General features: G+C 41.8%; 7 protein-coding genes across 14 annotated transcripts; 5 read left to right on the top strand and 2 right to left on the bottom strand.

Annotated features, from left to right (window-relative positions):
• The first annotated feature begins 31,099 nt into the window (after positions 1–31,099).
• calcoco1a (calcium binding and coiled-coil domain 1a) lies at positions 31,100–43,138 on the top strand. Its single transcript, XM_041059987.1, has 15 exons — positions 31,100–31,236; positions 32,422–32,586; positions 32,690–32,792; positions 35,794–35,996; positions 36,192–36,404; positions 36,694–36,842; positions 36,953–37,022; positions 37,127–37,282; positions 37,535–37,789; positions 37,908–38,033; positions 38,210–38,305; positions 39,082–39,169; positions 39,348–39,595; positions 39,858–39,949; positions 41,015–43,138. The coding sequence occupies exons 2-15, from the start codon at positions 32,455–32,457 to the stop codon at positions 41,040–41,042; spliced, it is 1,959 nt and encodes a 652-aa protein (XP_040915921.1). The 5' UTR covers positions 31,100–31,236; positions 32,422–32,454; the 3' UTR covers positions 41,043–43,138.
• A 3,131-nt stretch (positions 43,139–46,269) lies between these two features.
• On the bottom strand, positions 46,270–102,647 carry rarga (retinoic acid receptor gamma a). 7 transcript variants are annotated; one of them, XM_041053004.1, is made up of 13 exons: positions 102,507–102,647; positions 102,274–102,403; positions 93,863–93,898; positions 89,338–89,478; positions 89,097–89,212; positions 76,127–76,500; positions 52,498–52,646; positions 52,026–52,167; positions 50,757–50,920; positions 50,221–50,397; positions 49,693–49,897; positions 49,286–49,444; positions 46,270–49,082 (listed from the first exon to the last, which is right to left on the bottom strand). In XM_041053004.1, the coding sequence occupies exons 6-13, from the start codon at positions 76,293–76,295 to the stop codon at positions 48,718–48,720; spliced, it is 1,530 nt and encodes a 509-aa protein (XP_040908938.1). In that variant the 5' UTR covers positions 76,296–76,500; positions 89,097–89,212; positions 89,338–89,478; positions 93,863–93,898; positions 102,274–102,403; positions 102,507–102,647; the 3' UTR covers positions 46,270–48,717. The 7 variants fall into 7 exon arrangements, with proteins under 7 accessions (XP_040908938.1, XP_040908946.1, XP_040908930.1 ...); XM_041053012.1 differs by having other exon boundaries at positions 93,863–93,894; XM_041052996.1 differs by lacking the exons at positions 93,863–93,898; positions 102,274–102,403; positions 102,507–102,647 and adding exons at positions 83,567–83,631; positions 91,119–91,237.
• nr1d4a (nuclear receptor subfamily 1, group D, member 4a) lies at positions 91,333–102,727 on the top strand. Its single transcript, XM_041052971.1, has 8 exons — positions 91,333–91,602; positions 98,144–98,452; positions 98,545–98,633; positions 98,723–98,867; positions 101,196–101,776; positions 101,878–102,063; positions 102,199–102,409; positions 102,531–102,727. The coding sequence occupies exons 1-8, from the start codon at positions 91,581–91,583 to the stop codon at positions 102,725–102,727; spliced, it is 1,740 nt and encodes a 579-aa protein (XP_040908905.1). The 5' UTR covers positions 91,333–91,580.
• A 1,805-nt stretch (positions 102,728–104,532) lies between these two features.
• Positions 104,533–108,069, top strand: mfsd5 (major facilitator superfamily domain containing 5). 2 transcript variants are annotated; one of them, XM_041053052.1, is made up of 2 exons: positions 104,533–104,644; positions 105,759–108,069. In XM_041053052.1, exon 2 carries the CDS (start codon positions 105,840–105,842, stop codon positions 107,286–107,288), a length of 1,449 nt encoding a protein of 482 aa, XP_040908986.1. In that variant the 5' UTR covers positions 104,533–104,644; positions 105,759–105,839; the 3' UTR covers positions 107,289–108,069. The 2 variants fall into 2 exon arrangements, with proteins under 2 accessions (XP_040908986.1, XP_040908994.1); XM_041053060.1 differs by having other exon boundaries at positions 104,566–104,700.
• A 740-nt stretch (positions 108,070–108,809) lies between these two features.
• Positions 108,810–112,815, top strand: LOC121188995 (protein lifeguard 2-like). The gene is made up of 12 exons (XM_041048973.1): positions 108,810–108,891; positions 110,141–110,231; positions 110,387–110,475; positions 110,636–110,700; positions 110,808–110,861; positions 110,978–111,028; positions 111,149–111,188; positions 111,518–111,555; positions 111,745–111,832; positions 111,990–112,085; positions 112,177–112,230; positions 112,357–112,815. Exons 1-12 carry the CDS (start codon positions 108,877–108,879, stop codon positions 112,504–112,506), a joined length of 831 nt encoding a protein of 276 aa, XP_040904907.1. The 5' UTR covers positions 108,810–108,876; the 3' UTR covers positions 112,507–112,815.
• Positions 112,816–114,579: 1,764 nt separating this feature from the next.
• Positions 114,580–121,027, top strand: senp1 (SUMO specific peptidase 1). The gene is made up of 18 exons (XM_041048949.1): positions 114,580–115,188; positions 115,444–115,502; positions 115,611–115,792; positions 115,876–115,951; positions 116,099–116,288; positions 116,427–116,571; positions 116,658–116,776; positions 117,096–117,379; positions 117,500–117,563; positions 117,831–117,869; positions 117,986–118,070; positions 118,174–118,314; positions 118,556–118,687; positions 118,818–119,021; positions 119,113–119,192; positions 119,319–119,403; positions 119,897–119,992; positions 120,083–121,027. The coding sequence occupies exons 1-18, from the start codon at positions 115,055–115,057 to the stop codon at positions 120,143–120,145; spliced, it is 2,178 nt and encodes a 725-aa protein (XP_040904883.1). The 5' UTR covers positions 114,580–115,054; the 3' UTR covers positions 120,146–121,027.
• A 436-nt stretch (positions 121,028–121,463) lies between these two features.
• LOC121188985 (RNA-binding motif, single-stranded-interacting protein 2-like) lies at positions 121,464–141,944 on the bottom strand. The gene is made up of 14 exons (XM_041048960.1): positions 141,740–141,944; positions 134,183–134,394; positions 131,004–131,062; positions 129,259–129,350; positions 126,954–127,111; positions 126,553–126,632; positions 126,261–126,370; positions 126,078–126,124; positions 125,892–125,985; positions 125,615–125,665; positions 125,312–125,422; positions 124,798–124,878; positions 124,619–124,700; positions 121,464–124,473 (listed from the first exon to the last, which is right to left on the bottom strand). Exons 1-13 carry the CDS (start codon positions 141,809–141,811, stop codon positions 124,623–124,625), a joined length of 1,245 nt encoding a protein of 414 aa, XP_040904894.1. The 5' UTR covers positions 141,812–141,944; the 3' UTR covers positions 121,464–124,473; positions 124,619–124,622.
• Positions 141,945–143,848: the final 1,904 nt, after the last annotated feature.

Here is a 143,848-nt window from a genome sequence, read left to right as displayed (position 1 = left end):
TTCATTCTAATGATAAAATCTGATGGCGAAACCACTGAAATGTGAATCCCTTCCTTCCAGTTTAATTTCGACTTTCCAAAGAACAAATTGATTAGAAACATCAGTCAAAGCCTGTTTTCCATCTCTTTGTGAAGGTGACCTTGATTTAAAAAAAAAAAAAAAAGTTTTCTGTGTGTGTTCGATACTAAGCTTATACGATTTTGGATGATCAGAACACATAACTATTTTCCTACAGATTCGGTCTCTCGGTGCGTTTTTACCTTCAATCAGACATGCATGTCGCTATTTAACTGCTGGCTCATACCTTTCAGCCTGCACTTCACATGCTTGAGGTAAAATGAAGTAATTAGACTGTAATATTTTACATTCATGCAAGTATAAACACTTGCTAAGGGCTGTCCTCGGATCAACACACTGATGTTTTCACGCTTTATTTTTCATTCACATAAATGCGTTCATGTGAATTTACGCGTAAGAACGTATGATTAATATTTACTTAAGTGTTGGCGAGAAAATCAGAAAATGAAAACAAATTAAACGCAAATGGAAATTTTGAAATTTCGATTGGAAAGTCTCCACAGACCTGATAAAGCTAAAAACTTATAAACAATAATGATCATTTAAATGCGTACAAAGAGTGACTATTACTTGTATGTAGACTTAAAGTCGCATGAGTCGCTCCTCAGAGTATAACCGACTTCCTCTAACAGGTATAAACCAGATCTTTCTCTTGTGCGTATTGGGGCATTTCACTATTTAACAGGAGATAAACTTGGCTGGTTGTCCTGAAGCATGAGAAGCTTTTGGCTCAAAAAGTCTTTTAATAGGTCGAAAGCGAAGATCTGTTTGTCCATTTGTTCGATCCTCCACATGTCTCACTTAGAATTTCCTTCAGGCCACTTTAGTTTTCTGAAAGTGGAAGGCAAAGGAGCCTGAGTTAAATTAGACTGGACAACCAAAGTGGAATTATAGCGGAGTTATATGCTGGAGTTTGTACTGTCGCCTTCTGACTGGGCGAGTCCAACAGTGAATCACAGTTCACCTTGCGCTTCCGCCTCAATGAAAGGTGATGCATCAATAGGCCAACGAGGCAAATTAATCCACGGGGCCAAAAATTAGTGCAGGTTCGCTTGCACCGACGCACCGCGCGCGTTATGAAGATGAGCAAGACTAAGTTCAAGTTCAAAGTCACTATGCTCAGACAGAGCTGGGTGTGCTCAGGAGAGGACACCCCTCACCTCTCTCACCTCGCTCGTAAACCAAAACAGTAGCTGCTTGCATAAGCGGAATCCAAATCCGACCCTACTGAAAAAAAAGTATATATGAATAGCCGAGTTTCCCACTCAACCTGTGAGGCAAAAAGAAAAGAAAGAAACCAAACAAAAACTGTGAATAATCTTATCAACAGCTCTAGAGTGGATACCAATTATTGGCAAATAGTCAGGTATTCATTCATTTTAAGTGGACGTATCATGGACTCCCTTGAATCTTATCTGTAAATAATGGTATGTTAAAGAAGCTGGATGAGCGACAGACAATACTCCTGTTGATTTTTCTGTTTTAAATGTGACTGACATCAGAAATTCTGGTCGGACTTTGCGATTTTCCTTAATCGGACCTAAATGAAGCAACACAACAAATCAGATTCTAATTCAAATTTGATTATTATTATTATTTTTTATTTTATTTCCAAGTGTTGATCTTACAGGTCAACTCAAATATATCTATTGTTATTCACTGTTTACCTGCAGAAAATGATGTGATACTGTTTCTGGACTATATGCTACCTACTGAACATAAATCCATTTTTTATAAATCATCTCAGCTCATTAAAACGGCATGAATGACTGAAAGAAAGACACAAATTCAGTCAAACCTGACTTATTTAAGCATAAACACAAATAAATATATAATTTAAATGAAAAATCCCATATTCTAATTGGATTTCCAAACTTTATTTCTAGGTCGCGGGTGTTCCTGCAGTCTGAATTTTGTTGTTTAAAGTTGTTACTTTTAAAAAAACAATCTCTGCATCGTTTTTCTCAGTAAATGATTTTTATAAAGAACACTGCAGTACAAACCAAATGTAAGAAATTGCAGCACTTTTATGAACATATTCAGAGGAGTAATAGGGCGATGAAAAACCACATTCTCTCACTTTTTCTTCCTGCGTGGGATTTTATGGAGAAGCCAACAAAACTCCAAAACTTCGGACCCTGAATTGTGCAACTGTTTCTCCAGAAAAGTGCATCGGTGCTTCAGAGCTTTAATTAATTTTATATTTAACTGCATAATTAACGATTGAAGAGGCTGTAAAATAATCCGCATCGGTAAGATATTAAATGCGTGAGAGGGTTTTACATGTAGTTATATGGCAATAATTTCGAGACTAAGATAGAAGGCGCAAATTAATGTTCGACATCAGGCCACCTGACTAATTTTAACCTGTTGACTAATAATAGAGAGAATAATACAAAACAACAACAACTCGTTGCTAGTGTAACATTATGGTAGACAATCTGTGAGAGAGGTGAAGAAAATATGATCAAATGATAGCTCGAAAAACTTCTATTTCTAGTGGTATAAGGCAAATCAAAATAATAAACACCTTAAAGATTAATATTCGACACTCAATCCCCAAAATGCAATAACCCAACACCAGATAACAGTGTACCAAGTTCCTGGAAAAGTGCTGGCATTAATCATTAACAAATAACAAATGTTTACTTGCGAAGCTAAAATAATAACTGCATATCTTTTTGAGGGAAGCATAGATATTTTCAATGTTGTTTTGTTTTACCATTTTGTTCTGTCAGAGCCACCTAAACTCGGTATGACTCGCAGCCCTTTTAATATAGGAAGCTCTTTGTTGTAGATGTGGGTGTGTGTATTAGCACAGATCAAACTTTAGTTTCATCTAATATTTTAGTATTTCTGCAGTAATGAAAATATCTAACAAAGAACCTACACAATCTGATGCAAAGGATTCAGTTTCTATTCAGGAATTTAATTACAATTCTAGACATTTCAACTTTAACCTGAGTGTGAATACAGTCACTCATAGACAGAAGCTTAAGCCTGGTAGCAGATAAAAATGTTCTAATAATCATGTATTTTTTTTACAATAAATACTGGTGGCCCAAGAAAAAAAAAACACCACCTCCCTGGTGTAGCTCCCACGTGTAAATGGTTCTCTTAAGCCTGCTTTGAGTGTTGTGGAATCCTGGAAATATCCCAGAGTAGAAATATTTGTTCCTAACCTTGCTTAAGGTCAGAGTAAACACAAAAAGACCTTTTAGTTGGACTGAATTTGGCCAAGAATCTGAGGGAAAGTCAATTCCAAGGACTGGTAGATATGTACAGTATATTACAAGCAATTCGATGTTTAGCCATCCAGCTTTACCATATAAACTGCAAACAACGCTCCAAAAACAACAGACTGAACTGACTGCGAGCTACTGGCTCTTAAAGCTTCTTAAGAAATTGATCGGGTGGTCAGTTATAGGCTGGAGCCAGATGTGACCCACCGGCTGCTAAACGAGCATCCCTGTTTTAAATAAATTAGGAAGTGCTGCAGTATGGTACAGTTCTTTTCAGTACAACTTTACTACAGTAATGTCAAAACTATATTTTGTATACAACTAAAACAGAATTTGCTGGAAATTTAATTTGGTAGATTTTGTAAGCTGAGAATACAAAGAACTTCTTTTCCATCACTCAGTGTCCTTTCTGCATTTGACAAAACTGGCAGTAATGTAAGAGAGCTTCCTTTCATTCATGTCATATTTTTTTACTGCATATTTTTTCCTATTTCAGTAGTCAACAGCAATAACAGTCATTACATTTTATCTTTCTATTTCATCTCTATGATTTTCAGTGATACATATATGCTGATTCAGCTGGGTATACTTTAATGCAAATGTTTTGGAATCACTGTGAAAAATTATTTATTTACTTTATTTTTGAAGTGAAAATAAGTAAATACAACACCTCTAGCAAACAGACATTTAAAATGATCCTTTCTTCAAATGTTACTGCACTGTTACTTTTTACTGCATGAACTTAAAAATAGGAAAAAAACAAAAAGTAATTGTAGTAATAAATAACTGCAAAAGTTTGGGCAACCCATTGAGCCAGGACTTACTAACGACCTCTTTGCCAACTGTTAAACATGGGGGTGGAAATATTCTGCTTCGGGGTTGTATGGCAGCCAGTGGCACAGTAAACATTGCACAGATAGAGGGAAGAAGTGATTCCACTAAATATCGGAAAATTCAGGATGCAAATGTTCTGCAGTCCGTTAAAAACCTGAGACTGGTTTCCACAACAGGATGATGATCCAGAGCAGAACTACTTGAAACACAAGCCGAAGCTTTTGGAACGGCCCTCAGTGTCGTCCCCTGACCTGAATATCATTGAAAAATCTGCGGGTAGATCTTAAACATGCTGAGTGTGCAAGACAGAACAAAAAATATCTCAGAACTTGAAGAGATCTGCAGAAAGGGGGAGAAAATTCCTAAATTAAGGAGAGAATAACTCTTAGCTGCTACAAACAGTGTCTGTAAGCTGTGATGTCTGCCAAAGGGTGGTTATTATTTACTGATGTAGTAGGGTACCCAAACCTTTACAGATACAATGTTTTTTTTGTTTTTTTTTTTTGGATGAAATAAAAAGTAATAGTGCATTAGCTTCCAACGAAAGGTTCACTTTTAATGGCTGTGTGCAGCAGAGGTTGTATTTTTATTTTTTTATTCAAAACAAATATACATATATATATATTTGCCCAAGGGTGACCAAACTTTTGCACACAACTGTACTATAATGGGATGTAAAACAGACAGAAAACATACCTCTGAGTATGTTTCTCATTAAAAAAAATAATAAATAAAATCTTCATCCTTTAGTCTTTGGGGCACTGCACCCTTTGGTGCATGTATTATTTCATGTCTACAGGTAATGCAAGATGGCAACATCATAAACAATACTACCCAGCATCCAGCTGAGTTGTGAACATATTTCACTCACTTTTACAGTTTGTGCAGATCAAATGTCGGTGCTTTTTTTTTTTTCTTTGTTTATGCATTGTATTAGAACTGTAACAAGAAACTGGAATGGGACAATCTACAAAAGTCATACGTATATTTGGAACATTTTCTGAAACGTGTTAAGTTTTTCAAATACAGTACACTGAAATGCCATGTCTCTGAAAATGAATAGTGAAGCTGGAGGCACATAGGCCTCCAGCTTCACTATTCTAAAGATTCGTAAGCACCATAAACCATTAGGATCTAAATCAGAAATGGTAGAATTAACCATTAAAGTGCTTTCCGATAAGCTTAGAGCAGTAACTGCCAAGCATCACACAAGCAAACAGTACATAGAGACTGTTGTTTCTGCAGATGAAAACTTACAAATGGATTGTATATCAATAAATTTAGTACAAGAGGGCAGTTTTGTGAATGAAGGTCAACTGCTCAAAGAAGCATCCAGAACACAGTTGGGTAAAAAAAAATAAGTTGGTAGAATTAATACTATGAGGATATCACATCTAATTTAATTAATTTGATGATTGTGATGTGTGACACAAACATTACGTCCAGGACATCATGAGTAACTACTCAGAAAGACAACATATGAGAAATACACAGATTTTCCACAGCCATCCATTTCAAGTCACGATCCCGGCACGCAAAAGCACCGACTCAACTCTGAGCAGTTCGAAGGACTCCGATACTCACGGGGTGGACAGATTTTGTTTGTGTTTATTTATGCACACCCAGTCAACTGAGCGAGGAAAATGTCGTTTTTACTACATGCTCCCATGCTGCGTGTGGGTACAATAACTACAAGAGAGGAGTTTTCCAAAACCGGATGTCTCCCATTTAGAGGAAAAAAAAAAGTCTGAGTCTTTCCACATGATTGATGGCAAGAAAAAAAAAAAGGGGAACTCCTGATGGAACATTTTTAACAAAAAAAAAGATAAAAGTCACTTTTTTATGGACATTCAGTGCAATTTTGCCTTCTCCACAACTACACAATTTTCTAGAGCTGAGCACTTCAGATCAGTCAGATCTAAATATCTCAGACGCAAACAATAAGTTCTCAAAATAAGCAACAACAAGCAAAAGTCTTTGCACACTGTAACATTTGTACCTCCATTTTGTGCCTTTAGACGAGCAACACAAATTGTACTACATACAACATACTACATATGATATCTCAGTGTTACTGTATTTAATACACAGACAATGTGGTCAAATGTACGACTGCAATCTTGCACACTTTCCCTTCATCTATAAAATCTTGTTTGTGTCATTGTATTGAAAGTACAATAAAGGGACAAATTAGCTTATGCTTTCTAAAAGAAAATAAAACAAGAAAAAGAAAAAAAGGCAGACTTTTCATTAATTTCTTTGTATGCTAAATTTAAATGGGTCTCACCATAATGTACTGCTCTTATTTTATGTATGATATACACACTTCCTGCTATTCATTATTATAATTCTGCTTCATGTGTTCCTGGGTTCAGATTGTTGCTCCATTATTCTGGTATTCTATTTTCTTTTGTATATATTCGTGTAGGATTTACTGCTATAACGACCCACTTTGGTCAAGGTCATTCATGTTCCATCTCTCGTTTTTTTTAATGATAATAAACCAGTTTTCGGAGAAACATTTACTTCTGGTTTGTGAAAGTTCTACTTCACTAGACAGTTTACACCAAACTTTAAGGTACTCCGAGCCCAGCTGAGTCAGCCTCGCTGACAACCAAGTGACTACAGCACATTTTACATCCATTTTATGGCTCGAAGGCAAATAAATCTTGACTGCCTTTTTCTCCCCTCTTCACCTTACCCCTTAATCCTTACTTCTACGCTTTTGGTTCCTCTCCCTAATAGATGCAGAGTTAAAACAAGCTTTCAAGCCTGCCTTCTTTGCCGCTGACGTCCTGGGCTGTGGGTTTTAAGGGTAAGGCTTAAATGAACAGAAGTTTTTATAAAAAGTAGACTTTAAAATACATCTACTAAGGCCTCCAAAATTATAACTCCATAGAGAAAGTATTTCTGAAAATAGGACTGACTTCAGTTTTGTACATCCACAGAAAACTACTAAAGTATACTGTATATTTTAAAGTAGGCAAAAACTCCATAAAATGTTCCAATACACTGGTTAATGCTTGAAGTTAGTCTCTGATTAACTGTGTATATTTTATATTTACTACAGGAGAGATATGAACAGTAAACAGTATAAGATCATGTATGTAACATACATAAGGAGACAAATTAATAAAAAAATAAATAAATACTTGACTAATCATTCCCAGTGAGTGACTTTCTTGTGACTGTTCTCTTTAACTTTAACTCGATTTGGTTTCACTAAGAGCAGTAAGCCTGTAGATCAGGCCATAGAACAAAGGAAAACAATTCAAAATGACAGGTGACCTCTGCGTTCATCTGACAGTACTTGCATGATCGGATAGAAAAATAACTAGTCATATTAAGAAACATGCAAATAGAAAGTTCATGACAGTCCCAGAAATGTTTAATGTTGTTCAGATGCTGTTACCTGCTGGGTGGTTGATCTGAGTTATATGTAGAAGATCTGGGGGCTGTTCACACACATGGCATCCCAGCTGCGCATTACAGGCCTGGACCTCGGGCAACGACACCAGTAGCTAAGAAACAAAATCAAACAAACATTTAAGGAGGATATAATGATTTACAAGATTTGTTTCAAGACATCATGACACTTAAGTAAAAACATAAAGACGCAGGGCACAATTTAAAACCCAGAATATCAGGTTGGTTCAGATTCACAGGCTCCTGTGGCAATAATGCAAAGAAGAGTGGCAACCTATACAACTGGAACACAATACCTAAGTAACTAAATAAATAAAGTAATAATAAATAATACCAACAAATCCTGGAACGTAATATACTGTACATAACAATTTATCACATATGGTACATAGTTATTGCAAATTGCTTCATGCCAAAAAAATACAGATAAAGATGACAGCAAATCTGCAGCATCTTTATCAGGGGGAATGGTACACTCCTCTGTCTTTTTAACTCACTCAGTGTGGCACACTATAGTACCGCGGCGTGGCACGCTCATGCACATTTCTACTGTGCCCTCGCTGCATATGGTAACCATACTAAACCAACAATATTTTTTGTTTTGTTAGACAGCAGAACTGAACCTCGAAGGCGCCTGCCTGCAACCGAGCAGTGTCACTGTCACGTGAAAATGACTGTCTCAACATGTATGGTCATGCAGGCAACAGGAAAGAAGAGAATTTTTAACTGGACTGCACCTAGCGGCTTGCAGTAGTTTTGTAGCTCCTCTATAAAGCTTGTGTTGTTGTGTTTTAGATTTTTGTTTCATTCCTGGGTTGCTGTGTTGGCGTTCATCTAACAAATAGGAACCTCACTGTTTTCTGAACCTTCTCCTTTTTCTATGCCAACCAAGCTGTAGCAACGCCCCATGCTGTGTCGAGCTATTGATAATGCAAACAGGAACACTTTTACTGTGAGGCAGCTAAAGGAAGTGTTGTCTTAGCAACTGACTGCTATTTTTTTTAAAGTCACACTGGTGGCTCTATGGATGGCAATGTGGTCAGTCTCCCCTTTGTCCAGACTGAAATATCTCAAAAACTATCAGATGGAGTGCCATGAAATTTTGTACAGACATCCACAGTCCCTGGTGATTCACTGAGTTTCTGTCTAGCAACCAGCAGGTTCACATCATTGGTTTCTTGAGAAATGACTCCACATTTATTGTATGAATTGCCATGAAATATGCTACAGATATCCATGGTGTGTAGAGGTTGAATCCTGACAATTTCCTGACTTTTCATCTCGCACCACTAGCAGGTCAACCCTTTTATCTAACCTTTTATCTAACCCTTTTATCCTGTGAGACCTTTCAACATCTACTATACAGATACAAAATTGTCAACAGATGTTCTTGGTTCCCAGAAAATGAATCCTCCTGACTTTTCAACTAGCTGGCATTAGAATTTAGCTCAAAGCACTGATGTATTTAAGGACATTCTCACAGAGCCACATGCATGGCTGTAGACTCTGTATTTACAAATAGCTTGTTGACTTGTTTCCCAATCTGCCACTTTAATCATTCCCCATTTCCCTTTCATATCTGTGTGCAAGTAGCACTCTGTGATAATCTTACTAGTTTGCCTAAGACGTGCTAAAAAAAAAAAATAGACCTTTGCTCTACTTTGGCTACAACATCTGTCCCATAACAATAATGAAACCTTAATTCCACAGAAGATAATTCCTTATGCTTCTATTCAGGAAACACTAAAAGGCTTTATAGACAAATTTCTATTGCTGCACATTGGATGCTAACCACCTTCCAGCCTCACACGTTCACCTACAGAGCTACTGTACATGTTACAGTGTTATAAGTGTAATATGATTCGCCCACGCATCTGCTCATAGAACAGTGTTGCCACGCAGTGACAGATAAGGTTCCTTTGTAGAATTTGTGCATACCATGAAAATTTTTTTTGTTGTTGTTCAACTGGTCTACGTGGCAGCCTTGTAGGGACTAATGGCATGAAGAAGTGGAGGTGGGATGTTGCACAGACAAATAACATTAACCTTTCCCTCCACAGTCTAGAAAGTTTAGGAATGACTTGTAACGACCACTTTTGCGGCGAGACGAAACAATTTGGCGATTAATCTATCAGTCTTTCAACAGAAAATTTATTAGCAACTATTTTGATAATCCATTAATCATGTGAGTTATTTTTCAAGGTAAAATGCCAAACGTTTGCTGGTTCCAATTTCCCCAAATGTGAAGATTTACTGCTTCAACTATTTCAACAGGTCACCTTTCATCAATTTTCTAACATTCTATGGAAAAAAAATATATATATATCAAACAGAAAAAGTATTAATCAAGAAAATAATTGGATTGACCAATTTATAATATTTGCCATGACCTACTGCCAAGATCACCTGAACACCAGATGCATAGAGCAAATCATTAACCCTAACTATAACTCTATGACCGTTCCAGTATTGTGATCTTTTACCATTTTTAATTTGAAACTCATTGCATTTTGTGCAGTGTGATCAGAATTTTCATAACCCCTGTACATAAGGGAAGTGAGGATTAGGTATCATTAAGTATTTAGCTATTGTACATAATTTTACATCTACCTTTGAGATAATGATAATCCATTGTCTTCATGTATGTCAGTGTGGTTTTAGCAGTAAAATGAAATCTGCCTGACCACAATCGACAATGTGGAAGTTAAAATGTCAATAAGTCCTTACGCAGTCTCAACAAAAACCCATTTTCACTACTGTGTTACCTCAAGTGATCACAGCAAACAGCCTTTTGTATCAAATTCTACAGCAAAGGCGAGAGCCCTGCTGTTGAAGTAATACTTTGTAATGGTATTAGGAGGGCTATAAAAGTGTCAGAGCCCTTTAAACAGGCAATCAGAGAGTGAGCCATGGTCTGTTGCTTTTGCAGGCATCAATCACTGAGTAATGTATATGAAGGCTGAAGAAACTGCTGGCCATTTGACATAATGTGATAGATCTGCTTTGTTTGGTCAACTAATATTTATAATACTAAGTATTTTGCAATAAATGAGCAACCACAGGCATACAAAGCTAGTGATTCAGACAAACACAAAACACAAAATACTGAAACTGAGTGTCATCTAGAATGTCCTTGTATTTCCTTTGCCTATTTTGCTTTCACAAAATGACATAGTTACAGACAGCAACTGATTGTTTCATGTTTTACTTATCATGTAAGACACCGCCTCTCCTCTTGCTTCTTTTGTGGACATTTTTGACAGGAAACAAGGGGAAAGAGAGGGGAACGACATGCAAAAATCAAACCAGGGCAGAGTATATAGTATTAGGCCATCAGGACACCTGCAGTAATGCTCTGTTCTTGTGAAATGACTGTGTTCAAACAAAATAATTCAGGTACTACCTGAATAATTCTGTGCAGATGGGGATATATCATCTCTATTCTCATTTTTGGGAATTTAAATAATATTTCTGAATTTTTCTCCAAAACAACTCTTTTAATTTTAATTACGAATGTAATAATTATGATAGGTAGGGCCACTACAATCCACCACTACAGTCCAGATCGAAATATTGCAACCAGCGTTGAATGGATTAGCAAAAAATTTTTCATGTCCCCCAGAGAATGAATCCTACTGCCTCTCTGATTTACTTCTAGAACCACCATAAGGTCGACATTTGTGGTTCAGAGTAAAATATCTTGACAACTACTGCATGAAGTGCCATTGAATTTGTAGCAAATTCAATTTTTATGCTCTTATGTGAAGCATAAAAATGACATTAAAGAAATCTAAAAATATTAATTGTCCCGTGGGGATAAATTAAATGACTCCTGACCGTCTGACTTTTCCTCCAGTGTGTCAAATATTAGCATGCTAACACACTAAACTAAAACGGTAAATACCCCCATGTTAGCACCGTCATTGTGAGCATGTTAGCATGCTGCTGTGAGAATTTAGCTCAAAGCACTGGTGTGGCAAAGTACAGCCTCACAGATCTGCTAGCATGGCTTTAGACTCTGAGCTTTGTTAATGAATGAGGTAACGTGACCAGTTCACAGGGCAAAGGAGATGCTAGAATTCTGACTAGAAGAGCTTTAGTATTCTGTGGCGGTAGGTCTACCTCCAGTTGTATAAAGGATCTGTGTGCTTCCTGCTCCCCTGACTCAGTGTTCACTGCACCTTCCTTTGTCTCCCTGAGCTTGCAGAGGCAGGGTTGCCTCACTCATTTTCAGAGAAAGCTACAGCAGACAGACCACTGCTTAACATTTTCAGACCATGCAAAACATTTATTTCTCTGACATATGAAAAACGTACGAAAAGCTATGTCATTCTCCTATTCCTTTATGTCACCACTGCTGACTGAAAGAAAAGCAAATTGAATAACATAAAGAGGTGCAGGATTGGTGGGCTATTCATTCTTTTGTAAAGAAGTTATATGTTGGATCTTTGGCTAAGGCTTCGGCAGTAAAGTGAAATGCAATAAAGATCACTGGGGCGATGTCCAATGGTCCCTGTGAGCTGTCTTCTATCAACTTTGTTCATTTCTGCTCCCTCTGTTGTTTTTGAAATATGACTTACTCATGTTTTACATCTGTTGAATTCTTCATGAAACTTGTACCTGACATGTCAGTGCACCAAATTAAATAATCAAATAATTTGGACAACCCTTTTTTGCTGCATCTTAAATGTTACAACTGTGATTCATATGATCTAACAAACCCTCAGTGGAGGATTTAAGTGAACATCAAGGCACAAACAACAAGGATCTGCAATACAGTACAATCCACACCATCGAGAGCTTATATATGCGGTTGGTTGGGGGGGGGGGGGGGGGGGGGGGGGGGCACAAGACTTCAAAATTAAGTCCTAAAAGATACGGGGGAACAGTATATATAGTTCCGCTGAAATGGTAGTGAACAAGCTCACTCTCTCACTCTTTTGATGTTGAATGTAAAGTTTTATTGGAAGTCAAAGATAACACTGATGCTTGTGACTATAATTGAAGATTTTATCTAAGAGCTATCAAGCTGAATTATAGACAATTATTCATCGGTTTTATTAATTGCAGACAGCCAGCCCATGATGACATCCAAAAAACAGGTATAAATGTGTATCATCAGTGTAGCTTTAAACCTCACTGGCATCTGTATTAAGTCTCAAATTAACTATTTCCTAGTATCTCGCTTATAAAAGATGGATTTGATTTGGGCCTATAATCACTGAAGACCTCACTCTCAAGGTTGAGTTTCAGGAGAGATGGGAAAACAGTCAGAAAAAATCAATCATTCTCTAGGTACGTACTTTATACTTTTACTATATACTTTTATATTTTTTGGAACATTATCCAAAACACTGTTAGAGTAATAAAGAGTCTACAGCCATGCTTGTGGCTATGCTAATGCCAGCTAGATGACAGGGGATCACCTTGGATGCAAAAGGATACATCATCTGGAAACATGGATAACTGTACAGAATTTTGTGCCAACTTTGACCTGCCGGGGGGTTCGAAAGGAAAGGTCAGGGAATCGCCAAAGCCATTAAGATTCATCCTCAGGGCGCTGTGGATCTCTGTTCAACGTAAAACCGCGTTTATTACTGTAACCACAATGATGAAGATTGTCTAACATTAAGGAGTACTTACTTTGACCTTAACAACGGTCTTTCCCTACACCTAGCAAAGTTGTTATTCTGTCTACACCTACCCAAACATCACCATCCATAAACTTAAATGCATGTTTGCTATTGTAGCCATTACAACAAAGTTCCTATAGGACAAACGCTTTCCATCATTGTTCGTGTGCCACCGTAGGCATGCCATTTCAGTAGACACTGCTTTGGGTCATACTGGAGGGTAGGGACAAACAACCTATATGGTAGCATAGGTTATAGGAATTGTTAGCTTTTGAAGGAGCGGGTATAGGGAAACACATTAGTTGCAACAATACCAGTACTGAAAATAAAGCATTAAAAACGACAGTGTAAAATTTTGCCTGCTAATTCCTCATTCTTGATAGTGAGGGTCAGAGGATGGGGCAGAAATTAATAGCCAATCAATAGAGAACAATACTCCACTCTATCTTGGAAAAATGGACTTTTTACAACCTTGCCAGAAATGTTTTTTTAAATAAATAAATTAATAGACCCAAGCCCAGTATGGTAATGTGTAACCATATCTTTTCACGTATGCTGTTTGAGCATTGATGAGGTTGTTGTGTTAGCCACTTAATGTGGTTAACATGAGCAAGCCTCACAGTGGATTGAGAGGAATAGTTTGACAATTTAGGAAATTTGTTTATTTGCTTTCTTGAAGACAGATGAGAAGTCGGTGCCACTCACACCTGTAGACTCCTATGAAACAAACTCTCGTCTGTGACCTTAGATTAAGTAAAGTGATGCAGACTGATTCAGTCAGACTTGCTTAACAAGCTTATCTAAGAGTGAGTCACATGACAGCCACTAAAAAGCAATATCATAAAATATAACTCATTTTATGTATTTTATTGCACATGTATTAATCACCTTTGTTTCTTACTGTGATGCAAAGTGCAGATCAAATCTTCTAGCAACAGTGTTCTAGCAACAGACAAGTGTAAGCTGTTCAATAAGGCTTTCTGTAGGACCCTCACAAACAAACAAATGCACCAACAGATCATCATATCACCATATGGGCCAGTGGTACCATTCAACTGAACACATCTATCCATCCAAGCAAGACTATATTATAGAGAAACCAATCAAGATGTGACAGGTATTCCCAACACAGCCAGGTTATATGAACGACACACCAGCCAGGACACACACACAAACACACACACACAAAGCAAGGTGGCTATAAATGCACATAAGAGGACTCAACCTAGCTGCAGGGAGAAGCATAAATCAACAAGATTGATTTCCATGGTTTGATTGGTTTACAATACAAATAAACAGATATATAGAGATAAAGATAGAGAGAAATAGACATAGATAGATGGACTGATTAAACTTCCCATTTTAAGCCTAACGTACTAAATGTAAATTGGCTGGCTTTGCAATTTCCATCCTAAAGTTATAAAAATGCCAACTTTCTCACAATTTTGAGAAGTGATGCCATTACGGTGGTGCACAACTCTCAAAACTAATTTTCAAACTGTAATAATTCAATTTTCAATGCTGTTTAGATCCAAAATGTCCTTAATTTAATATCCACTTTATGGTGTTTTATTGTCCGACAAAAAGACAAAAAATGGAAACGACTTCATAAGACAACTAAATGCACAATACAAAATATGCTTGAACCAGTTTCAGGGGGAAATTATTTGTTGGTGGACAGTTAAATTTGGGACAGACAATATTTTTAATTTATTCATTAGTCCATGATCTGATTTTACATAAACTGAATAGGTGGTGGTGCAAATCAAACACAGCACTGCTAAAAATCTCAAACTTCTGAGCTTACAGTGCATTGTTAATGCTGGATTCTTTTCACGCAGGTTCTGTGTAGTTAAACATGTACTGAATACCAGGATATCTCCTCTTTTACTGCAGAGAGAGGGCAAATGCTGAGAGATGGACCTGGAAAAATCTCTTAGTAACATAATGTTTGACTGACACATACATGGAGTATAACATGAGTGTGTTTTAGTATGTGTTCCCGTTTCAAATTAGGTGTAACAAAAACTATTATAAAAAGTTTAGGCTCCAGCTTTTGGCTATATTATGAGTATTTATGGATATTTCATGAGCAATAGCTTTTCACTGTTTTTTCATCACATCGTAACTCAAAAATAAAGTTCTTCTTTACTAGACCTTTTACAATCAATAAACTGTTTTTTTAATCTTGTTTAACAGTCACTTACTGTCAGTTTTTTGTATAAAGAACTCAGGCTATAAATTTAGGAATGAAATTTACTCCAATCGCTTGTTTTAACTTTCGGTGGGAGGTTGTCTGTTTATTTATGATTGGATTTGGCACAGGTCCTTAAGTCGTCTAAAAACTGCAAAAGCTGTGATTTAGAATCTCTTTCTGTGGTGCATCACTCTTGACTGCCACTGGTGTTCCTCTAGAGAGTTTACCACTAACGGTCATTTGACAAGGTCTTTAATTCCCTTCATCTAAGCAGTTTTCCCTCGACTTCGGTGGGTTTTCCATGTCTGCATGAGCACACACCCATGTCTGGAGCCTTAATCTGTGAATAATTACACAAGTATATGCATATACCATTGTCATAAAATCCTTGCAAAAGGAAAAAAGTATTATTTTTTAATCAGACCGCAGAGCCCTCCGCTTTGTAGCAAAGAAAAGTGGAGTATAGAGTGGCTTTGTGGACTTATTTGGTCATGTGGGTGGAGTTCAGACTGCAAAACAGAAAATGATCCATCTTTTCTGGTCCACCTCTGACCAAATGGAGGAAATATGCCCCTGCACAACATGGCTCCACCAAGACTTTTCCTGCCGTCTTCAACAACTTTTCCATATTAATTATTTTGTAATGTTTTCTGTCTTTTTTTTGACACCTGTGAAGGAGCTCAACCTCACGTTCCATTACGGCAAAGGCGGATATTACGTAATGAGACTTCATATGTTTCCAGTTACATATGCTGATGTCACTCTTTTTCACTACCACCTTCCAACTCTGACTCCACCACCCCTACTAACCATTTCAGAGCAACATGGAAGCCATTAGGTAGCCTCTAATTAAATAGCCAGAGAACGTTTGTCGCTATTTATTTTTGGCTGCCGATTGAATGGGTTATAAGTCAAAGTATATTGCACAATGGATACAAGTTTCCACCAAAACTCTAAGTACATCTGAAATGAGTCATTAACTTCTGTGGGAAGAGTAGAGCATTGCGGATCCCATGGATGTATGCATAATTCAAAGCTACTGTTTGAAATTTTATTAGTCCTTCTGTCAGTTCTGATACATTTAGTTGATAAGATAACCTCAAGCAAATATTTATCTCTCTGTAGCTGTTGGCGTTTTGTGTGTGTATTAGAGATTCTGCTTGTCTTAATCATTTTTCCTCATGTCAGGCTTTGCTTAGGTACTGACATCTGGGCATTTATAGTGCTGGCAAGTAATGGCTGCTGGCTGAGCATACTAGCATACTTCAAGCCATACCTTAGAGGGCTAAGCAGGGGTTTGTTCAAATGGACAGATATTCCAGCTTTAATTTGAGCTAAATCCTGAGAGAAGCCAAATGTTACCCAGTTTGGACTGGGCTGGCTGAGGCAATAATAATATGTTTATTGTGCATAGATAATTTCCTTTAAAAGACTTGTTTGAACAGATTTTTTTCACTGTCAAAATGCAGCCAAAGTGTGCAATATCCTTGTACTCAGCAAAAGATTGTGTGGATCAGCATGTTTAACAGACAAACGGTGCAAATGCACATGGTGTACTTCACTTTCACTAGCATCTATGTAAAACCCCATTCAACATTAATTTTGACTGACAAACTTGAACACAAAAAGAGAAAACCCTGTATAGTATACAATACACCTCCTACTACATATTTAAGCTCATAGGAAGACAATGTCATATAGAGTTAAATCAAAACCTCACTGACACAACTAAAGCTATACAACTACTACTAAAGTTACACAAAGGCAGCTTTCGCATGGGTGTTGCTCATATTGTGTCCAGCTTCTGTACTTTGTCCCACTGAGGGAATAAATGCTAAATGTTGAATAAAACTTTATTTTTGACAACACAAGCAAGACCATAATTGTAGCAAAGATGTAGTTTACTTTATGTTTGCTGTTTGTTGTGTAAGTATAAAACCGCTCTTACTGGAATGAAAAGTCATGTGCAGCCTCTCTACTCTTTTCCTTACTGTGGTGTCAATCATTGTGCCATCCCCACAAGTATATAATACAACAATAAATATGTTTATGGCAAGACATAACATTTGACCGTAAATATGTCTTGCCAACACACAAATAAATGGGTATGCCAGTTGAGTACCATATGCAACTAATTATGAACTCTTTTTTGTGTGTTTTAACAAGAAAGTGGGGGAGGTGAGGAGAGATAAAGGAGACAAAACAGTTAATCTTTTGGCGTAATTTTAGCAGTACTTGCAATGTCTCATTTATGCATTCAAACACAGAGGACAAGATGAAGGAAAGAAATAGAACGAAGAACACTGTAAGCCTATATTTACGTTACACTGTTATTAAACATTGCAGCGTCCAAGAAAGATGTAGCAGCAAACCAAAGCTTACCAACATAAATTATTTTATTCGCAGGTACTGTTTCGGATTTACCCTGACAACATTCCAAGTCTTTCTCCACCTCAACAAGAACACTTTGTTCTCGTGTTTAATCACTGGTACTGGCAGAGAGACTGCTGTGGTTATGAAATGCAGCCAAACATTTCAGGGAATGCGCCAGTAATGGATAAAGGCTTAGCACACTGCCTCTATTTTACATGTTTGCTACTATGACGCTCTGACTCCTATGTGCAAGTCAAACTCTAATGATATCACAAACTCAGTTTTGAGGTTTCTTCTTTGGTGGCTGATTAAGTTGTCCTTGGTCTTAAAAAACAAAAGACTTAAGGGTGAGCAATAAATCAATGCAGACCTTGTTTCCCCTGGGCTATTCAGCCACTTGGGGTGTAAAACGCTCAAAGGCAATGAGCACTTGAAAGTCTGGAGCTGCGGACAGATTCTGCCCAGCAATTATCCTGTCTGCGTGCCTCCTAAACACTGCATACCAGATATGTTTGGGCCTCTTCAGCAACAGTCCCAGTTATGGAGAGACAGATGCTAATGACACCACATTTTCAGGGCTGCAGAGACAGAGGGCCTCTGGCCATCACTTCTAAAACACATGCCACACAGCCTGCACCACCCACACCACACAGACCTGTTATTGATGACCACTGACGGCTCTCCTCTTCACTCGACTCAGAGTGGCCGCCATAGGCAACAAAGCAGTAAATACAACTTGTCAAGGTAATGCAACTTACTCTTAACTGCTTATCAGTTACTGACACTCATCTTGTTAGCGAGGATAGATATCCTATAAAGATGTGTTCATATAGTGACACATTTTCTCTTCCTCTGGTAGAATTGTGCTGTCTAAGACTTTGTGTTTCCTTTTTGGGCTGCTGCCCAGTAAAGAGCAGACTGACAAGCACCTGTCACATGGATTGATGTGTCCAGCTGGTGAGCAAGAGGTGGGCCAAGAGACACAAGAGCAGGAGCAGCACACATTAAATCTGATGGCCACCAGGATGAGAGGGGTGTGGTTGAGACCCATGCAGAAGGTTTGAAGGTGATAGAAAGATGAGGTAAGATGGAGGGGTGGAAGGGAGGGAGGGGTGGATCACTGAAGGAGAAGGTGACAGGAAGTGTCTCTACCTTGGATACCTTCAAGGTGACTCAGTATGACAGAACATTCCCAAGGGTTTACTACTGCAAGGAGAGATAGACAGAGAGGGAGAGTGAGAGAATTTCAAGGTGCAAAAGCTCTTTGCAGATGTCCAAATACGCAGTAAATCACTCTGAGGACCTGAGGGTGCTCAAATGCTTTTTGACTGAATCTGTCTCCCAGCCCAGCGGCTCCAGAATGACTAAAACATTAACAGGAGTCTTCAGAGTAGCGGCAGCAGCCCACCCATCCCCCACCAGCGCCTGCACAATCCCAGGACTGTGCAAACATAAGGCCAAACCAAAATGGCCTCCATTCAGATGTTTGAAACCTAGAGAATGCTCGACTGGAAGATAGGCTTGTACACAAACTATCTATTTAGCCGTGTGTCCCCATTCCCATGAGTCATAAAGTTGCCCCTGGCATTTGAGTAGAGAGGTCTGTGTGTCGAGTTACAGGTGTTCTTTTTAACATGGTTGCTCAAAAAAAAAAAAAAAAAAAAAAAGAAGTTTATGACTTTTCTTCTATTGACGGCTCGAGAAACAGCAGTGTCACTAGGCTTAAAAAACAAGTTTAAACCTAGGATGTAATCACCTCTATAGCGCAATAACAAATACACACTACACAGCGTGCTATGCGACCATACTTCTTTTCTGCAAACACTTACCAACCAAAAGCAGCAAACCTTTAATCAAATCGACAGTCAGTATGCTGAGAGGGAGGAAATAAATTCCTTGTGAATGAAAACAAACAGTAATACTTAATTTTATTATGTTCTATTATAAACACACAACAAAGAATTACAATGAATATAAATAACAATAATAGTAATTTTTTTTAAAAATGGAGGCTGCTTCCAAAACTTCATCATTGGTGGCCTGGAATCATTACTCAATTTTACTTTCTTTGGTTTAGAATAAAGGAAAAAACAAAGCCGTTCTGTGAATGTTCAGTAAGAAGTTTAGTGCAGCACCATTATTCAAATGTGCAATAACATTAATGTATCTATTTCTTATTGCTCATAAATGAGGCGAGTAGCGAAATGAGTGGTAGTGAAATGAATGAAATTCTCTCAATAGTTTAATGGGTACGAAATTACAACTCCACATTTTGAAATCATTGAACTGTAACTGGCAAGCTTACTTTGGAGAGTGAATAAATGTTCTTTTTATGTACGCTGTTTAAACTTTTTGAATGTTCAACATTAATGTGTTACAGTCTTAACACTGCTTTTTTTTATTCTACAAGATACTATAGATAATATCATCTTCATCCCGCCCCTCATTTTGCCTCCTTTGACCTCTAAATGAAAATGACTGGCATAATTTAATGCTAATGAAGAGAACATTAATAGGGGATATAATCCAGTGAGTGCTTATAATTACAGCTGTGCTTCACAGAACTATATCCAAGACTCAAAATAATCCAAATACAGCTAGTAGTTCTAATATAAACAATTATCCGTCTTACATTACACAGATATGCTTAATTTGCAATTTGCTTTAAATGTCTTCTCATAGAAAGACAGAAACAGCAATATTGCCACAGAGGGAGAAAAGGAGATGTGCAGAGGCAGGACTGTGGCTCTCTGCTGCCTTGATATGTGTGCTCGACTGCCCCCTGTCAGATGCAGCTGTCACTGCACTAACATTTCATCAGCTAGGAAAACCACTCCCTACAACAGAATACCCCAGAAAAAAAGGTCCTGTACCTTATATATTCTTTTATACTATCATCATATTCACCCACAATGACAATGACAGGCACTGAAACTGTCTGAGGATGCAGTACCGACGTAAGAAAGCACAATATCTGAAACTCCCAGAGGTTTATCACATCAAAAATCACTTCAAAAATCTTTAAATCTATTAGCCAAAAGAATGAGCTTCTGAATACACATCATGGCCCATCATGGCATTCAGAGTTTTGCAAAAATGCACACGCTAAAGTGAAAGCGAGGTCTTGGCAGTGTAGCTTGAAAAGATTACATATTAAATGCAACTGCAAACTACACAAATGAAATTGAGGCGATTCATGACAAATTTCCTGGGCTCTGGCCTTGTGTTTTGAAACATTAAGGTAATCCACTGCCATCCAGCTGAGATCAGAGCTTTTCCTTTTCATTCACATTTTCTGGCAATGGTTAAAAGCCATAAATTAGAAATGCTCACCAGTTTTTGGCAATTGCAAAGATTACATGTGCGTAAAGCACTGTTTCAGTTTGAGCTTGTGCATGTGGGGAAAAAACAGGCTCACAGCTATGTTTTTTTAGCCTTAAAGCAGCATCACCACTAGACAACAACAGATTAAAAACAAAAAAAAAGGAGGCCATGACCATCAAATAACCAACAAATATAAAGCAAAGCACAAGCATGGTAAGGGACACATGATGGACTAAATGTCTAACAAAACCTAAAATGCATGGGCAGGCAAAACACTGCTAACAAAGTTAATACCCAGTTGTTTTTAAACATTAATCACACACAGGGTAGAGAAGCTTAAACACAGTTGGACAGTATATCTTTCTGACAGTCCATTTTACATAAAGCCTGCATGTTCTCTGGTACACCAGCTATAATGCAGTAAGGTTAGATGCGTTGTTAAACTACCCTCTGTCACAAACACATGACTAAACTGCAGAGTAGCTCACCAAAACTGATGCTGTGGGAACAGATACTGCATTACAGTACCTCAGTCTAACTAAAGGTGGCAGCACAGCCCCTGACACAAGACTTGGTCATCTGTGATCACTACCAGAGAGCATCTTTAATGTCTCGACATAAACCACCAGGACCACAGAGAACCGCTTGGTGGGTGATGAGTAACTTTGTGAATGAAGCCAGCGCTATGGCAGCCCCGCATAAACATTATAACTTCATAAACTCATCAGAACTACAACTATTAACTCTATATAGTCAATCAATAGTCTACCCTATCCTTGTCACCATCTTAAGTGAGAAAATACAGCACTGCCACTTTTAACTCCTTGAGGAGTGCTTGTTCTCAGTAACACCTTCCCCCTGATAAATGGGCACAGGGAAGAATATACTAGAGGCGCCACTGCAGATGAACGTGTATCACTGCATCTATTTCGCAGTGCTCGTCTGCTCAGTGCAGAATGACATCACTCAACCCAGACCACTGGAGCAGAACCAGAGCCTGTAAGGCTATTCAAATTAATTAACAAATGACCTTAGATTAAAGGCGGAGTCACAGATCAGACAATGAAGTCATTTATCAATACAATGGGCAAGGGTACTCTCACATGATGCCCTTATATCATTGCTCTGTGCTACAAGCCCACACTCCCTTACACTGACGTGCATAAGACACACACTGTATTATACATAAGTTAATATGAAAAACAGCTGTAGGGAACAGAATAATTTACTTTCGTCTCGCAACCGTTTCAATGAATACCCTGCTTGTATTAAAACGCCTTTGGATATAAAAACATCACTCGTTGTTTTTTCTATTTGGGGAGGAAAATTCCTCAATAAAGAAGCAACCAGGAATCCTGTCACAGTGCTGTCTGATAAAGTGTGAAATAGGCTGCAGTCCAGATGGTATTTTCTTTTATTTCAAGAACAGACTATATCTGAACCATCTCAGAGAGACAAGTCAATCTCAAGGTTCACTAATACAGTCCCATGGACAGGGGATAAATCCCTAGTAGGCAACAAAAAGCAGATCAATAAAGAAAGCATGTAAACAAACCACAGTGGAAATGAAGTTGAGATGGATAGATTGGATGGAGAGTGGGATAGTGAGGGTGACCAGCAGTGTTTCAAATAAAGCACATGGCCAGGAACTGAAAGAAAGAATAAAGGACAGAAAGCCAGGGGGACTGTCAGGGTGAAGAGCAGTGGGAGTGCAAATGAGGAGAGGGAGATGCACGGCCATGAAGGAGAGAAGGGAACAGCGAATGAGGGAGAGAGTGCGTGAGGGAGATGGGGGAAGCGAGAAATTGAGGGAGAGAGAAAAACGGTAGTGTAGAAGTGATTTATGCTAGTTGTATAATTTTCTACAACGCTGCCCCCCCTTCCCTACGGCTCTCCTTTCCTCCTCCATATCCCACCCTCCCACCAGGGTGTGCTCCTCCTCACTGTCACACCAAGGAACAGTCCCTGGCCACACCAGCCAGTGATTAAGATTCTGCCGTGATGCGACTGCAGCACTTCGCAAATGGAAGACTGGACATAATTTCCCTAAAATGCTGTTTTTTATCACCTATTTCCCCTTCATCAGCTTGCCGCACACGATTGATAGCTGATGGCACCTCTGACAACTTAACGTTTTTATGGCTAGATTTATGGGCTATCTGCTCCTCTCCTTTTACAGCTCAAACTCTGTAAAAATGCTTATTTCTCAGATAAGGAGAGGGAGGGTGTGTGTCTATGTGTATGGAATGGTATCACACCCAGCTAAATGTATGTATGAGAGAGCAGGGCCCACCTCACTGCATTGCAGTCCAGATCTGTGCTAGGCTTCCAGTGCTTTATGGCTACTCTGAGACTGAAATTACCTCTGCATAGCGCCATGGATTAAATAATACTTCTCACTTCTCAGATAGCATTCCACCCAACTCTCATCACCTCCTTAGCAGCAAACATTTGCCATCATCCTTCTAGGAAATAATAAACACTTGAACACAACAAAGTCTTCTCTATGAAAATAATATGTTTATTCATAGGGACCTCCCTCTCCCAGAAACAGGCCTATCAAGGCATCATTAAATTTTTTTTTTTACATGATGAAGTAAAACAGACTTAAAAAGGATCAACACCACGAGAAGCACTAAAACATGCTTATCTTTTTTCCCTTATAGAAAGGCTTGTGCCCTGTTAGCATGTATATGCATGCTGGTTGATTATGTGGCGAAACGGTAAAGACATAGCATGAGAGCTCATTATCATTCACAGGTTAAAACAAGTTTTGCTAATTGCAGTGAAGCTAAGTCAGGTGAGCTTTGATGGCAGTGAACACCTGAAGTAAGAGGTTTTTGGTGTACTGGGAGCCTGCTGGACTTACTGGGCTACAGTGGAAGTGTGGCCACTGCAGGCTCCCCTCCCTCCCTGGTCAGATTTACAGCCAGCACAGGCTCCCAGTTAGCCCTCTCTTCTCCTCCACTGATGAGCCTGGCAGATCCCAGACAGATGCCCTGGGGGGACTGGAGTGTGACAGGGAATGGGGGAAGGGAGCAAACAGAAGCAGGGAGAAGGAGAGCGAGAGAGAAAGATGGACAGTGGAGAGGAGAGAGAAGGAGAAGGAACCAGTCTGATGAGATCAGTGATTCATAGACACCCAGGAGGACACACCCTGGAATGGGGTAATACCACACATGTTTTAACTGGGCTGGCCCATAATTCATTAGAGTTACCAAGGCTACAAGGAGCACCTTAGGAGAGAGGCCCCAGAAATCATCTCTGTATGTTGTTAGATACAGCCCATATAGGGAGGGAGATTAATATTCAAGGCTACAGTGTGCTTGCCCTTAGTGGAGAGTACCAATCGGTTGAGAGGAGAAAAGCAGCACATTTGATGTCTGCATATTTCCACATCAACTCACAGGTTGTTCTGATTTTTTCCACACCCCTTTTTTTCTTGGTACTGTGACTCCATCTGAGAGTGTCAGTGGAAATTTTATGACATGAAATATGTAACTGGAAGAGGTGCAGCTCTAACATGCTCAAACATACAGCCTAACGAGGTGCTAACCTCTTCTATAATACCACTGTACCTTATGCTTCATCATGGGAGATAAATATAGTAGTCACTGTGTGCTAGATGGAAAAGCAGACTGGTTATCCCACACTATCATCTTTGTTTAAAAAGGTCTTCTAACAAAGCAGTCTTCTATAACATCTCTTCATCTCTTCTCAAATTTAAAGCTACCAGACCAGATCTCAAAAATAGCTAACTAGATAATACATAGAAATGAATGAATTTAGAGAAATGAATAAATTGAATTTGGAAATTTACTGAATTTGGAAAGAATGCCCTCAAGTAATATACTCTAATATAATCAATGAAATAAAATAGGCCCACAAAGGGCATCTCATTTCACTGTGGGATTTTAAACTTGTGATGCTGATATCATGTGTCCTCTCTCTTTATTTAGTTCTTAGTTATGATATACTCAGGTCCTTCTTGCACACAAAATGTTGATCAATTTGACTTCCTGATTAAATAAAGGTTACATCCATGTCTGCAGAAGTATAATCATGAGAAAAACTTCATAGTTCCTCACCTAAATTTAGAGTATGTCCTAGACACTGAACTCCCACAACACTCACTGGACACCTTTTCCCCATGAGGCCCAAAACAGCCTTCAGCTCAGCCTTCACTGGAGTGCTTAATAGCTCTGATTATTCCCAGTAAGTGCTGTTGCTTTCTCTGTCTTGAGTTTTATAGGGGTGCAATGAACAGGTATGGTTTGATTGCAGCTTTGGAGAGCGGATACAGCTCATGTTGTTTCAATTTAATTTGGGGCAGTTCTGCAACACGATTTGGTTGACTGAGTCATATTCCTCATTTTCATTTTCCGAAAGCAAGGCAGGATTATGCACAGGAGACCAGAGCCTGATGATAGCGAACAAGGCCATTACAATCTTACTCAGCACCTGGGAGGTCCTGCATGACTATACATCATGACCTTGTTTCCAAACACAGCACCGACCTGTTGACATCATACTGTGAAATTCTGGACATATGTGAAGCTTCAAAACAAACACAGAACTACCAGGTAACAACATGACCTCAGTGCAGTAAAAACTCTTCATCATCTAAATACAATTTAATAGAAGCCTATTAATCACATAATGTAAAACATGGTCTCTTCTAAAAGGCCACAAACTGAGTTATCCATTGAAAAATGGTCTCTTTCTGATTAAGCAATCACATTTCAAGCATAGGCTGCCCAGATTTCATAAATCACTTCAAACATACATGGCATTTGATTAGGACCCATTAGCAATGAGCAACAGTGTGTGTGTATGATGTGCATGTGAGGAAGCATGTGCATGTGTCTCATCTCACATTTTCCATGGTGTGCTCTTTAGGATGTTCCTCATTAGTGTGAATATTAATGCGACCAGAAAGGGGGGAAGAGGGGAAGAAAAATGTAAAAGGAATTTGGAAGAGCTTTTTAAAGGGGCCATTTCATCAGAATCGTTATTTTTTTGCGGTTCTCTGAAGGCTCGTAACCGGCGGTCTATGAAGAGAGACATGCCGCAGTGGGGCTTAATTTAAAACCAGAAAGGTCACTGCGCTAAGAAAGGTCCTCAGCTCAGCCAAAAATATAAAATGAGGAGGAGAAAAAGAAAGCAGTGGGGGAGGAGGAGTGGGCCAAGAAAGAGAACAGAATGAAAGGAGATCAGAGGATGCCGAATGGGAAGGGGGGACCCAGGCGGGAGGAAACACGTTCAAGTAATTTGGAAAGACAGTGTTATGGAAGGGAGCACAAAAATGGAAAAACACTGAGGAAAAGAAGAAAACTGAGAGAGGATAATGAAACGAGTTGCAATTGAACTGGAACAGGCCTAGCATCAAAACAGATGCAAGAGGTTTTTTGTTTACTTTAATGGTGTTTTTGCAAGTAATTTGTTCTAATGGCCGACAATTTCAGGGGAAAAAAAAACACTGTGTCCATATACAGTGAAGGATTGCCAATCTGTCCAACAATCTGTGTTGGCAGAAACACAACCCTCCCCAAGCCTTTGCTGAATTGGACTCCACGTGCTTAATTCTAGACCAGCGCGCTAATGGTCAGAAAAAACTGCATTCCTCCCGAGATCAGCCTGTCTATAAGTGATGATGACAGTTGATTTGGCTGAGCAATGCACGTCATGCGATGGACTTGGCCTTGTTAACAATAGTAAACCATTCGGCAATGAAGTTGCCCTCCCCCAACTCCACCTTACATTCCACAAACTAACATCCCTGCCTTCAATCACTTGTTTATCTATCAGTTCACTTTAATTGTCCACAGGGTTTTTGACTGCACCACATTACATAAAAGCACACAGGAGTCTCATGGCAGCATGCACGACAGCCTCTGATGTAAAGCCTCACGCTTTGCACAGATAAGACGGGTTCAATTTTAATGTTGCTAGCACACCGAGACGCACCAGGCTCACTTGTAAAACAGAATGCCCCGTTCGCTTGTAAACGCAGCAGCCCAAGAGGAGGAAAGGGGGTGGGGGTTGGGCTGGCTGAGGTGGGGCTGAATTAAAAGGAGGAGAGGAATTCCACTTGTCCAGTTCCTGCAATCCATTCAGGGGATCGATTTCTTCTCTCAAATTCCCAATCCATTCCCCATCTCTTTTAAAAACTAAAACCCAATTCCAATCACAACTGCAGTAAAGCATATCTTGTAAAAGGTCATAGTGTGACCTCTGAGTTCTCTAAATTGGATGCTGGCTGGCCCACTTTCCTTTGAAATACTGCACAGCCTGATATAAAAACGGTCCTGTACACAATCACATCACCAGTGGGACCTGCACCCATCCCATCAGTAGGTGTTCATTTTGATGTCAAGTGTCACAGCATAGAGAGTATAACAAAATATTGGTTGAGGGAAACAGGAACCTGAGTTCAAACCTAAGCCAGAGCATGTGGCCCAGAAAAAATTTTGGGATAGGTATATCTGAGTGTGGGTGTGTGCTTGCCATAGGCAGCATGCCGACATATAGTGGAGCATCTTTTCTGCAGCCAGCCAAGGGAACTGATCAGATGGACGATCAAACACTAATCATTCCCTCACGGCCCATACCGAGTAAAGCTGTCATTAATTTTGCGGAATTACATCAAATCTGAGACATTCTTTATGTGGCCCACGGCCTGTAGACAGTTATACGACAGGGACTGCTGCGCTAAGCAGATGGGGCAGCTTGGCCGTGCATACTAAATACTACCGTCCCCCATTTCTCTATCTCCGCCCTCCCAACACTCTGCCCTCCTTCCAGGCACTCTGCTCCCGCTCCCTCTTTCTTTGTTTTCTACCCTTCTAATGCCTTTCCTGCATTATATGGCCACACAGCTCTCACTGATTCTACCACTCGTCCCGCACTGATGGGCAATATTTAACTCTAAAACGCTCATACTGCTTTAAATAATGACTTGATAAAAAAAAAAAACTGCATTAACTTGTATTCTAAGAGCTCTATTCCCACACAAGACACACATTAATGTAGTATGATGAGGAAATAAATTGTTTACTGACATAAATCTTTAATGTTTGTCTCTTGGATGTTGACAGCTCTGACTGTTTACTTGCCTATTCACAACAGAAGGTCATAATCCCATTTGAGGTTTCCTTGGCAACTGATTACTGCTGAAGGCAAGCTGCAATTTATGACTAGTGACACATACCTGCCATTCCCTTTGAATGAGACATGTGGTAAGCTATATTCAGACAGACCACCTCATGCAATAAAACTGCAGTAGCACTCAGGGGCTATACCATTTTCTTATATTGAGAGGAATTCCAAGCCAGGCTGCTAGAAATCAGCAGACGACAGGGATTAAATTTGTGTGGAATAGTTCTACAACCGATAAATAAACAGCATGTCGAGGCTTTTGTGCCAGAACAGTTGATAGTGTTGTTTTTTTGTTTTTGTTTTTTTTTTTTACCTAATGCTTAAAAGTGTTGATATTTGTACGGTGTACAAAAAAAAAAAAAAAAAAAAAAAAAAAAAAAAGTATAAAGTCAGATGGTCTGTGTGTTTGTGTGTGTGTACACAGTTGGTGGGGGTGGGGGAGGGGGGTTATGACAGACAGAGGAGCCATAACAGCAGGCAGTCAGGTCAAGATCAAGCAGTTTCATGGACAATCCACTTTCAGTCTAGTCTCTATTAGGGTGAAGCCTCACATTCCTACTGCACAGCCATCTTCTAACTTCACACAACAGTGAGGCTTCAAAGTCAAGGCTATCTGAGGTCCGCTGTAATGTTTTCTTAAACAACAGTATCACAAAATACCAACCAATCAGCAAAATGGGTACAAAGCCCATATGAGAACAAGAATATGATTAATTATTTTTTATATATCTTGCTTTTCATAGTAGTTAAGTGAAATCATAAAATGAAAAAGCAGAAGCAAAACACCCATATTCAATATTGTGGAAGCTACAGTTGTGAAAAAAGTCAAATTAAGACCTTGCTTTTTTTTTTTTTTTTTTTTTTTAATATGTTTATCTCCGAATATCCTAGCCTAAAACACACATCTAAACAATGGCTACAGAATAAGCTAGTCACTGCAGTACAACCTATTTAATTATCCCACTGCATAGAGAGCCACTACTTCCAGCACCACTTTGCTCACACAAGCTCAGCACACTATTAATCCACTTAAACACAATTTATAGGGTCTCAACATCGACTGTCCGTCGGCATAAAATTACATGAAGCGTCCTTATAGTGTCTTCAACAGACTAAATTAGCCAAACTGGACTTACTAATTGAGGAGGAGTAAAGTACTGTGTGACTAGATTGACTCATCAATGAGCAGAGATAAATAAGCAGGCTATAGGCAGTATGAGAACATCAATAACTGTAATAATACATGATGAACATTATTTAAGCTGCAGGTGCTGAGGCATGATAACCCTAAATCTTAATTACTAACTTTCATTTCCACTTCTGTGATCTTGGTTTTTGCTTTTTGTGGTTGAGGGCAGGCAACTGTCTCTGTGCTAAGTATACTGCATTAGAGATATTTTTAAATTACCCTAACAATTATTTTTTTAAATCCTGATTCAAATTTAAATCAATTCAAATCAAGCTGACGTTTAATTACAAGCCCAAAATTTAAACATGTATTTTTCTTGAAAACTCAAATTTAGGCAAACAATTTAACAAAGTACTGTAAAACCCTCCAACTCAACAACATCACTGTGGGGTTTTCCTCATCCTGGAGCACTGTCATCTACGTATTCAACCAGTCATACGCTTTGCTGTTCTGTTGTAATATTTCCAAGACATTAACTGCACCAGGCGTAATCAACCTTAAGAAATTTTAATTTCTCTCTTTCTGATCTCATGCCACAGCCTAATTACATAGTATATTCATTTTATCTAATGTGTCTTCTATAGTATATTAGCAGACTAAGATGACTTCAAAAACCCATGGAACAGCCTCATGAAACTAAAGAGTATGCACTGTGTTTTAGAGGTTTTAGGGATATGGTCTGCATGAGGCCACCTGAATGCAAACCACTGGGTTTTCAAGATGGTATACTGCCATCTGCTGTCCAGTACCATACCATCATCGTTCTGCTTCATTTGTACCCCAACATGTTTGAATGCAGAGCATGAGATACAGTATGAGGTGTCTCTCAAACCAGTTGTCAAACCGGGTCACATTCCAAAAAGGTAGGATTGCTGGGTTATTTTGAAAACTACTCTGAATAAAACTAATATTCCTCATCAAATATGGAACTTGGACTTATGTCAAAACATCTGGCCCATTGCCTGATTTTCCTCATCAAAGTCATACAGATAACTCAGTAAACGTGCTTTACTGGAACAGACCACTGCAAGACATCAATTCAATTGATTAGTAAAAATTAAAGAAGTGTAAAATTATGCAGGTTTTGTGCAAGTTACAGAAAAGATTTTATTGTCATTCACATTAAACCTTCCAACTGCATGGAAAATAATGCTTAGGCTAGTAATAACGCTGACAACAACATAGCAACCACAGTGCAAACATCTGCTAGATTCTTTGTAGCCCGTGACAGGAATGGTAGCGAATGAAAAAGAAATCACAACAGAACATGGGTCATATTTCTCTCTCCCACTCTGCGCGCATCCGTTTGGCTGTTGCACCCCGCTGATCGTTGTTTTCCTCAGCGCACACAACAGTGATACTGATGTCATCTGGCCCGTCTCCACAACACTGTCGGACAACCAGCGGCCCCCCCGTGCTTTAAAATCCGGTGAGAAAAACAACAGCGGCCGATGAAAGGCGTCATATTACGTCCAGAGCGACCTCTTCTCCCCCGCTTCGAGCTTTGGGGGTTGTAGTTTAAAGTGCGGCATTTCAGCGTTGCTTCATCGCCACAGTGAACAACAGCTCCCACAATTCCACGGTGGGAAGCGAGGCTGTCATGCTTATGTTTTGCTTTGGTTTTTTTGTTATTGTTTCGGGTTAGTGGAGCGACTGCGCCCGAGGAGGAAAGTACGGCTGTAACGCTCATATCTTTGTTGTTCTCTAACGGTCTGTGAATCCACTGTCCGATTAAGAGACGGCAACTTTAGACTGTTCACAGAGAAGTGAGGGCAATAAAAGGTAAGCGAGACATCAGAGACGGTCGGGATAACGTGCGCAGATGTCTTTTGTAGTTCACAAAGCCGTTATTGTCTGCCCGTGACGTGCACGCGCGACACATTAACTAATTGGACTATGATAATTAACCAGTATAGGCTCAAGTCCACCTGTAATGGCTTTGATTACACGATTGTCTCCCGAAGCTTGCATCGACGTGCATGGCACACCGTTTTCTCGACATGTGCTACTGTTGGGCCTCAAGCCTCGTGCTGAGTAATGTGAACCTACTGTATGTTTATGTCACTGATCTCTGGTTTTCGTCGGCATCTGTAAAATGTCCCGCAATATTTACACTAGAAAGGCTTCTTCTCTCATACCCCAGTTTAGAAGGACGTTTGACTAAAATAGAAAACTCTAAACCTCTATAAATATATTGGATTATGACTGTCCCACAGGAGAGAAATATAAAGTATGATAAATTCAGTTAATCCACATAAACCAAACAGGGATTTTAGTGTTTATTCTAATCTTGCACATGTTGTCATATTAGTCTGTTGATAATCTCTGCTTCACTATTATGTGTTTCTTCTGCCCTGGGTTGCTATTTGCATGCATGTCTGGGAGAAAATTTGAATTTCTGCCTTGCCAGGGTACACATAGTTAACACATATGACCTATACTGGAGTCAATACCCCACACAATGCTAAATGAATAAATAATGTTTTCTGTAAGCTATACATGTCTCCATATGGCGAGCAGGAATTCCTGAAAATTCATGGAGAGCATTTGCCAGTGAAAATTGAGCCCCTACATGCCGGCGACCCCATAAACCTTGTACTGCATGTTTACACGTGACGTTGTACAATAGCAACTGATTCTGAGGATGACTGAAATAGCCCTAGTGACAAACATGTAATATGTCATGTTGCTCAAAGGCCATGCTGTCACTGAGGTGTAGTTCTGGTGTCCTTTCCTCAAGTGTGCGCTCAGTCAGGATATCTTCTTACACTGAGTAAATATTCACAGACTGCTAGCTCTCCCTTGTTTGTTCTCCAGCGGTCACCTCTTACCTATTTTAAAGTTAGCTCATTTAACCATGCATGTCAGTTTCTACCTTGAACTTATAGCAGGTATCCTAAAACAAACAAACAAAAAAAAACAAAGCAAGTATCAACTTATGTTTGAACATTCTGTTTTTTCCTGTAGGTGCAAAATAGCCTGCCTTTGTTTTGTGTTGCCATGGACAAGGCTTGGCGGGTGGAGTTTAGAAACGTGGGCTGCAGTTACTTCCCTCAGAGCAGAGTCGATTGCCACTACACACTGAGCTCTTGGCACAACTGGGCCAGCAATGACTGGATAGGGCTCTTCAAGGTATTGTTAACCGGATGACTGTCACTAATAAAGTGAAAAAAGGAGTATGTATACATAAATATTAAACTGAAAAATAACAGCGTGGGTATGTTTTCTTACACAGGTGGGATGGTCATCGATTAAGGACTACCACACATTTGTTTGGGCACTAGCCCCAGCTGACTACCAAGAGGGCACCGATGTCAACTGCTGTGTGCACTTCCAGGGTACTCCTGCCCTTGTTTTCTTACTGTATTTTATTTCCCATAGTTTAGCCAGAATCTATTCAGTACAGTGCTTAGATCCGCACATAAAACCTTCAGCAGGAGATTGATGTTTCTGTAAATTGAATTGCTCTGTTGTACAAAGGGCTAGTGACTGTGGGAAAAAAACAACTAATTTCTATGTTAAGAGCATTTCCACAGATGTAAAACGGAAAATATCCTGTGCAGAAGACAAATATCCCTTTTGGCTTGGTCTAACACAGACACAGTCTGTGTCATGGTTTGAATGAATTTCTTTAGTAAGCAGGAGGTTGAGTAATGAGGATGACAAAGACACTGGCTCAAAGGCTGCTCTGATGCTCTGACTACCACTACTCACTGGCAAATACAGTGTTCACTCTGTCCTGCCTGTCAGTGACAGCTGATAAGCCTGATTCAGTGTGAGGGGCACGTGTGCAGCAGGTGTGGCACTGACCCCTGGTAGAGTGATTTATCACTAACTTAAGCATACTGTCAATGTCATTCTTCATTGGAAGAATAGCAGTGGGAAGTAAGTCTAAAAGAAACTGCTGATGGTCCCTTATCACCAGCGATGCAGTGATTTAAAAAGACGGTTTCCTGCACTGTGACCTAAGCTGGTGCTGTAAGTTACAATACACCTCATAAACCCTGCTGTATGTCATTCCTCCTGCCTGTTTTCCATCTTACCCCTTTACTGCACATGTGTTGTTAAATGGAAATTCAAAGTAAATCATTGTACACATGAAGCTATGGCCTCTGTGAGATAAGGATAATATTAGATTAGTTTACTTTATGGACAGGGTGAAGTCATGGACTGTAGCTAGCTGGTCAGAGTGGGAAGCAGGAGGCATGTTTTGTTAAATACAGATAAAACATGAACCGGAGGATCATGAATGTGGAGATATGGACAAATATGGAAGTCAGTTGCAAGGCTATGCTAACAGCACGACTAGTCAAGCAAGGACCCAATGAACCAGTTAAGATATATGTGTGGGGAAAATACTTCAGTTACCTAGATTAAAAATTTTTTTTAATGACATCTAAGTTTCCTCACTCATTGAAAAATCCAGGACCTATGAATATGCAATCATTTTTTCATTTCAAAAGTTTAGCTACAACCCTTAAAGTCCATTCTCAATGTATGTGCAGCACAAGCTTCAAGTTTCCACATTACACTTTCCACATTACGCTACGCTAGTTGTCATGTTTCACATCATGCTCGCAGGTTCAGGCCTTTAACTCAGACATTAGGTGAGCACAAAGAAGCTTTACACTATCTGCATAAGTATTCAGTCTTCCAGTGTCAAACCCTGAACAAACGTTACTCTGCATAGTGAAAGTCAAACAAGCAATGACATGGACCAAAGCACATTTTTGAGCAGAGAGGGACTTTCAGACTTTCTGAGCAAGTCAGAAAGCACAAACAGTATCAATAACAGGATGTCGACGGCTTGCTTTCCTACCTTATTGTTAGAGAAAATATTTTAACGTCAAAGTTTTATTTTAACTACTAACATAAACGACCATGGAAAGTTTTCAGTTAATTTAATGGTCTAATAGTAGACTATAATTTCTTACCTCTCTAACCATTACCTCATTTTAACCATTTACATAAAATTTGTTTTAAACACAGTCGGCAAAAGGACGTTATGGACCACGCTTAATTCACAGTAAGATTTCGTGCCTCAGCAGCTCCAAACAATGCAATTTCCAGACTATTACTATCCATTTGAATACCACCACCCGTCATATTACTAACTTTATATTAGCTACTATTGCTTGTTTTACCGTCATCTCTATGGTTTCTACAGCAGTTCTTTGATATGTTTTGGCTAGTGTTAGCTTTACACAAACACTCGAAGCGACTGCTAAACGCTTATCAATATGTATCTTACGTAATTTAACGTGTAAAAAAATATATTGGATTTCAAAACGTTGTTGTTAGCTAAACAGTCAGCGTGCTAATTCTAGCATGGCTGACAAACAACGGGGCCTAGTGGCCGCGTTTCCCTGTCCTCTAAAGGAATTTTTAGAAAATGTATGACCGGGACTTTGCCATCAACGGCTCACTTCACCGCAGTACAAAACTCAGGTAATTCTCGGTTTTACTGGTAGTATCTAACAAAGTACAACACACGAATAAGACTAATGTGGAGCCATGGGAGTGCACCTGCTTCAGTTCATTTCTATGCTAAATTATGCTAATCACCTCCAACAGAGACAAAACTGAGACCGATAATCTGTTCTTAAAACAACAAACCGTTGAATCACAGCGTACATCACAGAAAAACAAACGTGTTTCTTTATACACCACAGACAAATCACATACTTTGAGAGACATCTCCAAACTTCAGCAACGCTAATTGAGGCCTGCTAGAATTACCCGCCGACTTCAGGTACTCTGTCCTTATTAAGCACTTCAAAAGGAAAACAACAATGGGAACTCACTGGAGGAGAGCTGGACTTGTCAACGATGCATCTGGATGGAAGAAGGTCGATTCCAGGCCGGTGTGAAGTGACAAAAACTCTCAACTTAATCCGAAACGCGCGCTCGTTATTTCCACTAAAGTAATTGCGGCCATAGTGAAATTCAAAATGGCGCGTAAATTCTGTGTCGCTCACCTGCGCTAACCTATTTGAGTGCTGCCCCCGGTGGCCGGAAGTTATATTGCAACACTACACTCAAAAATGTGTCGATGCGATATAAAGTTATCACAGTAACGCAGCCATTTAATGTAAAGTGAAAATCTTATAGGCTCGTATTGTATAAATAGCAAAATACTGTCTGGCTAAGTAAGATTTATAGTTAAAAGGTGGTCAGCTCCTCCAGATTTAAAAGTAGTTAAACTGTACCCTCTTTCCACATAAACATAATGGAAAGTTAGGTCTAAATGAAAAAACAGCCACTTTGAAACAGTTATTCTTCGCTGCAAATTTCAATGTATTTCAATGTAATTCTCATTTTGTTTCCATTGCTTTTTAGCCTCCTACCTACCCAAGCCCAGCTCCCAAGAGTATGAGTTTGTGTACATCGATGCCAAGGGGGAAGTGTGCTCCCGCAGTTGCAAATTTACTTTCTGTGCACCAAAACCACTTGAGGATCTGGTGACTCTTGAGGAAGAGCCCCATGAAGAGGAAGGAGGCACAGGCATGCTGCTGGTGGTACCCAGGGCTGAACTGCTGCAGGTAAGCATAACAAATACAGAAAAGATTGCCTAAATAAGGTAGTGGGGGAGAGTATGTTTCCTATTTTGCAAAATTAATGAGTGCTGATAAAACACATGCTGGGAAATCAATACTTTTATTTACTGTTAGCACACAAAGATTAGAGACCAATGATGATTCCTCATCCGTTGGCTGCTTCCTCACGTCTCTTCTCAGAGTCGACTGCAGGAATGTCTGCGAGAGCGGGCCGAACTGCTGCAGGTGCAGGAGGCAGCAAACAGACAAAGGGAGAAAGAGAAGGAGGAGTACAAGAGGGCAAGGGAGGCCTGGGACAGACGACGCAAAGAGCTGGAAAGTGATATCTCCAGGCTGCAAGAAGAGCTGGAGCAGAGTCGAGAGAAGATAAAGGAGCTAGAGAGGAAGCAGAAGGTAGTGTACAAAGCTAAGCAAATTACAAGCAAGATGATTTAATTAGGACCAGTTTGCCTGTTGCCATTTCCATATTTTCCTCTTTATCCGTGCCCTTGGTCTCAGATGAAAAGCATGAATCTGTGCTTAGACAACATCCTTCCGGGTTCAATGTAAAATTTAAAGTAACAGCAATTTAGGAAAATGTCTGAGTTGTTATATTAAAACAGCTTATTATTAAAGTAGTTAAATCTTTGTCGGGATAAATTAAAAATCCTCATAAAAATTCAAAATGTCTTTGGTCCATTAGGAGGAGCAGGCTTTAGGAGAATCACTTGCCCAGGAGAAAAGTGCTTTATTGGATGCAAGGGAGGTGAGCGAAGTGCAAATCAAAGAGCTGGAGGAGGACATCAAAATCCTGACGCTGAGAACTGTGGAAAGAGAGACAGAGTTGGAAAGGTCTGACATTTTCTTTTTTTCCTCTTTGTCTCTTCTACTTCTCCAACTTTTGGTGTTACAGTGGTCTCATGAATACTTTTGATTGTCAGTAACCATTTCTGTGTGTGCAGGATGAAGGAAAGAGCAAAGAGGGCAGGAGCTCAGAGGAAAGAAGAGGAGAATGAGAGAAAGAGCCTGCAGGTACTTACAGAGAACACCCTGTACATCATCATAAAGCCTGGATCTCTCTTGTTCTTTTCTTCTACATCTTCTTCTCTTTACTCATCTGTGTCATTTGTTTTTAGGCCAAGCTGGAACAGACTGAAGGTGAACTCAGAAGTCTTTCCAAGGAGTTCCAGGGTCTGAGGAACTCACTGGCCCAAAGAGACACCAGTGTCCTTCAGCTCCAAAACACCATCACCACCCTCACCCAGAAACTCACCACTGCCCACAGGAAAGAGGTCAGACATTTCTTTGGAGATGTACTGTAAGTGTATTCAATCCTGACACCAGAATTTATTTATGCTGATACATGGATGTATTTCTTCATAAATATTCTGTCACTTTAAGTAAGAGTTGTACATTAGCACATCTTAAAACAATTTAAAACATCTGGCTTTCAATTTCAGTATTAGTCATTGGCATTATGTAGCAGATCCCCTATGATAAAACACATGTAGCAAATACACGCTTTCTTGTATTTTCATGGCCAGGCGGAGAGCGAGGCGGTACTGAAGGAGATGCGGAGCCTGCGTGAGCGTTTGAATTCTAGTGAGCGTGTTGCAGAGGGCTTGAAGAGCGATCTAAGTGCCATGGTAACCCAGAGGGATCACGGGCAAGCTGAACTGCATCAGGCCCGTCTGCAGGCTGCTCAACTCACCCTTCAGCTTGCAGATTCCAGTCTGGCCCTGAGAGAGGGAAGAGCCCACTGGGCCCAGGAAAGGCAGAATCTGCAGCGCTCTGCTGAGGTAGAACCTGAAGTGGAGAATTTAGAAAATGGAATATATTTGTACTAAAGTTGAGTCACTCCCTGAGGAGAATATGTTATATACTGTGTAAACATGTATGTGTGTGTCACCCTGACAGAAGGACCACGAGCATCTGGAGAAACTCAATGCAGAGATGCAGAGGATGGAGGAGAGGCTGCAGGAGGAGAGGATGGAGAGAGTGAAGTTGGAGGTTGAGCTTGGAAGAGAAAAGGATTGCAACCGGGTGAGAAAGACTGCATTGTTTTACATTGTCTAAAGTGACTTATAATAAGCACACTCAAACCTGATAGGAACAAGAGGTAGATGTCATAAAAAAAAACTGGTGAGAGAATTGTAGCAGTATTTGTTACATGGTTCTGATATACTGTATCCTGCTGTCTTATGACATCTGGCCCGCAGGTTCAGCTGAGTGAAACCCGCAGGGAGCTCCAGGAGCTGAAGGCCAGCCTGAGGGTTGCCCAAAAAGAAAAGGAGCAGCTAATTGCAGAGAAGCAGGTCAGAAATACTGTTTGATTCACTGCATGGAGACAACTCAAGTCTTTGTTTGTTCAAAAATGAGAAAAAACTACGAAGTTTAAAAACTACTAAGTTTTGAGAGTCAATGTATTCATATGTAAATACTGAGCATGTGTGGTGTACTCTGCTTACTATAAGCTGTAAATTTAGTACAGGTGTATTTACAATTTCTACCACTGTCGAGCTGTAGTGCACCTATGAATATTTTTTATTTTCCTAAAAGCTTGGTATTAATAATATATTCATATCCTAAAGCCTTACTGCTGTAACATATACACATGTACTCATATTATGAATGTCCCAGGTGTTAGGAATCTTCTTTCTGTTGTTGTCTTCTTAGTTGTTATTGTGCAATATAAATTGTTTATAGTGCAATATAAATCAGTGGATTTCAGTGCTGCCACTGTTAAAGTGCCTGCAGAGGTTTTTGTTGGCTAACCACTATCACATTTGCCCATACTGGCAGAGTAGATGGTCAATGTTTTTAAAATCAGTGTCCAGCTTTGTTTTAACATCCGCCATATGGGAGCATGGCCATAGCCAATCTGTGGGCCATCATAAATCAGACAAATGTTTAACTATTTATTATACAGCGATGATAATATTTATGTAATAACAAATGTTGTGTGGATTTACCATGTAACCATTTTATGTGGTTTTGGCTTGAAGAAGTCAGACACCATGAGGGTTATGAGGGTGATGGTTGCTGGGTCCTGCCCTGGTGTGTGATATGATGGCTGTATTTTCCACTACAGGAGTTGATGGAGTACATCTGTCAGCTGGAGCAGAAGATGGGAACAGCAGCCGGTGCCAAGTGGGGCGCTGCCCCGAACGCCTCTACAGGTGAACGGAGCCACACATTAATCTACTGTATGCCCTGCAGATGTGAACAATAAAAGTGTTAACTATCATTCAACAGCAACACTAAATATTGCTCAGAATGGCCTGTGTCGCAGGCGACAGGAGCAGTGCTTTGAGAAAAAGTGATCACTTTTTCTTCGCCAATGTTTCTATCTGCCAGGGCGGCCTGCCAGCGTGTTATCGGACTCTGAGGACGAAAACCCAGAGGCCTTGCAGCCCCTCCGTCCTCCAAGACCTCTGGGACACTACAGCTTGTGTGAGCAGGGCCAGCCTGACTCCTTGCTCCTTGCCACCCCTCCTCCTTCCCCAAGGGAGATGGAGAGGAGCGCGGTGGTCATCAACCAGCCAGCCCCACTCACCTCACCACACCAGGCCGGTGCTGACACTCTCACGCACAGCTCTGATTCGGTGAGACACGCTATCTGAGGAGTTCAGCATCACCGTGCTGTAATTATATGTGATACTGAAAATGAGCTATGTCTTCACGCCATGCACACCAGTTAAACATGGGCAGTGGATCATTTGATAGAGACATTATCTCAATTGCAATTAGGCTGCTAGCCTGCAAGTTATTAGATTTTAATAGCTGTTGTACAGATATGTGTTAACTGTTTTTGTGTGTGTGTGTGTGTGTGTGTGTGTATGTGTGTGTTTCTGTGTGGTGTTTAAGGAGGAGGAATCTGATCCACTTCAGTGTGGAAGGCACAGCTCTGGAGAGGAAACGGCACTTTTGCTACCTGAGCACACGGACGCTGTTCTCAGGTACAACCTCCTGCCTCAAACACACATGACAGTATTATGGAATACACACACTTTCACACAAGTATTAAAGAGTAATACTTCATAAATGTCCTACATAATACTTGCTGACTATATGTTTACTTGTGCAGGATTTTCAATGCAGAACTTGTTTTGGCACCTTTACTTAAGTAATAGATTTGAGTACTTTAAAAGGCAGAAATAATGTGAATGGACACATGGACAAACTTCTTGCCTGCACTCAAAATCTTCTGAAGGATACTGAGTGACGATAAGACAATCACAGCAAATCGATCACAGTTGATGATTTAATGTTCAAAAATGGAGATTTGCATAACTGACTGCACATTGAAATGAAAATTTCTTTGAGGCCAAACAAGCCAACAAATTTCTACCTGTCACGCTGGCTGGTTTTAAACTCCAGCAATGCGTCATATTTTATGAGCGTATGCCTTGATTTGTGTGTACAGCCTTACTCTGCAAAGTAATTAGTGAACACAGCCGCCAGATAAATGCAGTGAAGTATAAAAGTATCATATTACCCCCTGAAATGTAGAAAAGTAAAAGCATAAGGCATCTCAAAATGGAAGAAGGAAGCGCTTAAAAAATTCTCCTTAAACACAGTACCAGAGTAAATCTTAGTTACTTTTCGCCTCCGGTCTTACACAGAAATGGTTGATGTTTACACACACAATGGATTCAAAGCTTGCTAATGCACACAGACACATGCAACCAATTATTTATGGTGACAGGGTGAGTATGGCTGGAAGATGGAAGTTTTGAATATGTGGTCGTAAAAGAAGTTGAGCCAGGGTGAGGCGGGAGAGACAGTCTGAAACAGCCGGGGCGTGGGAGGGGCGAGATGGGAGGACAAGGGGACAGATAAGTTGACAGCAAGCTGTAGGAATGATTTACCTGAGGGGTGTACCGCAGTCACGGGCCAATTTTCAGCATCATTAAAGCCACCGCTCTCCCACTCACCCGCTCCTTCAGTCTAACCTCCTCTTTCAACCAGAATGTGTGTTTCTTTCAAGTTTTTCACACACTCTGCTTTGTGTCTTCCTCCAGTGATCTGGCCGACACCTCGCTATGGTAACCAGTGGACAGCCCGGCCACGGCCACAACGGGGGGATCAAAGAGAGGAGAGGGGGGGACTTAGTGTGGTTCCACATTACTTCCGCTAACAAGCACATATACAGCTCACTCACTACACAGACAGAATATTAATATGCAATCTACATTGTATCTGCCGTGAACCTTGGTTTTTCCCTCCTAGACTGTTGTGTTATTGCCCTTACTATTTTGTTGTTAGGAATGACATGATGCTTGTGGCGGCAGGTCAACACCAAGTTTATGACTGACATAAGACTGTTGCGTAGTTCGAAACGACGGGCTTTCAGGCGTGGGCTACGGCATTCGAGAGTTCGCGGGCTGTAGCAGAATGATTTCTGTTGAATCATTGCTATGTCGAGAGCTTTACGATGGATGCTATGTCGTTTTTATGACATTTGTGATTAGGAGTCATGACAGCCACTGTAATTATGATGTTTTGTGCAGGCCCAGCTCCACTGAAAATCATGGCAAAACTCTCTTCCAGCATTAAATTCTCCACAGCAGCTTCGAACACTATTCATGGCAGCGTAATGTAATGATACAGCATCATGCTAGAAATATATTGCGGTAATGTAGGTCTATGACATCATATTTCTCCTCCATTTACTCAGAGCTAAGATTTGATATGCACTTTCTTGTACGCATTAGCAGTTGATTGTCGTGCCGTTGCAGTTCAGGAGATTTAGTGATGCAGAGACGCCCCAAGATGGACGAGCGCTTGAAACAGAGAGCTTACTGAACAGATTGTGTTTAAAGTCTATCGAGATAGATGCCAGATGCAACTTTCTACTTCAGCAACTTCATATCGTCATTATTATAAAATTAATGCTCATAAGCTTTTCACTGTAGATCAGCTGCAGTTTTTACTCGTTAATGAGCGATCCTGGATTTTACATTTCATAGTTATTGAAATGAAATGCTAATTTACTAGCTTGTCATTTGGATATTTAGCATCAGTCTTTACTACAGTTTATATATTGTACAGAAATCTTAATTCACAGTCATGCAGTTCTAAATTTGTGCCTAAAATAATGAAATAAGAGTCAAAGTAAATCCTCTCTATAGATCTTAACATCATGACATGGTGTTAGTATTTTCCCCCAGCCCTATGGCAATGTACTGCCTACTAAAAATTGCTTACTACCTTTTAATCAATACTGTATGCATTTTTCATGATTTTCTATTTATAATTAACTTGAGTTATGCTGCAATGAAACTATATTCAGGTTTAGTTTGAAATAGACGTTCGGATTTCACACACAACTCTTTGTGCAATGTGTGACAAAGTTTTCCATGCTTGGCTAAGAAAATTTGCTAGACACTTTGATGCTTGATTCTATCTGCTGTATTTGCACCCTATTTTTACTATAGATAAGAGTTTTTAGCTGAAACCTTGATATATGGATACTTTAACAATGTCAGTTGTGTCTTTTCACCATTATCTTAATCATTACCATTGTGTGTTGTGTTTACGCATATTTTTACTGTGTTTTTATTTTCTGCTTTCAAATACTCACTTTGAGTCGATAAAGATTTAATATTTGAGTTTTCATTGTTGCAAGATTCTGGTGCTAATGAAAGGGAATGATACCAGCATGCGGGGTTTAAGGCAGAGGGTGAAAATCTGCAAAAGAAAGGGATTTTAATGTTTAAACAGCTTCAGCAGGAACGGGATTATTAAGGTAGAAAGGGATACGAGTCTGTCCAACCTCTCATTTACTTTGTGCCACTAGGTATTCTGGTGTTGCCGTACATGTTGATTCTCCATGTATAGAGTGTTTTGAGGTGTCTGGTATTCTTTCCCAGAAAATAGCACACTACATGTATTCTCCATAGTCCTTGTTTGTGGTTGTATTTGGACTTTATGTCTTAGGGAAGTTTTTTTTTTTTTCTTGTTCCACTGAGAGCTCCAATACAAGTGCTCCTCGTCGGGGCACTGTCTCACATTGCAATAAAGCTCCAGCGGTTATGGTTTGTTTTGAAGTTTTGTGTGTGAAGGTTATCCCACATGTACACCACCGTGTATTTTCTTATCAGTCATGTAACAGGGTTTGGGTGGGTTCTGTATAATAAAATGGTTTATGTATCCATTATTAGGTCTAATGTGTCTTTTTCTGGCCAAAGATCATAGCAATATTTTGATCCTCACATGACATTTCACTGGTAATTAACTATGCCATTTCTTTTCTCACCGTTATATAGCTTATATTCCCTTTTGGCTCATCGCCTGTTTCAGATACATTTCTCATTCTGGATTTTCTCTCTGCTCACCTTTGGCTCTCCCACAGTCCCCCCCCACCCCTCAGGCCTGACCTCCTCATCATCTTCATCCTTGTGCCTCTCCAACTCCTCCGCCAGTCTCCCGCTCTTGTCTTTTAAGCTCTCCTCCTGCCCCTCTACCACACTCCCTCCATCTTAAGTCTGGGGTGACGATAGCTAATTATAAAATCAATGATGCCGGGCTGCCTAGTTTACAGCTCCCTCTAAAACCTTAACTGGGAAATCACTGTGGGATTGATGGCTCCCTCACTCTTTATCTCTTTTAATTAGAAATGTAAAAGATATGAAGACCCAGAGGCCAGAACACATCTCCTAGTTTTTATGACCCCGATGCCTGCCTTCCCCAGCCCCTCGCTCCCCTTTCCCAAATCACCCCTTCCTCTACCTGGCCTTGTTTATTTCCTCTGCCTCCCTGCTGGCACACCCTCCATTCTCACTCTTGTCACAGATACCTTTACCCGTTTCTTCATCACTTTCTCCATTACCCTTTCTTTAAGATCACCCGCCTGCCTCTCTGGCTCGTACAGGGGAAGGTGTTAAATTTATGGTCTTTGCACTTGAAAACGTTTCTCACCTTCCCCTCACCTCTCCTCTCTTCCCTTGACTGATTCCCAACTCTCCATGGATTTGCTGCATATGTAACAAATGACCAGCATGTCCTCTTTGTCTGTTCTGACCCAAGCAGGAGACACACTGTAAATGATGTGGTATTTCACATCGTGACCCTGCTTCCAACTCCGTGCATTCTGCAAATGACATATACGCCTCGCTGTCTTGTATATAGCATTAGGTCCACGCAGAAAGACCCTCCCGTATTTTTTTTTTCTTTATCACATCAAACCTAGGCCTCATGCACCTCCACTCCCTGCCTTTATCACACCCTGAGCCCAGGCCCTTCCTCCCTAACTGCTGCCAGGAGCACTTGGGTTCACTGAGCTTTATCCTCCCAATCACTCTCCGAGGAGCAGCAGCCTCTGCCGCTCCATTATCTATCCTGCGTGTTGACTGAGGCACCGCTGCAGTTTGCTCGTGTTCAGAGCAAACTCAGCACGGTCCCTCTCTGGGTTTAAATATTCAGATGAATTTCTTTGGTATGCTGCAGTCATGACCTACTTTTATGGATTCTTTACTATTTTCTGTGAATAATTGATGTCTTCTGGCTGCAAGAATATTACAAGGGAGATTTTTTACCCTTTATTAATTCATCGTACAGTTATTCCATTTTTTCCAGGGGCCTTTCTTCACACACTTTCATCCTTTTTTCATTTCCAGCGAAGCCTTCCCACCTCAAGTAATTAGTTAATCAAATATCACTGATGTGGAAGGATGAGTATATAGAAATCTTTCCCGGCTCCTTTAAATTCCCTCAAGCACACCCAAACCCTCCCATGGGTTCCCATGGCAACACCTTCCGGGGGGAGGTGGGGGGGCTCGGTATACGAGCCTGTTTGATTGTTCCTTGTAAAGTAGTGTATAATGTATGGACCTTATTTTAATTCCAGCCTGTCGTTATTGATCTGTCTTTAATGATAGTTAATTAAAGCAATCATATAATTGATAGAATCTCATCTCTGTTTATCACCCTCTTCTGATTCTCTCTCTCTCTCTCTCTCTCTCTCTCTCTCTCTGTCTCTCTATTAATAAAATCAAGGTGAGGCATTAGTATCCCGCACTGGTACACTGAAAAAAGAGAGATGTTTACTATCAGAAGCCCTTTACTAAGAGGGTTCCCGTTCAAGAGAAGTGATCACATCACTGATAGTGATGTATCCAAGGTAGGAGTTATAAAAATTTGTGACAAATGTTTATGTGCTTTAGCTGGTTAAGACAACTATATTGATGTTTTTGAGACATTCTGACAAATTTGTAGACTCTGATTTGAGTTTAAGGCCCTGCTTTCCTTTCACATTTCACAGGTCATTACCAAAACAGATTCAGTTTTGGATGCAAGACGCTCTCCTGTACAAGATCAGACATCGTATAAATCTGAAACCATGTTTGACCATGTCCTGACTGTTTAGCTGGAAGCATCAGCTTCAATTTCTCTGGCAGATCTCAAATAAGGACATGGCTAATATCTGGAGCTGCAACATATTACTATTTTGTGTGTGTGTTTTATTATTAATGATTGATCTGATGATTATGTTTTCCAAGTAATCAATTAATTTAGTCTATGAAACTGAGAGAAAGCCCAAACATTTTCAGTTTACTATGACATGACACCATTTTTTTCTTGACTGAACAAATTCATTAATGATCTAAACAGTTGGTGATCGTTTTTCTGCCGATTGACTCATCATTTCAGCTCTATCAATTTCGGACATGTTTTATCTAATACATCCAAAAATTGAGATACATTATTTCTATCTGATTTGCACTTCCCCTTTTTCCTTTGTTGTGTTGAGGTGTTTCTCGGGCCCGCTCTTTTTCCTCTTAAATGTTGTCCACCTTTCTAAATTTCAATAAATACATCATAACAGACGGATTTACTTTTGAACTTCTAGATCACTCTATCTGTGAAACAAAACTACGAGAAAGAGTAACTGTGATTTTTTTTTTTTTAACGCTACCACCTGCACTCCTCTAACTGCAGAGTGAACAAATCTTAGGAACAGACCTTTATCTGATGTCCTTGTTCAGCAGGAGGCTGTGATTTATTAGCCTCTGCACCCACAGCTCTCCATGACCCAACAGACCCTGCTCTCGTCCTCCATGCAGGGTGAACACGGATGTATGCAGTGTAGAACTGCAGTCGTGGTGCAAGAGCTCCCTCTACTGATGCATTCTGGTAATGTATGGTTATATTAACTCAAAGATATCCATTTATAGTTTTTATTCTCCTAAATATTATGATTGCATGCGTGAAACATTTAATAATTTTCCACGAGGAAGAAAAATGTTATAATAACGATTAAAAAAGTCCAGTAATCTCACAAAAGTAGTTTATTGTGCCTCTTACTGTTTATATGGCTTTTCTTTGTATGACAAGAGTTGACATAAACAGAGGGTAGACAACACCTTGGCCATGTTGAAAAACAAGAACAAAACAACATAATCTCAATATTCTGCCTGAAATACCATCATTGACGTCATGACAGCCCAGCAGAGAGAAAGGATGAGGTCATCACACATCAACAGGAGCGTTTGTGTGATAGCACCATACCGAGGACATTCACCCAATGACTGAAAACATCATGTTACAGCATTCACACTCACATGCATGCACACATGCTCAGACACACACACACACACACAAACACACACAGCTCTAAATGAGGAGACCTGCCCATATTCAGAAGATGGGACCTCTCACCGCTACAGAGAGAATGTTCATATTGCTTCGAAGAGAGACCAAAGAGAAAAAAAAAAGGAAAAAAAAAACCCCTCTGTACTGTAAATCAGCTGCACTCTCCCAGCTGATCGCCTACTGAGAAAATTTGGCAACAAAGAAATGATACAAGAGAACACATAGTCCTCCACAGCTCCTTTAAAGAGAAGTGGGGATATACACAAGAAGACACAATGATATAATGGCTTTTGGGATGAGAAGGCAGTTTGCTGCATGGATGCCAGCACAAGCACAGGTGGGGCAGTGATGACGATGACAATTATGATGATGATAATAATGATGATGATGATGATTTGCCCCTCCCCTCTGGGGAGAGTCAGACTGGCATCCATGCTGTTTTTGTTTTTTTTTTTCAGACTTGTCACCTTCTATGTACACGCAGAGGGATTGAGCTGATCAAAACGGAGTCAAGAATACACACATAAATATTGCCTGTTTCTAGCGTGCCTGAAAGCAGCTAGGGTTTGGTCCTTACTGAAAAGCCCTGAGTCTGATTCCAAAATGTCTTCCATAAGGATTCCTGCTTTCGACTTGCATATGTCTTTGATCATTGTGTTGATGCATAATGTTGCTAGTATGTGTGGATGTTTTTGTCCTTGCTGAAAGTGTGCATGTGTGTACTTGGCTGCTGCCGTTATCAGGGGAGTGCTCTAGGGTTGATTGTTTTTAATGTGTCCATGTTGTCATCATTTTGGACATGCTAATGGAGATTTAAGCTCATAGACAGTAACTCTACTGTCTCAGCGGATGAGATGTGCCTTACTTGAATAGAGGATCACAAAAGTGCTACATATACGGTCAAGTGTAAATCTCTGTCCGGGCACTCAAGGCCAGGTCGGCTCATCTGCTACAGCTGAGAGTAGAGTGAGAGGAGTGTGTGTGTGTGTGTATATGTGTTGTATGCTTTTGTGTGTTTATGCTGTGCATGAGATCAAGGGTGTGTTTGTATTAGTGCATGTGTGAGTGATCACTCTGCTGTGAGGATCGCTGGATCGTGGCTGGAGTCCCTGCCAGTAGTGAAACTCATACTCCAAAGATGACTTTTCCTAACTTTGGCACAAGATACTTACTTTCCGCATTGACGCCGTATGTTGGCTGCGACGAGAGCAAAATAGAATAATGCCAATTCCCTGATAACAGAAACTGATTAAATCACTGCAACATAACAATAGTCCTCTGGGTTGATTATCATTGACATCCACAGTGAGCCAAAGTGCCCCAAAAAAAGCCCCAGCTAAGCATATGTAGCTGATAAGGAAGACCCAGCCAGTTCTGATTACCCTTCTTTCCCTCTGAATATCTTCTCAGGAAAGCTCTTCAAAGAAAAAAAAAAAACTTGTCTAAACGATTCATATATAAAACCAGAATAACAAATAAAGACAAAAAATATAATGGTATATAGATATGTATGGACTTATTCATAGATTGAAAAAAAAGAAAAAAAAACTGAAAACAATATTCAAAAGCAATAACCACAAACAAAAAACCAAAAGATTAGCATACTCGATTTGGTTTTGCCCTGTACTCTTGTTATCTTTTGAGAAATGTGCTTGTTGTAATCCATCGGAGTCAACTGCTGAGTTCTGATGTCTGGTTTGGCCGTTCCCCTATTTAGATATAAACAACAATAGCGGGAAAAAAAAAAAAGACATTTAGCTTTCTCAAAGAGGTTATGTTCTTTTTGTCACGTTAACTCCGTTCTTGGCTATGCCAGGAGTTTATATGGTTTACTGTCATCTCTCCTTTACTTTATTTATCTGTAGTTCACTTGTCATGGACCATGTGGCCTGAGTTAGAAGTGTCTGTACACATAAGGCTCTGCTGTGCTCCGCTGAGGAGGACACACTGATGTGCAGTAAAGAGAGAGAGGGGGGGGGAAGGCCAGCATTTTCTTGAGGTGGGAGAGTGAGTGAGGTTGTGCTGTATGTCTGTACTGTGTGTGTGTGTGTGTGTGTGTGTGTGTGTGTGTGTGTGTGTGTGTGTATGAACCTGTATGCACATTAGTGTATGTATGTATGAAATGCTTCGTTCACTGCGCCCTCCCAACAAGGCCCTTCCTCGACCCATCTATGGCATCCAGAACCCCCCAGGACTCCCCGTCACTGTCCGAGCCCCTGTCTCGCTCTTCATCTCCCACGTCGTCATCGTCATCCTCGTCCTCCTCTTCCGGTGACGGCTCGCTGCCGTTCTCTGTGGCCCAGCTGTCGTCCTCGTCCTCAGCCTCCTGCTTCAGGACCAGGGCTGGCGGCGGAGGTGGCGGCGGGGGCGGAGGCGGCGGGCTCTCGTTGCTCTCTGTTTGGTCATCAAAAGCCTCTGGATTCTCAAGCATCTCCCTGATCAAAGGAGGCATGGGCCCTGGGATCTCCATCTTCAGAGTGATGGCTCTCTCCGCACCTGGATAATTAGTATGCCATGTAAACCATGTTTTAAAATGTTTTCCCGCCACGTAGAAAACACAAATGAAACAACACACGGCTGAAATTAGTGGAGATTTAGTGTGTCACTTTATATGTTTGCTGATAAAGCTGTCAAGAAATCAATTAGGCCTTCTTCAGATTTAAACTTTGTCCTATTAGAATCGCTCTCTTTATACTGACCCTTGGTGCTGATGCCTCTGAGGTCAGTGATCTTCATCAGCATGCGGGGGAACATGTGGGGTTTGTTGGGGCGGCGGCGGCGGGCGTAGATCTTCAGAGCCTCAAGCAGAGGCTCTTGCAGCTTATCCACTTTCTGGGGCTCTTCTAGATCCATACGGTCTGATGAGGAAGCAAGAAACATAATGTAGTCTATTAATTACCCAGATTGTACTTTATACTAAAATTAAAGAATTGTGAAAAGTTATTATTGCTTAAAATGATTTTATGTATGAAGACAAATTTTTAGTTCTTTTTCTTCCCATTACTAATCCTCTCTGTAAGTAGTGCCACTTCCTCTCTACAACTGATGTTATCAGTGTGTGTGTGTGTGTGTGTGTGTCTATGTCTGTGTGTGTGCACTGCAGTACCTCCACAGATGAGGCAGATGGCACTGAGGAGGCCAGTTTCTGTGTCGTCCATCTCCAGGGGTAGAAGCTGGCCAGCGAAGGCAAAAACTAAGTCTGTGAGTGGTCCGAAGCCGGCGTTGTGCATCTGAGTCCGGTTCAGAGTCAGGCCATCTGAGAAGGTCATAGTGTCCTGTTCTGGGGTGTAGCGTGTACAGATCCTCAGCATCTGTGAGCAAAAGAAGTAAGAAAACGTCTTAAGCAGTGAGCAAAATATGATGTACAGGTAACGTAACATGGTTTTCTACGGCATCGAAATATCTGCAGTAGTGCCGTGATATTTGGCCGTAACTACTCTAAAACCCAACATACTCAAATGCTACTTATTTGGCCAAATCTTCCTATAGTACCACTTGCCACCACTAGATGCCGGTGTTCCCTCATCTCAGAATGAATTGATTGTTTTTTTGTTTTTTTTTTACCTCCAGTCACTTATTTACCAAAATGACTGAAGAGGACAAAAGAGAAAAACAAATACAGTGGGTTCCTCACCAGTATGTCCAGGCAGGCCGACTTAAGTAGAGTGATCTGGTCTGCGATGGTGAGGGTGGTGAAACCTGGCAGCCGCTTGGCGAATTCCACAATCTTGATGATGCATTTGGTGGAGAGCTCACTGAACTTGTCCCAGAGACCCAGATCCAGCTGGACGCGGTGGTCTGAGCTGGAGTTCTGAACACACACACACACGAAAACACCCCCCCCCCTACAATTCAGCATGTTGTAACAGAGGTGACGTGCAACCCTGTTTGCATCAAGAGCGAGCGTTTCCAAGCCTCACAACACATTTACATTTAACATCAATCAGGGAAAAAAAAAAATCCATTTACATGTTACATCAATCATTCAGAGGCCACACAGATGGCTTAATGGGGAACTGAATTAGTTAAGCCACCACTCTGTTGGGAAAGCTATGGTGAATTTACGTCTTTGCATGCAATTCAGGAGCACTCTGTGACGGCATAGCTTGGAGAAAGTTGCCACATATACTATGTGAACCGCAGTGTGGGTTATGTGTGTGTGTGACTTACGGTGGTGTATTTGCCCAACTGGCAAAGTGACGGGAAGGTTTCTTGGTGAGCTTTGCTGACTTTATTGACCAACTCCTCTAGTTCTCCACTGAGCTCGTAGCTCTCGGGAAGCACCACCTCCTCCTTCACATCCTTTTTCTTCTTGTTTCTGTCATTACGCACCGCTGCATTAAAAAAAAAAACAACAAAAAAAACAAACAAGAACACAAAGCTGGTAAATAAGAGAGATTCACAACTACAGATTCACACAAAATCCTTTCCTCATACAGTTTCAGAGACCAACTACAGAATGTTCCTCTTCTCTATCGGTGATCACATGTAAAAACATCCACTGCACTCATGCTCAGTGTCTTTCATCACTACCAAGGACATCTTGCTCGCTAGTGGAAACCAGAACTCAGAGGCAACTAAGGTTGCTCTTAACAGTATTAACATATTTCCTTTAGCACGGCACGGACAGTGGCTATCTCTGTCTTATCACCCGCTCTCTTCCTTGTCCATCTCTCTATCCACTTGACCGGTGCACACAAGCCAGTCCTCCACTCTCTCACTCTCTGCCTCCTCTCCCTCCTCCTCCCATACTTTCCTTCCTCTCAGGATATCCAGTAATAGCAGAGGCACAATGTGATCCCGGTCTTAACACACATCCCACACAAACATTACACCCACATACATGTCCCACGGGCTCTGTGAAGGGCAAGAAACTGCCACACAGACACGCCCGTCCACACACAGAGTCAAAATATTGAGGCCGCAAAACTGGGTCTTTGATTTTGGCAAACAGCGTGAATCCTGCCGCCATTATCTCTCAAAATCTTGTTTTCTGCTCTGTTGTCTTTATGAATGAAAGCAGTGTCTGCGACGGCCTGAAGGGCGAGGTTCTGCGGTGAAACAGAAAGTCAGAATCATTTTGTTAAATGATTAGTCATATGATTGGTACAGTGCCCAGCCTCGCCCTGATCACCACCCCTGGTAGGCTGATCATCTGCTTCTGCTTCTCCCTGCCGCATAGTCTCTGACTCTGAGTCTCTGACTGAGCATTAATAGATAATCAGGTTCACGCTGTGTGAATCAGGTCAGATCTTTCATTTGGTGGTAAAACAAAAATCAAATCTCAGCCAAGTACCTCCAAGGTACCTCGGCATAAAAACGCTGTCTTGATCCATGTTTGAAATCTCTGTGTGTCTATGTCTGTGTTGAGTGAGTGAATATCCATGTTTTGGAAGTGGGTCTCTCTATCCGTTGGGAATCCCGTCCTGGAGGGCTCACCTTCCTTGGACATGCCGACCTCAAAGCACTTCTGCAGCCTGCAGTACTGACAGCGGTTGCGTGTGACCTTGTTAATCTGACAGTTCTTGTCTCTGTGGCAGGTGTACACCATGTTCTTCTGGATACTGCGGCGGAAGAAACCCTGGAGCATCAGGAAGCAAGAGACAAAAGGGGAGAGGGCAAGAGAGAAAGAGAGGGAGAGAGATTGTGTATTGTAGTCAAGTCATCAAATCAAGGATGTGCCATTTAACTGTTTCTCTTTCATAAGAGCCCTTCTTTCATCTTTGTATTCTCATTTGAATCCATAACAGAGAAGTGAAACTATTGTTTTAATCTGTCTTTTTACTTTCTTTCTTCTTATGATGAAGCAAAGCTAATTCAAAACTAATTCATGTGACCCAGTATTTTTATGGATGTGTGTAACAGATCCAGACAAAGCAGAGCTCAAAGGGCTCCGGCAGGTTCTTCTCACCTTGCAGCCCTCACAGGAGCTGACCCCATAGTGGTACCCTGAGGACTTGTCCTGGCACACAAAGCAGGGCTTGTAGACACGAGGTGGCGGAGGTGGAGACGGAGAACTGGGTACCATCTCCTCAGAGCTGGTGCTCTGGGTCTCCACCGCTGTGAAAAAGACAAAAAATAAAGAAATAAATAAAGACAGCAGAACACATGAGCACATGATTTGTCACAAATCATTATCCTACAGCTACTGTACAGTCTGCAAATGTCACATGTGCACCTGTCAGTGCATGTAGCAGGTGTGGATAGTCCAGTGTGTTTAACTGCGTTCAAACGTGATATGACAGCGTTTCCTTTTCCTTTTCCATTTGATTTTGCGAGGCCAGTAAGAAATGCTGAATAACGGTTATGATCAGATGGTAAACATTTCGCCTGAAGGTGGATTGAGATACATTATCACATTTCTTTTTTTCTTTTTTTTTTTTGCTTGTATCTCTTTGGGACAAACATGATAAGATAACAGCTAGAAAGAGGAATGGTGTATGAACTGTAGGCAACAGTTTATATTTCCAAGCACCAATTACCACCATGAGGCACAGCACTCAGGCGCATATTTGGGGAGATTACTGGTTTGTGTGAACACAGAGAAACAAGGGAAGGATGACTGTCTGACAGCAGAGACAAAACTGCTTTTTACAGCTCTGACCAAAAAGTGCCACTGATTGACAGGTTGTCTGATAAGGCCAGGTAAGAGAGTGAGCTGCTGCAACCAAGAGTCAAAGCTGGCTCTTCCTCATTCCACGGCCTGACAACAGCTCGTGATGACATCTTGCACGCACAGAGCAGGCACATGTCAAACACACATGTATGCGTGCAAAGCTGGTGATAGGCTCTCCTTCTACTTTCCAAACTGGAACACAACTATGACGTCAGCACTACCTCAAGTCACATACTTGCTATGGTACATTAAACGTCATTATATTCCAAAGTGGAACCAGTACAGGTTCTCTTGGAAGTTCAAGTGTGCAGTGTATGGATTCCATACTTTCCCCAAGAGAAACACAAGCTGCTGCACACACATAGGACCAGACCCTCATCACACATGTTAGCCTGCATAAGCTCACAGACACACATGTTGCCCCCCTATCCACCCCTTTACCCAACAGCACTTCTTTCAACTTTCACCCTCGGTCACCCTCAAACTTCAACCCCCCAACTCTGCATCTCACCACCCCCTGACACACAAACCCTATTTTTCTCTTGTTTCCTGGCCCTAAATTCCTCAGTGCAGCCCTGCCAGGTTTTAATAGAGGCCTAGGCTCGTAAGGCGGCCTATAAAGGCGGTCCCATGGCTGGACTGGAGGCCCCAGCCCGGCTGGCCTACACTTTATTGGGACTCGGTCACCTTGGGCAGCTATTCACACCACCAGCTGTAGCTCCCAGCCCGTAAAAAAAGCCAATCATAAAATAAAAAACAGGGAGGCTCTAAAATTCTAACTTTTACTGCCCCCACCTCCCCCCAGCACCTTCAATGGAAAGCACAGAGGGCTAGCCTAAACTTAACCTACAACCCCCCCCTCCTCCCCTCTCTCACACCCAAGGCTGAGGCAAAAACCACCAGCTTGGCTTTTTACAAGAGAGGGGAGACTTCAAAAAGAAGAAAAAAAAGGGGGACATAAAAAGAGGAATTTGATAAAAAAACAGAGAAGGGGGCAGAGGGGGAAAGGGGGAGGAGAGGACACAGTTGCTCCTGAGGGCAAGTCTTGTTCAAGACCAAGCTGACCAACACTACCATTTCTGCTACAGCTGCTGTGACTGGCCAGCTACTACCTCATTAATGATAGTAACAGAAATATGTCAGACATTTTTCATTTGTTGCCTGCTGCTCAAACATCTGTTTTTCATATTTATTTTTATATTTGACTATTCAGAATCCACATTCAAATTCCTCCTTTGAAAGCCTCACTTTGCTGGAGGCAAAGATGTTTTCCATTAGTTTTAAGAGCAATCCCAAAAGCCAAATGTGCAAATCAATCTAAAACCTGAAGTTTACGCCTGCTGAATGTTTCTACAGCAATTCTCATATCTCCTTGGCGAGAATGTAACAAAGCAGCAGGGTCAGCGCGAGAGCAGAAACCCTCTGAACGTGCCATGAACCTCTGTGTTTATGCAATAATAACAGCAGCAAATGAGGCTCCAGACCGAGCGCTGACAACCCCTCAGAAAAGGACAAACCATATGTGGCGTCAAGTAACGAACACTGACTGACACTGTCTAAATGGAGGAAGAAAGCGAGCCAAAGAGAGAAAGGCCATCCCGGAGAAAACTCAGACAAGAGTGAGAGAGAAAATACATCAGGCTCCATCAACACGTTGAACCTGGTTCCTGTCAGAGAACATGACTCCTGTACCCGCCTCCAAGACTTCGCCTCATTCAGCCCTCTCCATCCAAATCCCCCACACCACTTACCCCAGGGCGCCACAGTGAGAGGGCCCATTCAAGCAGCCGCCCTGAGCCCCTTTCCCCAGTCTCCTCAACTCAGCTCATCACTGTTTAGAAAACAAAGCCCTGTGAAATGAGAGGCCCTCCTTATCAGCGCTCCGAGGCCCGGGGCACCATTTGCATGACAATCTGCCGGCCAAGGCCTGTGAGCTGATGACGGACGGTTGAGATGAGAGAAGTGGGATAGGTGGGTGGCTGCTGTTGTTGGGGGAGGAGAAGAGGATGAGAGGGACAAGAAGGAGGGATAGCTGAGTTATCAGTAGCCACTGTTCGTTTCCTGCTAAGTATCAGTTTACTCTCTAATCCCTTCTCTCAATACTCTCTGTGCACAAGTGGCCCAGCTGCACTGACCAGGCCTAATCTCCTGGTCACATACACACACAGATACCATTCAATTGCTACAAACTACACATACACGCACAGGAGGATAATGTTCACAAGCCACAAACCAGTGAACACACACAATAACCCCCCCCCCTCCAACCACCACTACTATACTACAGAGCTTCAGCCTGAGCTGGATGTGCGGTACATCATTCTCCACAACCTCATTAGATGTGAAATGTAACTGCACAGGACAGAAATAGCTGTTTGGCTGAAGGTGACTTCAACTAGGTCAATTACATTAAGTTCTAGGTTAAGTCAACTGGGCCAATCGACGTCCCTTTAGGTTCAACAGATACAATAGGAGAGAAAAGGAGACAATAGGAAGAGATAATATAGAAAAACAAGGGACTTTCTGCTAACACTCAAGCTGCCTGTTGTTCACTCAGCTGGAAAGGGGAGTGTTTCTAATGTATGTGAGCAAAGGCATGACTATGCAGCTCGTGTTTTGTGTTGCAACACACTCCTTTTAACTGAGCAGCATATGACATTCTGGCACGGTCACAAGTATTCTTTCACAATAGGCCTGCAGATTTTGACTACGTGACTTGTTGGTGTGATTGAATCTTCAGTGGGACACTGTTCCAGAAGTCTAGTCTTGGCATGTGAGAGCGAATGCACAGGCTGTTTCTGTGTGTGGACGACGTACATACATGAGAAAGTGACACAGCCATGTTTGTAGGTGTTCGTCTCTGCGTTTATGTCATTTGCATGCATTCGACTCCAACCAGCGGCGCTGCCCACTCTCTGCAGCCTCTTCTTTGATTTGCAAACGCAGGACTGTTCGTAACAGTGAGGCAGTGAGCTCTAGTGTATCCTCCTATGTGTGTGTGGCTCATTGTGTTCATGTTTTTTTTTTTTTTTCTGTTCGTGTCAAACTGCAAGCACAGGCATGTGGGGCCTTTGTCTCCATCTCTACCTTCATTAAACAGCCTGTAAAGCTTGCGTGTTCTTGTCGAATGCACTGAGCAGTAAAAGAGTGTGTGAGAGTTGGAAGCAGTGTGTGAGAGAGGGGCACACAGTAGGGCTCACTGTGAAAAGAGGGGTGGGTGTTGGGCAGACAGTCGTGGCAGAAGGGGAGCAGATTGAGAGAGGATGGTGAACAGTGGGCTGGAAGACTTGCTGGCACACAAGGGGGGCCTTTGAGGGTGCCCTTGGCCCTCTACCCCATAGCAGAGGCTACAGCACCACAGGGTGACTGACTGAGTGACCATCGGCACACACCGAAAGGTTTCTATGCAGAACTGGGCTTCATGAAAGAGGAAAAGAAAGTACCACACCCTTGTCAGTGGTGCCAGTGTGTTTCACTCTCCTTCTTACTGTTTCGCTGCCCACGTCTTCCTGCCATCTCTCTGAGGCTTCTGCTACAAGGTCCCGCACAACAGGCTCGTTTCCTTCCTCTTTTCAGTACCAGTCATTCCGGAGGATCTCCGTCACTGCTTTTGTAGCCACTTCTCTGAGTCTCCTCACTGCAACACCTTTCTACATGTGCTCTCTTTTCCCACAGGTGGAGTAATACTGCTGCTTTGTTCAAGCTCTGTTGCACACAGTTGAGTCACCTGCGAGCTTTCAGGTGGGAGGTCTATCAAGTCTCTATTGTGTGAGTTACACAAGAGCGCACAATGTAACCTGTCCTACAATTGAGAAAGAAATAGAGTATGAGGTGGAGTAGTCAAGGGTAGGGTAGGAGAGAGGTAGGACTGTGTGTGTGTGTGTGTGTGTGTGTGTGTGTGTGTGTGTGTGACAAGGAGGGGGGATGCTTTCATTAAAGGTGATGAGCAGTAGCAACACCTTTCAACAGCTGTCAGAAAGCTCATTACCTGAGCTCCAACAGTCACACACATGCACATTCACTCGCATGCCTGCAAAGAGGCCCCCGCTACGCTGTCTTTTGAAACAAGGTCTATGATAAAACCAGGCTGCCGACCAGGAGATGGCTTAGGCCTGAGCAGTGAAAACACACAAAGATGGCCAGGGAGGAGTGAGAAACCAGACATTAACACACACACACACACACACACACACACCACTTCAGGAACTTACACCCTTCTGTCAGAACCAGCAGAAAGCCATGAAACACAGAGGAAGACGAACACATATGTGAATGAGCAATGAGCTATGAGCAATACTGACAAAACTCTGGACTTTTGGAGAGTGACACAATGTGACATGTCACACAAAATCCTGCCAACACACACACTACTCGCTCTCTCTTCACACTTCTTTATCTAAAGCTTCCCCAAAGAAAGCATACAAGCAGAGCAGAGCAGGAAAGGCAGCAGGTGGGATAAGCCTGTATCCTCAGGGCACATTTTAAAAAGTGGAATTACCCTTGCAGTCTGGTGGTGCTCTCAAAACACCCTTTCTTCTTTACAGCACCTCATAAAGGGCCTTTTGATATTTTCTTGATGGAGTCAGCCAAGTCAACATTTGGCAGCAAGCCCCCCCCCCCTTTTCCTGCACCACACAACCCTGTCAAGAAATACACACAAGTTGGCTTCAAACAGACAAACTTGCCGACCAAGCTGCCTGTCCCCCATGAACTCAGAAAAAAAAAAAGTTTCCTTCAAACGTCCTTGTACGAAACCTGAGGAAGGAGGTCTTAAAAACACTGGGAAAATGAAAGGAAACATAATTTCAATTTAAGGATTTAAGTCAGTGGCCTTTCATGGCTAATGCAGGAAAAAACAGACAGTCAAGTGCAGATCTGTGGAAAAAATGTGCCCACTGAACCCTGTGGTGAGCTCCAGCTGACTCTTCATCTGCCCACCAGAAGACAGAGAGGGACACGGCTCTCCTCCGGTGACTGGAGAGTGAACCCAAACCTGGCAATCTGGCGCAGGCCTGGGCCATTGATCATGTCAAGAAGACAGGACAACTCACGGGCAGGCGAGGAAGCAGCAGAGACAGGCAGACAGGCGAGGTGAGGAGAGAAGAGAGGAGAGGAGAGTCATCGAGGGAAACCCTGAGTCTTTGATCCTCGGGTTGTTTCTCGTCCTCTCAGACTTCCTCTCACCATCTGTAGCCCTGGCTCTCACCTGTCTGTCTCTGGCAAGGCCACTAGCGCTCGTTCAATTGCTATTGCTTCCTCCCCACAACAATAGAAACCTGCAAAAGTAGAAGTAGAACAGCCCTGGCTGCAGCCTGGCTCTGTCAGAGGAAGTGAGGGGAAAGGAGGATAATGTAAACAACAACAGTAGTATTCACTCCAGCTCATTGGGGGAGCACCGCAGACCAAAGCGTGCAAATGCAAACCTCTTATTGGAAGGAACAAGCACACCCACAAATAGTAGTACGCAATTCGTTCCCACTCACCATGTAAATGTCCGTGCCCAAGCATCTGCACACACAACACAAAGTGTTTCCTCTTGCTTGTTTTTCCTGCACACGCTGCAGCTCAGTGAGCGCTTAGCAAAATCATGCGATAGCCAGCTATTTCATATTTTTTCTGACGTTACTGAGTCAAGGTTTGCATTTGAAGCTACATTTTTTCCTCTGTCTATTCACTTGGAGGGACTTTAAAAGCAGCACTTTGAGAGAGACAGAAGCTCAGACAGAAAGAGTCGGCGAGTGAGAGACAGATCGACAGTGAGAGAGCAGCCACAAATGACTGTGGCTTCCTGAAAACTGAGTGAACTGCAGTCCAAACGTATGAGGTGATTTCTGAAACACTGCAAAACTGGCACAAAGTCCCCTAAAGCTGGCACAAGCGTTTAGAGTAATATCAGATGTAGAAGTCGCTCTGAGAAACTTCTGCTTTGAGTAGTTAAGTGAAGCAATGATGCATATCAGAGTTTTTCACTTTTGCTTGGCAACCAACCGCCAACAGGTTGCCCAACTCTGTGTCTGGGCGGAGGCTGTCAGAGCACTGACAAGATACTCAGACTGGGGCCCGATAGTGATTCATTTCCTTTTCTAGCTTGCCTCTCGATGCGCTGGAAGTTCCGTGTGACATTAACGTGGGGCAATATTACCATTCAGGGAATAAAATACTTCACAGAGAAAGTAAGCAATGCCCATTCACTCAGTTCCCATAACAGCAGTGTACCCTGAATTCATTCAGCATTCCTGAACAAGGCATAAATCATCCCAAACCGCCCCTAACTCCTTTGCTGGATAGCTTCCTGTCTAACTGGCTGTCTTGTCCGACTGGCAAATGTGAGGTGCTCAAACAGTGGAGCAGGAGCTGATAAATCCAGGCCTACTGACAGGATGACTACAGCCAGCTCTCATTCAATGACAGGTCACACTACATTGGAGACATGGACACACTGTCTGCTAGTTTTTAGCCACAAAAGAACATGTTCTTTTTTTCTGGGCATCCATGCATGTCTGCCCACGACTGTGTGTTGTGTATGTAAGTGAGCATGTACTTTTTTTGGTGTCAGATTCAGAGTAAGACATCGACTGCAGGGGCAGAGCAATTCAGTGAGTATATTTACATCCACCTCAGTAACCTGGTTATTGCCAGTTTCCTCTGATTTCTTTGTAAAAAAAAAAAGAAAAAAAAGAGAGACCTGATTTTGTAGCCATGCTTTTACATGTGTGCACGTCAAAGGTCATGGCAGGGAATGAATCACTCTGAAAGCAATGCAGTGGGCTGAAAGGAAAGATCATTACTGTGACTTTTCATCCTTGTATCCAAGATAAATAAATCCAAAATCTGACTAAAACAGAAAACTAAAATAAAAATAAATAATCAAGTTTCCACAGCTGTAAAGTAGACTATTTGTAAAGTTCAGACACATGTGCACAGTAAAAGCAAATGAAATAAAAAGAATATAAAACTGTGGTCTGAGCCTTGGTTCAAAAATATGACAGTTAGCTGGAGAGACATGTGATTGCTGACCAGCTGTGTGTAAAGATGTGAACAGATTTTCCTGTTTCCTGCCTTAACCTGATTTCCTCAATAACACGGTTTCATGTGCACATGTAAACACAAGTCAGTGAGTAAACGCAGAAACACACACACGGTAACAGACACACACATATGCACGGAGAGGCATCTGTGAAGTTCTCCACCGACATTCATATTCTCCTAGTAAAAAGATCCCAAGTGTCGGCTAGGCACTCAATTACAGGCATGTCAGCTAACACACACCTGTTCCCCCTCAGTGATCACACAGGCAAAATTATACACGCGCTGAAATGGACATGTACACACACAAACAAATGAACTAATGCAAGTATAGACAAATGAACTCGTGCACCATTTCCTGAAAAGTGGTCATGGCAGTTGAACATACGCACATTGGCAGAAGTTGACTAATGTCCAAGTGAAAACAACGCCAGCCTCGCTTCCCTCTTCCCTCCCTCACTCGGCCAACTCCTCTTCCATCACTCTCCGCCCCTGAGCCCAGATAATAGCTGTTCAACGCCAGCCGCCCGCCACTCCCTGCCAAACACTGTCGGCTGCGTAAACACAACCCATTCACACATACACAGAGGGAAGACAGCAGGGCTCGTCTGGGTTTCTAGTCCCGGCTGGGCTGTCCGAGCCCTCCGCTTCTCATAACAGTGAGCCCCTAGCAACGCTCGAGCCAAGCCGTCAGTCAATAACATGGTGGTAAGAGAACTGCTCTCTTCACACTCAGCTCACACATGTCTCCAGGCTGATATACACATACTCCTATATATACTATACACAAACACACATGTGCAACAGTACATCGCACACTCACCAGTGAAATGAACTCTCGCAGGTGCATGCACAAGTACAGCACGCACACATGAATGCCAAGGTACACACACACACACACACACATACACGGCCGTACACACATAGGTTTCCAATTGCCCACGCCTTTGTGCAAGGGAAAATGTGCCTGGCAGGCAAAGAGCTGTTCTCAGTAAACAGTTACAATAACAGCAGCCAGACATGGATGGTGGGCAGCCACAATACCTCTGTGACCAGCAAACGATTGTGAAAGAAGTTACGAAACTCCACATTTTATACTCAGCTAGGGCTGATACACAGGGGCAAACTGTTGGCCCAGTTACTTCACATCAGCCTGTTCTGTCATGTTGTGCTACGCAATTGTTTCAGCCGAACGGGATTCCTCGTAATGTTTCAAAGTAAGCAGTCTTGTGAAATACTGCTAAAAAAAAAACCTCACTAAGATGGAAAGGAAGAGACAAACAGCCAGTCCGAGGTGAAAGCTTCAGCTTCCACATGGTGGTTGATGAGTTTTATTTACAGTGGTGCGACTGACGCTGCTGAGGGGCTATAAACTGCTGTAGAGCGGGAGCGGGATTCCAGCACAGGCGTGAGGAATCCAGCCTGGCACATTGTCTGTGTCTGGATTTGACACAGCAGTCCGGGTGCCCATCGCCAGCCAAACAGGCACGTAAACACTACATACACTGTACACACAGGAGTTCACATACAGTCTCCACACATGCAAACATAGGCTGACACACTCATATCTATGCATAAGCCAAACCACACATGAAAAGAGGGCTTGTGGAAAAACTTAAAGCAACTGCAGGGATTGAATGTGTTTATTTATAGGCGGCACTGCCTATTAATGGGCTCAGCTGAGACAGATCTGTTAGCAAGGTGGCGTGATACTGCAACACAAGTAGTTCTTCGACCAAAAATGGCTTCAAGCTACAAAAATGTTTTCCATGTTCAAATGTGATATAATACAATAAATATTAAACGGTAACTTGGTTTTAATATAAACAGTTTAATTTAGTATTATAGTTTCAGATTCAATTTAAAGTTGTTGAACAGCAAAATGGGAGAGTAAAAGTAAAAAGTTACCCAGTATATATACATATATATATATAAGTGTGTGTGTCTATTAGGGCAAACATGTAAATATATACATATAAGCCTTTATACACGTGTGTACATTCAAAAACCTACACATGTATGCATGCACACAATAATGCACCTTTCCCCAGTGATCAGCTTAGTGAAACAGGGGGCTTTCTGTCTACTAACTGCACTCTGAAATGAGGTACTTTTTTTTTTTTTTGATTACAACTTGGAATTACAGAACAAAAAAGATTAATCTCATGCTTCGGTGTTTTGTACTTTTCACTTTGTAGTGATTTCCTACTTCAAACAGCTCATTTAGTTGCACTGGCATAATTGTTTTCAGAGACGAGTGAAGGTTTTTCCCTCGGCCATATCAATTACGACTCAGTGACCTTGGACCAGCTGACTACTTAAGCCTTTTAACTTGAGCACATTCATTTGACATTATCTTGAAAGGATCAACAAGGTTTATGTATATATAACAGCACCGACAAGCACTGACAAGTCCTCATTAGAACTACAACCACGGTATTATAAGTCTCTTTCATTCTGTCTCTCTTCATTCTCTCTCTCTCTCTCTCTCTCTCTCTCTCTCTCTCTCTTACACCAACCCACTAACCCAAGATACCAATATCTATTCGGAGTCCTGCCCCCTCAGGCATTCTAATCTTTTAATTGAATCTTTTGTAATTATAATGAAATAACTGCGGACTTCTATCAGGGACAAAATGATCGGGGCCAGAATGTGCCAGCGGTTACAGGAAGCTCTTATTTCTCTGCCACTGCTGCAGAGATATACCCCCATTTCAATTAGCTCTTCAATTCACATTTGAACAGCACATTAAGGGAAAACAAAGAGGCGTGTGTGCCTATGTGTGTGTGTGTGTGTGTGTGATTGTACACACAGTGACGGATTACTCAAGTGATCTGTTACTGCCTTGTCAGTCTCTTGTATGTATCGCTTTCGAGCATCACAATTAATATCCAAACAGTGTCCAAAAAGATCGAGCTACGAGCGTGTTTTGGTGAGAAAAACACACTTCCCCTTCTTCTGACCCTGGAGAACCGCTAAGCGTAATTGCCTCATTCTTCTAAGCAAATGAACATTGACAGAGAGGGGATTGGTCTGCATAGGCTCTCTCAAATGGCTTCCCTGGCAGTTGACTAATTCAGTTCTCATTGACGTATGACTAAATCAGTGTCCATTATCCTTACGTCCAGGGCAGCTCAGATGTAGTACCAGCTCCGTGGCATAAGGCACTTAAGAGCATTACACAAGCCGAGCTGGTTGAAAGGGTCTCCTTTTCAGCGAGCTGACAAGGCCGCCACACATGGTGTAGATCTGACATTGGTCAGGCCGTAGCCTCTGACTAACCTCTGACATTGAGGTCCCCCGCTGGTGAACAAAAAAACAGGAAAACTGACCACACACTTTTAAGTCCTTCGATTGTCCCTGGCTAACGGCCAACAACAGTGACACTTATCACTGCAGGAGATATATTGCCAAGACAAAAGCATATACTCATTTTGTGGGAGATTTAGGGGCACAAACACTTTTTATGGCCTTTTCATAGGTTATCAAATAAAAACTGGCATCCTTGTTTTTATAAAATAAATCTGAAAGCCAACATTTTACCACTGCTGAGTTCTTGTTACAAAAGTTTAAAAAAAACAAAACAAAACAAAACAAAAAAAAAACAGTTTGACCACAGTAATTCATTGTTGAGTATCATTCCAGGGCCAGGTGACTCCCTTCACAAGCTCAGAGGTTATTCTGGTGTGCAGCATGCATGCTTGTGTGAGTGTGGCATTAGGAGCCAGACAGGTCCCTCTGTTGTGCAGCTGGGCTGGCTTAATGAGATATCAGACTCAAACATCAATTCATCAGCCTCATTGATGAGGACAATGAGGGGCAACTGCTTCAGTAAAGAGAGGCATTATGGCTCCTTGTGTGGGGATAGGGCAGCCTTGTTTACAAAGGTTACTGGGCACAGAGGGCTTGAAACAGTACACCACACCAGCTCCACTTTGCTCCGCTCTGCTAGACTCAGCTCTCTTACCCTCGGGGCAGCTTCTCAGGACTTTTTATCTCTTTCATTTAGCTGGAACAAAGACCCAAAAGAAAAATGTACTTCTGGTATCTGGAGGCCTAATTTTTAAACGTGCACGTGTGTGTGTGTGTGTGTGTGTGTGTGTGTGTGTGTGTGTGTGTGTGTGTGTGTGTGTGTGTGTGTGTGTGTGTGTGTGTGTGTGTGTGTGTGAATGGGTTAAAAGGAGAGGCCATAGAGGCCTGATTGATTAAATAAACAAATCTCATCTTGTTATCATCAGGGCTCCCCTAGTTAAGCAGAGCAGGCTGGGCTGGCTGGAGTCCCCCGCTGGCCTCGGCCTCCACTGACAGGGCATCTGTCTTCATTAAAGCTCAGCCAGTGTGCATGACAGCCACTGAAATGCTGGTGTCTTCACGATTAATGAAGACAGATGACTCCCCTCAAGAAGCAGTAGAAAGGAACAAAAAAGCAGGAGGATGAACAAACAGAAAAACACCAAAGAAATAAATAAAATTTCAAAACCAAATTCAATAAGCTCCAAAAAACAAGAACACAGCTAAGCTGTTTATCCCACAGCTCCATCTTTTACTCTTGATTGTTTTTCCACTGTCATATCTGGCTTGGCTCCCTCCACACTTCTCCCACCATACCATGCATACACACCCCCACTCCTTTTCCACTCTCACACGCTCTCTCACAGCAGTAGCGGCCCCCTGGAAGTGTATGGAAATGGACCCCAGTTTTGTCTGTCCAGAGACAGGCCTGTTGAATGAGAAGCTGACAGAGAAAAAGAGCGAGAAGAAAGCTGGCTAGAACATCCCTTGGCTTTCTTAAGACTGTGTATGCATTCCACATTTCTAATTTATTCATCCATTTATCCATTAAATAATTCATCTGCTTATTAATTCATAGCTGTTTGGCTGAAGAGGAATATCATTATCCATCTAGTATCCAGAAGCACAAACAAACCTCTGACCTATGAGGACTGCAGTCAGCTACACAAAACTTTTAGCATCTGTAAAATTAAACAGGCTACAATTTGTCATTAACATTTCATGAGAAATACATCAGGAACCAAAGGTCTAGTGTCACACCCACACCATGAACGGAAGATAAACAAAACAGAGTGTATCCAAAGCATCAGTGTTTTCTCTTCCTGTCACTCACCAGCCCCTTTCCTCTTTCTTTCATCTGTGAATAGTTTTGTTTTAGTATACAGCACCTGGCAAGGTCAAACCTCAGGTGGCTCACATTGTCACTGAAACTTGACTCCATGGGCTAAAGCTCACAAGTCAAACATGGACACACACACACAGGCACACACAAGTATACAAACACACAGACACACAGTGAATATCATATCATAGCAGAGAGTTTCTCTCAGATGGCTGAGCAGCTCAAACTGGCAATGGGCTGTGAGGGGGAAGAGGAGAGAGGAGAGGAGAGGAGAGGAAAGGAGAGGAAAGGAGAGGAGAGGAGACTGTCTGTCCCAGTCTTTTCCTGTGTTGCTCTGTAGCCCCTGACAGCAGCCCCCTTGGCCGAGCCCTGAGGGGTAAACAAGCCAGTAACACGAGAGAGAGGGAGGGAGAGAGAGAGAGAGAGAGAGAGAGAGAGAGAGAGAGAGAGAGAGAGAGAGGAGAGAGGGAGAGAGACATGGTTGTGTCACACGAGAAATACAAACAGGATGCCACTTACATTGAACGCTGGCACTGCCCGACCAAGCAAAGGGGTCCAACCCTGAAAAGAAGGGGCTCGTCTTCCGCAGCATGCATGCACCGCGGCTGGTGACATCATAGAGCTGATGGGGGCCCATTCCCAGAGCCTCCATACAGTCGAACATGGCACCCCCCCCTGCCGCCCTCAGCAAAAATCACTACGAGCCCTCAGTCCTTCCTGCGTCCTGTCCTGCTTCCACCGCTCACGTCACTCGCCGAAGCTGTGACAACAACAAACCACAGCAACAGCTAGCTGGATGTGCTGCCTTCCCTTCCCTCCCTTCACTTATCTCTCACTGTCACTCTCTCTGCTGTCCTTTCCTGCCGATGTTGGAGTTTCCCTCTTTCCCTCTCAGCTGGAATGCAGATCTGGTTCCTGCCTGGCTGAGCTGAGCTGAGCTGAGCTGAGCGTTACTCTGACTCTCTACTCTCCCCCTGCCCTTGGGTGAGCTGCTCCCTGTCTGCTGTAACAGACCTAAATAACAACCTCTCACAGCTCTCGCTGAGCCCCAGACACGGCGGAGCAAACCAACTGCCTCGGCATGACGCTCTGAGAGGGGGTGGAGAGAGAGAGAGAATGCCAGAGAGGGAGGGATAGAGAGAGGAACTCAGGAGGAGGAGGGGGTAGAAGGGAGGGAGGAGAGGGGGCCGACCAGCAGAGCCTGCACTGGAAGAAGAACTGATCTGGTTAGAGGACAAAACTTTATTCCCATTCTTCTCCTGCTTTTTTTTTGTCCCTGCTGCTTTTGTGTTTCATATTTCAGCCCTAAACACAAACAAACACAGCACCCCCCCCCCCCAATCGTGTCCCATTCAAATCTGGTCCCTGCCTCTGTCTGTCTTTACATCGCACCTCCCCCAATTCCCCTGCAGTAAATATGAGCCCCCTTTCCCTCCCTTCTCCGAGCCCCCGTCTCTAATCATAACCATATTAAAGTCCAGCCACTGGCCGGGTGCGTATGTGTGTGTGAGAAAAGAGAGCCAGAGACAGAGAGAGAAAGAACATTGTGCTGTGGTTGAACCCAGAAACCAGATGCCAGGGTAAATCCCTCCCTCCTCTCCCTGTCTGTTTGAGCGAACAGAGGATGGGCAGTTCTTTCTGTCTCTCCCTCTGGAAGTGCTTTAACAGTGATGAATGAGGGTTGCCTTGCTCAATCCCCGCAGTGCATTTACACAGACAAATACCCCCAATATACAAACACACCATGTGCTGGACACACTTCTCGCAGGTTCACTTGACCTTGTTTGTCATTTATTTCCGAGCATCTTTTGCGAAGACGCACACAGAAACGCAAGGAAGCAGATGTAACGAAGTTGTGCGAGCATGAATTTTAATGCATCAAAAACCCGCTTGCCACCTGAATGATCACCAGACTGTATATTTGAGACTCAGACCACAACGTTCTGGCTTTCACGTGTCGTCTTCCTTAACACAGGCTGCTCTCTGTATTGCTAAAAACAATTCGATTTAAAACACAGCAGCTCCCTCACAGTGATGGTAAATCAAAGGAAATCAATAGGCAGTCTGTGGTCAATGAAACAGCCTGTCACTGGTCCTAACTGTTGCTCAGCAGACAGATAGGCTCTGGCTGGGCTAAAGCAAACAGCCTGATACAATGGGAGATATATGATAATAGAATGGCTTTAGTCTGTGTTCCCCGCACATTCATCTCCCCCCTGTCAGACCAGTACAAGTGGTACAGCCCAGCAGGCAAAAAAGACACCATTTCCTGTCAATCTGTGCTGCTGGCTACGCTCTCCATAAACACACAGTGCCCTCCCTCCTCCTCTTCTGTCTAACACTTCACTCTTTTTCCTGTCTTATGAAAGAAACCATGCTTTCACATTTAGGGCTATTTTGAATGATTTGAATTAAAATGTTTATTGACCTAAAAGCTATTCCCCCGCGGTTGAGACCTCTTGTTTATTTTCTTAAGCTGGCATATTCACACACACTCTCGCACACAGATGTGGGCAGATACAGTCCTCGTATGCACACAGGCACACACTCGCACAAACAGACACACATTTAACAGATCTTTTGTTGCATCAAACAGTAAACAACATCAGTAGTTTTTATGTGTTTCTTCATCCAGATGTCAGGTCATAAAGAGGAAGCTTTGTGACAGCAAGAATAGAACAGTGACGCTAGATAACAAACTGTTATCTATCAAAGATCCAACTGCTAACAGTTTGTTGTTATAAATGACTCACTTTTCTTTTTCTACCTCTCCATCCATTTACACAATAATTTATACCCCCAAAAAAAGTCCTGATCTGGATACATTTCAGATTAAATCATCACTGCCCCAAGTCACATTTTTATGATCCACAAGCATTCTTCTCACACTCGTCTGTCGTCTCCTTCCTGTCCTTTTTTTTTTTTTTTCTCTCGCTGCTAGTTTCATACAGCATCCTGGAAACTCAAAACTGCCTAATCCCCTGGTGTTCAAATGTTCTATGTAACATCAGCGATGTGTGCCAGGGCTGCTCTCTGGGCTGACGAGCTGCAACACAATCGATTTATAATATCATGCGCTCACACTTGAAACTCTTTGTTTTTGGAGATTTATGGAGCCTATCTGACTCTCCCCTGGTATTGACATTTCTTTTTACTGTGTTTGAGACTGTAATTCAGACCACTAACCCCAGGTTCTCCGCTTATTGGCACACAGCATAGTGAGCTGCAAGTCTTCCAGCGCTTCAGAGGGTTTGCGGAGCGAGTTTAGACATCTAATCTACACATACTCCATACGGCTGCTGACCCAGGCCAGTCTCTGCCTCCCCTCCCTCCTCCCCTTCCTTCCCCGGCCAGAGAGGTTGAACTCTAGAAGAAACCCCCACTGGGCCACTAACTTTCCCCCCAAACTTATTCTGCCCTCCCTCCTTCTCTCCCTCACTCTCTGGCTCACAAGTCTCTGCATCGGTCTCCTCCATTCTTTTTTTCTTCCCCCCTCTGTTTCTGCAAATACTCTCCCCATTTCATCAAGTTCCCTATGGCCATTTTTTCCTGACTGCATGATTTGTTTTAGTTGACAAAGTTCTCTGCTTTTGTTTCTGGATTTGGAAATGTTTCATTTTCAGTGGCTGCCAACTCGCTGGTCATTTTGTGTGACTGCTGCTTTCAATCACGTTCAACTGCACTGATAAGAACGGATTTTTAACACATATTCAAAATGTTTAAAATTTTCCTCTGTGATAGGACTTTATATCTACGATGCTTCATCTCTTTATCTATACAGACGATAGGGATGCTCAGTCTGACAGACCAAGTCTGCTTTTAGCTCCACGTGGACTGGAGCCTAGGAAAATCAGGCTTTACTACTGTCTGACACTCTGATGCCAATTACAGATAAGACGTATACTTCACATTGTTGCCACTTCCTCTCTATACAGTCAGTCAGGTTCCAGGCAAATAGTCAACAACACAGTGGTGTGTAAGGCAATAAATACAGCTTGTTTTTAAATGCCTGTGCAGTAAACGCAGCATGGTGATTTTGAAAGGAATGTAGAGCTTTTCCATTGCTGATGTGAGCATGTGTGCAGTGTGTGGACATGCTGAAACAGATTGCCGGTGATGATAGAGACACCGAACACCAGTCCACAGCGCCCTCCCTCTACAGCCAGATTCAGGTTACTCAGAACACACACACACACTCAGGAACACACAGACACACACACTCAAATCCTATACAGGTTGTTTTTAAAAAATAAAGCTCCTGAATGAAGGAGCTAACAAGGGTCTGTTCAGTTTCTGTCCTTTTCATTAACCTGTTTTTTTTTTTTTTTTAAAAAGGAAATAAAAGTAATGCCTGATTTAGGTAACTGGGTGTTGTTATGTTTCGTCAGTGAAAACAGAGCGCAATCCTTGCGTTCTTTCTCATCACATCCATCAACTGCTCCACCAGCCGCAGGTTTTATACATGTTCAGCTCTGACAAGACATGTAATCTTATCCACTCATCTACCTCACTCTCTCACTATATATCTCGGGAAGATACCTGATGTGTCACTGAGGAGGGAAGTGGGGAAAGTAAGGCATGACTTATGAGAAAGACCGTTTCTCAGCGGCGGCCATGTTCGCCTCCGTTCACATGCTGATCCCCGTCAAAGGCCTAACAGAGCTACTTTTCAGAGCACTATCAGTTTTGGCCATCTTTCAGGAAAGTCTCTTTCACTCGCTGTCTTTTTCTCCAACTGCACTGTCATGACATTTTACTACCCCTGTTTTGTGGGGGAAAAAGAAGACAGATCTTTTAGTTGTTTGTCCAAAAATACGAAACCCCCATCTTGTTCTCATAGGCCCGTCCTGTGCCTATGTGCCCTCCCACGCCTTCTAAGGGCCCATCCCTCTTTTTTCGCCATTGCGCGTTCTTGGTCTTGCACGTGCCCACAAAGGCCCATCTGAAAACAGACGCCTCCCATTTTTAATAGTAGCCTCTTTATCTTCATCTGTCATCATGTCAGAGCTGTAATACAGTCAGTGGCCTCTCCTTTACCAGCAACCTTTGCTGACTTTCCCCACACGCAGACACACTCAAGTGCACACACACACACACACACACACTCTAAAGCATAAATACATGCAAAGTTTCAGCAAGTTTCCAGCACTTAAGGCAAATTGGCTCCAACTTGCAGAGACGGATAATGAAAGGAAATCCAAGGTGAAGGCTAAGGAGAAAGAGAGAAAGAGGGGAGGGAGAGAGGAAAACTCAGGAGTGCGTAAGCCGAAGGGGTTTAGGTGGATATCATCAGAGGAGCAGATATTCCACTCACTATCACTCATAAGAACTTCTTCAGTGGGTGCTTAAATTGTCTGGAGAATCAAAGTGGTCCTTTCTGTCCATTTCCCCCCTCATCTATTGAATCATGGCCAGTAACTGCTGAAAAATAAAAAAAAGCAATGTGAGGGGAATCGATTTCCAAAAAGGAGTGGAGCGCCTGTCATCTTGAGGATAGTGGTCGCCTAGGGAGATGAAAGCAGGGATGTCAGACGATGCAGAGCTGTTTATTAAAGCAGAGGAGGCTCCAGTCTCACTGATAGATCAAGGACGAAGCCAAACAGCCCTACACATGCTGTCATCACACACAAGTACACACAAATGGTCCGGTCCTAGCATTGCTAATTTGCTATGTAGCTCAGGGTCACCAGAGCTGAGATGCCAGCGAGCAGATGGTTTTATAACAGTGCTTTTTTCGGAAGAAATTTCAGCACTCATAACACTGAATGACAGAGTCCAAAGTAAACAGTGCTAACATTTATTTAATGTTATAAATTGAACTGATTCAGATGTTTTCTTTCATACTACTGTCAAAAGTGGTCAGGGACTAGTTTCTTATGGTTTTGAAAAGGTCTCTGAAACTATGACGTTATATCTTCTAAGAAAGAAACACAATAAGGGATCATATAAAAAAACCTGAGATCAGACAATAGTGTTGATAAGCATCAAAATAGTCCTCATACATCATTACAAATCCCTTTCACTGCTCTGTAACTTCCTATGTCAGTCTCTGAAATGATTATCATCTATGTGTGATGACCACATTTGTATTATTATTGAATTAATATTATTATCAACCACTGACTGAATGTCTTGCCTACAATTCAAAGAGGTTTCTATTCATCTCAAATGTATGTGTCATTCCTGAAGTTTTTCTGAAATTCTCTGAAATCCTCATTGGTAATGTTTTTCACCCTAGGCTCAGGCCATTTCTTCTGCGCCTCCTGCAGATCTTAACAGAGATCAGTAAATGCCACTGAGATTGACAGAGGTCAGAGATGGATTGGCTCTGCTCTCAAAAACAAACAGTGAAGCGAACGCTCAGGTGTCTCCGAGGGCCTTTCACAGTTTCTGAAGAGCAAGCGGTAAGAGAGGACAAAAACACTGAGATGGGGAACCCTGGTCCTGCAAGGAGGAGAGGGGTATCAAGGCTGAGCTCATCCTTTTCATATCCATACATAGCTCACTTTCTCTTTTGTCTCCTTCCCTCCCCTCACTCAAATATACCGCATACCCACATAAGCACACACATATGCACCCAGACAAATCCATACCTACACCGTCAACCACATACCTACCAACCTCGATCCAGAATGGACTGAAACCCAGCACTTCAATCTTTATGAAAATAAATAAAGTCGTACAATGCGCTGTTTGTGCTCTGCTTCGCCTCCAGTGGAGAAGGCTTCACTCTGCTAGCCGACATCCTTCCCTGCTGTCCCTCTCCTCCATTTAAAGGTTCGTTTTTACATTCCCTCTCATACCACATTTCCCACCAAAATGGCTCCTTTACGCAACTCCCTGAGCTCCCTAAGCCAACATGACCTCCTTATGTGTGCATGTGTGTGTGTGTTTAAGAATGCAATGAGTGTTTTTAATTATGTCACTCTGCATGAGGATATTTTTTTCAGCTGGAACATTTTGGTCCTTTTCACAGCCTCTCTGACTTAATGGTTTGTGTGTGTGTACAGAAACGCATGTGTCTATGCCAGTACAGCCAATACAGTAATGTTTGTGCACTGTGTGTGTGCGTGGCATAAAAAAATCCAAGCCCTACACACACACTTTACATAAACAACAGTTCACCTCATCTCCACCAGAGGCACAACTGAGCAGAGTCAGGCAGCTTTTGCACAAGTTTCAACACGCTATTCATTCCATTCTATTAATACAATGCTTTTAATTTCACCCCACTGTGATGCAGCTCAGACTCTCACAGCTGAGCCTCTCATGAGCTTTCTGTTTACGTCACTCAGCATAAAGCTCGAAATTATAGTCTGAATGGAAAGTCGGAGAGCAGCAAAGGACTTCAGATTTTGGTCCGCGCCATGTGGGCTGAAGGAAATGACCTACCAGCTTTTCAAAACATCCCTGTGGCTGGCTTTGGGGCCAGGGCTCCGGCCCTGATTGGTGAAAGCTTAGAGAGGTGTTTCAGGGCTCAGTGGCGATGTTATCACATAGTAAGTGGCCTTAATGGGCTTCCAACTGTTTGTTTGAAGGACTCCCATAATGACAGGGATCAACTGATAACGGCTTCCGCTACACACTGCACACAGAGCCGTCAGACCTTCTCATGGATGAACAAAACGCTATTGCGCCTTCGCAGAGATATGGGTGGTAAGGATGGGAGTCTTGCGGCACGCCCACATGGTCATTCACACAAGACTTGAAGGTTGAAGTGAAGCGCTCAGGTTTTCTGGGTCCACTTGCTTCCAATGCATTAAGAATGAAGAAAAGCCGACTATCTGTACATGTGCAAACACAGTCCACCTACCCCATCCCTCCCCTCTCCCGTCTGTCTTCCCACCTCTGTGCAAAACAGGTATTTCCAAAGACACTCTGGTGCCAAAACTGAGCGCCGCCATGGGAGGTGCTCCAACCTGTCGGCACAGCACGCACACCCAACAAAGGTAGGTGTCACCCGGGCTACCTTTCCAACAACAATTACACACACAGATCTGAAGCGGAGCGAGAAAGCAGAGATATTTACAGCACACATACACACACTCACACACACAGAAATATCCACAGTGCTACTCCCTTTATGTGGAAGGTATTTTCTCAGTCTGGCCTACAGACAGCCCTGACAACAATGAGCAGGCCTGTTAAGCCAACTCCTGGAGAAGAAGTAGAAGGAGAAGAAAAACAGGGTCTGGGGAATGTCCAAACCAAGGCCTTTTGTCTTCCCCGCTAACAGTCAGGAGAGCGGGGAATGAGACTGCTGTCAGTAAAATGACTTGTAACATTCCTTGTCAAGGGATACACCAATAGGATGTTTTAAAAGGCGATACCGACAGCTGAGAGTTTTCCATAAGGACTAAAACTTAAACTGATACTGAGATGTATTTCTGTAGGAGCTTTAGCAAAAACACAGTGCAATTCAAGGTTAACAGACATGTCTAGCGATGAAATAATTAGTCAATTAAAGCATTAACTAATTAGTCAGTTGAATAAAAATAAATCAACAACATAACTTACAACTGGTTAATCATTTAAGTTGGGTGTAAAGAAAATGCTCAAACATTCACTGTTTACAAATTGTTTTTCTGTTTTTAAAATAAATATCTTTCTGTTTTGGTCAAACAGAAGCAATTTGAAGATGTGAGCTTTAAAATCTTATGATTTTCACTATCTTTTTTACTTTGAAAATAAGACTGTTAATTGATAATGGAAATATTCATTAACTGAAGCCTTAGACATGTCTGCTAGGAGCAAAGTTATGATAATGTTGACTTCTAATGTTGACAGTATATAATACTAGTCCAGTACTGATTGATTTGTGAAGCTGGAATCAGCTAATATAGAGGTGCAGTTAAAAAAAAAAAGTCAATCTCTACACACAAAGCTGAGTTGAAGTGAATCATCACAATGATCCCGACTTAATCTTTGACCCCCAGCCTTGTCTAAGCTCTGAGACAGAGCTTAAACCAAATAACTGCAGTCTTTAACCCTCGTGAACGATACTACTGCCAGTGCGGATGTGTCAGTACAAGCAGTCATGTATGAAGCCCCAGTGCATGTGGTTGCCTGCGTCTGTTTGTGCTTTGATACTTGCTTTTGTTTTAACTCATGCCAGTGTAAAAACCAAAAAGAATCCATCTGTCAGTGCGGTGGGATTTCACTCTGCGTCAGGGGTATGTTTCTAGTTTTTCGATGAAAGAAGCGCTTGTGTGTGTGTGTTTGTGTGTGTGTGCGTGTGAGACAGAGAGAGAGAGAGATGGGAGGAGTGTCTCTGGTGGTGTGTTTGCATGTGTGTATCTGTGTGTTTTCCTAGCAGGGTGTGTTCTTGGATTCCACCACACTAGGACATTACCCCCAGGTGCTTGCTTGCTCTCTCTCTCTCTCTCTCTCTCTCTCTCTCTCTCTCTCTCTCTCTCTCTCTCTCGCTCTGGTTCTGTGAAAATACCTTGAGGATTAGGTGGGCAGCAGCAGCGAAAAAAGGGGGGGGGGGGGGGGGGGGGGTGAGGTCGTGATTGACGGCTGAAAAGCTAGAGAGGTGCTCAGGCATGCTGTGGTGGGGGGAGAGCGAAGGGGACTGCACACACAAGCAGGGGGGCTCTAAGGCTCTACACTCAGCTGTTGCCACCCACACCCATTATAGCCCCTCCACCACCTACCACCCACCACCACCTGCCGACCCTTTAGCACTGCACCCAGATAAGATTTCTCCTGCTTACCTTTACCTCATGCCCTAACCGCATCAAAAGTGCCCCTTCTTTTCCCTCTCACTCTGTCTTCCTTTCTCTCATACTAACATCCTCAGCAGCAAATTATGCGGCAGTGTTTTTTTTTTCTGCAAGGATAGTTCCTGACCTAGAATCCTGACGCTGCTTTAAAAAAACTGAAACAAGCAGGTGTTTTGAACAATGAGTAATGTATGTCGGCAGAGTTTGTGTAATCTGCCTAGTTTTTCCATGACAGGAAAACACTCTGGATTGCCAACAATCTCCTCTTTGTGCTCTGTGCTCATCCCATTCCTAGCACTTCAGAATGCAACAGTGCCCCCTGTGGTCAAGTCCAAAACTACAAGTACGAAGCTACAGCAGCATGCTGGCTGTTTGAATCCTGCCATCAGTTCACCTTTCCTTCCACACACACAAAAAAAGGTGTGTGGTATGTTCATTCTGAAAAAAAACAGCAGGGTAAGTCTTTGAATTGCAACTGTTCTCATTTTCAAATATTTGTTAATGCTCAGAGCTCTCATCACCTCACAGCGAAAGAATGTTGTTTTGTCTTTAATTGCAGACTTGTGGGTTGCCTGCCTCACAAAAGCTCTGTGAGAGGTCCAGATACATGCACACAGACACAGACACACACACACACACCAGTGCAGCCAGAGCCAGAGTTTGTGGTCACAACCACACCATCTACAAGCATCTATAAGGAAACCACAGCAGCAGAGTAATCATTGTATTGATGAAAGTCGACTTTTTCCTCATGACTTCTTTGGGGGATTTTTTTTTTTTTTTTTTGCTAGCTACCACTTGTCCTATATCACAAACAGATCCTAAAGTTTTCCATTTCCACAAAATTACACATAATGAAGTGCAATTTAAATAGCTCTATTTTCCTCTTTCCAGTGCAAGTCCAAATTGTTTAATGTGATTTGACCAAAATGAAGGTATGGGCTGTATATGTAGTTTGAGTTGAAATGGAAAAACATACGTAGGGGAGAGGGAGGAACAGTCAGAATCAGGAAAAGTTCAGTGATGAAAATGACTTACAGAGAGCGGCCATCTCTTTGGGCAGGTCAGCACCAAATCTCCCAAACAGGCTGCTGTTGGCCAGCAGGTCGAAGGGGGAGTGGCTTCTCATGGAGTTGAAGGCAAAGGGGTAGACAGCAGGTGGGAAGCCGGTCATGTGACCCACCTGCTGTTCCCTGTTGGTAGCCATGGTGACAGAGCGCCCAGGGGTCCGCAGCAGGCCTCTGGGCGAAAGTAACAGCTTTCACAACACCTGGAAATCCCCGGCAAAGTTGAAATCTGGGGCCTTTTCGAAGACTCTCTGGATGCAGGGGAACGGATGAGCGATGATGGGGCCCCTGGTTTAGTGAGGGAAGGTCGTACTCCACTTTAGAAGAGTCATTCAGTTCACTTTTCTGAGGAAGAGAAGGCAGAGAAATGTTTTACTTCTTAATAATAGATTCACCACATTCAACATAAGGGTCAGTGTGTTTCTGATTGGCATGAACATCCTCTATGGACTCCACAAACACAGTTCACCTCACATCAACTCTGAGTCCGTCTACATTCTGGGATGTACAATAGTTTAATGTAAGAAGGATGTGCAAGCTTCATACCGACAGGTATGTGGGAATGGGAAGGAAGGAGGAAGTAAGGAAGGACTGGACGGCGAGAACCAAAACAGATAAAGACGTGAGAGAAAAAGAATGAGTGAGCTGTGAGAGGAAAAGCCAGAAAAATTGGGACTGGGCGAGGGGAAAAGAAAATAAGAAAGAAGTTTGGAAAAAGTTATAACAGGGAAGAGAGGGAGGGAGGGAGGGAGGGGAAAAAAAGAGAGCGAGAAAAAGAGAGAGAGCTCTTGTTCCTCAAGTTTTGAAGAGCTTCCAGACTTCTACAGTGATTCCAGGCTATGCCATATGATTTAAATCACCAGAACTCTACTATAAAGAGCTCCTCTGTTCCTGCTGCCAGCCTAGCACAGCAGCCTGCCTCTCTGCGTCTTTCCCCCAGGACCAGAGGCCCAGACACGGGGTCCAGAGCATGAAGAAGGAGGGGGGGGGCAATGGGGGTAGGGGGTAGGGAAAATGAGATCCACTGATTGCTAACTGCTGCTGTCACTTCCAACTATCTTCTCTTGAGGTCAGGCTCCCATCCCACAGAGTCATTTTGGCTCTAACCTCCTGCAGCCTAAACGTCACTTTGACTCCACACAGTAGGCACAGACAAGTCAGTCTCAAGTGTGGACAAGGCTGCACTTATGCCCCACTGTTGACTGAGAGGGGGGGGAAAAAATCCCGGTAAAGCCTGCTCTTTTCTTTTTCATGTTTTCTTTCTGCCTCTCGCTTCCCTAGCGTGATTTCATGAGTGGGTGGTGTGATCAGCTTGTTTTTTAAATGTGGCTTTGAAAAAGAGCAGAGCCAAGGAATTTGGAACTGCTGTGGCTTGTGAATCTGGGAGAAAAGACAGGGAAAAAATCTTGGTAATGAATTCGGTATAAACAAAGAAATGAGGTTGGGGGGGGGGGGGGTAGCTGAGAGATCTAAGGCTGAACCGGTGAACTGCTGAACTGAGCGAAAAAGCACAGAAGAACAGTGACAGGGTCTGGGCACTGGGGGGCACTAAGAGGTGGCGCCGTGCCCAGGAAAAAGAGGGAGAGCTTTCCAAGATGCACACATATGCACCACAGTCTGAAACACATACACATGCAATCAAGCACTGAAAAAAAAAACCCTCCACACATGTGTGAGAGCACCCACTAACACACACACACACACACACACCTCTCACCCCTTGCCTTTTCCAGGGCTCTGGCTCCCTCCCTGCCTCTCTTTCTGGCTCTTTCTCTTTCAACAGAGCCAGTTAATTACACCCTACTGCTGCAGGCAGCTTCAAACCACCACTAATTTAGAGTTCCATTACAGTAAACTGTTCCACATGTGCATCCAGGGCCCAGGCAGGCTCGGGTGGCCACGTTTCAGGAAGGAGCAGCCGCCGATAGGCACCCACCCCCATCCTGCCAACACAGCCATACTGCCATCTTTCTTTTCCTTTCCGTCTTTCTCTCCGTATTTCTTGCTTTCCTTCTTTCCCTTTTTCAGCATACTCCTCGTCCACGCTACCTTTGATTTTTTTTTCTCCCTTTTTTGACCCACCCCACATCTCCACTCTGTAATCATGTCCTTATACCCAATTCTCTCCTTCGCCTCCCCCTACTCGCACCCCATCTCCATCCCTCTACTGCTTATACAACCCTGTGCAGTGGTTCCACTGTGTGGCTAATACACAAAAACATCACTACAGATTTCACAGTGGGCCTAATGGGAGAAGAGGTACAGACTGGAAAAATAAAACTACCAGCAATGCACAGACTCTTAATGTGTGTGTGTGTGCATGTGGATTATGAGTATGTACTTGGCCAGCGTTTGGCCCGTTTGGGTATCTGCCTCATGAACTCAAACCAGGCAGCACAATCTGTCTGCGAGTGCTGAGAGAAAAGAGAAGGATAAAGAGAAAAATGAAGATGTGTGAGCAAAGACAAGAATCGTGGCAGAGAGTAGGACTGTATGCATGTGACTTTTGTATATCCACAGGAGAAAACAACAGTATAGCAACCCACAAATTAAGCTTAAAACGAACTTTAAGACTCCCAGCCCAAGCAGAGAAACTAACCTAAGCACAGTAAACAGCTGTGTCACTGTAATCACATATATGTCATGACACAAAGAAAGAAACTATGAAAGAAGGAAACTAGGTCTGAAAGGACTAAAGAACACAAGGAGAAACACAGCCTTTTAAAATAGAACCCAGGAACGTTACTCTCCCTAAACACAATAATGAATTAATAAAAGAGTTGGCGCCAGTGTTTTTTAATGAGTCACATCAGCCCAGCAGCTTTTTACAGAGCCATTTATGTTTTATGTTGGGTCCTGTGGTAGGCTCACTTCGCCAGCCCGTCTGGGGCTATAAGGGGATAAGGGGAATTTGGAGTGACCTCATCCCCTGTTAGCCAGGGCCAAATGGGCATGGAGGGCCTCCCCACTTCCCCTGAGCCTGGGGGGCACACAGGAGGCAGCAGGCGGACAGGCAGGCGAGGAGCACCAGGGCCAGCTTATGGGTGGGTTCACGGCTGCTGCTGCTGGGACTTTCCATCATTGCCTAAGAGGTGCACTGTGGCAGTTCAAATTTACTTTGGTTGTTTCTGTAAATAGTAGAGTGTCAGACCTCACAGTAGTTTATCATGTTAGAGCAGAATCATTGGTTACACTTGAGATAATCCATTGGTTTTATCAGGACAGGACGTCATGTAGCAAATGAAATGAAATCAATCAAGTCAGCAATTTGGCGACAGGGCTACAAGACAAGGCATGCTTTGAGAGAATGAGATTCCCTTGTTTGCTGGAGAGTTTGGATAGCCACTAAAAGACGGAGCAGAACGGAGCAAGAGTAAAAAAGACAGAGAGAAAGAAAGTGAGGCAACAGTTCCCACAGATTGAATGTCTGTCAAACAAAGGGTATCAAATCCTCTGCGAGCAAAACAACAATTGTGCCTTAACCGTTGAGACGGAGTCAGGCCCCTCAGGCATTAAGAACTGCAGTCAAACATAAAAAATAAATCACGGCATCTCAGGAAGCTCTGTACCACACAACCAAGAAAGGCGGTGGGTTTTTTTTTTTTTTTTTTTTTTAGTCAGCACAAGAAACCACAGGTGATTACTCGGCGTACATGAACAGGATTCTGGGTGCCCCGGTTTGTTTACTGGAGGGCATTTCTTATTCCAGTCAAGGAAAACACCAAAAAAAAAATTTTACAGTAACTGTGTGTGATGTTAAATTGAGTTATAATTGTATGTTTTTCTTTGTGGATATTTGCCTTTGAAGTCGAGTTTTTTACGACTTTTCCCTTCGCACACTGCCTCTCGCAGAGACTTCTTTCTGAGATTGGGTGAGTCCACAGGTTTTTGTTGAGTTTCCTGAACTCCCCAGAAGGCCACAGTGTGCAGTTTTCAGAAATTTTCTGCAGGGTAAATTAAGCATGTGTGTCAATCAGCTCAGGCAGAGCTGCAAGTCAAAACCTTTACTTGAAGGATTCAACTGTAAATTCACAGCCTCAAGATAAATGAACTGTACCATGTATCCTGGCAAGAAAAGCTTGGCAGAATCACAGAGTCCTCTCAGTCTTTTTCCACCTCTGACTTGCCCACTCCTGTTCATTTTTTTTGAAAGAAAACTGTGCATGTCTTCCAGGCACTGTCTTCCAATTGTCAACATCATAAAATGATTTATGTTCAGTAACTTTGTAAAGGAAACGACTTGAAGCAGAGAGGGTTATGTTTAAGTTTTGGGTCGTGGATGAAGTCATACTACCACAGCAGTTAAACAATGATTTTACAGTCCATGTGTCCTAATTGAGTTGACAGACTGGCTTTTCCAACTGCGTGGAGAAAAATGAATATTTTGTGTCATCACCGCTGCTTAATATGGCCACACAGAGCCGCCAGAAAATGTTTATGGACTCAGAACTGTCTTGGAAAATTAAAATGTTCATACTGAAACAGGATCACGAGAGCGTTATCTGATCTCGCTGCTGGCGTCAGCAGTAATTTGGCTGTGAAAACAATATCCTCAACACTATTATCTGATACAAAGCTGACAGCTCCCAGTCTTTCAACAAGTGGCTGGCTAATGGCTCTGAGAGAGACATCTAGTGACAGACGGTCCTGTGTCTCCAAACAGATCTGCATACCATCACCTCAAACTTGTTTGACATCTGCCTGCTCTTGGCATCGCATAAACGCACATTTGTTTACAGCAACAATGCGGAGTAACACCTCTGTGTAATCATTTGTCACTTAAAGATGTATTGTTTTTTAGGAGTGCCACTGGGGAGTGTCTTTATGCAATCTTTAAACATTAATTCGTTTTTTTTTTTTTGGTTCTCTTCCTCTTCTTTGTTTAAACATCATGTCACATAACAAGCTGTGTTGACTTGCAGTGGTGGAGAGAAGTATGGAAAGAGTGAGAACTCACAGAGAGACATAAAACACTTTGTGACATGATGAAGTCATCCTGACAGCTTGCTGTTTCCATGATGTGGTAGAGCTCTTTGGAGTAGTCAACATGGAGACTCCAGGAGTGGGTCCAGCAGAATGAGAAAACACACCACAACAGGAAAAGGCAAAGACAGACGATGGTAAGAAATTTTGAGTAATAAAGAGAGAGAGAGAGAGAGAGAGAGAGAGAGAGAGAGAGAGAGAGAGAGAGAGAGAGAGAGAGAGAGAGAGAGAGAGAGCCAGAGAGAGACAGAAAATAAAGCAAGAAAAGACAGTTCAAAGTGGCAACAGTGTGATGGCTATTCTTCTAGGAAGTGAAACATAAAGTTGGTGCTTCTAATACGTCTCGTGCAAAGATTACTGAAAGAGGAACTGCTGTGGATTCACACAGGCATCTATGAAGGTGTTTCTCTTCCTCAGCTCGGAGAGAAAACAATCCTTTCTCTGTATAAAGAGATACATAATGGATGGGTTTCACCACGTTTAGCCTCGGGATTCAAAGCAATACTCAGACACAAGCAGGCCCAAACACACACGAGCAAGCGCGACATGCAAAACAACACACATTCAAACAAGTTTAACTTTGTGCCAAAAGATCTTTTAATGAGGGCCTATGAGGCAGGCTGAAAATGTAAATCCTCACAATCAGAGCAGCACACCTGCGAAAATAGACACAGGAAATGGTGCGCAGATAGTTTCCTTGTTAATTATAGTGTGGCAGCAGCGAGCCCCCTCGATTCCCCTAAAACCACCTGTCTTAACTCCTCCCTACCACTTGGCCTTAATTGCTATAGAAATTCCAGCAAAAGACAGGTATCAACAACTCCCAGATTTACTGCTCAAAGTCATGTCACAAAGACAGCTGATTTTGCAATACATAAGCTTTTATCTGTCAGCTGTTTTTTTTCAGTGCTTCCGGCTGATCACACAACGCACCAGATTTTGCAATTTAAAAAAAAGATTATGTTAAAATATCTGTCTAACAATATTAATAAATAGCAATTATTTATTGTTGTTATTACAATCAGTGTTTCTTCTGTGTTTTCTTATATTTTTTGATGACATTTAACCTTTTGATCCACATCAGACATGTCTAAATTTAAAGCATGTACTGTGTGTTTGTAAAACTAGCTCTAATCACGCTGGTTTGGTGAGGCTGATGAAACTACAGGGATCGTGAGTAATGATGTATACACATCTGGAGCAGATAACAGCAAGAACAAATAATAATTGATTCCAAACTGACACTGAGGACCAGCAAAATTTTGTGACTGAACGCCATGAAGGCAAAGCTGCTCTGTGTGACCCCAGAGTGGTGCTCTGAAGCAATGGATGAGCTCCGTTTCTTCCACTCCAGATGTCACAGACTCTGTGTCAAACTGATAGACCAGATGACAGCGGAGGGCTACACAGACACCGCTGGCCTTCGAGCAGGTATCCCTCACTCAGCTTGTGTGGGTGTTTTTTCAATTCACTTCAATCAAACTGTCCGTCACACTTATGTCAGGTCCACCAGGGGGAAATAAGCAGTGGACAGCAGGTGCAAAGCCGAGGCAGTCCAGCTGCAGCGCTTTACCTATTGACCAGTCACTGCTGGAGTAATAAACCAAAAGCACTGCGGAAAGCTACACTCTGACATCAGGTGCTTGATCTTTATCTGATATCCAAATCACACAGCACTAAATGCACTGTGTTACACATGGCTGTAACAAGTGGAACCTGTTAACCTAGCACATACGCCAGCATCAATAAATAACCTTCACTGACATGCTGCTAACTATGGGAACACAGTGAATAAACTTCCATGTAAACTGAGACCAGAGCTGAAGACACACCTCACTCCACAGGAATTAGCCTTTGCTGTTTAAAATGTGGAAAACAATGCTTCTCTATTAAGTGTTCATACACTGGTTATAAAAAAAAAAAAAAAAAAAAAAAAAGTAGAAAAGAAACAGGTCAAGGACTGGAGACTCCTCTGGTGAATACACATTCATACACATCAAACACATGCAAGCCTGTACACACTAACACACACACATATGCTAATAATAAAGAACTCCACAGGCACTGGCTAACACTTGAAACACTCATTAATGAGCACATATGTGCACATAGGCACATGCAGGCACACACACATGTTCAAGAATGAGACACACACACTAAAACAGAGCATGCACTCAAACATGTGCATTAGGACATTTTAGTGTTTACACAAGAAAATCTGGTCGGATTTCGGGAAAACAATCATTAATTGTCTCGAAGCCTCTCTCAAGTGTCTTGCAAACTCAGTCTGTCTTCAATTAAAACTGTCGACTCGTTCCCAAAAAATGCAGTCTTTCTTTCTCTCTGTCTCAGAGAAAGACTAGGAGAGAGGAAGACAAACAATGACTAAAGTTACTCATTCTAAACTTTTTAAGGAGAAATGACTCACCAGTTCTCGTGTTGATGAGGCAGACAGACAGATCGAGCACTTGAAGGAACGGTCTGATGAAGGGGCTAGCCAACAAGAAGGAGAAAAGATGTGTGTACGTTCATCAGAGTCCTTCTGACAGCAAAGACAGAGCAGCAATGAGCCTCTCTCCCTCTCTCTCTTTCCCTCACTGCCCCTCTTGCGCTCTCCTCCCCCTCCCCTCGCTCAGTCTCTACCTCTTAAAATCACTCCTTCACTCCCCAAAGACAGGCACACACACTCTCTCTCTCACTCACTAAGAAATAATTATACTCTCTGATTCATAAAGCCTTCCTTTGTCACGTGACCCAACACTTCAAATATACAGCACATTTTTTCACAAGCCGCAAAATGCCTGGAGGGAAGAAAAAGGCCCAGAGAGCTTAAGTTTCTGTTTTTAATTCTCTCTCCCTTCTTTGTCTCTCGAGTGAATTCTTTTTCTCTCCTTCATCCTCTTGGCTAAAGAGTTAGTTTACCTACAAACTGTTTGTGCATGTCGAAATCCAGAGCCATGTCGTGATCTAAGACCATTTATGTTTGATCAATAAGGTCACAGTTTAATAGGAAAATATGTCTGAATGTCCTGAAAAACACACATTATTCTGTTTTGATTTAACACACACGCTGTTTTAATGTTACGCCAACAGGTTTTTTCTTCCGAGAACATGTAAGGTGATTTACCTTGTCATATATTCCTGATGTGATCAAGTTATGGAATAAACATCACAGAGTTTTGCCCTACCTGTCTGATCAGTAAAGGCATGTACTCTGAAGTGTTGTGTTTGTGGAACTCGTGTTTGTGTTTGGCTCTGTGTTTTATTGCTTGCAATGTTTCTGTGACAATCTTCCCAGAGCACAGATGATAAATCACAACTATAATTATCATTGCTAAAGCTACTATGCCTGAAGGGACTTGACATTAAAGACAGCAACTATAGAGACCCTTTAGAAAATAATTAAGAAAGTATTGGACACGAAACTACAACTGATAGAACATTTAAAACATTCTGCCCATATTTAGGACAAATGAAAACCAGAATCTGGCATTCAAAGCTAACATTTTTCAAGATACACAACATCTGTCATCATCTTGCCAGTTATTTTGCAGTTGGGAAAAAAAAGATTTGCAGATTTTAGTACCTAAATCACTTCTGTTCCTAAAATGAATCTAGTGGTGGCACATCAGCTGTAGGGAAGTCCCGTGTGAGATGGCAGAGCTGTGCAGCGACAGAAGCGACAGCAGCGACAGCAGCGACAGATTTGGGTGTGCCCCTGAATGTGCCCCTCTCTCCATATGAGATCATGTGTTTCAGATCTGTGTTTATGTGTTTGTGGTTCTGGGCGTGTGCCCTGTTTTTCTGAATGTAATGTTTCTCAAGTTGTTTGGGTTAAGAAGAGCACCTCAAACCTCAGAACTGGGAGGAGAAGGCACACCTCAACTGGCATCTCAGCGGGTACTGTTACCTCTAAAGCAGAGCACAGATCCGCTGAACCTTCTAAAGAAAAAAACGCATACATGTCAGAGTAAATATACGCATGCGTCTTTCCCACCAAAAAGTAGCAGCGTCGAGTCTAATGCATGTCTAAACCAAACAAGTGCGGCAAGAATTTTCATTTTCAAAATAACCAACTTATACATGCACTATTTATTCTCAAACTTCATCTAAAACAATGCCCTTCAGGCATATTGGTCATGCATGACTACATTCTCCTAAATCTCACAGTATGAAGCAGAATTGCCAACCAGTGCACTGTGTGTAACTTTTCTCCTTCTTGGTCTTCCCAGCTACATGTACATGTAAGACTATCGGCTATAACTGCTGCTTATGTTGTTTGTAAACCTTAGCAATTGGCTTGATACAGGCAGAGATCTTATCCTCAAATACCCCAAAGTGCCACCAGGATAAAGCCAAGCTATCATAATAATAATAATAATACTAATAATAAAAAGAAACTCTCAGACCCGCTTTCATTATCACTTATGTGCTTCCAGTCTTCACAGCCACATATGGTCTACAGTAGCTTACTGCAATGTTCTTTCATACAATTTTTTATGTGGATTTGCCAGCACATATCCAGAGTGAATGAATGTGCAAGCAGTGAGAGGCACTGTTGCCTTTTTGCAGAAACCTTATATTCAGGAAGCACAGATCTAAGCCATACTGCGAGAGCACTTCAGCTGATCCTTATCTCGTTTACATTTGATTTATGTGTTGCTTATGAGGCCACAAAGGCTAACAGAAATCCCTTAACTGTTTACATAGCAGTACTAAATCAGAAAATGTGTAATGTGAAACAAGAAGGTAAATACAGCCACAGGACACTAACATAACTAAGTGTATATTAGCTGTTACAGTGCTGAGAAGTGCGAAGTGTAACTTTCAAGTCATTGTGATACCATCAGTCTGAACGAGACCATGCATTTGCGTCAGAATGTGCAGTCAAGTGCATGAAGATGGTCGTGTGTGTGTCAGTGCGCAGGGCATGCTGTGCTCCTTATTAAATTATGACAGTGAGCTTGAGCAGGGGGTGTGTTTAGGATTTGTGTGTGTGTGTGTGTGTGTGTGTGGATGTCTGCAGCTCTGAATATGTGTGTATGCCTGCTTGTGTCTGTGTGTGCATGGATGAGTGTGTGTAGGCAGTAGCAGCAAGAAGGTCAGAGGTTACTAGTGTTTGTGTTTCAGTGTCAGTGAAGTGTGCTCCAGGCAGAGATTTATGATCATTGTGTCTGGGAGGCTGTAGAGTGGGGGGATAATGAAGATAGATCAGGGTGCTATCTCTCTCTCTGGGCACCACTGGAAACATGGCCTATGGCCCCCGCCGTTCTCGTATCATTAACTTCAGCCTGTGACATCATAACGCACTGCCCTGACATCAATCCTAACACAGTGTGCTCTGACAAAAAGTCGAACACAGAGAGGCAATTCCTCACAGGAAGCCATCCGGCAAACACAGGCATTGTTCAGCTTCTCTGGGTGTGTTTATGAAGATATGAAATATTCATGGAAACATCATACTCAGTCGTGTGTTTCCACTTTAGACTCAAGCGTATTTGCATTCACAGAGCTGTGGAGCAGAGGCCTGGGGCTCGCTGGCAGAGGAAAAGGAGCAAAGGCAGAAAGGAAGGAGGAAAGGGGGGATGGCAGGGAGGAAGTGAGGTTAGAGGGGTTAAAGAGAGATGGAGCGAGCAGGAGGAAAGAGGAGGCTGGAAGGCGAGAGGGCCACTAGTACAGGGAATGTGAGAGAAAGAGGTGTGAAATAGAAAGAGGGAGGGAAAGAAAACTGAAGGGTGAGATGGAGAGACGGATGGATTGTAGAAGAGGACAGGGGGGTGGGGGTTGATGGGATTGGTGGTGGGGAGGTGAGAAAGGGGCGCAGGGAGCTGGTGCCTGTGGCGGCAGGTTTTAATCAGTAACAAGATGCCTGTAATGAGATCACTATTTCCCCACATTCAGATTGATGTCATGTGCAGTTTGGTGCCGCACTGAGACAGGCAGGGGACGCAGGGCGAATACACACACCACACTCAGTAGTCATTTGCACACACATGTACAGAAACACATTCGAGCACACACACACGCACACACATTCACACACACACACACACACACACACACACACACACTCACAACACACAAATATACACTTGCTTGCACTTTCTTGGTTACAGACTTAAACACACATCCTGTGAAATGAAGGAGCTCATTCATCCCGCCTGGCAAAGTGCGCTCATTTAGAGTCCAACCGCCTTGAAGTAAAAACATACACAGAGGAATACTACTCACAGGAAAATGAGTTACTCATGGCAGAGGAGAAATGTATGTGTTAGGGACTGAAGGGCATATACCACTATGTACTCCTCTAACAAAAACAAATGAGCACAAAGCTTGGAACAGAGAGAGAGAGAGGGCCAAAAGCTTTTTTTTTTACTGCAGCAGAAATGAAGGGAAAAAGAGAAGGGGAGAGGGAGAGAAAGAGAAAATAAAAAGACGAGTGTATGTGTGAGTTTTTTTGTGAATATTTTGGGTTGTATTCAGAGGTTGTCGGCACAGCTACCAGCATGCGTGTGCCAGCACATGAGCGCTCTTTGCCTATTCCCCAACATGTGTGTCCAATGAAAGGTGAACGGCTTTTCTGTCTATACTTTCCTCAAAAAATCAGCCATGATGTCACCATGAACCCATCTTGAACCCACCTCTGTCAGAAAGCATTACTCCAGCCCTCCCTCTCCCTGCCTCATTTTCTGTTCCACCTCTCCCTCCTTCACGCTCCGTTCCTGCCTCTCGAATTCTTCACTGAGCTCCCATTCTTTTTCTTTCCTCTTTTTCATATTTCCGTATTCTTCAATATTTCCCTTCTGCCGTCCATGTCTCTTAACTCTCTCACTGAATCGCACATACTTTTTTTTTTCTTTGGCAAGCGTGGTCTAATTGAATCACCAAAAAGCGTAGCTGTTTGCCAAAAATGCCAGGATGTTCTGATTATCATAAACTTTGTTTAAGCTGTGGTTTTACAAAAAAAAAAAAAAAATGCTCCGAGTGCATGAGGGGAAGCCAAAAAAATAAAAGCTGAAAAAAATGAGGAATGGGGGAGAATGCAAATGAAAAAGGGGAGAGAGAAAGAGAGAGAACACTGGGGAAGAGAGGGGTGGTGGGGGCAGCGAGAAGGCAGCCAGAGAGCCACATATGGAAGTGATTCTGTAATTACTGCAAATCTGTGAGCTCAAAAGGAAAGGTCTTCTTTTCCATGCCTCCTTCCCTGCACATAAAACTGCCCTTGTGAGAAAGCTGGGCACTAAATACTTGCACAGCAAAACTTGAAAAAAGAAAAAGTTTTCAGTTGCTTTTGCTTTTTGCCATGTTGGTTACATATGTATGTGATGTACGTTCAGTATGTTGAGTTTAAATACAGGTCTGTGTTTACTATTTTTCCAGCACAGATGAAGAAAAAAAAAAAACCTCTGCTGATCATGAGGTTAATTCCACACAGTCTGCTACTGGAAAAATTTCTGCGTTCTTCGCTCATTTGCTTTGCTTTCCTGAGCTTAATCAGCCGTCCTGGAAGCTAATCTAAAACAAACTAAGAGGTTCAGCCTGGAATAAACTTAAGTCTCTCATCAGCCTCACAACTAAATGGCATCATTCTCATAAAAGCACACATTCAACAAGGTGTGTGAAGAAGTGGGAGGGCGGTTAAGGGCTGGGTGACAGACACACAGAGAGACAGGCAGACATTGATGAAGACGGTCTTTGAAACCCCAGGCTAAGCGGTGCTATGCAGGTGTGTACGTTTGGCAGCGACTTCTGTTCTGCACAGTCCCCCAAAACAGTTTCAGCAGCCTGTAATTATCTCGTGCCCTGCCATAACGTGTTCTCATGACGGGTGCGTGAGTCTCACACTCAAATACAGTAAACACACACGCCCCGATTGACGCAGCTTGAGCTACGTTTATTCTTAGACACATCCAATTAATCACGACAGGAGATGATTTATGTAAAATACACAATCCTACCTTCTGCGCCTGGAGTGAGATGCCTGAGCTTCAAAAGCGAGCACGTTCCCCTAGAAGTTTCAAACATAAACAGTGGATGGCAAGCGCGCGCGCGCACACACACACCTAAGTTTTCTCTGTGAAAGGAGACAAAGCAAAGTCATGGACGGGCTTCAGATAAATCCTCCACTACGGCAGCTTGTTAAGATCACGCCATTTGGTCTTACGCTTCACAGATCATTTCAGTCATTTGTCAGCTTACCTTCGTTTGTTGCCAATCCGTCCGTGTGTCCCGGCAGCTCAGGGGCGTTGATGGGAGCTACCGTGCGGAAAGATTTATGACACGGTGACTCCCCCTAGTGATGGAAAGGAGCACCGCAGCACACGGCACACAGCACACAGTCTGCGAGGGTGTGACGAGATAGAAATGAAAACCACAACAAACAAAGAAAATAATTAATACACAACCGAGAAAGAAACAAAATACGTGACTGAGTCAATATTTATTTATATAAGGGAATAAACGCCCAGTCAGCTCTCTCTGCTGCCTGTGGTAATGCTATGAGTAATGCTAATGATGACATCACAGTCGTACTATAATAGTCAAATTGATGAGCTCATTTTCTAGAAATCATCAACTTTTTGGGGGACTAATCAGTTCGAATATGTCTTTACAGTGCCTCACACGTGTAAACAAGAGATAAAGGAAATTAAGGAATATTTGTCAATTAAGTCATTAAAGTAATCCATTAGTTAGTTAGTTAGATAGATAGATAGATAGATAGATAGATAGATAGATAGATAGATAGATAGATAGATAGATAGATAGACTAAAATATAGGAAACAGTATATATTTTATTATTTACAAATGAAATCGTTAATAGTCTAATAACCCTATTACACAAGAATGTGACATTGTTATTGAGAATGAAAAATCAAACTATTTAGAACATTCTACGATAAAGTCGAAATAAAAGAAATGTCTGCAATGTCAGGCAATCAGCAGCAGAGGGCAGACAGCGCATTCATACTGGGGTTTTTTTGTGCAGGTACTAGGTGACACTACCCACACTTTACCTGAGGAAAAACATTTGGGGACCGTCAGGTCCATGCAGAATAATCAACATACGAGATAAAGAAGAGTGTTTTTTTTATATTATGTTTGTCTGTAATATAATTTTTTGGGTGAACTCTTGCATCAAGATAGATAAATAGAGAAGTGCTTATGTGTCAGTGCCATGGACCGCCACTGAGGGGCGCTTTGCCCAAGCTGTGTTTGATTGGTCCTGGATATTGCTGGACATGGGCGACAAACTTTGAATATTGGAGCCTCTTGTTGCGCAAACACGTTAAACTTAGAAGTAAAATTAATTTTATTCTAATGTAAAAAAAGAAAAAAAAAACTGACTTCACCCTTAAACGCACAGAGCAGGTTTGTTTTATTTTTAACGCGAAAATATTCACACATTCAGAAATATTCCAAAATAGGATTTTCATTTTTCAAAAATCGAAATTTTATCCGAAGTTTAATGTTTAAAGTTTACTCCAAGAGAATGTTGTTGGCGTGTCATAGGTCCAGTTGCGCATCTACAGTTTCCTTTGGCACATGGGCTTTAAACTTGGCACTTACACGATGTTTGGCATGTCTCAGTGTTTACCATCCGTTTGCAGCGCAGCTTGTCAGAGAACAAGCAGTCACGGTGAGCCACGCCTATTGTCCATGTGCTTCATCCACCAATCTCTCCATCCCTCCGCACCACACGCTCCGTATTTTGCATAAAATGTGTATCAGTAGGACAGCGCTCTCCCAGGCACATGCAGAGCGCACATGTAGCGTGGCTTTACTGAACACATACCACGGTTGAATAAGCACATCAAACTCCCCTCAGCTCCAGATCCCCGCCAATGAAAATGCACAAAAGCGTGAAGGAGAGAGAGGGAGCGAAAGGACTCCGTGAGATACAAAGAGTGAGCCAAATCCCACACAAACAGACACAACACAAGTTGGAGCGAACGGAAAGGCGGTCACATTTCCTACTCACCTGCAAACGTGATTGACGTGGGTGTTTGTATCAGTGGGTGTGTATGTCATGCCTGACACCCCGTTCACGGATATGCTGACTCTACTTTCTTGGAATTCATGAGAATCGTTTAATCTTCGCTCGTGCAACATCGCACCCGCTCGAGCGGAGGCGCAGTATCCAGAGCTCAGAAGGCATCCAGGTATCTTTGGGGCAGACCTGCCTATCCGAGTCACCTCTGTCAGAGAAGAACAGAGCACTGAGAGAGACGCCTGCCTACAGTTGACGGGGAGAAAAACTTTACGCGCACTGGACGCGTTTCCATCACCGCATCCCATTTTTGCGCTCCATGGAGCAGGTGTTTTACGCAAAGCTATTTCTTGACTTTTTCACCTGTCTTCAAAAGACTTTTGCTCCAGTCTAGCGACACTTACAGACGTCAGTCTTCCAGTTTGTTTAAAGTCATCGACATCAACAAGAGACATGGATAACAGTCCTGGTGGTGGTAAGATCAACTTCTAACATTATGTTAACTTGCCTGCAGCAGCTCCATTGTGATTGCAACGCTGATTATGACATAGTCAGAATTGATTAAAGGCTCATTGTGTCATTCATTCTGATGCCAACAATCAAAAGGCTAAAGCAATTAAGCGCTGTCTAAGTTTACTTTATTAACATTGAAACAAATTTGGCTTTAAATTCAATAAAGCTTGAATTAATGTCACTTGAAACAGAATTTCTAATACTCACTAGTTTTTGAATGATTTTGCAAATGACTCCTTTTTTTATAATATGTGCATAAGTGGCAATAACGTTTGCAATTCCACGCGAGTTCTCATCACCAGTAAGCGCACGAAACATTACTTTTGCATGCAGGTTTTAGAGTGAACTAATTACTGAGCTCAATAATTTTATAGCTTGACCACTGTTTGGGAATATTAGGCTTATGCACGAGGTCGCTCTTTTGGACATTTAATCACTTAAGCTTGTTTCTGTCCTCAGTAGTAGTGTAACTGCAACACTTTACGCGAAGTTGTCAAGAAAAAAAAAAGTTGCTGCATTGCGTTTAAATTTTTAAAAACGCAGCGCCTGGACTGCAGCTCTACTGACTGCGAGCCGCGCCATATGGTCGTAGTGAGGCTGGCTACTTCCTGTTTCTCTTCATGAAAACAAACTCACGTGGAGCTACAGTACACTGGCTGTCACTGTAATCATAATCTGTCAGAGCCACAACTTAAACAGCGCACCAACCCCCTGTCATCTCACTGGGCAAAACAAAGAATTCTCTGGCGTAAAGGGCGTGTTTGTTTCGATTGCCAAGGCCATCGCTGAAGTGCCTATAGCATAAAAGTTGATAACCGCACGACTCCAGTCCGTTAAGTAGTATTAGGCAGCGCTTTCTCGAGGTCAGCCAAAGGTGCACATGCTTTCTGCTTTCCTCTCCTAATTGCCGGTGAATCATTTACAACACAGCGACAGTCACGTTCCAGCACAGGTGATGGGCGCTCCCTGTGCTCCGTCAACATGTTCCTCTAATCTGAAGGAAACACTACAGCCACTCACCGGGTTATGACTGTCTACTCTATGTTGATAAAGTGGGCCAGTGTTTTTCACGGAACAAGCAAGGCAGTTAAAAGTGTAATCATAGATAATAGCTGTAGTATTAGTCGATAAAGACGAGGGCTGGTGTTTTATTAATGTTTGGTGTTTGGGTGTGTGAGTGTGTGAAGTTTGTGGGGTCAAGTTAGCAGTTTCAAGTTTTGATTTGTTTATTTGTTAAAGTGTTTGTTTACATATTTTTACAGTTTATGTAATTTTTTTTTTTTTTAATGAGAGTGCATCTTTTAACTTTCCATTAGTTATTTTGTCTTTTTTCATCCATGACCACCTTGAACTCGGCTGACTGACCTTTCGTATTTCAATAAGGTTACTTGAATGCGCTTGACTTCATTTCACTCATGAGCTCAGTATGATCTAAACAAAGCTCATAAACATCATCATAACCTGGCAAAAATATTGCTGCTGTGGTGGGGTGTAAGGCTCATAAAGTCCAGTAGATAAAATGAGATTGTGTGTGTGTGTGTGTGTGTGTGTGTGTGTGTGTGTGTGTGTGTGTGTGTGTGTGTGTGTGTGTGTGTGTGTGTGTGTGTGTGTGTGTGTTTACTCCTGCAGAGATGATGAGATGGGTTGAGGGGCTGAGGGTGTTGAATGTCTTACAGGCCATATAACACACAAAATGGGCCCAAATAGATCATATGCAGATAAATGCTGTCATAACATTAAGCCTATTTGACTCTTAGAAACATAAAGCAGGGGGAGCAGTCAGTTCTAATATTGTTCATATCATTACAAATGTTGGAAAACCAAAAAATCAGCCAAAACTAATATTTTAATCTTCAAAATACAATTCTGGAAGATTTGCCAGAATCAATATTTACATCAGCTTGTACAACCTTGACCTCACGTGAAAGTTCAACTGTGCTATGGTGTGGTGGTCAACTGAAATGCTGCACATATTTAGTCCTCCTTGATATCTACACTAAAGCACTGTAACAATATTAGTAGTGGCATTGGTGTGCTATTACAGCAGGTCACATGTTGCTGTCAAATGATGCTTATATGATAACAGCAGATTTCCCACTGTCCACTGCATAACTTTAGTGTTCTGTCATTAAAAACTCCTCTGACACTCCCCTAGTGGAGGCGTACTGCATTATTATCAGTATGTTTAAAGTAGATAGACATAACTCTGGTTCATTACTCACCATCAACTGAACTCCTTGGCTCCAAGATTTACCTGGCTGACAAAAAACAAACAAAAACAACTATTTAGTAAGGGCCAATTTTTGACATCAAAATTAACTCCATAAAGTCAGCCATAATATTATAAGCTATGTGGTACAAGCACAACGCATTAGAGGGTTGGCAAAAAAAGTGCTAAATGTGTAAAATTACAAGTTATTTCACATCAAAAACTCAAACAGCATCCCCACAAATGCATGGGCAATGAAAATACTCAAAAAGAAAGCCCCCAAGAAGACACGTGAGTCTGAAAAATATGAGTGTGCCTTTTTCCTGGATTGCAAGCACCACATGCAATGCAGAGCTTATTGACATTACTCAGTCTCTGAATGGGAGAAACTGAGTGGTACAACTGACCTGTGTTACAACTGAACCCGTTCTCCTCTATTCTGTTACATTTAACTGTATCATTGCCAGAAGAGATTATAAGAAAACGACTAAACTGTATAAAATATACTATATAAATATATAATAATATAATCCACCTTAAACTTTCAGAAGAGTTTTATCATCTTATGCATTTCTTCACAATATAAACTCGGCTTTGGCTCCATGCTGACACATACATTTCACGCTACTGTTTATAAACTAGATGCGGCGCCGGTCAGACAGTGCAGGCGGTGCTGCTGGTGTTGTACAGTGAAGACCACCCCGGCGCATAACATGCTGGGCTATTTAATTTGCCTCTTCAATTATAAGCCCCTGGCGGGCTGTATGAGCTCTGGCTCCTGGCTGGAGCGCAGCTTCATGTCTTCCCAGTGAAAGCTCCGTCAAAAGCCTCCTCACGTGGCTTCCCTTGCAGAGCCGCGTGCGACGCGTGAGATACTCGGTCCCTCCTCCCGCCTCCCGCCGCTTCCCCGCTCTCACGGACGCTTCTGTGTTGATGCCTCCTGCGGTGATGGTGAGGGAGAGCTTGGTCAGTGGGTCAGCGATTCCATGCATTAACGTTTTCTCTCTCGCTCTCCCTCTCTCTCACTCGTCACGTTTTCCCGCCTCATGCGCCTTTTGCTTGTATTGAAATAACCCCCCCCCCCCCCCCCCCCCCTTCTCTTTGAATCACAGACCTTGCAGTGTTGGTTGAAGCTGACTCAGTTTTGACTCTGCAACATCTGTCCCCAACCCATCGGTTCAGGACACACATCCGCTTAGGGTGTGTTTCAGCTGGAACGTGACTCTGCTGTTAAACATAACATCTCTCCCCTCATATGCTGCGCTCTTCGAGCAATGGTGAAACAGATAGCGGATTAAAAAAAAAAAAAAAAAAAAAACATTGAGAGGCTGAAACTCTTGATAAAATCGCATAACCATGAAACGGATGTTTTAAGTCTATGGTCGGCGCAGCGCGCGTGCCCAACAAATTGAGCCACATCAACCGGAAAACCCAGAATGTTCAACTATAGATCTCAACTGATATTCTGGTTTGTTTATAGAGCATGGGTATCAGCTGTAATAATCTAATACAGTTCCTCGTGATAATTGCTTGAGCCAGAGCGAGTGTGTGATGCAGCATCAGTTGGAAGAGATGCTAGAGGCACAAAGACACAATTCTATCAAGCTCCTGTGATATTGACCTACTTACACAAGTCTGAGTTAATGAAGTCTATAGCAAACACTCAAGTAGCGCTCACAGATTGGGCTTGTTCAGTAGAACAACAACTCCCTATAATGGCCATAGCCTAAAGCCTACATCATTTTCTGCAACACCATAATAAACACTGTATTGCTCTCAGGAAGCCACCCTGTTATATATTTATAAACTTTACAATACAAGTGCAGGCGAACACTATAGTCACCTTAACTGTAGGATATCTGTGGCTTTCTCTCCGTGTCCTGCAATGTAAGGTGAACCAGTGAAAGTGAGAGATAGAGGGCAAGAGAGAAAAAGAGAAGAGACAGGAGGAGAGGAGCTGTTCTGCCCGTGAACTTCTCACTGCTCACGTTTCTCTGCCTGCCTCCAGTCTCAGGCAGATTAGTGCTTGCATGGGTAGGCTAAGCTTAAAATGGGCACTGGGAACTGATTGACTCCTCAATTAATGCTGTCTGCAGTGACCTAAATTGTACCTGTCTTGTGCACACTGCAACAGTGTGTATGGCAATCCTGTTTGCCTGTGTGGGAAATCCCATAGAAAATGCAAAAAGAAAAAAAAAACAAAAACAACAGGGAAAACCATATGAAGTTTGGTGTAGCTGCCTGCATGTGGCTGCTGACCAGCAGACTACTGTATCATGATGGTTAGCTTTGCATTATACTTAAGTAGCCTAATATCAAGACAGGTATCAACTAAAGTTAGTTAAATATTTTTGCATTGACAAGAAATGTTATGTTTCAGTTTAGAAGTTGTTTACAGGCTGCCAGTAAGCCAGTATGCTGCCTAACACACAATCAGGTGATTGCAATAGCAGTTTAGTAGCCTGTGTGGATGCTGAAGCTTTCTGCAATGTTTGCATTAAAAAATATATAGTATAAAATGACAAATTCATGCTATGATTTCCCTCAACCGCGATGAAGGCAGATAACAACTCATTCCTTTTTTGACCATGTGTGGTGATAACGCTATGATCACAATCTAACAATAAATGTAAGAAGCTGAATCTATATTTTTGTGCAAAACAGTGAAGGGAGTCTGCAGTGTTTAAACTGTATTTGATACATGCAGCTGATAGTTTTGGTACCCGCCCACCACTACTGAAAAGCAAGCTGTAAATGGGATTGTTAATTGACAGTGTTTACAGCAGGGTGGCTCCAGGGGTCATTCATAAACACTGTACATGTGAGTCTTCAGGTGGACATGCAATGTGTTTGGGTGGAGTGGGGGCTGGGCCGCCACTGTCTGCATGTAAGCTCAGGAAGAGGTGAGGCTCAGGCTTGCGTCTGCTGGATCTGTCTATGGCTCTGGCATGAGTCAACAAATCCACCAACACGTGCTGGTTGAGGGATTATCAAAACATTTGAGCTAAACAAATACCTTGTGCAGCAAAGGGCGACGCAGCAACACTGGGACAAGCCTACTATGCATGATTTCCACAAACAAGGCTGAGTTGGTTTGACCACTGTACCATAGCATTCGTTAGAGATCCTGGTAATTATTTGTATGTTGGAAATTTCTCGGCTGCATGTGTGAGCCAATCACGGACGAGCTTTTAAATTGGACCCATATTTGTTTTCTATTAATTTGAATATTTACCTGAATTTGCATAGTATGTGTGACCTTGAACGTCCCTCTGCTGGACTCTACTGTACTCTGACTGGTCAGTACATTATTACAGCAGTCCGGTCTCTACATTTGAGGCTTTTCCTTTGCAAAAACGTGACTCACATTCTCCGACTGCTGGTGGAGCATGAACAGCAGCGGCTGAGACTTGGTGCCACCTCATGCCCGGGGAGCTTCCCAGTCGGCGTATGTTTATAAACACAGATCTGACTTCAGATTGTTGTATATTTCGACACGAGACTGCGGATTTGGTTCGGGCAGTAACCGTGTCAGGAGTCCATGCATGTGAGGCGGCGGTCAGGTGTCGTGCTGTTAGCTGGCGCTGGGCACGGTGCCAGGGGAGCGAGGCTATTATTGGAGCGGAGGAGGCAGCAGACCCCGCAGACACGTGAGGCCGTGTCTCAGCTCATCCCCAACGCATGACTAGAAATGCGCGCGAGAGTGAGAGTGAGAGAGAGAGAGAGAGAGAGAGAGAGAGAGAGGGAGAGGATGCGAGGGAAGCGAAACTTCTGAAAAAAAAAGTTGAACGACAAAAAAACATTCCATTTTTTTTCCACGGTGCCTGTATGAAATACCGCATTAACATGACGCAGGGATTATTTACAAAAGGCAGCCCTTCGTTGGTGCTTCTGGAGGAAGCCTGCCTGCTTTGTTGCTGTGCTACCAGCAGTATTTTTAGCGCCCACTTCACCCGCTTGAGCGCACCATTACGCCTATTACACTCAGGATGAGGCAACGACGCTGCAAATTCTCAGAGCTGTTCGCTGCTGCCCAGAGGTTGTGCAACATTACATCACATCACGTTCAATGTTGTGGAGTAGTTTTCAAGTAAATATGGATGCAATTAAATCAGTTCAGCCAACAATTTACTGTTAGTCTATATAGCAAACATTAAAAAAAAATAATAATACCAGTTCTTGTGGATATCTCAGTGACATTGCATGCTTTAATAAGGACCTCAAATTTGAATCAGGTGACCCAAAAATCTCAGCTAAGATGTCTGATGTCCTCCAATCTTTCCCTTGTCTGCAGGGGGTGGAGGAGTCATCCTGTATGCAGGTTCCTCTGGCAGTGCCAGTCCCAGCCCTGGCAGCCCCTCCAGTGGGTACCAGACGCAGTCACCCTCTTCACACTCCCAGCCCTCATCTCCGGAGGAGGTTACCTTCACAGAGATTGGGACATTGAAACAGAAGGCAGCTGGGTGCACCACCCCATCCTCCAAACTGGTTTTCCAGTTCCCAGAGGTTTACAGTGCACCCTCAGTAGCAGCCACTCCACAACATACATATGCACACCCCATTGCAGGAAAGAGGCCATGCGGGTTCCCGGGAACTTTCACAAGTTAGTGTTTCCTCCCTGTCAATATGCATACAGATTTATGCCTTGATGTAAGTTTTTGCAGTTTATCTAACTGTCTTTTTACCCATCCTCAGAGACAGGTGGAATGGTCCTGCTTTGCAAAGTCTGTGGGGACATCGCATCTGGTTTCCACTATGGAGTGCATGCATGTGAAGGCTGCAAGGTAAGCCCCTGATCAGTGAAATCTTGTGGAATGATCAAACAGCGTGTTGCTTCTGGTGCACCAGTTTCATGCCAGTGTCTGTGTTTCAGGGTTTTTTCCGCCGCAGCATCCAGCAGAACATCAACTACAAGATGTGTGTGAAGAATGAGAACTGTCTGATCATGCGCATGAACCGCAACCGTTGCCAGCACTGCCGTTTCAAGAAATGCCTCTCTGTTGGCATGTCAAGAGATGGTGAGACATCCTGACACATTTTTTAATGAGAGAGACCCTCATGCAGTTCTGCCAGAATACCACAGTGCCCTGATTAGGAAAGCAGCAGGGAAATGGGCAGCCGAAAAGAGGCACAGTCCTGATATGTAGGTCTGAGTGAAAAATGCAATGCGGAAAGTCTTTTGAGGTCATCGTGCCAGTAGCTCAGTCACTCACTCTATTAACAGACCTGCACCTGCCTTGCCCTTCTACTGTGTCACTGCACTGGCAAAGATTACCATCTGGCTTTGTATCACTCTCTTAAGTTTCTGAGTGTCTTTCTCCTGCCCTTTGCAGCATCTTCACACAATACTGGTACCTCTAAGCTCTTACAGTACAGCTCAGTCCCTCCTCCTCCATGCACCCACCATGTTCCCTCAGCTCTCTTACATCTCCCCCTCAGACAATGATTTATGAGGAGAGGCGCCTTGAAGTCCCCGAAGCTATCTATCATCTGGAAAACTGCAGCAAACACAGGAATTATTTTAGGAAATTGGAACAGGGTCAACTTGATTACCTTGTGTATGCCCATAGAACATCTTAATGCAATTAATGAGGGATAGGGCAACAATTAAACAGGGGATCCAAAATAATAATTAAAAAAAAAAAAACAGCCAGTCGTTGTGACAGAATTTATCAGGCGTGATGTTCACATCACCTAGTTTTAGCTCTGATAGCTGAACATTGATTGATCACCTATCATCACAGATTAAGAAAACAGCAGCGCTGACCTAGAAAAACAATACAGAATTGGGCCTATAGTGTACTCATACATCATGACCTACTTGGTGTAGTTTTCCTGTCTTCTGCCTCTCAGTTTGATTTCTGCTTATCTCCACCCTCCAGTACCCTGCATTGCCTAATCTAGTAAGGAGGTTAGTGTTATTTCTGCATGTGCTTGACACTTCTGCTTAACAGAGAAAATAGGGTGGCAAAATACGACTCAATAAGAGAACAAACAGTCAGGTCGACCCTCACAGAGTAGCTTTTCGAAAGCGTTAAGGGCCACAACCTAGAAACCCCTTTTTGCTCTGTTTCAGCAATTACAAAAACAGGAAAACCACATGCAACTGCCTGCAGCCCACAATAAATAGTACACCCTGATTTCACACCAGGCAGCTGTGTGACTTTGGCTCCACAATATAGGCAAATATTTAAGTCAGTTGGTGTGATGGCACACTTTTTCTTCCTCTAACCAGAGCAACATTTTTAGAGCAACCGCTCATTAGTCCGCATTTGCCTCTTTTTACCCATGATGAAAGGGATTAATCTCATGCTATGTTACTGGCCCTATCCTCATCAAGGGACCCTGCAGGGAATGAAAAGATAACTGTATATTTGGTAAACATAGTAAATGTCTACCGTGCATATTACTGGGCCAAGTAAATCGCCTCACTTGACTCAACATGGTATGTTTTTAGGTAAATTGCTTATGTTTAACTCAGGAAAATAACAGTATATTGTTTTACAATTATGCTATATTGTATTTAAAAAATCAGGTATGCTGTTCTTACAAAAGTCTTTGAAGCTTCACCAACTTTTCTTCTTTATCTAACTCCAAATCTAACTTGCACACTCAGAAGACACCACCCACACAGACAGTGACAGACTCTCACTTTCAGTGTATCACCTCTCTCACGTCAATCCTCTTAATTTGCTCACCTACTGTCTCCTCGATTCATTTATGCACTTCAAGCCCACCTCTTTCATCCTTCTCCCTCTCACGATCTGAATGCCAGTGACATCACGCTCACGTTGCCCTAGTGCCCTACTTACAAATGCAGGGAGGGAGAGGGAGAGGAAGGAGACAGGGGTGGATAGAGGAGCGGATGAGGCAGATGGTAGCAGGGGGTCTATAAATAGCCTCTCCAGCTGATGGTTACTGTGGGAAGGGGGGGATGGGGGATACGGGTGAGGAAAGTTTTCATCTCACAACTTGCGTGATTCTCCTTTGAATCATTCAAAACTTTAAGAGTTGCATGTGATTTTGATGTAAGCATTTGTAAGCACATGTAAAGGGTAACTAACCACGGTTAGCTTTAATTTACAGCCAATATAAGGTGCACTAGCAGTCCTGTGCTTCCTAAATAGCACAACTGCCTTAAAGAACGTAATTTTTCTTGGTTGTCATTGGAGTGCTTATAATTGCATGCAGTTTCAGAGAGCGTTTTATCAAAGAAAAAAAAAGAGATACCATTTATTTAGAAGGGAGAAAAAATGTATAAAAAAATAGAGCACAAAACATGTCCAATGTAAATCTCCATGTTGTCTGAAGGCTCATCTGTCCTCACTGCCTTGTCTCTACCCTAGCCGTGCGTTTTGGCCGCATCCCTAAGAGAGAGAAGCAGCGACTTCTGGATGAGATGCAGAGCTACATGAACAGCCTAAATGAGTCGGCTGCCATGGACATGGACTCATCGTCAGCGAGGGACGCTCCCCCCAGCCCAGAAGATGGCAACTCAAAAGAGGCAATTGGGGCCATCTCCAGAGCCTACCGTGATATCTTCACCAGCGGCAACAGCAACAGCCATGAGAGAGTGGCCAAGAGGGCTAACATCACCACCAACAACAACAACACATCTCCCTTTTCTCAGGATGCCACTTTTCCCCAAGTCTCATCTCACCCCACCTCTACCCAGAATTATCAGTCTTGCCCTGTTGCCCCTGCCACTCTATGCCCAGCTGCCCCTAATGACAACCAACCTACATTCCACAATGTGGACAACAATCGCTACACCTACCTAGTGTCAACAAATCAGAATCAAGACCAGTGTAATGCTACAACACCTCAAAGGGGCAGCTCTGCCAATTATAACACTTTTCGCAATGCAGGAAGTGCCACAAATCAGCCCTCCTGCCCATGGAAATTAGCTCCAGGAGCTAAAGTGCTGGTAAGTGCAGGGAGCATATGAAACCAGATCAAGATTTTCCTGTACTGTCTTGTTTGTCCGACAAGTGTTCATTCTTTCTATGCCTTTTGTCTTTCTTTAAGGCCTGTCCTCTCAATGCGTGCCCTGTATCAGGGGCAGAGCGTACAAGTCAGGAGATATGGGAATCCTTCTCTCAGTGTTTCACTCCTGCTGTAAAGGAGGTTGTAGAGTTTGCCAAGGGCATCCCAGGATTTCAAGAGCTTAGCCAACAAGACCAGGTCATGCTGCTCAAATCAGGCACCTTCCAGGTAATGACATACATTCAAAGTTATTACTATTACTTGTAATAAATGCAAAATGTATGATTCCTACCTTATAAGTCCAAATATACTATTGGTTTAAGTATTTTCTCTGTTTTTTTTCCCTGTTACTTGTGTGTTTAGGTTCTGATGGTGAGATTCTGCACCTTGTTCAATGCTGAGGAGCGTACAGTGACTTTCCTCAATGGCCAAACTTACCCCCTGTCTACCCTGCGGGCTTTGGGCATGGGCTCCCTGCTGGACGCAATGTTTGAGTTCAGTGAGAAGTTGGGCTCCCTGGGGCTAGAGCCTGATGAAATGGCTCTCTTCATGGCTGTGGTGCTGGTCTCTGCAGGTGAGAGAAGGGCAGATCATGAGTGGGAAAACTGTGACAAAAGCAGTGATTATTTAATGAGCCAATAATGTATTAAATGCGTCTGTCAACCACTCACACTGGCATCCTCTGTGCTCTTCAGACCGTTCTGGTATCTCGGACGTGTGGGCCGTAGAACAGCTCCAGGAGGGTTTGATTCGCGCCCTACGGTCACTGATCACCCGACGCCGTCCAGATGACACTGCCCTCTTCCCGAAACTCCTCCTGCGCCTGCCAGACCTGCGCACCCTCAACAATCTGCACTCCGACAAACTATTGGCCTTTCGCATTGACCCTTGAGCAGGCCTCTTGTTCACAGAGCACACAGACACAAACTATTTTTCAAATGTATACAGTACACCACACACACACACATTTTATCTTCCAAGGGCACGACTTCCTTCAAAATTGAGGAACAAAGAATTTTGCAATCTGAGGAGTGGTTTTCATAACGATAAATGAACGAAGAAGGGCAGTGGCGAACATATTTTTGATTCACCATTGAAATTCATGCCATGTTTTGGGACAAATAAACATGAACATACAAACTCATGTACACATAAACCTCAACACCACTTGAAAGACAATGTTCCATTAAAAAAAACAATAATAATAATTGTGTAGAGTTACTATTACCCTTTTGGACAGATCATTTGTGCATTTGCTCATTATATCCAGTGTACTTAAGAATAAAAGCCAGTTCACTTTTGTTTATTCCTTAAGTCGTACAGTATCAACAGACCATCACTAAGGAGCAACTGAAAGACAGATATTGTAGATCTAAAGAGTTTTTAGGGACCATTAGTGATGATTGACCGTGTGTCAGTTTGTGTTTAAGAAAAAGGGAACCTGTAAATAATACATAGCAAAATCTGAAATATTAAGGTAATTGTGTATCACTGTTTCACAAACATACCATCTGCATTAGCACTGGAATGAGACCACTATTTTAATGTGTCACTTGTACACAATGGGATGCATTCTGTCTCTTACTATTTTTGACTAATCTTCCACATAACATTTGGCACACCTCGGGTGTGAATATGCCAACTCCATTAGTCATTGACATTTTATATGATTTCACAGAAACATTGTGTCTGCATATATTGTATTGCATCTGGACAGATGGAGACGCTCCATGCATGTTGGGTTTTGTAGTTCCTTTGTTTATTTTTGTTGCTGTAAATATTATTTTACCCCAGTGTCCATGTATCAGTGACTGGACAGATTAGTTTGGTGTAAAGAAGAATGTACTGACCTTCCTGTAATAGGTGGGGGTTTGGCCATGCCAAGGGGGCTTTTCACTGGAGAATATCTTGTAGGGATTCTCAGACAGCTTAGATACACTTCCTGCTATCAGATGATGTAACCAACCAGCATAATCCCTGAAATCACCAGCACTCACTCCACATGCACCCTTCCTCTGCCCCCAATGTTTGTCATACAAACACAAGAGATATTTTTGGGTGAGAGATCTTATTTGATTGGTCTTCTCACTGTTTGCTTGTTTGATTATGGCTGATCGAGCACATCTTGTACATTTTGTAAATCTTTCTTCCTAAATAGAAATGATATAATGATATAAAGTTCAAATTATGTATTATTCTGCTTATGTGTCGTTCTTTTGTGTCCATTCAGGCAAATTAAGAGGAAGATGAGCTGAGTAGTTAGGCCCCTGTGGATCTGAAAAATGTGCAATGCAACTGAAAGATGCAGTGTTATTATCTAATACTTAAGTTTATATTCTTTGTGCAATTAAGAGTCTCCTAAAAGGGTGACTGCATTCATTGCTAGAAGTTAGACATCTTACAACTACATAGTTATTTGCCATTATAGTATGATGTATACACCCATACATTTTGGAGTCTGTCGATTTAATGAGAAAACATGGGAAAACTACAGCGCATACTTACCTAAAATAACAAAATTTTGTAAATAAATAAACTCCAACAGACTGAGCTGCCCCTCTCAGAAGGCTGCAAAATGAGGAGTCTGGGAACATTCAACTACTTTCTCTTACCCCTGTAATAGAAAAAACAAAGCAGGAGCGCCACCTCGTGGTAAAATGGTAGATGCCGGATCACGGAAGTGAACGGTCTGCTTTCTAATAATGACACACTTGCTAGCTGTATCCGGCACTCTCACTTAGCTAGCCAAGTTTAATGTTATCACTTTCTGCGCCGTGTCATTAATATGGGACAGCTGTCAAACGACACGGTAAGATACAGCAAACAGCATGATCCATTGCAGTGGAAAACAAATAGGATAATGGCGTAAGTTACAACTATTTTATTTCAGTATCAGGTTCGCTTGTAGGCTAGCGTGAGCTAAGTAGCAATAGCATGAAGGTACATCTGAGAGGTATAAATTTGATACTTGTTAAAGTTAAATTATCGGTCACGAATCAGTATTTAAGCGATTAATGCAGGTAAAACTAACCATATACTAACATAAGTAGTTAATGCCGTTTTGTTAAGTAAACGTATTTCTTAAAGTAGAGCTTATTAGCCAAGTCGTCAACGAATTAACAAGTCGAACCACTAACTCTAACTCATCCAGCGGTAACCTTACCTCTACCATGACGCTTCTCGCACACCACATCGGGCCAGGTCTGGATCTAAGACCGCCATACTCAGACTTACCCTAAGTAGAGTCTAGTGGAGGCCATACCCGCCAGCTGCCACCGCTCTGTCCAATGATTCTCCTCTGACAGGATGGTTTATCCTTGTGACAGGACAGGCTGCTCACCCGAACTTTTTCTTTATCACATTATGTATCACATCGATTGTATATATCAGATAAATCTGACGATTCAAGGTCTGTGCAGCTTTATATTTCCGCTCATGTGCAGTATATTATAGTACATTGTATTGCCACCTTTCTACAGTGTATATTCAAGACATAGGATACCTGGGTCTATTCTTAGTCTCTAATGATATGTAATGTTTTCAATATTAATTTCTATATTTGTTTATTTCGTTTATTATTTTTTTTATTTAGCCTATTTAGTTATTGTATATAATTTATCAATTCATTACATTGTTTACCTACCTTATTGTTTTTGTGATTTATGTGAAATGGATGTTGCAACACTGCAATTTCCCTTTGGGTTTAATAAAATACTCTATCTACTTGTCTATCTGTTATAGAGAAAGATTGTCCTTTCACAAATAAAATTAAGGTTTCACAGATCTGAAAGTGGGTTAAGGCTTTAAGTAGGATGTGTTAACACTCTTTCCCCTAACTTTGCCCTTAACTGCCAAATCAGAAGCTATTTTCAACATCGTTCTTCTATCTGTAAATGCTCCTTATTCACCTTGTCTCTTCACAGGTGCTGAGAAACAGAAAGAAAAGAGTTGAAAACACCCCAACACCTCAGGTTTGACCTCAAGTGGGTGCAATTTATATCACCATGTTGGTGACAGCGTATCTTGCCATCATTTTCCTGCTTGCCCTGTGTGTTGCCCTTGAGCTCACAGCACGCCGCCTCACCCCACCTCAGTCTACTCCTACTGCTGTAGCCAACCCAGCCTTCCGTCGCTTCCAGAGTATATTCCTCCGGGCATACCTTTTGGCTTTGTGGGCAGACTGGCTCCAGGGTCCTTACCTCTACAAACTTTACCGTCACTACAGCTTCCTGGAATCCCAAATAGCCATCTTATATGTGTGTGGCCTGGCTTCCTGTGTTTTGTTTGCTCCCTTTTCAGCCTGGCTCCCTCAGGCCTTGGGCCGCAGACAGACATGTCTTCTCTTCTGCCTGTCCTACTCGGCTTGTTGTCTCACAAAGCTGTCCAGAGACTACTTTGTTTTGATTGTGGGCCGTGTCCTGGGGGGTCTGTCCACATCCCTACTCACCACCTCATTTGAAGCTTGGTACGTGCACCGACATGTAGACGTCCATGATTTTCCCAAGGAGTGGATTCCCAGCACCTTCACCAAAGCTGCTACCTGGAACCATGGGCTCGCTGTTGGAGCAGGGCTGGTGGCTAACTTGCTGGCTGAGTGGCTCCACCTTGGGCCAGTGGCTCCCTTTCTCCTGGCTGTCCCCTGCCTGGTGTGTTGTGGCTGGCTGGTGCTAACAGACTGGGGTAAGGAAGAGGCGGAAGGAGGTTCTGAAGGTGACAAACAGACACTTCTTCTTGGCACTCCAAACGGAGGTGTGACCCGTTTGTCTGCGAAGGCCCGGTTCTCACGCAGCTGCCATGAGGGGCTGCGCTGCCTGCTTTCAGACAGGAGAGTCATGCTCTTGGGTGGAGTGCAGGCTCTGTTTGAAAGTGTCCTCTACATTTTTGTGTTCCTGTGGACCCCAGTACTGGACCCACACGGACCTCCTCTAGGAATAGTTTTCTCTTGCCTAATGGCTGCCAGCATGGCTGGCTCCTTGCTGTACCGCCTAGCCACCTCCACTCGTTACCGTCTGCAGCCTGGCCACGTACTCTGCCTGGCTGTGCTGATGGCTTTCTTCTCTCTCTTCATGCTCACCTTTTCCACTGCCCCAGGCCAGCCAAGACCTAATGAATCCTTTCTGGCCTTCCTGCTGCTTGAGCTGGCCTGTGGCCTGTACTTCCCAGCAGTCAGCTTTCTCCAGGGCAGGGTTATCCCAGAGGAGAAGCGGGCTGGTGTGCTGTCCTGGTTCCGGCTGCCTCTGCACCTGCTGGCCTGCTTAGGGCTTCTGGCCCTCCACGGAGAGGTATCAGGAACAGGTGGAGGAGAAGGTGGCAGCGGCACCAGACATATGTTTGGAGGTTGTGCCGTCATGATGCTGGCAGCTTTGATGTCTGTCGTTAGTCTGTTCACTTTGGGCAGAAACGACACAGACTTGAGACTGGAGGGAACCAGAGGGGAGGGGGAGATGTACTGAGGAGATGGGCCACATATCCATTTGTACTTTACTGGTCTGAAATGTGTTATACCAGTTTTTTGTGACTGAAAGTGGAAACTTCATGTGGTCGACCAGAGTAGTCAGAAGTCTACATTTTGCCAAATGCATCAATGAAGAAAATTTGGTTTTTGGTAGATTAAAATTCAATTAAATTTTTATTTTATGTGTTTTTCTTGTTACTTGTTTTTTGGGAGAAACTTTTATGAATTCTGTCTGTGTAGGGTTGCTTTGGGAACATGGCCATATCTACCTTCATTTGTCAAGTAAATTGCTGGAAATTTGTCAGCCATGTCCAAAACCACTGTATCATTCCAGAAATTATTTCACTTAACATGTTATTGCCTCATCATTTTTCAGCTACAGGGAGGTGGGATGATGTGTTTGACGGGCTGTAATTAATTTTATCTGTCAGTAGCCGCTTGGGGATCAGTAATTCTGAGGTTTCATCAAATGTTTAAAAATGCACATGAAAAGACATTAATTTACAGTCACTTGAATGAATATCCAGAGAATTAAGGTCATAACTAGCATGTGGATGAGCATCTGAATGTCAGGTTGTGCAATAGTTCTTGCACAGTACTTTGATTTCTGTATGTTGGTTTGTTTGTTTTTGAATATCCGTATTTTTTATTAAAAAGAGCAATCTACTGTAGGTCAGTTTTACTTTGAATACTCTTTCTGCACCGTCTACAGGATATTTTCTTGGTATTGTCTTAACATGTCTCTGTTCTTTGCACTTTTAAATAAAAGTTCATATTGTACATAATGAATATTTCTATCTTTCATCAGAATTTCCACTTTGTGATCTAGTGATGTTTATGGTATTTATTCTGCTGTATCAGGTGGGGTTTCCAAATAATCCAATATAGTGCAATATTAGATGTTTTTAATTTACCACATTTTTAAAGGGTAGATGTACAAATTAACAAAACCCCTTTGGATTAAAGTCTCATTTTGCACCAATTATAAATACAGTAGGGAATAGTCAATTTGAAAGTTAAGTGAATTGCTCACCTTTACTGAAAAAAGGCACTTGTGTTTCGGGTAATTCAAATGCAAGATGACAGTTTATACTAACAGGAAATATTGATCACTAGCATTGATTATAGTTGTAAATGCGAATCTATTAATATTTTAGCCCCTGTAGCCCCTCTTTCCTACTTTTTGCTGCAGACCATATTTCCAGATTTCTCTGGACTTTTCTCCTCAAAACGCATCATGCAGGCATCCATCCTCCCCCTTTTTTCCCTGCGCTGTGGTACAGTCCCAGCTTTTCTCTATGGTGCAGCTTCACCTGGATGCTGCTAGAACATCCGTCTGTGGGTGAGGGAGGGGGTATCTGCACGAGTCTTAACTGCGTTGTTTTGGGATTACATCACTATATCGTCACAGTGTTCAGTCTGAGCAGGCAGAAACAGCACTAGCAGTCCGAGGTCCATTCTCACAACTGTCAGTCTTTAGTCTGACTCTGCAAGAGCCACAGACTCAAGAAAGGAGACACCAGAGTCCCATTGACTGGCTGGCACACAAAACAGGTCAACCTACTGCAGAAGGACAGACAGGCATCATGACACAGGGCAAGGTATGAGTTTGCTTTATGCCATTCAGTTAATCTTCATTGTGTAATTTACGTATGTGGCCTAGATTATTATTTAACAGTTGATAGGAGTACCTCTACTCCATCCCTTTAGTGTCACTATTGTCAAATGTTTGGTAATGCGGGCTAGTAAGCTGTCAATACCACCATGCGTTGTCTATTTTTTTATGAAAAATGTATCTGAAAAATGTTAACTAATATTTCAGTCGTGCGTTAATGGCTGTGGTTTTGTGTCCTGCAGCATTTTATTTTTTGGCCACAAAATCCCGCAGGACATCTTAATCTAGTTGTTTGTTTTTTACCTTTTATGCTAATACGGTGTTTTTTTTGTGTGTGTGTTCTGTATAATGCTAAGCTGTTCAGTGTTACCTGAGTTTATGTGAGTGAAATGCGTCACCGGTTGTGTTACCACGTTGCGTCACCATGACAACGCACGTCCTTCTGTAGCTCTGGTAAAGCGTGCTATTTAACTTTACTGTGGTCCCAGTTTGTGCCTCTCATATCCATCTAGATGGCTGGAACAGTCTTTGAATACTTTAAATAGCCTCCTCTAAGAGGAGCGGTTAGTGTTTTTAAACGACCTTCTGGGTTTTTCAAACACCGCCAGGTTAATTATCTTTAAGAGATATCAATTCTCTGTGACATGGTTAGCCTCTTACGGGGCCCTGGGGCAAACACCAGCAGATGGAGAGTGGGGGACCCGCCTACTTAAGTGGTACTTTTTTTTTAATTTATCCATCCCATATGTGTAGACCCAAATGGTTATGAAGTAAACCTGGGACTTTGGGACTGGGTTCTAATCCAGCCTTGTCTGTGACCCAAATATGTGCTTAATATATGACAGGCACAAACTAACTGTTGCCTGTCTACTGTATATCAGTAGGCTCTGTGTCAAACCAAAGAAACCAAACCTCTAATGCAAAACACTATAATTACAGTTATAAACAACATAAGCAGATTAAAAGTTAATGTGTTGCATGAAAAGTGTTAGGGTTACAAAGATGAAGCAGTCGGTGTATCTGTTGAAGTGTCAATTCTTAAAAGCTAAAGGTTAGGCTATCACTGCTATGAGTTGAAGTTTCAGTTGAAGCAAAAAAACACAAACAACTGTCAGTTAAAGCGGAGCAGTTTAAATGTCAGTTGAAGTGCTGGAGGTGGTTAACTGTGTATGAATGAGCAGCTGAAAATTCAACTGATATGTAGATAACAAATTGTTCAACTTTTGTGCTATCAGCTGTCACTTGCAAACAAGACCTCCAATGGCTCCTCCAGTGGAGAGGCCTTGGTGGCACCAGCTCCTCCCAGTTATGAGGAAGCCACTGCAGGTACGATGACACCTTAAGTTCATCTGTCATTATTTTTAGCAAATAGATTTGACAAAGTTGATCATGTTTTGAGATGGAATGCAAGTGATTGGGACTACATTAGTGCATATAGGCTAAAACATGCGAGTCTTAAATAAATTCCTGTCTTCCTCCAGGCACCAGTGCTCCTTGCTACAATGACGTGGAGATGCTCACAGAGTTCACCTGGGATGATCGCAACATCAGGAGGGTCTTCATCCGTAAGGTATCAAAAGCTTTATCACCACACTGATTACAATATTACTCTGTTGTCATTTCTGTGTATCACAAATAATTTACCTCAACTGAACATTGTTAAACTTTAATACATACCAGTACACGTACAACTATTCGGTCTTTTTTCACTCAAACTTGCTTTCTTTTAGGTGTACACCATTTTGATGATCCAGCTTTTGGTCACTCTTGCTATTGTGGCTCTTTTCACCTTCTGGTGAGACCAAACTTTTTCAGTTTTCTCTCATGTTTAACATTTCTGAACAAATAATCCTGATAAAATTCACTGGACAGTGTGCTTACTTGAAACTACTCTACTTTCAGTGACCCTGTGAAGGACTACATTCAAACCAACCCTGGGTGGTACTGGGCCTCTTAGTAAGTAACAAGTTCAGTCAGTCTCAAATCAGCAGTACATGCACAATTTCTCTGTATATGTTTGCTTTGTATCACTTCTGCCTAACAACATATCTAACATTGTTTCCATTTAACAGTGCTGTGTTCTTTGTCACCTATCTCACCCTGTCTTGCTGCTCTGCACCAAGGTCAGTTAAAAGTTCTGAAACTTCAATGCACATCATCAAAAATAAATGACTGAAATAAATTTAAAAAAAAAAAACATAAACCACCTACAATATTGAAATTCTCTTTCCCCACTCCTACAGGAGACAGTTTCCATGGAATCTGATTCTTCTTGCCATCTTTGTAAGTAGGCTGATGGTTTATGTTTTTAACATACATACATATATGCATATATGGACTGAATTTTCTGTTTTTTATCAGATGACCAGTGTTTTCAAATCAAAGCTACAGACTAAGGTTTAGAAACAGTACATTCATGTATGAATAATATTTTTTAATGTGTAATTTTCAGCCCACAAATGATTGTGAGTTGATAGTTAATAATGATCTAAAACAAATTTATAAAAATATTTTGTAAAAAGGAATGCTGTCCATTCCTGACTTTCCTGAAGTGGAGTAAGATTTGAATACATTTCTGCATTTTCACGTGACAATCATATGTCTTGTTACAGACCCTCTCCCTCTCCTACATGACAGGGATGTTGTCCAGGTATGCGTCATGTTTGCTCACTGCTTTATGTGATTGTATTATTTTACTTTACATTGTATCCCACTGTGGCTTTCCTTCTCCAGACTCTCTGAGTGGTCAGTGCTGTATTTTTTAATATATTTGTTATAGTCTGAAACTTGTTCAGTGAGTTTTGCATGTTTTTTTTGTTTGTATTTTTTGTTTTAATAGTTTCTATAACACCAAGTCAGTGGTGATGTGCTTGGGAATCACAGCAGCTGTTTGTCTCCTGGTCACAGTCTTCAGCTTCCAAACTAAGGTGAGAAAAAGTATCTTTCTCCTTTCCTGTACTTTTATGTTTTATCTGACATACAGTATTCTTGAATTGGGAAGGAAAATCAAATTTGTGTGAGTCAGCTTTTTACACTGTTGGATTAAAATACTTTGGTTGGATTTCATGTGCTTTCTCCATACAGTTTGATGTGACATCATACCAAGGTGTGCTCTTCGTCTTCTGCATGGTCATGTTCATCTCTGGCCTGGTGCTGGCACTTGTCCTTCCCTTTCAATATGTAAGAACAAATGCAGGCTCAACTCTAAGTCCTTTCACAGGGTGATCTAAATACTGGAATCCCATCTAATCAAGTCATTATTGCCATTTAGGTACCATGGTTGGATGCCATCTTTGCTGTCTTGGGAGCCATACTATTTACAATGGTAAGAGAGAAGATCAGACACTTTCAAGCCATTATAAGGAGAAAACATCATACAGTGCTGACTGTCAGAATCAGAAACAAACCAAAAGATGTCTTACTGCTGTTTTATTTTTATTTTCTGTTGCAGTTTTTGGCGTTTGACACCCAACTCCTCATGGGGAACAAGAGGTACACCATGAGTCCAGAGGAATATGTCTTCGCCACTCTCAACATCTACCTAGATATCATCTATATCTTCTCCTTCTTCCTCCAAATTTTTGGAACAAAACGAGATTAAACCATCACACCAAATTTCTGACCTACAGAGAAGGGATGCATCAGTATGGAAACATAGGCAGACATGATAAGAGTCTTTTCAAATTTTGGTGACTGTGGTGACCATGCTTCCAGCTGCTTTATTTTTTTTGCCTGATACTGACAAGGTCACAAATACTTTGTGAATCTCTTGTACAGCTACACACGTACATAGACGTATGTCAGTATTCACACACAAGATGTCTGTAGCCTTTCCCTCCTCTCTAGCATGTTTGGGACCCCTTACCACATTATGGGATTAGCTTACTAGCTTTACCAGCCAGAGTCATTCAGTGGTCTGTGATCTTGCTCCATTTGACATAGATAAAACCATTCTGTGAGTTTCCATATGAAGCTGTATGGGTGTCTTATATCCATGCTTGCATTGGTATCACAAATTTTGTGGAAACAATAGATGTTAATGCTCTTTAGGAGGTATTTCATCAACACTACATTATGCATGACTCTTAAAATAGCCCTGAATATGCCAAGTACAGTAATCCCATTACTGGACTATTGCTGTGGGTGTTGATGTAGTTGCTGAAAGCACAAAAGTGACTTATAAAAAGATTTAAAGACTTTTTCTGTGTTTTCAGTTAACTGTTAACAGTTTGAGAGTAGGTGATATATTTTTCTGGCTTTTGAATGACAATTATTTGTTGGATTTGAGATGTTGCTACTCACCTCTGCCTTGATTTGTTACTTACAGTATACTGTATGGTCAATATGTTGAGCTTTGCTTCATTTAAGTATGAAGCTGTCATTTATTGCATTCATATTGTTTCTGAGTTTATTATTAGAGTGTCACTGGTCTAATGTGTGTTTGAACCTGAAATCTTTGGAATGAAGATTATTTAGACCAAATTTTCATGACAAACAATTTAATCTAAGCAAAGCGTGATTGTTGCCATTATAGTTTTTGATCCTAATATTATTTAAACTGATATAGTTGGTTTGAAGTGGTGACACGATAATTAAAAATGAACATGACAGTGCCATACATGCATGGATTTACTGTGACTTTTGATAAGACTTGCATTTGTGGAAGGACTTGAATGCTATATTTCATGACATTTGAAGTTTATTTTTTTATGACAATGATATATTTCAGAAAGTGTGCGATAAATGATAAATGGTGAGTTTAAAGCTTGGCATGAATTTATAAGTCTTCTAAAGTGGCCTTTGATTACCTTTTATTTGATGAAATAGATGCAGAAGTATATTGTTTTAACAGTATTTCACTGTAGTATTGGTGTTACTGTATTCATCTATTAAAGGGTGAATGTGTATGAGTGTGCCTAGTGGTTCATTCTGATTTAATAAATTATGTGATGACAGATCTGTATTAACTTCACATTTAGAGGGAAGTTTGTGTGAAACTCCATGTAAGAAATTCATTTAGGAAAATTACAAAAATATGGCTATTTCCAGCAAGACAGTACAAACCAGAGCTTAAGTTCAGTTTACATTTTTAACAGTATGCATTTTAGTATTGTGGAGGTGTCTTACTGTAGGTGTCTCTAAATATTCAGAATGTTCTTTTATTAGAAAATCACTTGGCCTGTGTTTGTTTTGGGACCATAGTTCTGGTTTTGAAATACTTCCCCAAAATTAGTGGTTAGCTCAGTATATATTTTTGTTTTATTTTAATTTATTTTTAAATGTAATCAATTTATTTCTTTACATGTATTGTTTGGCATTTGGTTTGCATTTTTTTCTGCCAATTTAATTAGGCACAGACATTTATTTATCTATCTATCTCAAATTGTGATTAGAAAATCAGAGCAGACAAGAAGGGCTGATCTTCCTCGAGTATCTTTGTTTGTGTCTTTGCGACAGACACATATACAGAAAGTAAAAATTATTGCGTGAAGCCGTTAAACAGGAGTGTCCACATGTGTTAGAAATGAAACTCTGCTCCCTGGACAGTGCCGGCGGCTGTGACGTGACATTAAATGCTCTCCTTCAGTCTGTAACCGACCAGTTAATACGCGGTGCACTCGGACTCTCAGCATGCAATCATCCAATCACAGTGTGCGATGGTAGCGCGTCCTGTTCAGCCATGTTGTGGTTTTAAATGAGGAAGAGGCGGGAGATGTTATTCTTCAACGAGTTTATATGCAATTTAAAGTCACGTTAAGGATATATAAATGAGTTAGGGTGTGACTCAAAATGATAGCCGTTTTCCCGAAGGAGTTGGTTGCGACTTACGGCATTCCTGTTGGAATTTAAACATACTTCTATAAATTAGCCGTGTAGCTAACAACGTTAGCTAGCAGGGTAGTTAGCACAGTGTGTTAGCTAGGCAACTAGCGTATTCTCAGCTAACTAGCTAACGGTTAGCTCGTGTCGTGGGAAAGTAAAATGATATTTGTGAGGAGCGTTAGCCCTTCAAACAGCCACAGCTAACCCGCCTCAGTCGAATGAATCGTATTAGCTTAATTTGGTTTGACTGTATTGACAGGTAGACTGAAAGCAGCCATAGCGCTTTATCTTTAAGCCAGCGGCGCTATTTGTAAAACTTTTGAGCCATGTTGAATAAAATCTACGAATGGATAGAAACGAGCTTTGCCAATCTTCGCAATGGTGTACCAGCTGCGGAGCACTCAGATGCACACCAGGCACCGGGAGATGGTCAGATGAGGAGGAAAAGACCACTTGAATGGTATGAGCTACAGCAGCGTTATGCCCCTGTGTTGAAAATGACAGTGTTTAAAAGGAGACAGAATTATCGGACTCTATGTTGCTTTGAAGTTAACTGTTATTTACTGTGTGTCTGTAAACCCGCATTTCATTGCTCCGCTGGTCACTCGATGTTGCAGCGATGTTTTGTGATGTGAGAAAAATGTTTATTATCGGATCTATCGAAATGGATGGAATGTGATATCAAGTGTTTTACATCAATTTGTTTCTCCTCTAGTTTGGAAGATGGACATAACATCGACCAAGATGGCTTAATGATAAAGAAATCGCGAATGGGTAATTGCAAAATCTCTCACTCTATTACTTATTGTGCGAGTGTCAGTGAGGATACCGTCAAAACAGTATTAGCCTAGTTACAATCTTATCTGTTTCATATTTATCTAGGGGATCTTATTGACACAGTCAAGATAGCAGCTGAAGGGGTTAAGAGTCAGAGTTCCAGTGTGGCTACATGGATGAAGAACAATGTAAGCCCTACCTTGAGAAATATGCTGCCTGCCTCCCCGGGACCTCCACCTGGAGAGCCACAGCCCTCAACATCAACAGCAGCCTGGGCAGGAAGGCCGGTAAGGAATGAATTTTAGGAGCCTGACTTTAAATGTATCAAACAACTTTTATTTGAACATGTTTTGTATTTGTTTGGATAAAGATTGCTGAAAGGAACTCTCTGACTGAGACGTTTGCTGCTCCCTCAACAACTCTGGAGTGGAAAACATCCAAATCTGGTAAGACCTATCACTTGAGCATGACTTAAACACATTTGTATAAAATTTAGCCTCAAGGTTCATAGGTTTTGTGCAGTCATTTTAGCTCTTGGAGAGAAGTTAATTACTGTGCTTTTTAAAAATGTGTTTGTTTCTCTTCAACTTTAGAATGGTTGCGTAATGAGAAGTCCATTATGGGATCAAAAGTCTGCAGGCGACAAATGTGCTTGAGTTCTACACATCGTGAAGTGCCAAAAACAAATGGGCATTCAGTCAACTTGTCACCCTCTGTCACCCCTAAATTGCACTCTCCACGGCTAGGCAGACCCCTAAACCTCCGACCATATGGAATACCAAGGTAGTCTTTACATCTTGGTTTTTGCCTCAAGAAAAGATAACTTTTCCTGTTTTCTTGTTATCTGATTTATCATTAAACTGTGCAAACTATTGTGAGTTGATGATGTTTGATTGCCAGACTCTCATTTTGTGTCTGCAGTTTCTGTAGCGGACCCGGTATCACAAGCACCTCCTGTACCAGCATGTATGAGAAGACGTTTCCCATCAAAGTGGTGCAGAGCCCAACACACAGCACCTCGTCTAGCCGCAAACACCGGACCCGGCTCTATTGCACAGCACAGGAGGTCAGACAGCTGGACAAAAAGCCACCACATTCATTCTAATTTAGTTGGTGGATTGTAGAAATCATGGTTGTTCTCTGTTTGCCCAGTCTGTTCGTGAAGAGGAGAAAGAGGTCTACAGGCAGCTTCTGACCATGGTCTCTGGTGGTCAGTCGTCTTTCCTTCACAACGGCAGCTCACATGCTATTGTGAGGTCACACAGAGATTTGTACGTATCCATTCACAATGCTAATGCAAAATGTAAAGGGATACTGAGTAGGGAGCACAGCAGCAAGTGCACTGTTCAGTCACAGGCCAGTGGGCGGCTCCAGAAGCAAATAAGCTTAACTGTAAAACTTTATCCAAACTTCTAGTTTTTGTGTTAGCTGCTCACTCTGTGTACATTACAATAACAGATCAAACAAGTTTTTACCATCCAGGCTTTATAAATAAATTTAAATACATGTCAGTAACCCTTTAAGCCTTTGGTTATGTGTGGTCTGTATCTAGATAATGTCATCTGCTTACCCCTGTCATGTTCTCATCAGCACCAGCTTCCTGACCACCAGCCGCAGACTGCTACAGTTCTCTTCCCCTACTGGATCAGCAGCAGGAGGAACTTCAGAGGAAACCAGCAGCCCACCCAGCCCAAGAGGGATGTCAAGCCAGAGCTCAAGCAACCTGCCGAGCCCAGTGGGGACCTCCAGCAGGCCAGGGATCCAGACATGGTCTCTGGATATGGACCTCAGCTCTAGCAGAGCAGCTACTCTCACATCAGCTCCCTCACCATCTGCTCTGCTGGATAACTCCTCTCAGGACACACAGTCATCAGGTAAGGTACTTGTGTGTACACTTATTATAGGTATTGTAAAAGTGGTAGGCATACGTGAAATGAATGTTTGCTTCTTTTTGTATTTCTTCTCGGGTTGTAATCTGTTGTCTTCCCTTGTAGCTCACGATGGTGACTCTGTAATTATTGTAAATGAGCAAAAGGGTAAAAAGCAAGACAGCTCAAGGTTAGTATTTGTTTTCAGTCATTGTTGTTTTGTTCCTTTCATTGTTTTACAACAAGCTAAATTTCAGTGTGGTTAATATTGATGTATTATGCAATATGATTAAATGTAGTACAAGCATGATCAGAGATGCAGATATCTGATTTTATATGAATGCACAGTGTAACGTCTGTGTGAGGTGGAGTCAAAACAGTGACTAGTTTTCAAAGCCTAGCATCAACTCAAGTGCTCTTTCTGTATACATACTAACATATTACTCTGTCTTTACAGTGTGCCATGTTTCCAAGCTGAGTTATGGATCAAAGAATTGTAAGTACATGCCAGTGCATTTCATTATTCATAAAGTAAATGATCCATTATTCACTGATATTCACTGATATGTTTTAATAGAGCCACAAAGAAAACGTGTGTTTTTGTCACTGTAGAACTAGTATGTACGACTCTCGGGCAAGAGAAAGACGGAGACACATAGAAGAGCAGGAGGCCCTGGCTGCCCAGTTGCTGCGACAGGTGACCACTGAAGCTTTCTTTCAGGTTCCTTTTGTATCATATCCATTGTTTCTTGATTTCCTGTTATCCCACTAACCTGTGTCATCTTGTCACTGGCTCCCAGCGGTTATCTGAAGAGGGGCAACGCAGCCCTGATGTGGAGGTCCGTGTTCGAGTTCCTTTGGAGAAGGAGGTTCCTTTGACTCCAGTGACAGAACAACCACGGCCTTTGGAAGAGAAACCAGAATTCCCTGAACTTACAGCGGTATGGTGGTTGTCCTTCAGGCTTTGTTGAGTGCTCTATGCTGCTTAAGTTAAGAGCAAATAGGTATTTTCCACTGTCTCATTCCTTGGGTCAAAATAATTACTTTGGAAATAATGAAAATAGAAATTCAAGATATTCTTTCTGCAGGCTCAAGATTTTTGGAACATTTTTAAATGTAATGAGTGTAAGGGTTAGGTTAATATTTCCTGCTTTCTCACTTGTGCTGTTTCTTTCTGTTAAGGAAATGGAGGCTGAGGTGAACCGGGTGCTGAGAGGAGGTAGTCCTCATGAAGTATTAAGTGAAGGTTTTGGTCTCAGCCTTACACGCAAAGACCTTCACACCCTCAGTAACCTCAACTGGCTGAATGACGAAGTGAGTACACATCATCTTCTAGCAAAGATCTGTGTGAACTCATTTTGCGTTAGATGGACTCTGACCTTTTTTGTTACACATACATTTTAATATGAAAAAAAAAAAAACCTCTTCCTCCTCTGTCTCCCAGGTGATCAATTTTTACATGAACCTTCTGGTCGAGCGCAGCAAGGACCCCAGCCTGCCATCAGTCAATACATTCAACACTTTTTTTTATCCGAAGCTGCGCAGGAGTGGCTACGCTGCTGTCCGCCGCTGGACCAAAAAGATGGACATCTTTTCTAAAGACATCCTGTTGGTTCCTGTCCACTTGGGGGTGCACTGGTGCCTCTCTGTAAGTCTTGATGAAAGTAACAGCCTTGGGATTTATTTAGCAGTTTCTTTGTTTGTTTTTTAATTATAAATTGTGCAATTCTTTCTCTCAGGTGGTGGATTTCCGCAAAAAGGCTATTATGTACTTTGATTCTATGGGAGGAAACAATGACGAAGCATGCCAAATATTGTTGTAAGTTCCTGTATCTTATGTTTGTTAAATGGGATGTATATTTGGAGAGCCAACTGTAACTGCTACAAATAGATTTTTATAAACCATTTGACATTATTAGAAAGTAATTCATTTTTGTTTCTCCAGTGAATACCTGCAGCAGGAGAGTAAGGACAAGAAAGGCAAAGAACTGGATACCTCAGGCTGGACTCTGCACAGCAAAAAGCGCAATGTAAGTCCAACACATGCCAAGGCTCAGAGCATCAAGTAGTTTGTTTTTATTGGTGTGCCATGTCATGCCGTGTTGAATTTCATAAGTATTCATTCATTTCAAAAGTAACAGTACACAAAAAAACTGTGAAGTACTGTGAAGGTGAGTACTCACCATGTGTTTCAAAGCAGGGAGTTGGAATATAAACGGAGGTCTTGCTTCAAGTCAAGTCAGATTTTACTTATATAGTCCAATATCACAAATTTGCCTCAATGGTTTTAACAATCAGCAACATCTTTTGATGCTTGTTTTTAGGGGAAGTGCTGAAATGGGATAGAGAGTGAATTTTTAAAGCAAAATCTAACAAAATTAAAAAAACAAAAAGAAGTTAATTAATAAAAAGTCCTGTTAAACTGTCACAGATGATTAATTTCATTTTGCACTGTGGGTTAATCAAGGGTTTACACGCACCTTCAAATGTTCATTAACATTTTTATTCCTCCTCTGCTCTCAGGAAATCCCTCAGCAGATGAATGGTAGCGACTGTGGAATGTTCACATGCAAATATGCAGATTACATTACCAAAGACAAGCCAATCACATTCACACAGGTAATCGCAAACAAGAAGATTTAAGTAGTCGAAATCATCATGAGAGTCCTAAAAAAACGGCTCACGTGACCTCTCTTTTCTTATTCACAGAAACACATGCCCTACTTCAGAAGAAGGATGGTTTGGGAGATTGTGAACCATAAGCTGTTGTGATGTCAGGCTGAGGATTGTGAACTTGTATAGTCTGCTCACGGTGTTACAAACACGAGCCGTGACTATTGCTGAGCTACGTTCAGCTGCGTGGTCCGCTGACGGATCTGTCCTGCTCTGGTACGGGACTTGCACACCAGCTCATCAGATCAGGAACCAGCTCTGCCACTCTCCATCCTATAAGGCCAATCAAGCCCTCAGCTGATCTTGGCTGATGGGATGTTGCTGGAGCACCCAAGCACTGCCTCCCAGTCCTGTTCTCCAGTTGTTGTTGTTTTTTTTGTTTGTTTGTTTTTTGATGCACCTATGGAGCATCAGTATAGCAGCTGAAACACTGCGCGTTTTATATTGCCCAGCCAGAACTGTTTTTCAAATCCCAATTGTACTTACTTACAGACCATACTCTGAGCTGCAATGTTCAGTTTGATGCAGACACACAAAGTTTACATGTTTTTGTCTTACAGGGAGATTTGTATTATGCTGCATTGTCAACAACAGTAATACTACATTTTGCTGTCACTGTCGGTTTGATTGTTATGTTATGTGCAAAGCAAAATTAACCTTACCATGACAATTTGAATGGTATCGAGATCTGTCTCTGTATTTTTGGGCATGAGACATATTTTCTTTTCTTTTTTGTTTTGTTTTCCCTACAATATGAACATTACACCCAAAACAAGATTATTTTTGTAATTTCTTTGATTAAAATGCACAAAAGTCTTCAAATGCGACATTGCCTCAGAGTATGATTTATAATGAAAACAGAATGTTGTCTTGCCTTGCCACTGACTTGCAAGTATAACAAAAACGGTCTTAGTTACACCCTAAAACAGCAGGGTAAAAAAAAAAAAGGTTTGTCTTTTTCTTCAGATTCATTAGACTTGATAGAAGATTGTAAACAGTTTCAAAGTCTATTTTGCATATTTCAGAGTCTCTTTTAGTTCAGCAAATTTTTGGGCATATTCAGTATATTTTGAACTTTGTACATACTTAAAACATATACAGCCTCTTGAACAGTGTAATATACTTTTTTTTAAAAACCTATTTCCTATCTATTTTTATCTAGATCCAAGTCTGTTTCAGAGATAAATTCTCATGTATTGTGACTGTTCTTTGTGTATTACCTCAAAATCAGTTTGGTTTGATATAAAAACTGTCACATTTGATAATTTGATAAACATGGGAGAATGTGGACGTGTCTTGGGCTATTTTGTTCGTTGTCTCGCTAAAACGTGCCAGTGGTCCCTTGTGTAATAAAAAAAAAAAAAAAAAACCACAGTGAAAAAGTTTTATTTAAAAAAATGACAGGTTCAGAATTAAACCAAGTTAAAAGTTTAATAGCTGTAGGGTTTTTTTCTGTGAAGAAGACAAAAGACCTGCATCATGGCACAGACGGACAAACATTTACTGAGGAGAGGTTGTTTGATGCACCAAAAAAAAAAAACCTGCATGGACATTATTGAACATGAGTTACAAACTGGTCCCATGTGTGAGTTGATATATTGAATGACCTTCAGCTAAACGTTTTCTAAATACTTAGCAATCCAGACTTAGCAGCAATAGTTCTTTCAGTAAGCCACCACTTAGATTTTCTTCAATATTTTGGATAAAAAATGGAATGACAAAGGAACACAAAATAGTAATTAAAAGTTCTAAATATTTCTTTGCTTCATAGATCTATGTTCAGAGTAGTTCTGATATAACAAAACTCTTTTCAACATTAGCAGTGCATGAAAAAAAAATTCCAGTCAGAGGTCAAGCTCACCAAAACTGAGTAGCACTTCACTATCCCTTCCAGTGAAATCTAAGGCATTTCTGTGAAGTTTAATTTTTGCCTGGTAATGAACTGTTTCACGGTTTTAAAGAAATAAACAGAAAACAGTTACCAAACAGGACAAGACAGGACACATAAAACATAAAAAACTGCAGTTGGATGGAACAATCTAATACAACCAAATGGTGTCTATTATTACAAAAAAAAAAAAAAAACTGGATAGAGTGGGCGACACCCACCTTCATACACTTAAAGCACACCTGCCATTTTGTTTTTTGTTTTTTGTTGTTTTTTTTGTGTTTTTTTTTTAATAGTTCCTACATTTCCTACAGTCATAGTCACCACATTTTGGTATGAAATATTTCCCTTTTAATGCAGCAATTTTTATTAACAATTAATGAACCATAGATGAGTGTCAATCTGAAAACAATAAAAACTCTCAATGTATGTATAATGAAAGATGAAATCCACGTAAGCCAGAATGTGAAGTCATTTAGTGAGGTGATCCATTGTCATTATGTGAGGTGTCTCTTGGATATCTGTAGTATTGCATTTATAAGGATAATAAATTAATTGCATAGATCATCAGACCTTGGGCGTGTTTTCCGAACGTTGGACGGAAGAGTTAAAGGATGTGGACACAGTACCAGCTGTGAACAGCCATGAGACCCACTGTAGTTGGTTATTGCCTGTGAACCTTATACACAAACTGAATCTACATTGCTCTGGCAGGATGAGGTAAGTCAAGGTTTTGAACATATAATTCTCTTAACATTGTTCCCAACTGCTTGGGGTACAACTCTGTAACAATGTATCTGAACCTAGCATACATAATTCATCCATGATCAGGAGTCATGTTCATAAAGTGCCAACATTTGTGACACAGACAGAACTGAAATGTCTAAAAAAAAAAAAAATATTAAAGCCTCTTTGACATCAACACTGAAACCAGAACAAGAAACGTATGCAAAACATACAAACAAATCACTATTAAAAAAAAAGTCGAAAACATCTATTTCTCACTATTTAAGCACTCAACACACTATCAAAAATAAAATCAAAGCTTCTTTGAAAAATAGGATAAATCTTAAAAGTATTGAAACTGAATTAAAAAAAAAAAAAAGAAAACATTTAAATACAAAATGTAAAAAAAAAAAAAAATCATGAGGGTGAAAAACGGAAATACAGAAACAGATGGAAACACACAGCAATAGCCAGTATTAAAGCTTTCTACTGGCCATAATAATCCACCTTGATAGTGTTGAAGATATAACAGGGCACAGCCGCGCTTTGCCAGTTGATTTCCATGTCTTTGTAATAAGAACTTCAGACTCTAATAACAACATCTAAGTCTTGCTTCAGAAAATGCATTTTCTGGATTTGGTGAAGATTCAGCTTCCCTTTTTCTAAAAGGGACATGAGGAAAAAAAAACAGAAAACACAGCAACGCATAAGTTGCTCTGTTCAGACAATTTGGTATAGTGTTGTTAACAGCTGAAGCATTACTACGCTGAAAAAGGAAAATCAAAAGAAAGCCTAAATAAATTTAAATCTCTTATTTACAGACAGCTCTGTATGAGATGTGATCCCTGTCGAGAAACTTTGGATTTCATCAAGTGGAGCAGCTCAAAGTAAACCGTTCAGAACCTTTTGATAATAATCTCTGGAATGCTTTAAATCTACTGAGCTCTTTTTAAAGAAGTCTTCTCTGTGTAAGCTGACCACCATCTCTAAATTTTCTCTCTCTCTCTTTTTTGTAATCTTCTGATTGTCTGAAGCTTTGTCGAGATTGTTGGAACTATAAATTATTTGAGAGTCAAGTGCCAAAAAGAAGCGAGGCCACTTCAGGTAAGGTTTCATACCCGAAAAACTTGCGGCCACTTCAGGAGAAGCTAATCCAAGTACGGGCCACATCTGTCTAAATTAGGAGTCATCTGCTTTTTGAATGACGTTAGTTTTTTGTTTGTTTGTTTTTTTGAGCCTTCTGTATTCAAATATTTGCACCAATTAATCAAAAGAGGACACATGAAGCTAGGAACACACCAAAACAAAGCATTATGTACAAAAAGGCAGGTTCAAAGTCTGAAAATATCAGACTAAAGAAAAAAAAAAAGAAGTAAAATGAGCACATTTTCAAAAAGGTCAAAACAAAGCATGACTCAAAATAAAACATGGTGTTGAAATGTTCTTTTCCTGGTTTCATTCTAGCTCCCCGGAGTAGTATTAGAAAAGAATAACGTTGGAATAAACCTTTTCAGCATGTGTAATGTGTGTCTGTGTGTGACTGTTTTTCTTGACTGTTATCAAAATAGACGCTCCTTGTTCTGTTCTTCCATTTCCCATTGCCTGCCATCCTCCAGCCTTGCTTGTTTGAAGTAAGAAGAATTTTAAAAGAGTTTTAAAATATGAGTTTGTAGAAAATATCTTTATTTTTTTTGTCCTTTCTGTGTAACAGTTCATGGTTCCTCCCAAGTGTCTCGTGCCTTACGTGCAGAATCATGGTGCCGAGTTTCAGCACTTGGGCCCCTTGAGAGTCACTTCGGCTCCAGAGGAAGATCTGACACAAGGCGACAAGACCGGCCAGTTAGAAACAGGAGCTACATCTGTATCATAGCCCAACAAAAAATGTTTTTCTAATAAAAATGTTTACACATACAGAGACACACACAAGACACAAACACTAGCAATAAGGGAAAACCCACCTCTTCACTTGCTATGCTGGTAGGAGTAGGTTGTGTGTTCTGTGGGTGTCTCTATGGCAACGGGTTGTTGGACGGCACTTTCCTGAAAGGGAGGCAGCAAAGATTAAATTCGTCGGTGATTGTTTCACATAATATTTACGTGTCAAACTGTTCTAATGGGAGGAATTAGAGGTCCTTACCTCAACTGAGATGTTGGTAGCAGGCACTTGGGTGTACTGGGGGATGTAGGTCCCCTGCATAGATGTGTTTGCAGGCATATACTGGAGGAGAATGGAAATAATAAGGACATCGGTAATAGCGCTGTCAAATAAAGCTGCATGGGACAAAGTTTATATGCTAAATAACAATGATTTTCAACGCCCTGAATCACAAAAGGGAGCTACAATTCAAGAAGAACATTCCGCCTAATTCACAATGAACAATTCACCTAAAATATAAATTCTAGTTATCTCCCCCCGAAGTATTTGGCACATCCTACAAAGTTGTGAATGAACACCAGGGAAACACTGAGATAATTGCTTCTCTCATCCCTTTGGTATTGTTTTGTGCAACACAATCACAGGCTGGGCCAGTTTGGTAGACAGTTGCTCTCAGCTGTAATTTGGCGGCACCAAAGTTTTAAATTGCCTAATGCAGCTTTAGCAGTTAAATCTCGACAACAGCTGAATGCTAAACGTTCTGCTCCCTACTCACTGTGCCACTGCTGCCCATAGAGAGGTGGCTGAGCTGCTGTGTCAGGGGCCCTATCATCGAGGTCGGCTGGATAGACATGGTGTGGTCCATTCCTGGCGTTAGGACTGCTCCCTGTGGACAAACACAAAGTGGTGTTAGAACCGGCCATTAGGACAAAGAGACTGTTAGACAGACAGTCTCACGGAGCATTGATGGCAGTGTGACAATGAGAAAGCAGCAGCAGAATATTAAAAGATTCTGGCTGCAAAAAAAAAAAAAAGAGAGAGAAGCAAGAAGGACGGCCAACAGCTTGTAAATACTCACTGTGGGCGGCATGATGTACGACTGGTGATGTATCCAGGACGGGTTGTGTACCTGCAGGAACAAGAAAGAGCGGTGGAACAGCGTAAAATTACATACAATAATATGAAAAGGTTAAATCAATTTAGAAAATAGGCAAGGCAAGTCCAATAAAATCAGCTGTGCTGTTTTTTTTGGTTTTTTTTACAAATAAAGCAATTATGGGATTTAAAGGTATGTGACAGCAGGCCTGGGCTTATCTGTCCACACCAGCTTTGAAGGTTTGAAAATAGCCCAGTACCTGGTAGGTGGACACAGGTGAATGCATGTATGGGGAGAGGGAGGTCGCTCCAATCATCCGGTTGGGGGCAATGCTATACGGAGAGGAGTAGAACCTACACAAAGAGACAAATAGTCATTAGTCACCACATGATTCCACTCACTCTGTATATACAAGGCACCTTCTTGTCAGAGTAGAAGTACTGACCCGTTCTGTAAGGCTGTGGTGGGGTCGTAGGTAAGGGTCATTCCTCCCTGCAGGAAGAAGAGAAAGGAGAAAGTAATTTAGAGGCTGATCAGTGTGCTATATCTTAAGCCTGGGGCAATGCTGCTTAATAAGAAAAACGGTTTAAATAGCAGTCATTATGTAGAAGAAAAATCATGAACTCACAGTCTCCCCATCTCTCGTCCAGGGCCGGCCGTTCTGCAGATATTTTCCTTGGCTCTGACGCTTCTTCTGGCCTCCGTCAGCAAATTTGCACAGCAGGGGTTCTGATGGCACTGGACCACGGAAATAAGAAAACATCGTGTTATATGAAAGATAATATTCAGTTTCACAAATGTAAAAGTCTTTGGATTTGAATATTTCCTTCGGCTAGTAGTTTGTTTAGAATATTATATATACCCAAACAAGATGTCAGGTAACAACAAAAAGTAAAAAAAAAAAAAAAAAGAAAACTTACCTGGAACTCCAGGTGGAGTCTTGATATATTTTCCATTGAAATGTTGGATGATGGCCTCACATTTCTCAGTTGACTCCATCCTGTTGGAAAAGGTTATGCAAAGTGTCTATTAAAAACAGTCACCGTGTTTAACATTAGCAGGAGTGAACACACTATGCTGGTGTGTTAATATTTCCAGTTGGAGATTTTGCACCCATATTGGCCACCAGAGGGCTCACTCCCCATGATGAATACTTAAAAGAATATAAAGTTGATCTGTGCCTTCAGCACTGACTACACTCATTTCATAATATTTCTTTGTGCAACTGGATATTTTCTTCAAAGCGCATGAGGTTGCACCATCACTGACTGACTTACACCAGCTCTCCTGAAACACGTGACCCAATAACCGAGGTTTGTACCTGGCAAAGCCCACTCCTCGGCTGGTTCCATTGGCATCACGGAGGATGCGTGTGGAAATGGCCTGGCTGAAGGGTTTCAGCATGCTCTCCAGCTCCTGCTCGTCCATGGACAGTGGCAGGTTGGAGATGTATAGGTTGGTGGGGTCCTGCTCCTGTTGCTGAGTGCAGAGAAGCCAAAAGAGGATTTAAGAATGAGGATGTGGAGCAGACAGAGGTCTTCATTTCCTTGCGATAGAAGCACAACTGTATTGTGATGACAGGAGCCCTTCAAAAAAAATTCTGAGCCATACAAAAGCTGCTGGCAGCAGAATGAGGGAATTTATATAACCTTTTAGCAGGAAGTGTGTGAGATGTCTGATATTTGGGTGGCAGGTGGAGGACATCAGACAGCTAAAAAAACAGTTGAGAGAAGGGGTAGAGGGTTTGAAGTTTTAGGCAGATTTCATTTTTGGCCTTGTGGAGAAAGAGAGCTGCATGGATGAGATCGAAGGCGAAAACAGATTCAGAGATGGTGGAGATGATAGTCTGGCTGGACTTCACCTGAACCTCTCTCTTATTTGAACTTCCCCTCTCTCTCTCTCTCTCTCTCTCTCTCTCTCCTCTACTTTTATTCATTCAGCTCACTTTTTTTCTTCCTCGCACTCTTCTCTTGTTCTCCATCTTTCATATGTTATTACCAAAAGGGTAGAAGACAGGCCCATTGTGTGAGACTAGCCTCTTAAAGAGGATGAAAGCGCAGAATCCAGGTAATGCGATATCAAAGCATAATTACATTTCAAATGGCTCTCCACCCATGGATGATCTAAAATGATTACGTGCTCTCACTCGGTAGAGAATCACAGCAGAGACATTTTGGACAAAGACCTTTGCAAATAATCTGGAGAACATCTAAAGCACCGTGCTATCATTTCCCCACAAGGCAAACATTATCGTCCTGTTTCCTAGGCCATGGTAATAATAAGTCACCTGCATTCAAGCAGTTATATTCATGTGGTAATCCTGACCTTGAATGCAGACACAGGGGGCCAACTGTCGGCTTGAATATATCAGACAAATTATGCAGTTTTCCAAATCTGAATTTGAAATCATTCGAAAAACAACCTGAAGTACCACAGTTTCATTTTATGCTTTTGAACTATTTTGTTGGCTTTTCCCCCCCTCTTTTCTTTGCCTCCTGCTCAAACACATTTAATTGGACCAACAGTATCTTGTAAGATATCCAATCTGTATCACCCTCTAACCATTATGCATATTCATTATCTCAGAGTACAGATGTGATTAAAAACCTGTAAATGCAGTGTGAATTAATTTCCATCCTATGAATAATGCATGTGTAATCGCTGCGACCTGTGGTGAAGGTGATTTCTCCTTCACCTCCCTCCTCCTCTTCTTCCTCCTTCACAGCAGTGCGAGCTAACGATGAAGCTTGAACCCATGAGAGCGAGCAGAGAAGACCGCGAATGAGTCAGAGTGAGTCAGAGAGAAATCTGACGCAAGCATAAGCCCTGTTGTAAACCAGGAGTGAACGGGTGAGTGAAATCAAGTTATTTTGTGAGCAAGGAGCCGTATGAATGTCAGTGATCCAGCTTAACGAGAGATCAGCTTTCCCAGGGTGTTGGTGGCGTGCGTGTGCGTGTGCTTGCTTGTGAGTGTGTCATAATCCGGTTGAGGCAAGGCTGGTGAAGTGCATGCGTGATTGTCAACTGTTCACTGTGTGTGTGTGTGTGTGTTGACAGGGCGGGTGACTGGGCACAGGGCCCTGCTGACTGGGGAGCTGCTCAGACACTGAGTCAGATGCCACCAGGGAGAACAGACAGGTTCTTTGTACAGGGAGCTCAGAGACCAGGCCCTGGGACACGTTCCTCCAACACCATCACCACTATGGAGCACGACACACACGCATGCATACACGTGTACACACTGTACCTGTGCGTATCCATGCACTCTTGTTTGTGCACACACATATTCTACAGTGCATTGATATCCATAAATACGCTGACTTACACACACATATGTGCATGCAGTGCACCGCCCAGGACACGGCCACGCACGAGCGCACACTTGAGAAAGCTTAAAAAGAGAAATTCATACATTTCTGCTACAAGGATAAAGATTCATCCCTTAATTTGTGATTAATAATTCATCCTTCAACTTTTTTTTGCTGAGTCACTGTCAAAATATCTGAAAGTGTTTCTGATGTGCTTGCTCAAGATTTAACTTTGACCAAACATCTGCGTTAAGCTGATGCTGAGTTGTGAGAAACACACCAATTACCAAATATTGACATCTCAGGAGGGATTCTTACCTTGGCCATCTGAGCCTGGACTCCACCTGCCTTCAGCGCCGTCACCGCCTTCTGAGCTGAAGCTGGACTGTCAAAGTCAACAAAGCCATAGCCTGCAGGTAACGAGACATGCAACAAGACATACATGTCATGACAATGCGACATGCATACCATAGGACTCTATAGGACACAGACATGTAATCTGAACTCCTGGAGCACTCATATCCGTGGTGTTTGAACCTGAGGAGACAGTCAGCTATGCCTGCTTCCCTTTGGAGGACAGATGTAGAGTTATACAACACTGTCCATATTGTGTCACACAATACACACCTGTTTAGTAGGTACAGTGTGAAGAACACACAGTAAACATTAGGCAACCAAAAGCAAACAGCTTTAGTGAGAGGAGTGTATCAGCAGTGGGCTGTAACCTTAAATTTTAAATCTGTAACTTTCCACGCATTCATTGATTCAAGACCATGATAGCATGGCATGGAGCACAAACAAATTATGCACTTAAATGAAAGTGTGACATTTTTCAAGAAGCCATATAATTTATATATATATAATTTAAGTATTTTTCATCTTATCAAAATGACTGGACTAAATTAATTTAAACAGAATTTGACCAGTAATTCCATTTAAACAAAAAGTGAAACTTGTGTCCCATACATTTGTTATTACAAAGGTTGCAGAACCTCTGATTCCTAGTCTTTACATCTTTAAGTCACGCTGGGAATTCTGGTGTTACAAACCCTGAAGCTGCAAATAGCCTGTATGTAATTTTGGTTTTCATAAAACAGATACTTTTGACATTTACACTCCTGCTGAAATTCCACATTAAGAGCACACGCTCTCATACTTTCATTTAAACTTATCTTTAAACCTCTGCTCAGCAGTTACCTTCAACCTGCTAGTGCCTTTACACTAGGAATGCACCGAATATTTGGCCACCGAAAATTTTCGGCCCAAAAGTGCATTTTCGGTTTTCGGCCGAAAGACTTTTATTACCGAAACAGGATGTTGTGATGACGCAAGCGAAAACCGCGGCCAGTACGAGCTTGTCAGGAAAGGCCAACATGTCCGCGGTGTGGACGGATTATAGTAAATCTGAGAAAGACACACGGATAGCGATTTGCAAAACATGTAATGTCGAAATTTCAAGAGGGGGTGCATCTGCAAAGAGTTTCTCCACGTCGGGTTTAACTTATCACCTGAAACCCAAACAGGTGGATCGCCATGCTGAATATGAGAGGAATACAGCGCAGAAAAGGAAAATCCCTCCGAGCACGCCCACTCCGTCTGTGGCGGACGTTTTCAAAAAGGCAAGAAAGTTTAAAACTTAACTTAAAGCGCTGCAACTCTTGGTGCATTTGTTGTTGTTAAAGGCCTACGGTTAACATATGGGCTATGGCAATCTTTGTTTTGATGCACTATTATGTTGTAGGCCTACAGCGAAAATTTTAAAATGCACTTGACTTATATGCACTTTGTGTTTTTATGAGAGAACATATTTCATTTTACAATCTTGTTTAAATTGATTTGTTCTTTGAAACATTCATATTAATTTATGTAATCGCATTGCCTTGCAATTTTCGTGAGGTTGTGTGAGTGCACAGTCATAGCCATGAATGCAATGGTACTAATAATTGGCATAATAATTTCTTTCGGTGTTCCGGTTTTCGGTTTTCGGCCTTGGTTTCCTCATTTTCGGTTTTCAGTTTTGGCCAAGAATTTTCATTTCGGTGGATCCCTACTTTACACCTCACCTTTGCACTTGTTAGTAGTCTTGTCCAGGATGGCCTTGGTGGATACGATTTTCCCATACCTGAAAAACAGTGAGGTTTGCACTCAAGGTTTGTGCTTGCACAGTGTTCTGAAAATAATCATTTGTTTACATTCAATATTATCATTGCAACACTGCTGAAGCAATGTGTTTTCTCTCTAAATCTTAACACACCCTAAGAGATTGTGCTCCATGATGACTGGTTTGTAATTCACCTGACAGATTAATCGCAATGACAATGAATACAATTACACCATATGATAATAAATTATATGCATAGAGAAATCTTTAGAGAGGTGGTTTGGCATAAATTAAATGAAACGAGTAATATCCTGTGGGTTTCTGCACACTGGACAGAACTATAGGCTTTCTATATCTTACTCATTCCAGCTCACACACAGATTTCAATAGGGAACCTCAAAGGAAATCCAACATGATGTGAAAACATGGTAAAAAAAAAAAAGTAAATGTCTCTGCAGTATTTATCGTATTGCTTCACAACAAACTATCAATATGAAAATCCTGCATTATCTACCCAGCTGCCCAGCTATGGGCACTGCAGATGCACAGGATAGTGCCTCGCTTGGGCAAATGTTTCTGTGCGGCAGAGTGTCTATCGGTTCCCATCTCTCCAGGCATGTGCATGCAGTGTAATCTGATATGCCTCTCCTTGGCTGTCCTGTCCAATGCTGGCTCCCAGCCATACTCTCATTCTACTAACCAGCTTCTCTCTAGGCAGCATTAAACCCTCCGCTGGGTCTTAGTGCCCCTCGCGGTGCAATCCAGCTTTCATCCGGTGACACTGCAGCACTGCTGCATTTCATCTGGCCTAGAGGAGTCACTTTCAAAATACATTTTATTAATAAGGATTAAGCAATGACCTGCTGAAATTGTAATCGGGCATTTAATCTGTTGGATTAGTTGGAACTGGAAATGAAATTGTTTCTTTAGGATCACTTTTCCTTTAGAGACTCTTTAACTCTTTAACTGATATGGCTTAAGGTTGGCTGTGAAGATAATTATGTTTTAATGTGAATAGAAAAAAATACTGACATCTATGCAACCACAAGACAACCTAAAACCAGTGTTTATCATCTACTAAAGTTCACATTTTGGAACTCACTGCCACCTTATGTTTGATTATGTCAATCCACTAAAGACTTTTACAGGGGTAATTTGAATTCATAAAGATAGATAAAGAGATAAAAATGTAATGTGTTCCAATCATTTTTCCCTATCAAAATTCTCTGCAATGGGAATCAATTCAGTGCTAACTGAAGATCTGTTGTATTATGCATTTGACCTCCTACATAACATTACGATTTAATGGTGCATTTCTGATTCTAAACCATAAGCTGCAACCAACTGGACTGGATGGATATGCCATCATTGTCTTCCTGTATTTTCATATGCATTGTTGTTGTGGGCACACAGAAGGTAGGTCTCCTACTTCACATTATAACTAGTATTTAAGATGCGAGCTTTGCTTGCTACTCTTCCCTGCTTACACAGTTGAGATACCCGTTTACTGAACTGCGCTCCGAGGTCTTGGACTACGTGATGCAGAACGAAAAGAGGGGCTAGAGACTCAGCCATGTGTGAGAGAGAACAGCATACAGAGACCAGCCCAACATCCATCCATGGTCAACCACCAGAGAAGGACCAGGGCAAGAACCAGAGCAGCAGCGAGGCACCCACAGAGACAACTGCAGGGGCCGGAGATGGAGAATCAGCCCCCCCATCCCTTCCTCTCATCCCTCACTCCCTACACAGTGTGCATACAGCAACTCTTAGTGTGGGGGAGGGGAGCTTTAGGAGTTCTGTCTCCTGATAGAATGGACACATTAAGTGTTCAAACTTGAGTTAAGTACGTAAAATTCCCTCCATGAGCTTTATTACAGCTGTTTTGCTTCATCATCTACAAACATTTTCCTTATTATCTCTTACTGGATACAATGTCCTATCTCAGTCTAGGCCAGTGTAATTCTCAACTGAGAATTACACTGGCCTTAATGTGCTCTGCTAAAAGGCAAATTTCATGCGGTGATTTTATCTGCTCTGTAAAAGCAGAAATATGAGAACTACCCCCACAAGAACACCACCTGACACACAAACCCTGAACTCCATTCACTCCTCCCCCTCTGATTCTCTCCATCCACCGCCACCCCACCTCCCCCTCTTCATGCCATTGCCCTTGTTTGTCTTTCCCTTTCCCCTGGGCTCGCCGTTTCCTGTAGGGTTGGGCAGTCTCATGTGAGCCATATCTTCCAGACAGCTGTAAAATAGCAGGCCTCTCCCTCCCGCTCTCCCTTATTCAATCTCTCTAGACCCCTTTCCCTCCTTTTCTCTCGCTCCTCTCTTCTGCTCTTCTGGTTCTCATCACCAGGCTCCAGAATTCAATTAAGTAAACCCAGATCATTCATCTCAGTCCTGCTTGTTTTGATGTCTCCCACTGTAGACCTAACAAACATATCAGATGGATTGGATGATGCTGTTGTTTGATGTCTGACGAAATACTGCCCACAACAGAGTTTTCAAAGACTCACACTGAAACTGCAACTTAATTGTGGTATTTATAGTGCAGAGTATGACTTTGGGGCGGAATAGCATAGTCATTGTCATTGTACTGTGTGATGAAGACTAAAGCACAGATAAGCCATAATTCATATAGGTTGAAAGTCAAAGAAGGAGCAAAAGCAGACACAGAGAAGGAATTAGTGTGAGAGAGGGAGACTAAACATTCTGTACCTAGTTGTTGGAAAGTCTGTGCTTAGCTGTGCCAAACTGAAAGGTCTTAGTTTGCAGCCCAAATGATTGTTGTTTTTTCCATAAGGCCACTAAATGATGGGCCTTAAAAACACATGGATAAAAATGTGGCCCTCTTCTCCGTTCCAGCAATACCTTCTGCAGGTTACATTAGCATTCCTGTGCACTTCAAGTGTAAGGAAGCCATCCATCCACTGTATTTCCCCATGTAGTAATACCATCCATTATTTTTTCAGCCAGCCAGCCAGCCATCTATCCATCCATCAACCCATCACTCTGTTCTATCTTAATTTACTCTGCTCCTCTGACCTGGTTCACGCTCGCAGTGGGCAGCCAGAGAGAGATTTATTGGGTGTCTATGTAGACGCTGAAGCAATTGGTTTTTGGGTGACTTACGGCTGACAGAGTTTGACCAGATCCTGGTCTGTGGTTCCTGGGTGGAGGCCACGGATGTACAGGTTTGTTTTGCTCAGCTGCTCTCCCCCGCTGCTGCTGCTGCTGCTGCCACTGCCATTGCTGATGGTGTTGGTGTTGGTGGTGTTGCTGTTGTTGTTGTTGTTGGGGCTTGGAGGAGCCATCTGATGGTTGGAGGGGGACACATACGTCTGCTGCAGAACAAGGGAAAGGCATAGTTAGATTTGGCATGGTGCAGTCACACACAATGCAATTAAAATGGATGTATACGCAGATGTAGAAGCTAACTCCACATGAAGCAAGATCGGCTGGTTAATGGTCGCACTAACTGACTTGCTCAAACTACAGGCTTATGAGGAGAAAATCAATTAAAGACGCAATTAACCAGAACATGAGCAACAGTGGCTGGTTAGCCTTAACGACATGATGTCAAATGTCTTCAAATGGGGCCACAGAGTCAGAGCCAGGACATCAATAGCAATTTTGCTCCTTCATCTGACTGAAATTTCAGATAGATAGATAGATAGATACTTTATTTCATCCCCAAGGGAAATTTACATCTATTAAAGGCTGCCTACAAAACACGATACATCTTTTGCTCTGACTGTAAATGTAAGACGTTACCCTAATTATTATATGCTTGAGATTACCAATCAAAATGACCTAATTTTGAATTGTACTGAACTTCAGAAAAAAAAATGCTACTTTGGCAGAAAATATAAACTGTAAAAAATTGAACTGAGCCCTCTTACAAATAGCAAAAACAAAGAGTGTAATATAAAATCTGGCTGGAATTACTGTGGCCAAGTTCCATTCTGCTGCAAGAGAGGCTTTTATGCTTTTTGCAAACAATCGAGAGAGTTTTCAATTGAGAGTATTTGAAACAGTTCCAATCAAAACAGTTCACAGGGAGATCTGTGGATTATCAACAGCCACCAGGACATGGTTTCTGGAAAGAAACATTTATATTTGCTTTTTCGAATTTAATTTTTCATTGCTTTGAGCATCTCAGACCAAATTCTATTCACCACTGTTGTCTTGGGGTGTTGGCAAAAACCTCAAGACCAAAACTATCTGCATGACTAGATACCACTAAATGCTTTTTAGTACTAATACAGCAGTGTATGTGCAGAATTGTGCATATAACGGATGCACTGGTGATTTTATGTGACGGCTGTTTTCAATGTTTGCATTTCTGAAAAACATTTTAATAATAATACGGACCATGGTCTCAAACTGAAATTCTACACAGAATTTGTTAGGAAGTAAAATGTCAGATACGTTTGGCCTTGGTGTCGCCTTCCTCTCAGTGCTGGAGGAGGAGGAACTGTTTGATTAGTTATGGTCAGCAGGCTCTGCTTCAGGGAACAATGGGGTGGCTTGTTGGACACCACAAGGTCAGCACTGGACCACCAGCTTGTTAACAGAGAAGGAGCTGTCAAAAGAGTGCTGGAATCAAGCTAATTATGACCTCTCTAGTTCTCTCTGCTGTGGCTCTGTTCAAACCAACTAGTACAAGTTTAATTCATATTCCTAAAACACAAATCTGTGAGGGAACATCACATTTTGCAAAATTAAAACCAAGGTTTTAAGGTTTAAATTTCAAAACATGCTCTGAAAAGTGCACACAGGATTTTTAAAAAATAAGATTTGAGTATTTATTTTATAATATAATAAAATTAAATATAATATAATCTGCAGTGTACAAAAATCAATTGTGAGACACAAATCTGGTCGGAAAAACGCTAAAAACTGTCCACTACGCCTGAGCAGGAAAAAAGCAAAAATAAACCAATCACATGTGATCCAACAAACCACAACCAAACAACTAACAGAGCTCCAACTAAAAGCATTTTTATTGGCCGCATATCACGCCAGTCAACACAGAAGTTCAACAACTCTGCCTAAGATAGATAGCAAAGGACAGGGCAGCTAAATGGCTACTTTGTTATTGGCTGTAGCTGGATGTCCTCCTATCATGGAACGTAATCAAGTAACTTATCTGCTGTTTTTTTCACACTGTATGTTAACATTGGATGCACATATCACATTATTCCCAATTTAACATTAGCTTATTTTACTGTTTAAAATTGTGTTCAACATTAAATTTATTACTCTTGGATAATGATTTTAACAAATCCCATGAGGCGTGTCTGTATTAACAAAACTTCAAGCCCACAGTCTCACACATGGAATCTATAAAATCTATAACACAGCTTAATCTAGCCAACTTAGCTGATGTAAAGTCCCTGTCGAGTGAAACTGAGAACATCCAGACTTTTTAAAATAGTTTTCCCTGTTTGTGAAAGCATAAGTGCATTTATGATAACAAATGCAAATCCATTTAAGTGTGTTCCCTCTGCATAGACCAGATTGAGTATCAAACTTATATCTTTAACTACCTGACTAACTGTCTACAGGTAGGATGACTATGAAATGGGAAGTATTATTATATTAATATTTTAAGATTATATTAAGATGCACGTTAAGCATGTATACCAATGCATGCCTTAAATATGACACAATTTTCAAGTACAAAACCATTTTTACCTCACAGCTAAACCTTGAATCCAAGAAAGTGTGTACACTGACCTGATGTTTCTTATTACTTATAACTTATATACAACATATGACATATACATATAGTACTGTGTACAGGCTTTAGGCACTTAAAATGTTTACATCTTATTCATCATGCACTACCATCAGACAGGCATCTGATCAGTCCCATATTCATTCTGCAGCATGACAATAACGCCAAATATACAGCCAGAGTCATAAGGAACTATATTCAGCCACAAGGAGCCCTGAAACAGATGGTCTGGCCCCTACAGAGCCCTGATCTCAACATCACAGAGTCAGTCTCGGACCACATGAAGAGACAGAAGACACTGTTCTCACACAGTTCTCCAAGATGACTGGAACAAGCTACCAGCAGAATACCTTGAAAAACTGTGTACAGAGGAGCGCTTGTGTGATCACACCAAATATTGATTTAATACTACTTTTTTTATTAATTAAAAAAACTATTAATGACTTTACTTTTAAAGCCTACACTACTTTATGTGTAATCTTGTAACATTCTTTCAGACACTGCTGACATGAGTGGCAACACCAGTGATTCGTTCGCATGCTTTTTTTCATCCCAGCTGCCATATGTTTTCCAAACTGTTTTGGAATCAGCCTTCAGAGATTACTCTCTGCCTTTTTAGTCAAGCTGAGAAAATCACAGTGACTCACAGAGCCCATTCATCTCCGTCCTCTTCTCTAATCTCCCTCTCTTCTTAAGCATCAATAGTACACTGTTTGTTTTTCCACAATCACAGCCTCTTCCTGTGCTTTCCCTTCCCTTCACTGTTGGCGGCCTGCACAGAGTATCAGGAGGGATGCACCTGCAGATGCCTGGGGAGATAGAATCTGACAGGAGACCGAGTCTGGGCCCGAGCCTGGCTAGTGAGGCCTGTCTAATTGGGATCTGAGCTTGTTAGCGGAAAGTGCTAATCCCTCTCATGTGCTCTCTAGTCAGAAGCTAGTGTCTCATTAAGACCGCCCTGCTATGCTCCTTCTGAGAAAAGGATGGCAGTGAGTTTGCTCCACACTTTCTCCCCATATGCCCCAGTTCCTTCAGGCTCCAGGTGTTTTGCCACCCGTGTAAGGTAAGGTCAAATATGCAGCTGCAAACACATGCAAACGTGAATGCAGAAGAACACAAATGCAATTAAGAGGGTCAGAAAGTATAATGTGTATTAAATATGCATGATTGTGAATCACAAATCTACTTTTACAGCCTATAAGACTGCATAGCCTCTCAGTAAGCCTGTGCCCAAAATCTGACCTCCTGATGTTACAGATTTCCTTCCTACTTGTTACAGCCACCCACATCTCTGTTTACACTTCTCCTTACATGCACCACAGTGTCATCTCTGTGCATTCTTTACATTCCTTTGCAATACACACGTTTGTGTTTGTCTCCTTGAAGTGGACGGGGGCTGAAGGGGGGCATGTGTTGGGTTTAAGATCAGAGTTGAAGCTGTCGCTGTTAAATTGAACTACATTCCTAGAGGCATCACAGTTTTGTGGGAACTGGGCTTCTTGACAAGACAAGCTCAGCTCTGAGAAATACAGGAAACCCTTTGGTGTCCACATAAAACAAATTAATTAATTTACAACTGAAATGCTAACATTAACTAACACAAAAAAGGCTTTTATTTTTACAATATGTAATACCTTAACCCCATCTGCCTATGAGCAATTGATACTCAGTTGCTATCAGGCACTTGGTAGACAGCTTTCACATCCCCTTTAATATCAGAGTATGCAGTTATAGTTGCAAAAAGATATATAAGCGCTTTGTGTTATTATTATAGTTGTGCAAGAAGCATAACCACAGTAAGTGGCCTACAGAACGGTGAAGAGTGAAGACTGATGAGGTGATTACAGTTGGAGGGAGCAGAGGTGATGCCTGTTGGGAACGCAGGTGACTCAAGGACTTTTTCATCCGAGAGAGGACAACGAGTGCTAAGTGAGGCAGGGTGTATGCCTTCAACTCTGCAGTAACAGCAAAGATATGAGCCTGATTGTCTGACACTTGAATGCTACATCTCTCTGGCAACACAAAAAGCTTTTATGCAATTGATGCTGAGGCTGCTTACAAAATCTTGTTCTGTCATTTAATTATTTTTATTCCAAGATAAGGATATAGCTGCCTACAAAGACATAGGAAATAAAATGTCAAAGATTGAATGTTACAATTAGTTCCAAAAGAAAATGTATTTTGCCTATCATTATTATCATAGCAGTACTTTCCTTTACCATGCAGTAGCATTTCAATTATGGACTGATAAACTGTCAAAATCATTACCTCTATATTGCTAAAAGAATTATTATTTATACTATGTAACCAGTATATGTTTATGAATATATATCTTGAAAGAGATAGACATAAATGTGGAGTCTTACCTGCTTGGCTAAAGAAACCTTAAAAGGCACCGTGGAAAAGATCATAGTGTTACAGACACAATTTTTTTATACTGTATTTCTGCAGCTGCAGGCAAAAAAAAGGCAGTTCAAGGTGGGAAGAACCAAATGAGAAAAGTGATGAAAATCCTTGGCGTCCTGTGGCTAAAAGCTGTGACCTCTCCTTGCTCTCCTTCTCCTGTCTCAATCCAGTTTAGATCCAGTAAAAAAAAAGACAGAAAAATCTTAACAAGCGCTTTTAAAAAGTTTGTTTTCAACAGGCATCAAACACACTGAATAGAGCAGAAAGTAAATTCTCAGGATTCATCAGTTAGGAGGAATGTTCAGCCTCTCTTCTCCATGTGAACTGAACCACTGACAGACAAGAAATCAAGGTATGTGAAACACACAGGGGAGAAAGAAAAAAAGGCTGGGGGCAGTTAATCGAAAGCAGAGAGGTGAGAGGGGGGCTCTCTTAATCCTTTTCTTTTCTCCGCCCTTTTTCTCGTAGTAAAAGACACAGACCACGGGGCTACCACTTGACGCTGGATTTACAAGTCTTCCCTCTGTGTGACTTTGGCATTCTTAACAATGCAAAATCTTTAAAATTTAAAAAAAAAAGTGTGTGCATATGTTCCTTCAAGGAAAAGGTTTGAATTTGCAGAGCCCCTCTTGAAATGAGCACATTGTCTGAATCCAGGATTCCAGGAATTCCAGGTCATTAATCTGAGCAATCTGAATTCCTGCCAGCCTTCAGGCAGGGAAGGGAATAACACAGTGAAGAAGGGAGGTGTTTGATTTCAGCTTTGTTCAGACATTATTCAAGAAATGCTGAGAGTCAGGAATCAACATACTTCATATGCCATTCCAGTCACAATTTAGCTGCAGCATTTTTAAGACACACTGGGATAATAAAAAAAAAAAGTCCTAGATATGGCCAACAGCTTACAAACAATCCTGTCTAATGCTATAATTTCTATATGTCCCAGAATTTATAGTCTGTATGGAAAAGTAGTTAAAAATAGATAACACTTTCACTACATGCATTGTTCATACAACAAGACAAGCAAATCAGTATTGGCCCTTATATATCGTTTACGTTATAACTGATCTTTGCATCCCATGGGGCCAGATACTAACACAGTTATTATGTTTTACTTTCATTTCATTTATCAGGTCACTCCATCATTTACAGCATCTAAAAAAGGTTCTAGTGGTGCTTTACAAGGTTCTGCTCTACACGGATATTGAGGAGATTCTTAGGATCGTTTAGGATGTTTTAGTGGTCGATGGGAAAGTCCTTTAGCTTGTTCTATATGGGTGTTTAGAAGATTTAAATGGCCATTGAAAAGGTTCTACTATGGTTTTAGAAGATTTTAGCAGTCATTAAGAAGGTTCTACTGGTCCTTTGGGACATTATGGAGGTCCTTTAAAAGGTTGTAGTGGTCCGTGACAAGGTTCTATAGTTACTCCTAGAGTTTCTAGGGGTCTGTTGGAGGTTCTATAGGTCACTGATGAGGTTCTATGTGTAGTTTTGGAAGTTTTGGTGGTCAATGACAAGGTTCTAGAGGTCCTTTATAAGGTTCAGGGGGATGTTAGGACATTGCATTGGCCATTGGGGAGGTTCTATAGGTCATCTAGGAGTCTCTAGGGGTCTTTTGGAGGATTTAGTGGTGCTTTGAGAGGTCCTAGTAGCCCCTCAGGTGGTTTCTAGGGGTCCATTAGGGGATTTTAGGGGTTCCCTAGGAGATTTTGTAGTGCTGCGTTAGATCGGGTTCCCCACCACCATCAGCAAGACACCAAATGAGTGAATTCCCTTTGTGAGAAGGCTGTTTGTCCCTCCAGTAGAGGTCTATACACTTGAAGGATTTATGACAAGGAGCACTGAAGATGTTGGAACATCACATTACTAAACACACTTCTGTTTCGTTTCCTGTAGTTTGTCCCCCCATCTGTTTTACATCCATATTAGACTTATTACATAGACTCTGTAACTTTCCTCTTATTCACGCTGCCATGAGAACACACTCAGTCATCATTAGCAGGACTGAAGGGGTGGGGCATATCTGTACGCGTAAAAGAGGAAAAAAAACTTTGCTAACTTGTGGTTAATTCCAAAACCGAAGATGCGGTTGATTCGGCCCTTTAAATTAACATAAAACTAGAATATAAATATCTTTTATGCCCTTGTTCGGATCCATCCGAGCATCTACGGCCAGTTTGTAAGCTGTACTCTCTGTGCAGGCTATGTATAGGAAGAGAACAGCGACCGTATCGTGAACAAACGAAAGCAAACTGTGGTAGTAATCTACGGCAACAATGTAACGGACCCCGTGTTAGTTTGTAACAGTGTAACGACAACGTCAAAACAACAACAACAAAAAGGCCGACAGCGAAGGTTGCAACGGCAAGTAGGAGAGAGTTTAAACGCCGCCTGTGATCCACTTTCAAGGACACTGCAGCTTAAACAAGCCGAGCAGCTTTTAAACTGGAGAGGCAGAGCTCGAGCAACACCGCATCGAGAAATGACTCTGTAATTTCGGCGCGAGAGGATAAGAAGTAGGCTGTTGCGTTGTTGTTTACCTTCTTGTTGTTTTTGCCGGTGTAGCCGTTGTATGGGTTGATTCCTGTCCTTGGCGGCACAGAGAGCAGCATTTTTACACGGCACCGTGTCCGGAGGAGCGGAGGAGCGGAGAGCCAAGGCAGCTGACGTCAGCCAGGGAAATTCAGCCAGGAACAGCGGTGGTGATTGGAGTCGTTTTTCCCAAGCACTCTGATGTGCACACACACACACACACACACACACACACACACACACACACACACACACACACACACACTACGCTACACTGGCTATATGCTCATAATGTTATATCTGACTTAACCCCTGGATGCCCCACATGCCAGTTCTCCAAGTGCTAAATGACAACACAAAGCGATAATATAGTTAAATATACTTCATTACACAACAACCCTGCCGGATTTACGATTTGGTGAGGAAATGTATAAGTGTTCATGCGTAGAGTTTTAAAAGTTCTGTACCAGAGCCAAAGATGATTTTAAGACTTTGCGTCCTCTGAATCCAACATTTGACCCTTTTTTAGCAAATGGTTTGAGTGTCAAGCTGATTGAGCTTCAGGTCAAGAGACAATAATGCACCCTATGTGAAAAGAAATAGCCCACTACTACTATTTCCTGAGTAGGAAGTACACATGACTCACCATGACCTGAAATTCTTTTTTTTTTTTTTTGGGTTGAACAATTATAAAACAACTTTTGAAACCCTTCCTGGAGCAGTTAAAAGGCAAGTTATCTAAATCAATAGATAGCTGAAAATATGAAGTATAGAGTGATATGATAAAATGTTCTAATGAAGAGTTTAATAAACTATTGTGCTTGTTTTATTGAATCCTTTATAAAGGATAATTCAGAATATTTTCAGACAGTCCTTTAGTTTTTCAGTTTTTGCCATTTTTTCATTACAATTTAAAGTGTAGTTCAACTTCAAAATGTGATTAAAATCCCTCCAGACTATAAGGTTATTTAAGTCAATAGGTAGAAGGAGGCACCTAAAAAAATCTTACCTGATTCCAACCGGGAAAATAAGCCTAATAATTTTACAAACTCAAATGTCAAATCTTTATCTTCTAATCTGGACCACTTTCGTTGTTTGTATCCTCGGTTAAGGGCCAAACATGGCATCAAAATCCTTGTATTTCACAGACAAAACAAATCAAGAGATGTTTAAAAATCTGTTAGTCTGGCTGCAGCTTACACTGTTGTTCTCCTTTATATTTTGACCATTTTGTCAAACAAAGCAGATGTATCCCCTGAGGGTGGAAAAGCTTTGAAACAGTATTAAGATCATCATGGTGCACTAAACAAATGACATTTATCCATAGTTAGCAGTTCTTTAAGGCTGGATAACCATTGTCTGTGGAATAACCGGAAAGCTCTATGAGATAGACTGCTGCCTTTAAATAAAGACTAAATTACTATTATATAAAATACTATTGAAAAATTAATTAATTAAATTCATTACATTGTACTACTTTTGAAAAAAACTAATAGTATACATCAGGAAGCGCTGCGATCAAAGTAATATAAGTTATACTGCAAAAGTAATCAAAGCAATGCTTCCCTGGAAATACAGCTGACTTTTCTTATGATGTTTTATTTGAGTGTGATATAGCTGGAGATATAACACTAATTTACACTTTGCCATATTTCTGGATCTGACCCAAATTTAAAAATAACTCTTGATAAATAACATAACTGTCCATATTACCTCACATCCCTGTGTCTTTTCATCAATTATCATGCTTTTAGATGGCTCTCATGAATTAAAAAAAATAGTTTGTATCAACAGAGGTTGCTTGGCAACTAAATCCCCTGACCCTTTTGCCTTGTCTTGCGTACCCTGACTGATTAGCCCTCGAGTGTGTAGAAAACATATGCAATTGCTCACTCAGCCATACGGTGTGTTTTTTCGAGCCATAGCATTTGCATAATACATCTGCAACTGTAAAATTCAGCATCACAGAAAGAAAGAGGACAGGCCTATATACTTGTGTTGATCTACATGCACAAGGGATTTCATCCTGATTTCATCATGACGGTCTAGTCAGACAGATGGGAGAGGCTCAGCTGAATTCATAATCTCTGTCTCTCTCTCCCACACACATGCACACA

Source organism: Toxotes jaculatrix, chromosome 2, assembly GCF_017976425.1.
Source record: "Toxotes jaculatrix isolate fToxJac2 chromosome 2, fToxJac2.pri, whole genome shotgun sequence".
Lineage (NCBI taxonomy): Eukaryota > Metazoa > Chordata > Actinopteri > Toxotidae > Toxotes > Toxotes jaculatrix.
This window is presented reverse-complemented; position numbering and strand designations above follow the sequence as displayed.

Coding starts and splice junctions, on each gene's coding strand:
- calcoco1a (XM_041059987.1), top strand. CDS start 32,455: ATGGACAAGGCTTGGCGGGTGGAGTTTAGAAACGTGGGCTGCAGTTAC. Junction 32,587..32,689: donor ACTGGATAGGGCTCTTCAAG/GTATTGTTAACC, acceptor TTTCTTACACAG/GTGGGATGGTCATCGATTAA. Junction 32,793..35,793: donor CTGCTGTGTGCACTTCCAGG/GTACTCCTGCCC, acceptor ATTGCTTTTTAG/CCTCCTACCTACCCAAGCCC.
- rarga (XM_041053004.1), bottom strand. CDS start 76,295: ATGGCTACCAACAGGGAACAGCAGGTGGGTCACATGACCGGCTTCCCA. Junction 50,398..50,756: donor AGTTGGGCAAATACACCACC/GTAAGTCACACA, acceptor GTGTGTGTTCAG/AACTCCAGCTCAGACCACCG. Junction 49,445..49,692: donor CATCTGCCTCATCTGTGGAG/GTACTGCAGTGC, acceptor CTTCCTCATCAG/ACCGTATGGATCTAGAAGAG.
- nr1d4a (XM_041052971.1), top strand. CDS start 91,581: ATGGATAACAGTCCTGGTGGTG. Junction 98,453..98,544: donor GTTCCCGGGAACTTTCACAA/GTTAGTGTTTCC, acceptor ACCCATCCTCAG/AGACAGGTGGAATGGTCCTG. Junction 102,064..102,198: donor TCAAATCAGGCACCTTCCAG/GTAATGACATAC, acceptor TTGTGTGTTTAG/GTTCTGATGGTGAGATTCTG.
- mfsd5 (XM_041053052.1), top strand. CDS start 105,840: ATGTTGGTGACAGCGTATCTTGCCATCATTTTCCTGCTTGCCCTGTGT.
- LOC121188995 (XM_041048973.1), top strand. Junction 111,189..111,517: donor TGATTCTTCTTGCCATCTTT/GTAAGTAGGCTG, acceptor GTCTTGTTACAG/ACCCTCTCCCTCTCCTACAT. Junction 112,231..112,356: donor GAGCCATACTATTTACAATG/GTAAGAGAGAAG, acceptor TTTCTGTTGCAG/TTTTTGGCGTTTGACACCCA.
- senp1 (XM_041048949.1), top strand. CDS start 115,055: ATGTTGAATAAAATCTACGAATGGATAGAAACGAGCTTTGCCAATCTT. Junction 116,289..116,426: donor CGACCATATGGAATACCAAG/GTAGTCTTTACA, acceptor TTGTGTCTGCAG/TTTCTGTAGCGGACCCGGTA. Junction 119,193..119,318: donor GAAGCATGCCAAATATTGTT/GTAAGTTCCTGT, acceptor TTGTTTCTCCAG/TGAATACCTGCAGCAGGAGA.
- LOC121188985 (XM_041048960.1), bottom strand. CDS start 141,811: ATGCTGCTCTCTGTGCCGCCAAGGACAGGAATCAACCCATACAACGGC. Junction 125,423..125,614: donor CGTACATCATGCCGCCCACA/GTGAGTATTTAC, acceptor GTTTGTCCACAG/GGAGCAGTCCTAACGCCAGG. Junction 124,701..124,797: donor CTACCAACATCTCAGTTGAG/GTAAGGACCTCT, acceptor CCTCCCTTTCAG/GAAAGTGCCGTCCAACAACC.